Source organism: Abramis brama, assembly GCF_963993115.1.
Source record: "Abramis brama genome assembly, chromosome: 21".
NCBI lineage: Eukaryota > Metazoa > Chordata > Actinopteri > Cypriniformes > Leuciscidae > Abramis > Abramis brama.
In genome coordinates, this window is record NC_139983.1 from 19,257,540 (window position 1) to 19,401,718 (window position 144,179).

The 144,179-nt window shown below is 37.2% G+C and overlaps 9 protein-coding genes and 1 long non-coding RNA gene across 17 annotated transcripts in view; 7 read left to right on the forward strand and 3 right to left on the reverse strand.

The window, feature by feature from the left end:
- Positions 1-9,544, forward strand: part of sgms1a (sphingomyelin synthase 1a) — a 28,469-nt gene extending 18,925 nt beyond the window's left edge. For both annotated transcript variants that reach the window (XM_084097682.1, XM_084097681.1), the window contains exons 3-6: positions 1,268-1,385; positions 1,765-1,918; positions 2,139-2,305; positions 6,083-9,544. In XM_084097682.1, coding sequence (XP_083953808.1) covers positions 1,268-1,385; positions 1,765-1,918; positions 2,139-2,305; positions 6,083-6,262 — 619 coding nt within the window. In that variant the 3' untranslated portion in view covers positions 6,263-9,544. The remainder of the gene's footprint in view (positions 1-1,267; positions 1,386-1,764; positions 1,919-2,138; positions 2,306-6,082) is intronic.
- A 2,922-nt stretch (positions 9,545-12,466) lies between these two features.
- On the forward strand, positions 12,467-16,813 carry kcnk18 (potassium channel, subfamily K, member 18). The gene is made up of 3 exons (XM_084097683.1): positions 12,467-12,902; positions 13,167-13,295; positions 15,499-16,813. The coding sequence occupies exons 1-3, from the start codon at positions 12,677-12,679 to the stop codon at positions 16,329-16,331; spliced, it is 1,188 nt and encodes a 395-aa protein (XP_083953809.1). The 5' UTR covers positions 12,467-12,676; the 3' UTR covers positions 16,332-16,813.
- Positions 16,814-17,904: 1,091 nt separating this feature from the next.
- Positions 17,905-34,905, forward strand: slc18a2 (solute carrier family 18 member 2). Its single transcript, XM_084097678.1, has 16 exons — positions 17,905-18,041; positions 18,318-18,490; positions 19,726-20,062; positions 20,616-20,674; positions 20,857-20,940; positions 21,467-21,559; positions 22,228-22,317; positions 22,510-22,553; positions 25,027-25,087; positions 25,660-25,755; positions 27,287-27,365; positions 28,238-28,289; positions 28,760-28,823; positions 29,539-29,658; positions 29,779-29,912; positions 31,837-34,905. Exons 2-16 carry the CDS (start codon positions 18,358-18,360, stop codon positions 31,939-31,941), a joined length of 1,551 nt encoding a protein of 516 aa, XP_083953804.1. The 5' UTR covers positions 17,905-18,041; positions 18,318-18,357; the 3' UTR covers positions 31,942-34,905.
- Positions 34,906-36,387: 1,482 nt separating this feature from the next.
- pdzd8 (PDZ domain containing 8) lies at positions 36,388-75,874 on the reverse strand. The gene is made up of 5 exons (XM_084097677.1): positions 74,618-75,874; positions 57,292-57,417; positions 55,194-55,296; positions 40,037-40,199; positions 36,388-39,897 (listed from the first exon to the last, which is right to left on the reverse strand). Exons 1-5 carry the CDS (start codon positions 75,502-75,504, stop codon positions 37,640-37,642), a joined length of 3,537 nt encoding a protein of 1,178 aa, XP_083953803.1. The 5' UTR covers positions 75,505-75,874; the 3' UTR covers positions 36,388-37,639.
- Positions 75,875-78,410: 2,536 nt separating this feature from the next.
- Positions 78,411-83,614, forward strand: pex13 (peroxisomal biogenesis factor 13). Its single transcript, XM_084097680.1, has 4 exons — positions 78,411-78,574; positions 78,988-79,712; positions 82,060-82,182; positions 82,447-83,614. Exons 1-4 carry the CDS (start codon positions 78,504-78,506, stop codon positions 82,797-82,799), a joined length of 1,272 nt encoding a protein of 423 aa, XP_083953806.1. The 5' UTR covers positions 78,411-78,503; the 3' UTR covers positions 82,800-83,614.
- Positions 83,615-84,560: 946 nt separating this feature from the next.
- Positions 84,561-95,072, forward strand: sanbr (SANT and BTB domain regulator of CSR). 3 transcript variants are annotated; one of them, XR_014604008.1, is made up of 21 exons: positions 84,561-85,098; positions 85,450-85,601; positions 86,655-86,844; positions 87,046-87,124; positions 88,666-88,913; positions 89,131-89,189; positions 89,574-89,734; positions 90,120-90,206; positions 90,356-90,466; positions 90,617-90,740; positions 90,853-91,005; positions 91,099-91,232; positions 91,365-91,464; positions 92,223-92,255; positions 92,357-92,456; positions 92,565-92,653; positions 92,830-92,858; positions 92,991-93,064; positions 93,461-93,544; positions 93,719-93,810; positions 94,365-95,072. XR_014604008.1 is itself a non-coding variant. In XM_084097379.1 (21 exons), the coding sequence occupies exons 1-21, from the start codon at positions 85,047-85,049 to the stop codon at positions 94,399-94,401; spliced, it is 2,193 nt and encodes a 730-aa protein (XP_083953505.1). In that variant the 5' UTR covers positions 84,561-85,046; the 3' UTR covers positions 94,402-95,072. The 3 variants fall into 3 exon arrangements, 2 of the variants coding, with proteins under 2 accessions (XP_083953505.1, XP_083953506.1); XM_084097379.1 differs by having other exon boundaries at positions 93,456-93,544; XM_084097380.1 differs by having other exon boundaries at positions 84,563-84,867; positions 93,456-93,544.
- On the reverse strand, positions 90,590-102,393 carry LOC311072397. Its single transcript, XR_014604009.1, has 3 exons — positions 101,614-102,393; positions 90,848-91,100; positions 90,590-90,730 (listed from the first exon to the last, which is right to left on the reverse strand). It is a non-coding gene; the product is annotated as an uncharacterized lncRNA (long non-coding RNA).
- On the forward strand, positions 100,244-120,527 carry xpo1b (exportin 1 b). Of its 4 annotated transcripts, XM_084097377.1 has the most exons (27): positions 100,770-101,157; positions 102,841-102,972; positions 104,781-104,882; positions 105,618-105,692; positions 105,884-105,950; positions 108,200-108,272; positions 109,101-109,162; positions 109,243-109,287; positions 109,430-109,611; positions 111,295-111,343; positions 111,673-111,792; positions 112,172-112,300; positions 112,396-112,554; positions 112,651-112,848; positions 112,932-113,070; positions 113,163-113,344; positions 113,427-113,583; positions 113,848-114,011; positions 114,145-114,279; positions 114,392-114,575; positions 115,067-115,173; positions 116,790-116,984; positions 117,149-117,317; positions 117,419-117,553; positions 117,922-118,081; positions 118,535-118,631; positions 119,015-120,527. In XM_084097377.1, exons 8-27 carry the CDS (start codon positions 109,273-109,275, stop codon positions 119,159-119,161), a joined length of 2,823 nt encoding a protein of 940 aa, XP_083953503.1. In that variant the 5' UTR covers positions 100,770-101,157; positions 102,841-102,972; positions 104,781-104,882; positions 105,618-105,692; positions 105,884-105,950; positions 108,200-108,272; positions 109,101-109,162; positions 109,243-109,272; the 3' UTR covers positions 119,162-120,527. The 4 variants fall into 4 exon arrangements, with proteins under 4 accessions (XP_083953502.1, XP_083953504.1, XP_083953503.1 ...); XM_084097378.1 differs by lacking the exon at positions 105,618-105,692 and having other exon boundaries at positions 100,730-101,157; XM_084097376.1 differs by lacking the exons at positions 105,618-105,692; positions 105,884-105,950 and having other exon boundaries at positions 100,244-101,157.
- A 3,826-nt stretch (positions 120,528-124,353) lies between these two features.
- LOC311072665 (uncharacterized protein) lies at positions 124,354-140,233 on the forward strand. Its single transcript, XM_084097836.1, has 23 exons — positions 124,354-124,496; positions 124,578-124,698; positions 125,406-125,511; positions 125,590-125,681; positions 125,821-125,904; positions 127,724-127,874; positions 128,100-128,173; positions 129,011-129,149; positions 129,304-129,384; positions 129,811-129,842; positions 129,998-130,021; positions 130,908-131,012; positions 131,419-131,498; positions 131,606-131,762; positions 132,159-132,242; positions 133,151-133,343; positions 133,424-133,830; positions 134,338-134,529; positions 134,709-134,804; positions 134,983-135,030; positions 135,583-135,772; positions 135,908-136,040; positions 136,125-140,233. Exons 3-23 carry the CDS (start codon positions 125,445-125,447, stop codon positions 136,255-136,257), a joined length of 2,562 nt encoding a protein of 853 aa, XP_083953962.1. The 5' UTR covers positions 124,354-124,496; positions 124,578-124,698; positions 125,406-125,444; the 3' UTR covers positions 136,258-140,233.
- Positions 138,437-142,815, reverse strand: LOC311072667 (protein FAM161A; the record flags this gene model as incomplete). Of its 2 annotated transcripts, none has more annotated exons than XM_084097840.1 (4): positions 142,557-142,815; positions 142,108-142,376; positions 141,026-141,095; positions 138,437-139,336 (listed from the first exon to the last, which is right to left on the reverse strand). In XM_084097840.1, exons 1-4 carry the CDS (start codon positions 142,665-142,667, stop codon positions 138,437-138,439), a joined length of 1,350 nt encoding a protein of 449 aa, XP_083953966.1. In that variant the 5' UTR covers positions 142,668-142,815. The 2 variants fall into 2 exon arrangements, with proteins under 2 accessions (XP_083953966.1, XP_083953965.1); XM_084097839.1 differs by having other exon boundaries at positions 141,026-141,098.
- Between the last annotated feature and the right edge of the window lie 1,364 nt (positions 142,816-144,179).

Sequence of the window (144,179 nt, forward strand, 5' to 3'; positions counted from 1 at the left end):
TGGTTTGCACGAGCTCTTTAATTCAACACTCTAGTAACATCCCTTCAAGTTTATTGCTTAAAAGCAAGCCGCTTTACAGTATTAAAGGAGCCGTATGTAAGATTGTGGCCAAAACTGGTACTGCAATCACTTTCAAATTACTGTAGAGCGGTGTATCCCCTCCCCCTCCCCCCTGACTCGAGGTTGCCAGATATGCTGCCGGATCCAGCACGAACGTTTGTAGCTGCAGCTGTGGTAACTAGAGCTGAGCTGGCAACCCCGATGCCGAAACACTACTGACTTTGTGATTGGTAGATAGGTGGAGGGTGGAGCATCAGACCAAAACACAACATGACAACATCAACATCAGTTGAGGGCTGCAACTTCACTTTTTAAATGACAATATCCTGGCCGGACTACTGTTGTCAGTGATATAAGTATTTGAAATGAACATGATTTCTTAATGTCTAGTGACATATCAGGGCCATTTTATGATTAATTGAAATACATTTCTTACATACAGCTCCTTTAAACATGAAAAACGGTGTCAGTGTCTCATTTCAACAAAAGTACAACTCCATTTTATACTATAAAGCAGTTCTCCAGTGTGTTCATGTTTTTACACACGGACATCTGACCTTGACGGACTGAACAGAAGAAATGAAGTGTATCACTTCATTTAAGTGTTTTCGCTTGTGTATTGGGTGTATTGAGGCCTTAACTTTACAAGCGCGCACACACACACACGAGAGAGAAATAAAATAAGAAAAATATCTTGATATTTAGTTGTTTTGGCTTTTAAAGCCATTTTATGTTATTATGTTATTTATGTTAGCCTTTTGTGTTATTTTAAATAATTAAATAATTTGAACTCTTCTGGTGATATCATACAATGGCAAGTAAAAGGTAAGGTAAAAAGCAGGTCAATTGATTTGAAACTGAGAAATCAATGTTATGCTGTTTATTTTAGCCTTTTGTGTTATTTTAAAAAAAATGTAAGTTACCTTGAGGCCCCATTTGTAAGTTTGCTGAGGCTACCTACTACCTAGTGGGCCCCTGTTAAGAACCACTGCTTTATCCCTCAAAGCTGATCCCATCTTGTTCAGTTTAGTTCAGTTTAGCATCTCCTAAACTGCTGAGTCACAATAATTTAACTCCTGTTGTGACTACTAAATAATCAAGAATGTTTTCTTTAGCATTGACATCCTTAAACCATGTGGCCTATCCTATGATCCTTCTCTGGCTGTTATTTTCTCTGACTCTGCACCTGATTTCTCTCTGTTTGCAGGGCCATAATCGGTCGCCGGTTCTTTTTTATCGTGGGAACCCTGTATCTGTACAGATGCGTGACCATGTACGTTACAACATTACCTGTGCCAGGCATGCACTTCAAGTGTTCCCCCAAGGTAACTGCTGAAGAATGACAGTACTCTTAGCTCGACGCTGTAACTAAACCATGATGGTTAATGTTGGTCTAGAATAGGCATACTGTTGAACTAAAGTTGGATGATGGATGTGAAATCGAAAATCTTTCACAGTCTTTCGAGATTTACAGTGAATCATGACCTATAACAAAGTTTGTATAACTTGATATGACACATAACCATTTTTATTTCTAGCAAAGTAACTTTTGGTCACTGTCTGGTTTATGGGTTCATACTTGTGAACTAGTCCTCAAAATCAAAGTTTGTGAGAGAGAACGAAGATATAGTCAAGAAATAGTTGTTTGTCTACCTATACATGTTTCTGTGCTTGTATATACTTATGTGTTTGTGTGTGTTCTAGCTCTTTGGTGACTGGGAGGCCCAGTCACGGCGGGTAATGAAAATGATGGCAGGTGGTGGCCTGTCAATCACTGGCTCTCACTCTTTGTGTGGAGATTACCTGTACAGTGGGCACACAGTGATGCTGACTCTAACATACCTCTTTATTAAAGAGTGTGAGTATACATATTAATAAACAATCATGGAAAAACTAAGATTCTTAGCCTCTGTCTGAACGTTGTTTTTGTGATTTGTTGATAACTCCATCTAGTGGACATGAAGAGCAATAACACCATCTAGCATACATAAAACCAATGAAACATATGTGAGTTTGTTACTTCTGCCTACACTGTGAAACCAATACACAGAATTAAAAAAAATGTTTATGGGTGACAGATTCTCCACGGAGGTTCTGGTGGTACCACTGGATCTGCTGGTGCCTGAGTGCTGTCGGTATCTCCTGCATCCTGTTGGCTCATGACCACTACACCATCGACGTGGTGGTGGCCTACTTCATGACCACACGCCTCTTCTGGTGGTACCATACAATGGCCAATCAGCAGGTAAATTTGGAGTTGAAGCTGAGAAATCTCTGCTGATTTACCAGATTTAAGCATCTTGTGCTCACTTATTTTTTCAAATAATATTTTTGAAAAATCATGTTCTCAAATATGATAGAGCTGGTATCTTGAGGTATATTTATTTCAATTAGCGCTTTAATGCTTTTATTGCTGTATTATGCACTCCATATATATATATTATTTTATATATATATATAACATAAGTATGTAGTTTTTATATATTTATATATTAATACTAGTGCTGTCAAAGTTAGCGCGTTAATAACGCGTTAATGCAAAATCATATTAACGGCACTAATTTTTTTAATGCATGATTAACGCAGCGCGTATTTTCTGTTTGACCCGTGGCCCAACCCCTAGTTGGAGAAATGGAGATACACAGTGTTGCCAACTTAGCGACATTGCAGACCCCTTTAGCTATTTTTTTTTTCCCTTCAAAAAAGCACCCAAACCTTATTTAGTTTATGAGAATCTACCGGTACCGCCGGTGTACTGCTCTCCCAGCATGCACACGCACCTCTCTCTCTCTCTCTCTCTCTCTCTCTCTCTCTCTCTCTCTCTCTCTCTCTCTCTCTCTCTCTCTCTGCGTCTCGCACTGAAGAGAGGAGCATCGCTTTAATTCAGTTAAACACAGATATTATGTTTCTTCTCTAATTTTACATGCAAGTATAGCCGAAATCACAGCACATATATTGTCTTTATCTTATGTGTATTTGATTTCTTCAGACGACGGCTCGATTATCAGGATTTTTGTGCAGTCTTAATGGGTCGCGTTTCAGTCACTATTTCATATTCATTCCGTTGTTTGACAACAGAAACAGTAAAATATACCAATGAAAACAGTTTTATTGAGAATTTAGCTTCATCAAAATGGGCACAGAGAGAGACAAACTAATGTAATAATAAATAATAAATGTACATTTAGCATTTAGTAAATTGCTCAGTGCAAAGAAAGAGAAATAATGGGAACCTGGTATTTCTTTGTTCTTTCTACATGTCTCTAATAGACATGAACAAGTTCTTTGAAAAACATCTATGACCTTTGAAACATGTCTTGTCTTCATGCTCTATGTTGACTATGGTTTCAATAATAAACATACATTTGCATAAAGCATCCATATTTATCCATGCCCATGTTGATTAGAGTATTACAAACTTGAAAAGTATTAATTTAAGGTACATTTAGAACAAATAAAAAATGTGCGATTAAATGCGATTAATCGCAAGTTAACTCATGACAATCATGTGATTAATCGCGATTAAATTTTGTAATCGATTGACAGCCCTAATTAATACAATTTTTTTTTTTTATTGTTCATACTTGGACTCTGTAAAAAAAAGTAACAGTTGCACCTGCCTTCTTTGATTTGATTGGCCGCCTTCTTTGATTTGATTGGCCATCTTCATTATTTTGACATTGATGAGCACTGTTACACTGCTGATCAGCTTAGATGAGAAAGCAGTTATTATTGGGCAATTATTTCACAATTTGTATTATACACCCTGGAAAAAACCACAGAGGACCTGAATATAACAATAACAATAAACATTAGTATTCAAATAAGGTGCTGAGTAATGAATAAAAATACAACCCCAAATCAAGTTGGGACATTTTGTAAAATGCAATGAAATCAAGAATCTATGATTTGTTAATTCTCTTTCAACTTACCTGACAAAACTACAAAGAAAAGATTTCCAGTGTGTTCACTGAACAACTTAATTGTATTTTATAAATATAAACAAGTTTTGATGGCTGCTGTACACTCCAAAAAAGTTGGGACAGAGGCTAAATAAAAGTGAAAAGCTTATAGAATATAGTTAAACTCTTTTGAAAAAGTCCACAATAAGTAGGTGAATTGGTAATAGGAGAGGGTATCGTGTTTGAGTGTAAAAGGAGTATCTCAGTCTTTCCTAGCAAAGATGGTTCATTGCTCATCACTTTGTGCCAAATATCATGAGAGAATTGTCAAACAATTCAATAATCTCATTTCTCGATGCAAGATTGCAAAGAACCTTTCACCTTCTACCATACATAAGATTATGAAAAGATTCAGGGAATCCAGAGAAATCTCAGTCTGTGTAGGGCAAGCCAGGAGACCTCTGTTGAATGTGTGTGACCTTCGAGCCCTCAGATGGCATTGCATGAGAAAACATCATGTTACTGTGTTAAATATAGCCACATGGGCATGGAGTACTTTGGAAAACCGCTGTCGCTTAACGGTCTGACGCTGCATCAAGAAATGCATCTCAAATCTCTGTAACGCAAGGAGAGAGCTATACGCCTTTTCAGGGTTCTTTGAGTTCTCTAGGCCTGATCTCATCTCAGATGGTCTAGAATACAGTGGAAGTGTGTGTTGCGGTCACGAGTCCATGTTTCAGCTTGTTTTTTGGGAAAATCGGACATCGAGTTTCCAGTCCCAAAAACGAAAGGGACCATCCAGACTTTCATCGGTGACAGGCACAAAAGCAAGCATCTGTCATGGTATGGGGGTGCATCGGTGCAAACGGTATGGGTGACTTGCCTGTGTGTGAAGGTACCATTGACGTGGAGACGTATATTGGAATTGTACAGAGACATTTAATAGCATCAAGATTACATCTTTCCTGGGAACCAAGTCAATGCCAGGCCTCAATCAGCACGTGCTACAACAGAGTGGTTTCTAGACACTCTACACCATAGAAGAGATGTGCTTGTCTCTTATTGAAAATATATGGCCCATCATGAAAAGGAGAATCAGACAACGACTGCACAGTTGTCTTGTATCAGGCGAGATTGGGCAAAAAATCCACTTGCAACAAATAGTATCCTTAATTCCCAAACTATTAAAAAGTGTAATAAAAAAGAAAAGGTGATGTGACACAGTTTTAAACATGCCTCTGTCCCAAATTTTTTGGAGTTTTGCAGCCATCAAAATCAGAAATTGTTATGATCCTGACCTGGGCTTGCTTGTTTGTTTGTTTAATAACAAAAGTTCTATTTTTGGCAAATGTAAAGGCTCTTCCACAACAAAAGTGAAATTAAAAAGCCTCAGGCTGAAGGAAATGCAAATTCACGGCTGTACAGTAGAGGGCGCAGCTCAAACAAATCTTTCAGTTGTGCTGCCATTCTCTTACTTCAGCAATAAATAAAAAAAACACACAAATGTGATGTTTAACTCAAGTCAAGTATTTGTGTTTACATATTTAATTATTGCAGGTTTGTGTATTTATTCTGAGTTTGCATTTCACTGTTTTTATTCTTTTTGAGGAATACTGAATCTGTTTTTGTGCAAGTGAGATGAGTAAATGCATACTCAAATTTAGTCATGTTTACACAACACCTCTGCACCTTTACTAACGATTTCTCTCAACATGTGGGCAGGAGAGGCGGAAGAAAACTTGCATTACTTATTTGAAAAAGTAACTGTTTTGTTATAAATAAAAAATATATTACTTCACTAGTTACTTGGGGAAAAAGTAATCAGATTACTTAACTTGCATTACTGTAACTTGCATTACTTGTAATGTAACCCCCAACACTGCATATAATAGACATTTATCAGGACATTATGAAAAAAATTCTGTGATATATGTACAGAGATGGTCTTTGATTATATTGATCAAGGCAATATTTGGATTCTGTGGATGTGTAGCTGAAAAATGAATGTTGCTGTAATTGATGGGTATCTTTCTTCCTCCATCTGCATCTGATTCATTTCTGAAGAACTGGAAAACAATGGTATTTGAAAATCTAACATAATCTCTCTCGCTCTCTTATAGGCTCTAAAGGAAAATTCCACTGGCAACCTGTTCTCTCGTGTGTGGTGGTTCGGCCCATTCCAGTACTTTGAGAGTAACGTCCGTGGCATTGTGCCTCGAAACTACCAGCTACCATTCTTGTTGCGAACAATGACGAGCACCCGGGTTAAGTACAGTAAGCTGGACTCCCGTGAGTCATGACCCGTGACACCTGATTGGCTGGAGCTCTGTGAGACTCTAAAAGAGAAATTGCTCTTCCCATCAAGACCTGCAAAACTGGTTGAGCACTGTGACGCATATACACCGATCATTTTGTAGTATTCGAAGCATTTCAATGTCCCTAGCAGGTATGTATATGTAGAGCAGAGCATCTAACAACTGGATTCTATTTGCTGCTCTTTATGGTTAAAAATTGCCAGGCCTTGGTGTCATAGAAAACTTGGCCTTCCTGCTGTCTCCTCGATGGACTTGGCCTCGCAGAATATGTAATTTAAGGTTCATTTACCTGCCAAAACTGTATTGAATAAACTGGAACACTTATAGAAACAGATTTTCTTTTTAAAAAGCATCTTTTTGTAATAATTGTAATAAATCTGGAGCAAGAATTTTTTCTAAATATTTTGCAGGGTTATTTTACAAAAAGTGTCATCCAAATAGAATATCTTTTTTAGATTTGTACCTTCCTGATAGCTGGAACCCGTACAGCTTCAGTGTTTTATAGTGCCTTTCTTCCACACACAAACGCACACACACGCACACACACACACACACACACACACACACACACATATATATATATATATATATATATATATATATATATATATATATATATATACAGTACAGGTCAAAAGTTTGGAAACATTACGTTTTTTTATATTTTTGAAAGAAGTCTCTAATGCTTATCAAGGCTGCGTTTATTTGGTCAAAAATACAGAAAAAAAAACAGACAATATTGTGAAATATTATTACAACTTAAAATAATAGTTTTCTATTTGAATATACTTTAAAAAAGAATTTATTCCTGTGATGCAAAGCTGAATTTTCAGCATCATTACTCCAGTCTTCAGTGTCACATGTGACATCCAGTCTATCACATGATCAAATCATTCTAATATTCTGATTTATTATGAGTGTTGGAAACAGTTCTGCTGCCCTAATATATTTGATGAATAAAAGGTTAAAAAGAGCTGCATTTATTCAAAATAAAAAAATATTTTCTAATAATATAAATCTTTACTATCACTTTTTATCAATTTAACACATCCTTGCTGAATAAAAGTATTGATTTATTTCAAAAAAAGAAAGAAAAAAAATTACTGATCCCAAATAAACTGACCAATAGTGTATATTGTTGTTACAAAAGATTTCTATTTTTAAAAAATTTGCTTCTTTATTTTTATTTTTATTTTTTTACTTTTTATTCATCAAAGTATCCTAAGAAAGTATCACAGGTTATGAAAAAATATTAAGCAGCAGAACTGTTTCCAACTTTGATAATGAATCATCATATTAGAATGATTAAAGGAACTAAAGGATCATGTGATAGACTGGAGTAATGATCCTGAAAATTCAGCTTTGCATCACATAAATAAATGATAATTTAAAGTATAATAAATTGAAAACCAATTATTTTAAATTGTAATAATATATCACAATATTACTTTTTTTCTGTATTTTTGATCAAATAAATGCAGGCTTGATGAGCAGAAGAAACTTCTTCTATATATCAACATACATACACATGTAATATACTCATACACATGCATCCATACATCCACAATGTACATTTACATAATGTGTTAACCCACAATGTTGTCTGTCCGAATGATTTGCTTGACCTGGGGTAGTATGTTTTTATAGAAGTGAATGTGGGAGTTCAGTTCTGCCTTTCACAGTACAACAATCCTTCAAATCAACCTAGAAGCACACTTCCTAATGTTTTAATTGGATAATTGTGTTAAATTATTAATTACTGAAGATTTTCTTTTTCTTCTCTGTATCATCCATTGTTCTAGCAAACAGATTCAAGAGAAATGAAGAAATAGAGGAGAGACTAATTTGAAAAGAAATGTTTCGATCAGGTTGCTCGTTTGACAAAACACTGCTCAAGTTTTGTCCCGACTTAAGGGCTGTTCACACAGGATGTTTTAACAGTTTCCCTGTTTTTAACTTACCAAACGCTGAAGTTGTGGAAAGAGATGTGTGTAGTGCGTGTTTACATAGCAAGACAATTAAAAGTGGTGCAGATGTAAGCAAGAACGTGTGTGAATGGCCCTAGTGTGTGTTTTGTTAACTAAATTAAATCGTTAACCATAAGCTCAGTCTCTGATTTAAAAAAAAAAAAAATTCAGAGAATCACTGCTAGGCTTTGGAGACCATCCTAATATTAAGGAAAGTCAGATTGTCTTCCTTTACAGAAAAGATTCACTAATACCTACTGAATGTTTACAATATTACACATGAAAATAATGATGTAAGTGTGTGTGTAGATGGGGTAATATGTACATTTAAATAACATATTATTGTTGTATACTGTACAACATAACACGCTCATTTGTCAATATCTATCCTAATTGTGTGGTTTAAACCATAAAAGTGGTTTGTTTGGTAACAAAAGGAGTGAGTTTGCTTAAAATGTGCTTCCTCTATCTAGCCAAAGGGAGGATCATCAAGTCTCTCACTAAAAAGCCAGAGGGGTTGTACATGTTTTGGAGCAAGAACCAAATAGAAACTGAAGGTACACCCAAGTATTTGTAACAGGTAGACTGAATGATAGGTGAGACGGGCCTGTAAAAGGCCCTTAATCAAGTTTTTGAATGTACAATAAGTGGCAGTCCTCAGTTTAGAACTGGAAGGAAATTCAGAAGCACTTTAAAATAATGCCCAGCCACACAGATCTTCTAAACCCTGCACTTCAGTGACCTGCACGCTAATAACCCTGCAGGATAAAACACTGTTTTATTATTCCCCCAAGTAACAGCCTGATTGATGATGGTTTTATATTCTGTCTTTCATATGAAACTGACAGTGGGATAAGACCTGTGAATGTGCGATATATGTGGCCAAAGTGCATGTACCATGTTGAAATGGATTGCTTCAGTATGCCGTTTAATTGTTTTTTGTTTTGGGGGTTTTTTTTACCATAGAAAAGTCATTCAAACCAGTGTTGGCTTATAAAAGATTTTAAGTTCTTAATAATGAAGTATTTATTTAATCCAGAATCGGTGAAATTCAGATTGTTCAACCATTCATTTGCTTTGTGTTAGACTGCCAACTGAATGACTTGAGAAATGAACCGTGTGATATGACTCTAAATGCATGTGGTTTTTGTTGTGGTTTTGTTTCTTTTTCATTGTCAATCATAAATCCAGCATTGTCAAATTACTTTGTTGTCTAATGTAAACCAGGTTATTTGTGCTAAACAATCTCTTAATATGAGACCAGGAGTGGAGCAGATATTGAATAAAACATTTAATATTCTGTATTGTCTAAATTTCATTCATTTTCCATCACTTTCCTACAGGCATCAGCTCTTATTTTAAATGCTAGTAGCGTGACACTGACTTGCATTTAGGACATTTAGGCCCGGATTCAAAGACAGGGCTTAGATTAAGCCTAGATTAAATTAGGACATTTAAGTAGCTTTAATAAACATGCCCAAAACATGCATTCTAGTCTGGGACTAGACTTAAGACTTGTCTCTGAAACTGAGGGTTAATGATGCTTTATTTTGTCACCTTGTTATCTTGCAGTCATATTGTGGTGTGGGGTGTTTGGAGCAGTCTAGCGCACTAATTTGCCTGTGGAAGTTGTGACAACCTCAATGATCCCAATGAAATGTATTCAGAAATGGAATTTCAATTTTGCGTTCTTAAAAACAACACCTGCAAAATTTCATAAGTGATCCTATGTGAACTGTTTGTCCTCATGTATACTAAAAATACTGTTTGAGAAAATGCAAGTTGACATAAAAAAATGCGATGAAAGTTAAAATTACATTTGCAAGATAAACTGATAATATTCTAAGAAGTTTTATCAGATGGTAAAAGCCATCAGAAGCAGATTAAACCATGCCTTGGTCAGTCCCATTTCTGATGCTGTTTAACGCTATTCAACGTAACAACATTAGTCCAGGTGCATGTTAAATGATATCACTCTTCTGGTAAAACAAGGAGATTTTAAGAAATGACATGCCGAAATCAACATATTAACAAAGCAGGCAAAGAAATCAACAGTAGTGTAAACTAAAAGAACATTGCTGGCATAAACACAGGACATTGTATGTAGCTAATCGTTGGCTTTCTCAGTACTTGTTTTGCTTTGAAAATGCATTTGCATGTAAGGATTTCCAGTTGCCTTGATATGGAAATCCATTTATGCTACATAAGATAACAAAATCATTTCAACTCTTCATCTTATAATTCTGCCTTTTTATGTAATTTATGATTTCTAATGAAAGATAATCTCAGAGGAATGAGATAAAAAGTTGAAATCATTATAAAAAGTTAATTTAAAAAGTCAAAATTATGAGATTAAAGTCATAATTTTGACACATCATAGATAAAAGGTTGAAATCATTGTAAAAAGTTAATTATGACATTAAAAGGTAGACATTATGATATTAAAGTCACAATTTTTACACTTTAATGTCATAATTAACTTTTTATCTCATTTTGACTATCATGTTTTATTATGAATTTATCTAAGAACTTTTTGTCTCATAATTCTGTCTTCTCATATTTGTTTTTGTTTTTTTCTTGTGTTTGAAATAATCTTCCATACCTTCATGTTTACTTTAGTGTGCCAACAAAATGTAGCCAAATTCAAATTCAACAGTATGTGAAAAATACTCATTAGCATAAGATGATGTTTCATATTATTGAATAATATGTAATAATTCTTCGTCTGACAACTGGTGAAAATAGCATCTCTTACAAATCAACAGTAAATGTCTAGATTGCTAAAGTATTTATTGCACAACTTACAGCAATGCCACATATCTGATAGGCCTATACACTCACCGGACACTTTATCAGGTACACCTACTGGACTGGACCCCCTTTTGCCTTAAGGAACTGCCTTAATTCTTCGTGGCATGATTAAACAAGGTGCTGGAAACATTCCTCAGAGATTTTAGTCGGCTGCACATCTATGATGCAAATCTCCCGTTCCACCACATCCCAAAGTTTCTCTATTGGATTGAGATCTGGTGACTGTGGAAGCAATTTACAGTGAGTACAGTGAATTAATTGCGTTATCCTGCTGGAAGTAGCCATCAGAAGATGTGTACACTGTGGTCATAAAGGGAAAGACATCGTCAGCAACAATACAGCTTTCCTTAGCTGTGGCAAAGAAAATATCCCCCACACCATTACACCACCAAAACCAGCTTGAACCATTGATACAAGGCAGGCATTTGTCCAGTGGCTGATCTGGAATCTGTAGGTGGCAAACACATGGCTTTCTGCATAAATATTTACTCAATTAGAACATTAACCAGACAAAGGAGCTTTCAAAGCTTCTGACTGCTGCCAAAGCCAGGTATATACAAAGATATACAGTAGCATGGTTTTCTTTATATGGGTTCTGTGGTCTTCTACACTGCTTTTATTTTACGATTCAGTTTGATGTGAAGTGAAAGTGAGAGCAGAGGTGTCCATGATATGTGTGTAGTCTTGTATGCTGAATGATGCCACTTCCCCTCAAGAGCATCACATGCAGGTATAGCTAGCTATCAAGTGCATCTTTATTATCCGGTGAAGTTTTCATATGACCCAGCTAGGCGAAACACTGAAGATGCATAAGAGTCAAGTGCAGTGGATAAGTGCATAGCAGCATGGTCATAAATAATTCAGACATGTCAAGAAACTGTTAAAAGGCCACACCTAATGCTAAGACACTGAGAACAAAAACTGTACTGGTCACTCCCTGTATACAACAAAATGATGATGATGAGCATTTTAATATTTTTATAAGCCAACAAATGTATTTATTTTTTCCATATAATTTGAATATAGCTATGAGTGGCAATTAATTCCTTCATTAAATTATTGCCTATAGCCAATATATCTCAAACTAATGTACATATGCACAATGCTAAATAATACAGTAGCCTAAAATTTGTTAGCTTTGGTTAGCGTTGTTTACAGTGAGCAATTCCCCAAAACACAGGTAGCCTAGCTTACTGTCATATTCAACACAAAAATATAGATTTACACATCACTTCACAGCTGTTAACCCCCAAACCATGTTTCCACATATGTTCTTGTGGACAAAAAAAGTTTCGTGGAGCCCTGGCATCCAGGCAAAAATGTCACCCATCCCCACCTGTCGCTCCCATAGCTCCTCCAAGCAGAAATAGCTCATGCGTGTTTTCTCTTGTTAAATCTGCATTCTGAAGCTATCACGGTTAAAGTTGAACGAGGCATGTTTGTGAGCATACAGAGGTGAGGTCATTATTTGAGCTATTAAACATACGGTTAAACAGGCAGTTTGGTTTGTGGTTTCTTTCTGCAGCGGGGTGGTGACCACCCTGCTCCTCAGCACACTGCCATGAGAGGACAGATTCATCTCAGGATCAGCCATTACCGCGTCTCTGACTGACTGAGAGACATGTCTGTGGAGGTGGAAGAAGAACGAAAGTCAGACCCAAAAAGGATATGCGCGAGACAGTTTTGGCGTTTGTTTCCTCACGTTTTCATCATTTTATCACTCATTTTATATGCGTTTTTAGGAGCGCAGATCTTTCAACGGATTGAGGAGAGGACTTACTCGAATAACTCGGAAAAGATCGATGTACTGGTGCGACAAGTGTTGGAGACAGTGCAGAATACTGCAGGTCTTTCCTTGAGCTTATATAGAAATGATATATTTTTAACATATTTCAGCCTATATGTAGGCTGTATTTTTTTTTTTTTTTTTTTTTTTTTTTTTTTGTATTTTGATGATAGATGATATTATAAAATGTGAATAATACACACTTGCAATGTAAATATTTATATAGGCCAGGCTATTACTTTTTTAAATAAGGTATTCATTTTAAGGTATTATTTTAAGTTCAAGATTAATTTCTTTTCTCGTTTCATTTCATTTTATGAATTAGATACCTCAACACGGGAATTTCTTATCGAGTCGATAAGAAATATTTCGAAGGAATTCTGTGATGACAAGAGGCAGAAATGGAACTTCTATACTTCTCTTTTCTTCTGCTGTACAGTGTTCACTACTTTAGGTGAGTAGTTAATTTTCTGGGACTTCACAAAGTTTGTAAAGTTTTCCAAGATATTTTAAGTATGTATGTTGTTGTTTAAATTGTCATTGAATTTAATGCACCATTGAGTTTGTTATTTGCATGAGAAGTTCTGACCTTTGGCTTTATCTCTTTCTCTGTTGCCCACAGTAACCAGCCTTACCATGATAAGACAGAAAACTGGTGTCGCCAGGAAAGAAAATTGTTATTTTCCCAAAAGAATTATATGCCGAATAACAGCAGAATATGCACTGTAAAAAATATATGATCAAAAAGTTATGACAATACGACAAATGTTTTTACATTGCTTTAACTAATTCATTTTCTTTTTTCTTTCTTTTTTTGTACAAGTAGCTACAAGATTCAACTCATTTTTCAGCTGAAATGAAATATCCAATTTGATTATACTTAAAAATTTAAGGAAGCAACTTTTTTTTACAGTGACATTTCTCTTTTCATTAAGAAATGTGTTTCCATATCCATTAAAATCAGTGATTGTAAATTTGACACTGTAAATTGGATGAGAGTGAGACCCCTATGATGGGTCTAAGACATTAAATAGATATTTTGCGTGTGGTGGTGCAGTATTCATGCAATGGACAAAAACCATAAAGGATGTAGATCATACATTAGGTTTTTGTATAATTAGGTTATTTATGGTCCTCTGCCATTATGCACTTAGTCTGCCAGACAAGCATATATTGAAATTTATGATCAAGATCTTACATTCCCATTACGGATTGAATTTTAAACACAAATATTGATATATAATTCCATTTTAAATTGTTGGAATGACATGTAGCCACCGTATAAGTGTAGTCATGTTCATAGGATGCATGTTATTGAGGAAAACATGAAGAGAACAGTTTATCATCAAGTACATACTACAGTTTATCATCTACATTTTCCTATCTAATAAAGTCCCTAGAATATTCAAAATACTGTGACCATAGATGGGAAACACAAGTTTCAGACACTTTTCAAGCGAGTCCTGCATTACGCACTAATGATTTACAGGCTAATCCAAAACAAGTGAAACCACTTCCAATAAACCATTATGTAAAATCATGATTTATTATACAGAATCACATAGAAACAGCACTTTTTTAATTTATCAGTGGCAATCTCTCTCCCTTTCAACCCTAATTGTAAATCACAGCTAACCACAGCTCAGATATTAATTGAATGTAAACTTCTATCTTTCAGGACATCTTACAGAAAAGCATTATGCAATAGTGCCAAATGCAGCAGTCTGTTACTGTGGATGTCCATTATGTTATCTAGGAAGGGCGTATCTTTGGTTATCTCAGCAGCTAACCTTAATGAATATTGGTTTTTTTGAAGCAGCTGAGGCTGATGAGTTCAATCTTATCTTTCTCTGTGTCTTACTCTTTTTGACATCAGCAGCTCTGACACTTGTTCTGATGAAAAACGGTAGGTGATGATGCCAACAAGACCTATTTGTCCTCTGACAAAATGATTACAGATGCTTTTCCAGGTTGAACAACTTCATATTTTCAATTGGTTTGAATTGTTTAAATATTTGGCTTTGATATTTGGACAAAAAGGGACAGCAAACCGTGCATGGTTATTGAACTTTGGGAAGAGTTTCCAAATAGTGTAATAGTGACAGAGGTGCACACACTGTTTGTCCCTGCTTTGAAGAGGGATTTATGTGACTGCATGCAGAATGGGGAACTTAAACAACAGTAGTTTACTTTTTTTTTTATAGAAAAATACTTGATAGAATAAAATATAGCAATCATGTAACATACTGAACTAATATCTTAACTGCCATATCTAATGATAATGCCATCACATTATTTAAATAATAATAATAATGTAATTAATAATCTAATAATAACAATATTTTTACAAAATGTATAATTAATATTAATATTAACAACAATAATAATACTAACAGTTAATATTATCGATGATAATAATAATAGTAATAATAACAATGTACTTAAGAACATAATAATTACTATTATTTGTGTTGTTGTATGTACAGAGCTGTTCCTTTGCTTAGACTTATACTGTATTTGCATTGCAATTGCATTACTCATGCACTTATAAAGACCTTCAGCAGGTGGCAGTACTGAAACGTGTTGTCTAATGAGTGAAATTATGGAAGAAAAAGAATTTCTAACTCTCAGTCCTGCTCTGTTTTCTTGTATAACAGGTTATGGACATATGTATCCAGTGACCTATGAAGGGAAGGTGGCTTGTATCCTGTATGCGATGGTGGGCATCCCTCTCATGCTGCTGGTCATCTCAGATGTGGGCGATATCTTAGCTGTTCTCCTCTCTAAAGCGTACACTCGCCTCAGCCTGTTCTTCAGCCGATGTATGGCACATCGCTCATGGGGCCTTCAAAGGCATGAAAAGTCATCACCTCCCCAACAAGTGCAAGGTGCTGATACTGACAACACGTATACCTTCAACCATGTTGTGGTGCATGAGACAATGAACATTCAGCAGGTGATAAGAACCCAGTCTTCCCTCAGACGCACATCCTCACAGCTTCGAACCAACAAAAAGACCTTTGACCGCATTATTGCTAAGGAGAGCTTCAGGGTCAAGGAGTCTATGACAAAATCCTTCTCATGCCCAGACCTTGACCGTATGGATTCCCCAATAAACAGCTCCAAGTTATTCACGGGCATCGGAGAGAAGATGGATCGCTTTAACGTCCCTCTGCTGGTCATCTTGCTGGTGGTGTTCACATACATGGTGGTCTGCAGTCAAATTCTGAGAAGCTGGGAGACACAGATGAACCACTTTGATGCCTTTTACTTTATCTTCATCACCTTGACCACCATTGGCTTTGGTGATATTGTGCCTCAACACCCAAAGTACTTCATGGTTACCTTTTTGTTCATTATCATGGGCATGGCCATCATGAGTATGGCCTTCAAACTCGGCCAATCGCAAATTATTAGCTGTTACAGGCGGTGCATAAAGTTTCTTAGTATGGGCAAGATAGGAATACACAAAGACTTAAACAGTAACTGAAGGCAGTGGTTTTTGTGGCTTTGCTAATGGCACAGAAAATTACTACAGGAAAGCATAACCACTCTCAGTACAAGATGGTAATGTCTTTCACTGCCAGTTTGATATAGTGGGTTGAAGGGGAATGGACCACAGTCTTGCTGCAGTATAAAACTGTGATAAACAAGTATAGAAGAAATAGGCTCAGAATGATGAATGCACTCCTGTTTACTGTTTGAGCCAAAAGATGAGACTGGCCTCTAACTGTCACTTCGATGCTTGTATTATTAGGAAAATTGCATGAGACATTGTTTATTTTTTGTTTAGATATGTAACTTATCAGAAATGCACTTGTAAGTCACACTTAGCAAATCCATTTATTCCTGACATTTATAACCCTATATGGCTATTCATAATATATCTGACAAAAATATGATGATATAGTCCAGTGTTTGTTTGTTTATTTAATGCCAAATAATAAAGAATGTAATATGTTTTACCTCTGATCAATGCATCACCTTTCTCTAATTAATTTATTTACTAATACAAAATCTAGTAAATGAATGATTTAGCACTTGCAGTACAATGCCTGTGAAATTTATTCTTATCCACTGATCAGTCACATTGAAACCAAGTGAATAAATTAATTTTTCTGTGCCATTTGATGAGCTGCTATTCCTGTTTGCAAAAATAGGCCTATCTATCTGTATCCATCTCTCTTGAAGCATAATAAAGGATGTGATTTTCCTCAGCTGGTGCTAACTGCACCAAAGTCAAAGGATTTATTCACAAGAAACACATTTAGCCTACATGTATGCATTTGGCAGATGCTTTTATTCAAAATGACTCGCATTGCATTCAAGGTACAAATTTGATCAGTTTACGCATTCCTTAGGAATCGAACTCTTGGTATAGCTAGTTTGAGCAATCATGTGTCCTATCAACACATATGATCATAGAAAATACACCTTTCCTCTGTAAGACAAATGAGATAAAAACATCTTTCAAATGCCAATGTAAAACATCCCATATCATCCTACGCCACAAGATGACGCTGTTGTAAAACTGTTGAAAGAAGAGAAGGCTGCTAATTTCACCCAAATGCTTGGAAACTTGATATCAGAGCGATATAATGTTAAACTCATCAACTGTTTGCAAATTTCCCTCTGTAGATAACCGATAAACGCTAGTCAAGCTGGCTAAATCATCGCAATCTTACAGCACATGTACGAAAATGGGGACTTTTTGCCTCATATTAATATGAACATAATATAGCCTTGATGTACAGTCCAGCTCCTATACTCTCTGGATGTAATTTGTGCGTATTAGGTGGAGCTAGAAGGTCCAACCACACCCTAACCCCACCCTAACTCTGTCTGTCCCTCTCTGCCCATTAGATTCACACAGAGGTGCTGGACTAGGTCAAGCTCTCAACCCATGATGTCTAGATGCGGTGAGCGCCACACTTGTTTAAAGAACTAGAACTTTCATAAGATTTCAAGCATAGGCTATGTTGTATGCAATTAAGTAGAAGTTATAATAGGTTAAATAAAGTGCTCCCGCCTTTCTTCTTTTTGTGTGACGGTTTATTCGTCCGTGGCACAGCAGCACAGCCCATTTGAGTTCTCTGAGAACAGCGTGACGTCAAACAGCAGTCGAGCAACTAACGCATCCATCCAGCGTGCCTTTCACCCGGGATCTGACTGCAAAGCTCAATGCAAATGTGCTTATAAGGTGAGGATTAAAACCATACTGAATGTATTATTCATTACAATATTCAGACTTAGAAAAAGCATGACAAAGAAAGAAAACAATATTGTTGGTAGTTTATTGTTTTCAGAAAGCTTCAGAGCATAATTTTTTTAACGTGTTTTATTTTTTACTTTGATATTTGCCGTATTTCTCTCATATTAGGAATCATCCCCTTAAGTTACATCTTCACTGTATCACTAAACAGCCTATTTTTCTATGTTTTGATGGTTTTTGACAGTCGTTTTCTTGCTGTTGCAGGATCTCTGGCTCGCTCTCTGGCAATTGGATTTTAATAAAAATGGGATTATTTGATGCTCTTAGAGATTTTAGTTTATTAACATGGCTAAGAGAAGAAAGGCAGTCTCGGAGGCTGATTCTGTTCATCGTTTTCATTGCTTTGCTGTTGGACAACATGCTGTTGACGGTGGTCGGTAAGTGCTACTGATGCTCACACCTGTTAGCCTATATGTGAAGGCACACATATGATGTAAAGTCAACATCCCTCAATGGGACCACTCTAGGCAAACGCTGCTTTTTGTGCTAAAATATATGATCACATAGGCTCATTAGTCTACTGACACAATGAATAAAAAATATCTGTAAAAGGCTATGTGTCTTACAATTTAATTTGATATATACTGCATTGTTATTATAAAATTGTACATTGCAAAATTGTGAATTCAAACGAAACTCAAACGTATAGAAATGTTAAATACTGCACGTCTGTTTTACTTTTTTTTGTCAAAATAGAGAACTGGGCAAAACCAACTCATAATTCTCAGTGGATAGAAATAAAATAACGTCATTAAAACGATCAGTTATTTTTAAATAACGGAAATTAGGCTGGGTCTTCTAAAATAAATAAATACATACACTTTAATAATTCATTTTAAAGCAATTTTGCAGTACTAATTTTAATGAATTGTTTGATTTAAATTATTTCAAAAACTTTATTTGCTCGAAAAAATGCATCAAAAGTAAAATGATAAATCTGCTAATACGCTAATGATAGAAAATAAAATGCGTTTATCTCTACTAAACGTTTTTTTCCCCTTGTAAAGTGTAAATTGTCGGCTGCATCAGTGGCAGCAGTTGATCTGAATTAAGGTATCATGTCCTCGAGCGCTGCCAGTGCTCCATTCTCATTAAATGTGACAGTGACGCGCGCTAAACTGTCTGTGTTTGTTCTCACGTCCGCGAGCCAAGAAACGGGAACGTTGAATAATGATGTTTGTGTACATGTACAGATAGAACCAGGCGAAAACTGAACCTGTCGCTCTTTGGCACAAGTGTTGAATGAAGAGTCTTTCGAGCGTTATCGCACACGGTGTCCCTGTGGGTTATTTATTTACACAGGATAATGTCAAACGCTTTCAACGGACCCACCTGAAAGGTCAAATGTGGTCTAACACAGCTAGATAAATCGTTGCACTTCACTTTTTCAGGCAAATGGTAGGTTATCTATGGTTGGTAAACAGCGTTTCAAGCTGTCTAAAACTGATTAGTAATTTCCTGAATATTATGTTTTTAAGAGTAGGCTACAACAAAGTTGGATTTCTTAGGCTGCTGTGAAACTTCAAAAGATATCATTTAAGACCATGTTTAAACAAATCGGTTTAATCTCTGTCTTATGGTTATTATTATCTATTATCTTTTCTCTCTGTAGTGCCTATCATTCCAAGCTACCTGTACACCGTGGATGACGAGGCCGCTCAGGTTGTCCGGAATAACTCCATGTCCCCTCTTTCCCCATCTGGCACCTTCCAGAGCATTGTGTCTTTGTACGATAACACAACACGCCTGACAGGCTTCACCCCGCAGATGAGCAATGCTGGCCCAATGACCCCAGCCCCTACTTTTGGGACACCCCCTCAAAATGGGTCAGACTGCCCCAAAGCAGATGACCAGCTTCTGAACGAGAATGTGAGAGTGGGTCTGTTGTTTGCCTCTAAAGCAACAGTACAGCTAATCACTAACCCCTTCATAGGGCCCCTAACTAACAGGTGTGTTATGGCAAAACACACATTTAACTTTGAAAGTACAGCGAATAGCATTTCTTTCAAAAGGAGCACGAGATTGCATGATATTTGTGTGTGCAGTGAGTGTAAATGGAGTGTAAGTAAAGCGAATATTGCAGTGCAATTCTTTTTCTGCCGCTGTTCAGCGACCAGCTGTTGTGTGATCACTCGTGCATGCCCTGTCACCCCTCCACATGCTCAGATTTGGCCAGACCAGTTTAATTCGGCACCGCTGCATTGAACAGATCCCACTAGAGCTTTGCAAACTCCTGGGATCGGTCAGCCGTAATATTTTGTAGCAATGTGCAACACTATTAGTGATACACAAAAGGTTAAATTAACTCAAAAGATGTGAAGCAGAGGCAAAAAACGAAACAAAAAACATTATTTATAAGATAATATAATTACATCTTAATTTTACTTATGAGAGATGCCAGCACTGCAATATGTAACACAGCTTCCTCACTTCAAGTTCAATGTTTGTGGTAAATTTTTTTTTTAAATGTCTTAAAATGTTATTTCTTACCTGTAATTGCAGAATAGGATACCAGATCCCAATGTTTGCTGGTTTCTGCATCATGTTTGTTTCTACCCTCAGTGAGTACATACAATTTCTAGTGTTGTTTTTAACATCAATCTCACATCTAAGTGTCTTTATGAAAAGGGTGGAGAAGATGCCATATATTCATGCAATGCATGATTTTAAAGCCGGTGTGTTATATTTCTATAATAAATCTTCTTTTCCTCTTTCTTCTGTCTGTGTTTTACTCTGTGTGAAGTGTTTGCGTTTTCCTCGAGCTATACGTTGCTGTTTTTGGCCAGATCTCTACAAGGTGTCGGCTCTTCCTGTTCTTCTGTGGCAGGTAACAGATTCTGTGCAACGTTACATTAGATTTCAAAAGGATGCTGTCAAAAGCTACAATGTAATGTCTAATGATACCTTATTTAGTGCACAATTTGTAAACCTGAGTGCACTAAATTGCATTTGACTTTGATGTTTTCAGAACTCTGCATGCATAAAGCCACTGTTAATGTTAATGGTGTTCAGGTGCCGGTGTACAATGGACCCCGCTTCCATTGAAAGATGTGTACAGCCTTGGATCTAGATTACACTATAACCGACTCTCGCAACTCCTGATTTGTTCTTTCATTGTACGGATCATTATTAATTGAGTTTATTTTATGAATTCAAAGGGCGGACATCGTAAGGAATCAATTTTGCCTCAATCTTTTAAAAAAGTCTGAACACAGAACTCAAAATGAGCATTTACTGCCAGAAAAATGTGAAAAAGCAAAAGAATATTGTTGATATAATCTCTTGAAGTAAGCTACAGGACATTTTGCCCTTTGTGGCTGACCTTTACCCTCTTTTTCTGTGTCGTTATGCAGGTATGGGGATGCTGGCAAGTGTTTACACAGATGATGAGGAAAGAGGAAATGCTATAGGAATTGCTCTGGGAGGACTAGCCATGGGAGTTTTGGGTGTGTACTGTATGTTTAGGATCCATATTCTGCAATATTGGTTTGCTGGAGATGTTAAGTTGGGGGTTATACATTAAGTTATGCCTCTGAGTTAAAAATTGGGAGTTAACTTTAAGTGCCCTCTTTAAAGGAGCAGTGGTCCGAAGAAATGCCCTGAGTGGGGCCTGAACCTGGTGCTTCCTGTTAATGGTGTCATGCTTTAACCACTGTTACAGGATGTTTAATCCTTGATAGATCATTGTTTTATTCATAATGCCAAGTAAAGCACTACATAATTGATCCACTGGATAAGAGCAAAACTGTGATTAAATTTGTCTGTTGTCATTAAAGTGTGCACACACTGTACCATAATCAAGTGGAGTGCAACAGAAAAAAATGGAGCACAATAATTTTTATTAAAACCTGTGAAACTATATTCATCCAGATAGTTCAGACTCAAAATGGGTGTGTTCCTGCAGAACACTTTCTTACTGTGGTTTGCTAACCTTGATTATGTAACCTGTTCTGCAGAGCAATTAGTATTGGATTTGTGGCATCTGATGATTCAAAGCATACTGGCAACGTCAGAGTTTTCAAAGTAAAGATTCTAAGTTTGAAGTGCAGTGCTTGCAGTCTGTGAGTCATTAATCTCGACTAATATATACTGTATATGTGTGTATGTTGTGTAGTTGGCCCTCCGTTTGGCAGCGTCATGTATGAGTTTGTCGGTAAGACGGCTCCTTTCCTTATCCTGGCAGTGCTGGCGGTGCTTGATGGAGGTGAGTGAATCAATCTCTCCAACATTTCAAAACAATGGGAATGACAGAATCAGTCGCAAACCTTCATGTTATTGTGATACACACGTGGAATTAAGTGCTGGTGACAGAAACTCATTGTAACGGAGTTTCTGATGCTCAACAATATTTTCTTCATATCTGACGGGTGCGTTTTTCCCTCATTTTCATGAGCAGCTCTGCAGCTATTTGTGCTTCAACCTTCGAAAGTTGAACCAGAGGTGAGTACAGTACCGTCTTTCCTGATCCGATCTAACCATCTGTTTTTCAGCACTAGTTTTTGAGGGTTAAGCAGTGATGTACTGTATAGTATTAGGTAAACAATCACCTAAAGGTCAAGCTCTGCATTTGGAAGGATTTGTGGGAGAGAAAATTAAGAATGTGTGTTTACGTGTCAATACTTGCATTTAAAACTCCACTGTTAAAACACTATCTACATTGATATTTTGGGATTCAAAATGACTTTTATTGGGCTAATATCCAGAGCAAGAGACATACTATGACTTAGCAATAGATCACCACAGCCTATTTATTAATCATGACTTGGGATCCGTTTTATAAGTGCTGATGTTTATAACCTTAATGGGGAAATGTAACCTCAACAAGATGCCCACTGAATCTTTACGTGGTATCCCTCTTGTGGGCACAAAATAGGAGAAGCTTTGGGGATAATGTGCATTTCGTACTGTGATTGTTCTAGTCTTATCAGTAACAGGACTAGAATGATTTGCAAGGGGAGTTTGGGTCTCTCACGCTGGGTATTTTAAACCTCAGTATCATGGATTATATGGATTACAGTGTATGTCTGTGTAGATTGTACTGCATGTTGATAGCAATGTGTGTAGAGGGTCGGTGTATTAGGAGTAATGTGTATATGTGCCTTGGTTTGCGTCACAGTAATGGGAATTGTACAACGGAGTGGCTGATCCAATCAAAGCCTGTCTGACTTTGATCAGTGGTGTTGATGGGTATCAGTTACTACGGAGACCCCAAGTGCCCCTACAGACCGTGTGTGTGTGTGTGTGTGTGTGTGTGTGTGTGTGTATTTTTTTTTTTTGTCATCTTTCTTTCATGAGGAATGAAGAATTTAACCCATTGTTTTTCAGCAATAAATAAGCTTAAACAGAAAATTAAAGGCAAATGTTGCTATGTAACATATCTGTCAGTTAGTGATGTAAAAGAGTAATCAAGTCAAGTGAAGCTACACATTTTGCTCTGGAAAAGAACAAAAAGATTAGAGTACAACTGTCGTTCTGCAGGCTCTCAACTAATTTCATATACACTGACAAAGAAAAGCTTATGTGACATAATGTTTATATTTTCAAAACATCTGAGTAACATTTGTTAAAAGGTCTGTTGCTTTTGTCATCATAGCACAGTTATGGCCAGAAGGTGATGGACCTGTCATCTCAAATAATCAATCAATTTAATAATGCTTGGACATCAGGTAATAGTTATGATTAGACAGATCCTTTAACCAGTAGTCCCCTCGAGTGTCAATATCCAACAGGATTATGGGGAAGAATAGCAGTGACTGACAACTAATTGTTTGGGGCCTGTGATCATTAATGAGACCATTCGCAGGGCAGTACAACTGAATATGACAGGGTGTTTTGAGTGGGATGACATGTCCACAGAGGAGCAGTATGTGCACTGAAGTGGAGTAAAGAAGTACTGATTTAATGAGGGGAGTACTTGTCAGTCGTTACCTGGTGACTGCTCTGGAAAAGTCACTACGGACATTTGGATAGAAATATCCTAAATATATTGTCACATTTAAAGCTGAAGTGTGTCACTAACATCAAAATGACTGATTGTTTTCACATAGATTGCCTAACGGTCCCCATCTGCCATTGGTTGAACAAACAAACAGTAACGCCGTCGCCACATTCACGCCAATGGTTTAACCAGTGTCGCTGTTAGGATGCTTAAACAAACAAAGCAATGTTTCAAATCAACCTACAAATAGTTTACTCATTGTCTCTATGAATTATACTCTGATGAAAGAAGCTATTTTAACATTGAAGAAAATTATACACGTCATCTTTTAATCACATGTTGAAAAAAAAAGTCTAACTGATAAGCTTTATTTTTCTTTTGACAAAACAGTCATAGCTAAAGTTATTTCTGGAATCTTTCGCTCCCTTCAGTAAATGTAGCCTAGGCTTTTGCACTAGAGATGCAACAATTCCCACATCAATATGGAGAGTTAAGGCTGGTATATTTTGTCACTCACAAAGTTGTCTGTGATCTTTTCACTAATCGCTTAGAGGTGTCATAAAGGGAACAGACTGCGTATGGGGAATTATATATAGCCTATTGTTTTGTGTGACTCTCAAGTAGCCAATTTCCATTGGAACCGCTGTGGTGACTAGGGTGATGTTTCTCAAATGGCATTATATGCACTGAAGTACATCCCTTTATTAAAAAAGCGCCTGACCGTAGGCATGGATTGTTAATGGAATGAAATCAACCCCAAATAAATAAATAATATATATCCTAATAAATTAATAATGAAAGTAAACATGTTAAAACAACATATTTGGCTTTAATTAAAAAAAACATTGTAGGAAGGATACAGGATCTCTCAGCTGTTGTTTTCCATTGGAACATTGATGTTCAAGGAAATTTCTTTGTAATTTTCAAAAACTGTTTTTTAATGAAATCATATTTGTTTTCATTTATTTCTACCAGAACCAAAAAGGAACTGCACTATTTACCCTCATGAAGGATCCATACATCCTCATCGCAGCAGGTCAGGCCAGTAAACACAAATAAATGGTTAATTCCCACTGTTTTATCAAAAATAAAAATTGCAAACCTTATTATCTATGCATAAACCACCTTTTATGCTTGCATTCATATTATTTGTTCAAATGTTTTTTTGTTTAGAATGTGTGTTTTTGGAAACATGTAAAGAAAGATTTAGTCAATTATTTGACCGCATGTGTGACACTGGTTGTGCTTTAGGGGTTGTGACACAATAAAGAGGGTCATCTTTCTGTGAGAGAAGGATAAGAAAGTGTGTGTGTGTGTGTGTGTGTGTGTGTGTGTGTGTGTGTGTGTGTGTGTGTGTGTGTGTGTGTGTGTGTGTGTGTGTGTGTGTGTGTGTGAGAAAGAGAGAGAGAGAGTGAAGTGGTCAAGAAACACATCTGTGTTTGTCTCTGCCTCCCCTCTTCTCCAATTACAGTGGCCTGAGTGCAGGGGCAAGATGATGCTGTTTATTATATCTGAGAAAGGACAAGAACGGGTTCTGACGGAGGGGGGACAGAAAGAGAGAATTCTTCAGAGGATGAATCCACTTACCCTCCTCATTTTCTTTTTCAGGTTCCATTTGTTTTGCTAACATGGCCATTGCAATGCTGGAGCCGGCTCTGCCCATCTGGATGATGGAGACGATGTGTCCTAGGAAATGGCAGCTAGGTTGGAGAATCTGCCTCTTCTTAATGTACACACTTACACATTTCTTCAATTTCTGTCCTTCCAAAGAAATTGACACTTTTGGCAAGATGGAAATAGGTCATAATTTACAGTGAAAGATGGACAAAGAGAGAGCAACAGCAAGTAAAGCCAAAGTATGTTTCATGTATTAGTACATTGATGTTAAGTTAGCAGGGCACAAGCTAAAGAGAGTGAATATCAAGAAAAATGTCCAAGTGGTTATTTAGAAGAAAAAAATACAAAAACAGAAAAATATATTTTATTTTGATTATATTTAATATTTAAAAAATAATTCATTTAAAATTATGTATTTATTTTAAATGTATAATTATTATTAGCTTTTATTCAACTCATAAACCCCTGCAGTTCACTTACTAACCCCAGTTTGGGAAACCCTGCTATAATGCAAAAAATAATGTTATATAATTGTAAATTAACATATATTTGCAAAGTACAGTTGTAAGTAAACATCATATTAGTATTTATTTTACTGAACTTTATTAACGCAAATTTTCATTTTTGTTAAATATTAAAGTTTTCATTAAAGTTTTATTGTGGTAATGAGAATTTTAGTGTGAAATGTTTCTCTTTTCTGTCATTACAATAATATTGCAAATATACAAAAATGTAATTTTCTTATTGCACATTTTTTTTTTTTTTTTTATGACACCAATTTCTTATAGTGAGATTTACATAATTGCTAAAAACATAACATAATTCTCTCCAGCTTTGTGAGTGAAGGGATTATTCACCAGACATTATCTAGAAACTCACAAATTCTTTCCACAGACTTCCAGAATTGTGTAAAAAAAACAGCAACCTGGTAACACTTTACATTAAGGTCTCAATTGTTAACATTGATGCATTAACTAACATCAGTACAGTATATTTGTACAGCATTTATCATCCTTTGTTAATATTAGTTAATAACAATGTTCGTGTTTGTTCACAGTGCATTAACTAATCTTAACCGATACGACTTTGAATTTGAATATTGTATTAGTAAATGATTAATAAATGTTGTAGAAGTATTGTTCATTCTTAGTTCATGTTCACTAATGCAGTTAACTAATGTTAACAAATGAAACCTTACTGGAAAGTGTTACTGAAAAAGTACTAAAAGCAGTAAACTCTTGTTCCCATTATAGTACCCTTCACACTTCAGACTGTAAAATACAATTTAAACAGTTAGCGTCTTCTGGGTTTCTCCATGGTTTTCCTGCTGTTTACGAAGATTTGACAGATAATAAAGAGAAAGAGAGAAAGGAAAGCAGAGAACCAGGGGGAGTGAGAGCTGGCAAGGGAGTGTCTTTGGTCTGGCAGGATATTGAGGTGTCATTGGCAGGCAAAGGAAAAGCAAGAAAGCTAATGAAAGAGAAGGAGCGGGAGAATGAGAGAAGCAGCTTCATAACAGCGTCTGTGAGACGAACAGCAGCTTTGAGATCAAACTGATATTGTGTCGTCTTATCTGAGCTCTCCCCTCTCTCTCTCTCTCTCTCCTCTCTCCTTTTAGGGGTTGCATTCGTGCCAGCCAGCATCTCATATCTAATAGGGACCAACATCTTTGCCGTTTTGGCTCACAAAATGGGGAGGTAGGAGAGGGAAATTAATGTGTTTTTTCCCCTACTTCTCTTTCCTTATCTTCCTCCGCTCTGCTATCAGCTTCCTCTGTTTTGAAACAGCTCTAAATGAGTTTCTGTCACCAGGTTTGGTATGTGTGTTTTTAAGCATCAGTCTCAGCATACTGTTTGTTTATTTATTGTATACACTATGCTTATTATGAACCATAAGAACTTATAAGAGGTGTATACGTTTACCATTTTCATAATGTGTCTTAATGTGTCCGAAATGAACTGTCACACCTGCCAATGGCGACTGAATTGAGAAAATTATTGGCCATAAATATTTCTTGCTAATTTTTTTAATTAAATTTTATATATATATATATATATATTACCGTTCAAGTAAGATTTATTATTTAATGTTTTTGAATCAAATTATTTGATCAAAAATCCAGTTAAAACAGTAATATTGAGAAATATTATCGCAATTTAAAAATTATTGTTTTCTATTTAAATATTATATTCAAAATGTAATTTATTCCTGTGATGCAAAGCTGAATTTTCTGCATCCTTACTCCAGTCTTCAGTGTCACATGATCCTTCAGAAGACATTCTCCAATAATATGCTGATTTGTTACTCAAGAAACAGTTATTAATGTTGAAAATAGCTGTGCTGCTTTATATTTATGTGGAGATGAGATACATTTTTCATCAGAAGAACAGTATTTATTTGAAACAGAAATCTTTTGTCACATTATAAAATGTATTTACTGTAAATTTCGAACATTGGTGTATATAATTTTTTTATATAAACTACTTTGGTCACTTCAATCAGCCATAAAGGGTCAAACAAACTATCTTTCTTTCTTACTCTCTCTCTCTCTCTCTCTCTCTCTCTTTAGATGGCTGTGCTCACTTATAGGGATGCTGCTGGTTGGAGTCAGTATTCTCTGTGTAAGTTCTTCTAGACTAAATCCATGTCAAGATTAACTTTTCTCAGAGAACACACAGCACTTATGAATATTTCAACACCCTATCTTTCTGTATTTTTAACAGTGTTGTGGATTACAGAGGCCTAACATATTTTGTTGCCCACTAGCTTTGTTGAGGGCTGGAAATAAGGTTTATTTTGAAATTAGAGCTTTGACTTTCTCTGCCCTGGACACATCTTGCTTAGCAGGAAGACAGTCTGTTCTCTTATAGATGTTTATCAGATTAGTCTGGAAAACAAGTTCAGATAAGAGTCAAGTACACATTTGGAGTTTTGTTTATGGAAAAAAAATATCAGGGTTAAAAAAAAGGATAGAAACCTTGTTCTGATGCTCTACATAATGCTTTACTGTATTTTTTTTTTTTTTCTCATAATAATACGTTAAAGAAATATGCGGTACGCCCTGTATTGAGCTCTTCTAATTGTGTTACAGGTGCCTTTTGCAAAAGACATATACGGACTCATTGTGCCTAACTTTGGAGTTGGATTTGCAATAGGTGAGTCTTAATACAAGTATTCATAGTTTTCAGTCACGTGACGGGCACTGAGACCTGGAGGGCAAAACATCCATAGAACTACAGCACAGGCCTGTCAATTTTCCATCTGTTTCAAGCCACGAATATTCAGATCACTTCTCAGAAGAATAAAAATACAAATATGTGGACAAAATGTTTTGGGCACTTGTTGTGATCCATATACAGCAAGTTCTAGACCACTTAATGTGAAAAACACTTAAAGTGCCTTAATGAACTACAACAGTGATATTTAAAGATCAAATTCAGTATACACCTTATTTATAATGCATTCTATAAACAGGTGAGCAGATGAGCATAGAATATGAGTGCAATTAGCTAAATGGTTAAATGTTTTCTTTATAATGGTTTTCTATGGAAAAACTCTTAATGACAAAATGCGTTGCGATTATAGTCGGGGTTCATCTGCTTGCCTGTACATAGTATTCATCATCAAAAATGTGTATATTGAATTTGGTCTTTTAATATCACTAGTACTAAGTACAAACCAGGTAAAAATGACTGGTGGGCAATGGAGGAAAAGCCTTGTTTTGCCCTCCAGGTGGGTGTAACATTTTCTCTATTATTGAACTGTGTTAATATAACTTACTTAGTGGTGCTTCTCTAAAATGCAAAATAGAAGTATTTTCTGTGACATCAGACCCACTGTAAGAAATAGTCTTTATCTTGTTGTCTGCAGGTATGGTGGACTCTTCGATGATGCCTATCATGGGTTACCTAGTAGATCTGAGGCACGTGTCTGTGTACGGTAGTGTCTACGCCATTGCTGATGTTGCCTTCTGCATGGGGTTCGCTTTAGGTAATAAACCAAATTAAAAATAATTTGAATTATGTTCAATCCATCATAAATGATTTCATTAGTTTTCATGAATTAATTTTAATTTCAACTTGGAATTTAACACTCGTGTATGTTGTGTAGGTCCATCCGCAGGCGGAGCGATTGCGCGGAGCATCGGCTTCCCCTGGCTCATGACCATCATTGGTGTTATAGACATCCTGTTTGCTCCTCTCTGTTACTTCCTGCGAAATCCTCCTGCCAATGAGGAAAAGATGGTCAGACCCCACTATATGTCATTCATCAATTCAACATTACATTCATTCCAATCTACTCACCTTTAAACGCAAATATTTAAACAGTGTTATAGCTGATATGCTTATTTTCCGTTTCCATATTTCTGAGTAAATTTAAATTTGCAACCCATTTGCTCCCAAAATGTAACATATTTCAAAGTGAAACAGGATATTCAACGAGAAAAAAATTTAGGGACTGAATTTTATCTAAAGGGAATTTATTAGATGATGCATGTTTGTTAATACAATGTTTAAATAGCCAGCATACTCAGAAAGTCAGAAAAACAGTAAGTCACTTCATAGGAAGAGCGAGTTATTATATTTCGTTTAAATATTACAAAGACAAAAATTACCGTGCACCAATAAATAATTTATAAAAAGTCCAGGACAATGCATTAAAGTAAAAAGCATCCATGTTGCCTTTAACACATGGGCAGTTTTGGTGGGTTTCTAAGATGAGCTAAAACAAACATTATACTGCATTTTATTAGTAGATTCTGGTGAATACAGTCCAACTGTTTTAGTGTCAGCTTATATAATAAATAATTAACTGTAAATAATGTATCGTATGAAAACAAATACAAGCAAGTGCAAGCTTTGATATGGTTTATTTGGGTTTTCTCATTATTATCATTAGTATTATTCCAAATAATAACCATAATTTCACTCTCTATCTGACATTCACATATGCTTTCCTTTTGATTTCATCCCTAACTTCAAGTCACTGACCTGATAGAATATGACTGCAACAGGAAATTATGTTAGATAATAGATACAAATAAAAACTGCCCTTAAGCTAAGATCAAAGAGTGACGCTGATCCGAACAGACTCGTGCGTTTGCCCTCAAATGCTGCGTGATCAAAGCCAAGCATCATGGTCTTTCTCTCTCAAGAGGAGCACTACACTGCTCCTGAAGAGCACTAACATGCACACACACACACAAGCCAGATCTGTACGCCCCTGTGCTTACGCACTCTTTATCAAAGCTTCATTCAATCACAGTGCAATAAACCCACCATCGCTCACTATCAGGGGCATATTGCGAATGAGACGAGCCCCACCCACAATTGATGATGTCATGCACAAGTGGTTGTATCAGGTATTAAATAATAGTATCGTTGATGGAGACAGTAATGTTATGTTTATGTTGTTAAATACTATTTATTTGTCCTGTAAAAGTTCTGTTCATCTTAAAGCTGCGGAAGCTTTAGCCAATCAGATTTACACAGAGTCCCACTTATATAACATAAAAATGTGAATAAACATTTTTCTAATTGACAAATAAATAGACAAATAAATAGCTACAATAACATTTTAACCCTCTGGTGCTCTTTGGCAATATTTGACCGGAAAATTACGTTTTTTTATTTTGTTTTTTCAAATTTTTTACTTCATCGGAATGGTACGAAACTTGGTAAAGGTTTTGGCACTTGCCATGTGAACACAAAAAGATCATGGACATGATTCGAAAAGGTTTAATGGTCCTGAAAAAAATAGTCACACTTGTACTCCTCATTGGAAATGAATGGGAAACACATTTCATCTAGTGGAAACGTTTAGTACTGCACTCAAACAAAATCTTACTGAAAGCTCATTTTTTTAGATAATAACCTTAAATTTGGAGCAGATTAATTTGCATATATTAGCATTGGAAAGTATTTTTTTTTTAGAATTTTACATTATACAAATGATGCATCTTGTTTCTGGTCTTTTGTGCTCACAAATCTATAATCAACATTCGACTGTGTGATACATTGTCTCCTGCATATATAATTCTTGTGTAAATTCATATATGCCGAGTAAGTCTATGTAAACCCACAGTATATTTGCTTTGTTTGTATGTAGAGTAAGATCCCTATAGATACTAGGCTTTGAGGTGATGTTTCTTACATCTGTCTTTTTCAGGCCATTCTAATGGACTCTAACTGCTCAATGAAGACCCGTTCCTACTCCACCCAGGGCTCCAGCTACCAAATGGGCGACGATTTTGATCCTGAGAGCCCTGAATAGGCCTCATCAGTTCAAAGCCCTCAGCCATGTATGTCACCCAGAGTATCTATTTTGTTGTATGAAAGAGGAAAACAACAGACTTTAAAGAAAACCACAATGCTGATTTGTAAGAATGTCCCATATCTGTCCCATATCTGTCCCATGCTGTCCTGTGGTTGTGATGGTAATGTTATTCTGAAGCAAACCAAAGTTGTTCTTGTCGCTGTTTGTTCTCAATGTGGGAGAGGTGAAATATCTAACCAACAGCCTTATCGAAATGGATAACACTTGTATTCGATTCAAAACGCGGGATTTGAGAGAGGAGGACAAAGGGAAATATTAACTACACTTTTATTCGACACAACAATGCTCATATTTAAATTCAAAAGTCAGAAAGGGCAGTTGAGAAGATAAATAATGAAAGATTCATTCAGTATAACTTAATGGACAGATATGTATTGGATATTTATTGTTTGCCTGTGGTGGTAGGAAAGTGTGGTCTTCATATGTATCTATCGGTCCTGTTGAAGTCTTTTCATAGGCGTAAACGTTAGTGAAGGTGCATTTGAGTCAGATAAACCTTGAAATGGGCCTTAAAATGTTGCCATTCATATCATAATCAGCTCAAACTACATATATTATCGAGAACAGCTACAGGACATTTTAGGCCAATTAAAACTTGAATTTTTACGTTTGGTATCGATTGCTGCAAATCTGGTACATTATTTGATTGCATTGCTGTTGTTTTCATTAAGACGTTTGAGAGGGCAAACTGAGATTTTACTGTTATCTTGCATTTGAGTGAACGTAAGCTTAACACATTTAAAAATATACGCAGTCCTTTATTTTTGTGAAAAAGCAAAATGTCTGACAGCATCAGATAATCAAGCAGAATGTCAACCAGTCCTACTGTCACACTTGCGTGATGTCCGCTGAAAATTATATACTGTACTATCAAAGATTTGCCACAGTTACATTTTGATTACACATGGTGACAAGCTGTTTCATTTTAGTTAAGTAAAGAAAAGTAGATTATTGCTGTAAAGCATCCAGGTACTTTAGGTACTTTCGATTATATTTTGCTTTTAAAGTGTATATAGTATATATGTATATTTATATATTTTAGTAAGTCCTTTGAATGTGCTGGAATGCTAATACGTTCATTTGTAAAGAATGCCTCAATATTGCTCTATTGCTCTTTCCCACAGCCATTTTTGACTTTTCATATCTTTTTTTCAATTTATTTATTTATTTATTTTTTGCTTCTAGCAAATTTGTTATCGATCTTCTTTTAAAGAACTGAACTGGCTGTGAAATGAAACATGGCCTTAAATTGAGCTCCTTAAATCTTAGATGCTTGAAGCATATACAAAATTAATGGGGTATAAATATTTGTTAATTGTCCAATCAGAGGTTCGTATTGAAGTTTGTTTCCACCACAGATTAAAAAAATAAAAAAGGTAATTGTGATCTTTTTATCTCACAATTCTGACCCTTTTTTTTTCTCACAATCGCTTTTTATCTTTGAATTGCATGATAAAAGTCGCAATTGTGTGTTATAAAGTCAGAATTGCGTGATATAAAGTTGCAATTCTGAGTCTGTTTTTCCTAAGAATTGGATAAAGTCCAATATATAAACTCGCAATTGCAAGAAAAAAAGTCAGAATTGCGAGTTTATTTCTCGCGATTGTGAGTTTGTATCTCGCAATTCTGACTTTATAACACAATTTTGAGTTTATATCTCGCAATTCTGACTTTATAACACGCAATCGTGAGTTTTTATTTCGCAACTGTGACTTTATATCACGCAATTGCGATTTTATATCACGCAATTCTGACTTTATATCTCAATTCTGAGAAATAAAGCCAGAATTGCGAGATGTATACTCGCAATTGTGAGAGAAAAAGTCGCAATTATCTTTTCAATTTTTTTTTTATTCTGTGGCGGAAACAAGCTTCCATAGTTTTGTGCAGGTCAATGTTTGTTTTTGTTTTTTTTCAATAAAAATGCATTCTATGCCTTAAAATTAGACAACCTGCTGTAAAACACCATTTAATGGTAAGTTTAGCTATAAATGTGACCCAATTCAGAAACCAAATCCATGGACTATTCTTCATATGCTAACAAGATAAATCACAGGATAGTCTAATATTGAAAATATGTGTAATTAATTACCATCTTTTCTTGATGTTATAATCAAGTAGATTATAACAGGCATTTTCATGTGGGCTAAACAGGTTGGCTTTTGCGGAAAATGATCTGACTCGTACCGGTAAAATAGCGAAGAAAGTCTTCAATACAGCTTGACCCTTCTTTATTTTCTTTGGCATCTATGTAGTGAGGGGAAACGTGTTCTTTTATTGCCCACAGGAAAATGAAATCATGTTTTCCTCTGGAGCCACAATCAGTTTAACGCAACAGTTGCGACCATAAGTAGCCTTTGAGAAAAATCATGTTAGCTCAACTTTAAGTATCTGCACAACTGGAGGTGGTTTGTGTTGATGTGAGGAACGCTGCCCTGCTTCCAGTCTGCTATCATTGCAGTAGAAATTCGCCAGAGACACTGCACAGGTTGATTCCACTATGATCTAAAACAAGCTCAGATTTTTAAAAGCAAACACAAATGAGAGGTGTCTACACAGGTTTAATCAGATTGGTAAATGTGCTGCCAATGTTTGTCAGATTACCGAGTTGCTGCGGTGTCCTTTAACCTCTGTCATTTTTTTTTTTTTACCTGTTTACCCAGTAAGGGTTAGGAGTATTATGTCATTTATTTTAATTGTTTTTAGCAGAAATTAGTGTATGTGCCAATGTCAGTGTGTGCCTTCAGACTGGTATGTCCTGTTTGTGTTTATATCAACTAGGAGGTTGAGTTGATGGTTTTATATGCAGTGTTTGGTCTGGTGGTTAGGTTTTACATCAGCTTTAGAGCTCTGAAGGTAATGTGTGTGTGACTGCAACAGAAAATAAATGTTTAAAAAGATGTCATGGTTTTTTTTCCCCCTAAATGATTCTTAACCATTTTTGCAAACAAAACAGTTTACATGATTGACAAATCATTTTAGTTTATATAATACTGGCATTAAAAGAGAACCTGCTAGAATAGCAATTCAAGACTGTGTTATCCAATCAAATCGAACTTTAATATGGTCTATTGATTTAAAAAGATGTGTTGCTTTACTCAATAGGCCCAAGGTTTAAAAGTGTTATTTCCTGTTATCGATTGTGCAGCGTGGCAATCTTGTTAACGGGTCCACCGACTAACAGAATGCCACCTGCTCCCAACTGTCTTAATAATGGCTAATGTTATGAACATTTAGTTTATGATAATCCTGCAATCAGCTCACAGGGGATTTTTTTTTAGTAGTTTATACAGTTTTACCTTGTAAATGTAAGATGTAAGGGGTAGTTCACATGGATGGAAAAAGAAAATAACCAGTTGCAGTGATTGTCTGGTTTCTAGGTCGATTGTGATAAGTGATACACTAGACCTCTCTAAATGGGAAGGTGCAAAAATTACAGAGGACATTTTTTTTTTTTTTCTAACAATTTATTTATCTCAAGTGCATAAGCAAATATGATATGTCAGTGCGTAAAGGTCTTGCAGCAAATTTAAAAGCTGTGCACTTTGTCGATGGATGCCCTCCACCGTAATTAAAACTCACAAAAGAATAAAATCATATTTACATAAAGCAAAAACAACAACAAAAAAGGTGGACCCACATGTTGAGCACTATATAAGTTCAGGGAGAAAGGACATGGTTTAAAGTCACCCACATTTCTAGGCTATTTACAATAGCACTTTAAAACATGACACAGCTTCCAAAAAGAACAACAGCTTTCCAAGAAAAGCTTAACCACAGTTTGCCACGGTGGATATGATGTTTTATACTTGTTATTTTACTGTTTTTCACCCATTGTGATAGAGATAATTGGAGCAATATTTTGAGAGCATATGTTGGTGGCATTGAATCTGAGAAGCACAGGATAACAGCAGCAGCAACTAGACAAGTAGAATTAAAACAAACAATTCTTAGTCATTTTTTTTTTTTTTTGACTATTTTAGTGAGCTTAGTATTTAAATGGTTTTCCTTTCAGTTGTTTAAAAGGAAAAAGTTCCTTTCTGGTTTGAGTGGTAACAAACTTCTTATGTTGCCCAAGGCCCAGTGACAAGGGGGCCCAATAAGGTCCTCTATGGTGAAACGTAATTATTGGGCCAGGGTGTGGGGGACCCACTCTAAAAATGTATTATGTTCCAGGCCCAGTGAATAGTATAGATGTTATAGCAGCAGAAACATTACCTAGGGCAGCACGACTGGAAATTCAGGAAAACAGATCCATGTACCCAATGATGGATGCCCATGTGTAGACCACATTTAAATAATAATAAAATGTGAGTGATAAGAAAGAAAAAAAAGAAAAAAAATTAATTTACACATTAGCTTTGGGAATTAAAGAATACTGTATGCATTGACAAAAGAAAGTTTTTAATGATGTAGTTTTACACTTTGAGAAATTATGTTTTGAGAGGTGAATGGAATAATGAATGTAAAGTGAGTCATATGGGAGATACATTCAGTAGTACACATGTAAAAAATAACGTTCGAAGGTGCTAAAACATGCCCAAGCACACAGATGTGAGACACAATGAAAAGTTCCTTGCATCAAAACAAAACATTACAAAACATAAAGGAAACCAAAAATGAACTGGCTGAAACATTCACACAAACATAACCATTCACCCAGACCAAATGATGGTTGAGAAAAATTGCCACCACTTAAAAACTCATAAAGGTTCAAAGCAAATTAATTGTGAGATTAAAATATGAGATTATTGACAATTATTGGAAACATATATTATGAAATGCAATATAAATATCCCTCCCTCAAAACAAAAAAATAAAGTCACATTGGCTTTGTGACATAAATTAGACAAAGAATGGTCCCCAATAGTATAATAACATCAAGATTATCTGTCCTATGAGGATTCCCTCTCAGTTCAGCATTAAACAGTTTAAAATCAACAACAACAACAAAAAAAAGAATATTAAAGAAATTACACTTTAAAATTAGTAACAATTGTGAAGTAACATGAGAAAGGTGCTTATCAGAGAGGACAATGTTGGTTAGGAATGGCATCATGTTCTATGGACTGTTCAGGTATAATCCTACATTTTGTAGTTGATTGATAAGGCAGAGGGGCTTGAAGCTCAAAACACACTAGGCAAGGTGTATTTCCAACCATGAACATCACTAACAGCACACATTTATATAATTCAGTCTGTACTAATACACAAAGTTTGAATAAAAATACCTATTCAAGCTCACACTGACTCTCCCTTTTGAAGCTTATGTTTAAAAAATTGACTACACCTTTCAGGTAAGGCAGGTAAAACTCGGCTTGATCACGGGAACTCATATTTTGCGTATTTTGTGTAATACTGCTGAAAGTCTTCAGATTGATGGTTTGTCCTCTACAACTGCAACTAAAAGACTGAAGGGGGATATTATTTTTAAAAAGTAAAAAGTAAAAAAAAAATTGGTAAACTACTGACACTCTCACAAAATTCCTCAACAGTACATTGCAGTGATATTCAGGAATACTTTTGCAAACCTCACAATCACATGTGGAACGCTCACAGGTCAACCTTAATCCAAATCATACATGAAAAAAGTCTTTGTTCTTGAGTCCCAAGCCCCTAGTACCTTTTGTCATCCTTACGGAAACGCCTCTACACAGATCTGCTCCTCCGTAATGTCATCCAGCATCTGAACATCAACGGGACTGCAAATGTCACTGTCGTACACTTCTGTGCCCATCAGGGCCTCCTCCAGACCTTCAGCCTTTGCCTTCGGAAAGCCATGCTGTTCAGATGGTGATGTGCTTTCTACAGACTCTAGATCTTCGATGCCAGCACGGTAGTGAATCATGAGCAGAGTCAAAGCTTGGAGACGTTCACCGGACTTGGCCAGAGCTGCAGAGATGAGGGCCTTGCGTCGAGAGTCAACCGTCTCTCGTTCTTCCATATTTAGAGAGTTGTTATGCTCCAACTCTTGGTCAATCTCCTGCTGCAACTTGTCCAACATAAACTCCAGTTTCTGCGAACGCTCATCTGTTGGTAGGCCACGGTAAAGATCTCGACCAATCTCTTTGACGGCGATGAACACGCTGTCATCTAGCCCACCTTCCTTACGCACCAGTTTGGATCCACCACTACCAGGTGGCTGCTTGGAAGGACTGGCCCCAGCATAGGTCTCGGTGTCACTGCTCTCGTTGTCAGAAGTGTTAGGCGTGTGTTTCGGAGAAGGTTCCACCGCCCCTGATCCTATTTCTGCAACCTGTTCTGCAAGTCTGGTTTTGGGCACCTGCCTCAGATTGAGGAGTCGAGAGCTAGTGTTGATAATGTGACGTGTAAGTCCAGTAGTTGCCCGGTTAATGGTGGACTTTGCCTCAGGATCTGCCCCACGCCGGTCTGAGGCGGCTACGCAGTAAGGGTGCTCTGTTAGACATTTCTCTTGACACTTCTTGTGACAGACATAAGAACAGGTCATGCACTGCGAGGCAGCCTTGGTCCACACCTTCTTCTTGCAATACTCACACCAAGTGGGATTCTGGAACTGAGTGTCTTGAAAATTGTGCCGCATCTCTCCTATCTGCATGCCGCTGTAACTCTGTTCATCCCGGGTTACCATGAGCACCTGGTCCTTTTCCTTTTCCCGGTCTTTTAAGTCCTCTTCCTGAAGACTCCCTTCCCGGTCACGTTCTGTCAGTCCACTGGAGAGGTCTGACTCCCCGTCTGCCAGGTAAGTGAAGTTGACTGTAACATCTCCATAGCAGAGTTTCTCGTTGAAACCTTTGTGAGTGCTTAAGTTGCGCAAAGCGGTACGGCTGACGCTGGCCCTTGGTTCGGGAGCACATAGACGGAAGGTGCTCTGATATTCAGCAGATGACGTAGATAAGCACTCCAGTGCTATGTGTTCCAAGCGCAAGCTGACATGCCCTAAGCACAAGAGACTACCGAGCTTGAAGGGGTTCTTGCACCAAAGTGCTATATTAAGGAATTTGTGATTGTTTTCCACTTCAAAGATCACAGAGGCTTTGTTCCAGCGAGCAGTTCTGCTGCGGTACATGGTCTCAGACGATTCCCAGAGACCCTGCTCATCTACACTGTCCCTAGTGTTGGAGGAGCTCTCAGATATTTTGTCTTTGGCTGATTCTTGTTTGTTTGTGGCTGGAATATTTAGGATTTCCTCTGTGGGATCTGGGTTCTTGCTCACAGGCTTCAACTCTGGTGACTTAACAGGGATTTTTTCTAATGGTTTTTCGCCATTGCCAGTAATGGGTTGCGTTTTCTCTGGACTTTTTTCCACTGCAGGTTCATTCCCTTCTACCAGGCTTTGGCTTTCTGAAGCAGATGTGACTTTTATATGAGGTCTGGGAGGAACAGGAGGGCGTGCAGGTGGTGGAGGAGGGGGCACTGTTGGTCTCTGTGGCTGTTCGGAAGGTTCAGCAGTCTTGGGAGTTGCCGGCTTTGGTGATTCTTTGGACTGGGATTTGAGTGGTGACTGAAGGTTCAGCCTGCGGTTGAGAATTGGTGAGATGGAACCAAGGGGCTTGGCCAGGTTGGCCACAGTTTTTTTGGGACTTTGGTTTACAGAGAGCAGGAAATCCTCCTTCGTGTCAACAGTGACTGGAGCTGCAGTTGATTTGGACTCAACGATCAGCTCCTCAAACTCAGAGTCATTGTCTCTGTTATCAGATATGTCCATGGTGGTTATTGGGGCTGGGTCCTCCTCATAGCCCCCAGGATGAGGAAGATAGCTAGGCTCCTCCATTGGGCCAAGGGTTTCTTGGAGTGTCCCCAACCCCACAGCAGGCACCTGGTGACGGACCGGCCTCTCATATAAGACTATCACTCTCTCTCCAGCTTGTTTCAGCAGTTTCGGCACTTGGACAGAGGACGTCACTTTGACTCCTGTGCAAACAGACATGAAAAACACTTGAAGCTTTGCGAATGTATTATAAAACTATACAAAATTGGGAATCAAATGACCTACCCACCATGTCAAACATTCCATTTGAATGGTAATGAGTAAATTTATGTAGTCTCTAACCTCCAATAGCAATGAGGCGATCTCCTCTCTGTAAGTCCGCCAGGGCAGCTGGAGAGTTTGGGGTGACGGTCTCTATGCTCACGTGCACTGTGTCACCATCAGTGGCCGGAACATGCCTGAAAGTCATCCCCACGCTCCCAGATGGTCCTTTGATCACCTCTGTCTGCAACACAAAACAAAGCGAAACAATATCAGATTTGCTAATAATCTTAATGAAAAGGTTATGTAACTGAAGAAACTAAGGCTTCACAGTTATAATTCGTTTCCAAGTACCTTTGTAAATGGTAACATCTTTTCTTTATTGCAGGTGTTGTTACGGCATACATTACTTTAAGTCATAAGATCACCAAGTGGGACTTGACAGGATAGAAGTAGTTAGGGGAAGCCTTTTTTGTTACTAGTTGAGAGGAATGGTAGGCGTTAAGCCAAAAGACAGTTTTTTTTAAGCTCATCTTTTGACAGCAATAGCAGTTAATAATTAGGGCGGACAACCTACATTATGATGTGAAAAAAACAGCCTTCACTTTCTATACAAAGCTCTCTACCAATCACATCCAACAGTTTTCATGGTGATAAAACAATGCTCTCTGAAACGAAGGGAGGGGAGGTCTGCAATTACTGTTAATTTCACTCCAAATGTGCCACGAAGTAGCAGCTGCTCTTTCAGAGCTAGCTGTATCACAAAGCCTGCATCACAATATCCACCTGTAGCTCCACCTGCACTTTGGTTTGACACCATACAACACCCACCAGGTACACAAGGAGCAAGTTAAGTGTGCCAATGTAAGGAAAAATTCCACTAGATCCACCAAGAAACAAAAATGGTGATCTGGGCTGTATAATAGTTGCACAAACACTAGTAAGATTTCTTTTCATTGATCTTTCCATGATATGTCCTCTGTGTCTCCCTTGTTCTCTTTCTCTTTCATTTGTGCTGGGGGTGGGCAAGAAAGACAGGATGCAGATCCACGCTGCCGAGATGGATGACTGTAATTTTGCTGCTGTCATTTGTTATAACCCTTGAGAAGGGCACTGATTGAGTTAAACATGGGATGAAAAAACAGACAATCTACTCAAGCTGGCAAGCTGAAGACTGACTTGCCCAGTTTTGACCAATGACTGTATATAGAAACATTCAAGAACCATCAGAAATTTCTTAGAAGGTAACTTACATATATCCATTCCAAAAGATAACTATCTATGCTGTAGTTGTAGTTGCTACTTTACTTAGTAACCATAAACAGACTACACTTAATGAATATATTACTTGGCATATTAATATTTTTAATTTGAATGTTTTAATAATAAATTTAACTATTTAACATCGATATCTAATCATAATGTTGTTGCCAATGTTTTTTTTTTTTTTAATCGCTCTAGTTGTTTTAATAACCCTTCTTTTTATAAAATGTTTGATTTTTACATAATCAATTGTATTGCCATTGAAGGAGGGTACATGTAGCCGTGGGAGTGAATCAGAAAAAAGACCAGGGAAGAACACTAGTGCCAATACAATTTGCATATATGTCATCTAAGTCTTAGCTGAGATGCTGAAGATAAATTTGCTTATAACAGAAAAAATAAACACACAGGAACATAAATCTTTAATGACTGAAGGGATGCTGTGTAACTCTCCAGAGATGATTAATTCTGAACACTTCTTCCCTCAGGACACAACCTGATCCTACCCTTTACACATGTCAGAGAGGGTTTGTGGGAGAAAAACAAAAGCTTCAGGCTTTTTTGAGGCCACTGATGGTCTTCTTAACCGGCATGTTTGGGATAATTCATTGCAACCTGTTCAGGAAAAAGAATGAAAGCAAAGTCTATGTGAGGAATCTCCTTATTCACCACCTGTGGGATCCAGAATTAAACAGATGTTCTGGATTTAAAACAGAGAAAACAACACACCATTGTTTGTTGCATGGGCTGTGATCTAGAGAAGACTTTCATCTGATATTAACCTTAACAAGCACTAAAAATTACCTCCAAACATCCGGATCTAAGTGTTCTAGCACAGGTATATATTGTACCTCAACATCAGAACTAAGAATATGACAACTAAAGCGCTAACAAAAGACTTCATTTCAATTAAGTCCACGACCGAATGGGAACCAACCAAGACACTTGGAATTACAGTAGAAAACAAAACAAAAAAAGAATCTGCATTAAAAATAAAAATAAATAAAAAATAACAACTAGCAGAGGGTGAAAAAGACATCTGCACTTAACGTGCACCTTTGTTTTCCCATTTTTAGAACGACAAAATGACAAGGTTCAAAGAGTGAGAGAAAGATTTGTCTGACACAGGAAACAAACAGCGACATTGAGCGGCAATTACAGGCGATTTCTGTAGCTGAGTGGTGGCTAAGGCGTAATTACACAACCATGGAAAGGCACAGCAGGAGGAACGCTCACACACTCATTGTGTGCGTTACTGTGTGTCTGCATGTGTTGAGTGCAGGTAAACGGACTGCTGCCGCTCCGACTGGTTCGTGAGGACGCTGTTCATGTGTCAATTTGATGTCCGTCTCACCTCATCACCACAAGGTTCACATATACACCCTCACATCGAGTATCATGGAAATATAAAACAGCTTTTCAACAAACAAACACGGGGCCTGTGGGACATTTTCAGGTCAATTCCATTGATTACAGCATAAATGTCAGAATTAAAACACCCACTTAAATACCATTACACACATTCAATACCACCACGATAAAAACAAGCCTACAGCTGATAAAACAAAACCTCTGTCATAATTTCTCACTTACATGTCATGCCAAACTCATATAACTTAATTTCTTCTGTGAAATATAAAAGGAGGAAATGTGAATAATGATTTGTAGATTCCCTGCCAGTATTTTCAACAGTAGCTTGGAAAAAAGAAAGAAATCAACAATTTTGTTTGTGACAGTAAAGACAGGAAAGCTTACATTGTAACCAAAAAAAATCTGAATTTTGTTATTTTAAACTTTCTATTTCAAAGGTATACATTTATATGTATATTATAACAGTTTCCACAAAAATATTAAACAGCACAACCGTCTTTAACATTGATAATAATAATAAACTGAAGAATTCAAGAAATTCAGCTTTGCCAACACGGTAATAAATTACATTTTAAAATACACTAAAATAGAAAAAAAAAATTGCAATCATATTTCACAATATTACTATATACTGCAACCTTGGTGGTTATAATATTTACTTAAAACGTAAAAAATATTTAACAATCTAACCAACCTCAAACTTTTGAACGATACATCAACAATATTCAATACAATCAAATATTTAAGTTTGCAAGGCACATATACACTCGTTCAAGATAAATAAGAAAAACAGCATTTAGTGACAACATTTTGTGTCCCATATAAGATATCAAGTCAAATGGGTTAGGAATATGACAGTGATTAAATGATGAATTATTTGAAGTAACAAATGCCTTGCCTTGCCTTGCCTTGCCTTGCCTTGCCTTGCCTACAGTGAAATGCTTGGCCACCCTAACATTGCCTCTAATAAGCACAGACATCAAATCGTACTGTGCACTCAAAGAGACAGACAGATGAATAACTGCTCAGAGAAAGAAAACATGTCACACAACATCAGCCCTACACACTCACAAACACACACATCCAAGATCCAGCACACCCTGTACCACAAAATGGAAGGTTCCTTCTAGTCATCAGGTGTCAGTGAGCGTGTACGTGTTTGTAGGTGGTAGACGCGTTACGTGCAGCGGTGTGATTGTTGACAGATGCCCATTGAAGCTATTGTGCCGAACGGACAGATGCCTTGTGTGTACACCTGTTGCTGGAGGAGTGAGTGTGTGTGTGTTCAGCCAAACCTCCCACTCTTCATTTTTCTCTCCACCTCCATTTTTCCTGCTATCCATTTCATTCATCCTCCCACTCCCTTCATCCCCCACCTTTCTCCCTGACTGGCTTATATAAATCTAGCCTTTTCAGAGCAGGCCCTTATCCTTTACTTAAGCAACACAGGTGATAATGATGATGCCCAACAGAAAACACACAATTGATACACACTTTGCTTAGCATTGGGGTCAGCAAACATTTGGGGTCAGTAAGACTTTTGAATGTTTTTAAAAGAAGTCTTTTACGCTCACCAAGATGGCATTTATTCAATCGAAAATACAGTAATATTGTGAAATATGTTTCAAACTGTAATGAATTTCTGTGATGGCAAAGCTGAATTTTCAGCATCATTGCTCCAGTCTCCAGTGTCACATGATCCTTCAGAAATCATTCCAACATGCTGATTTGGTGTTCAAGAAACACCACTTATTATTATTATCAATGTTGAAAACAGTTCATATTTTGTGAAGACACCTTTTTTCAGGGTTCTTTGATGAAGAAAGTCCAAAGCTAAGTCCAAAAGAACAGCATTTATTTGAAACCGAAATCTTTTGTAACATTATAAATGTCATTACTGTGACTTTTAATCAATTTATGACTTTTAATCAGTTTAATGTATCCTTGCTAAAGGTTGGCAAAATTAAACCTTGGTTGAATCGGACTGTGGTTATCTAGATCAGACCTGGTTGACAGAGAGCGTGCCAAGTCAAACACTCGTGTGATAAATCAACAGAATCAACAAACAAGGTTTATTTTGTGCTTTGTTGAGTGAATGAGGAGTTCAGTAAAAAGATCCATCGTCACACAACGATGGAACAACTCACCGGAAATGTAATGCGGTTTGACGTGTTTCAATGACTAGAGCAAACAGTAAGGATCGAGGCAGCAGCCTTCAGCAACTTTAAACCAACACAGACGGATGAACAATCTCTGAGAAAGTGTAGCACAGACCTTTTGTAAGAGCCTGTTTCTCTTTAAAACGAAAGGTTTTTTTCTTCAATCTGTTAGTTTTATCTGCAACCTGAGCTAATAAAATTAAAATCGACTCACTCCCACCACCTGGCAAAAAGAGAAAACACCAACCAAAGAGTAATGCCATAACAAAGAAATATATTTCTGTAAATAATATTTAAAATACATCTTTGTAGAGATGACTGAGATGATTCTAGACGAATGAGAATGCAAACTTCTAGCTTTCTCCATATGGTTCATTTAGTGAAAAAGAGGATGAAAACAGAAAATTTTAACTATATTGTTTTGTATTTCACTTCTTACATTAAACATTTTGAATGTAATTGGCCATAATAGCTGTTGATTCCTCTGATACCACTGAAAAACACCTTTTAAAGTCATTTTAGAGCAAACGCATAAAAAGATATAAAAAATATCAAGATATTATATATATTTTAGCTACAGTATATTGGCCAGTTCTACTGCACAAACTCTGTGTCTTTCTCACACACACAATGGCTGAGTCCGGTGGCCTGATGCTGTAGTGAGAGCCGTCAGAGCAATGGTCAGTAATCGAATCATCTGGCACATGTCAGAGAGATTAGTGTTAGGGTATAGGGTAGCAGTCCCCGCAAGGCATGTACACACACACACACACACACACACAGCATACAGAGCTAGCGATTAATAGTTTATTTCAAAAGGAGAAGAAAAAAAGACATGTGAAAGAAAGGAGACGTAGACTGATCCACCCAAGTGGAGAGATGGAGGATTATCAAAACAGAAGTGAACGTCATAGATTTTAAAAGATTACGTTTTCTCAAATCACAAATCAGACTGCAAAAATTATTTTCATAGTATTTTTCTAATTTTCCAGTAAAAATACAGCATTTAAACATCCTTGGAATTTTTTTATTTGCCAAACTGCTAAATATATTAAGACTATCTTTATTTTTCCTACCTTATTTGGGTCTTGTGCCAAGCATTAATTTGACCAAATTTCATTTGATTTATACTTAAACAAGAAAAAAAAATAGCCAATGAAGTTAGAATTTATTTTACATATATAAAATTATATCTATATAAATATATTATCTATCTATCTATCTATCTATATACATATATATATACATATATACATATATATATATATATATATATAGATAGACAGATAGACAGATAGATAGATAGATAGATAGATAGATAGATAGATAATATAGTTATATAGATATAATTTTATATATGTAAAAAAAAAAAAATTTATAGGTGTTTGCTTTCCATACTTTAGTATTAATTTTGCATTGATAGATATATATATATATATATATATATATATATATATATATATATATATATATATATATATATGTATGATCAATGCAAAATGAATACTAAAGTATGGAAAGCAAACGCCTATAAAGTGCAAGACTAATAATTTGTATTCTGATTAAAGCGACCTGAAATTTGACCTCAGCAAAGGTTCTCAATGACCCCCTATCCCCCCTCCCCTCAGTATTACGCCAAAACTTTATTTTAAACTATCCCACTAGTAACAAGGTTAAAAATTAACCAGTTCAAATGTAATATTGAGAATTTTCTGAGCTTGAAGAAAACTCAATTTCAAAATGTGCGACAGGCAAAGCTGTCAGTAAGTGAGGATAATTAAGCAAGCATTGCTGTGGATTAATGTGTGTTATATTAAGTTTCCTGGTTTGAGTCGCATGTAATAACTGATGGCGTGGTGGAATATCGTCAACGCTGCCCTTTTCTGACACTCTGCTAATTCAATCACTCGCTCTTCTTCTTTTCACCCATCCTTCAATCCATCCTAATTAACAAAACACTGTCACACATAGTTACATGACAATGACATGAGGTTACCTTTATAGAAAATCTGCTTTATCCAGTTCAGTCTCAAAGTTATGAGTTAGAGGGAAACAATTTGCACTAAATATAATACATCAATAAAAACCTTAACAAAACAAACTACCACAAATTTTCTGATTCCAAAGCAAACTTTAGTACCACAAAATGTTATACATTTTGAAAACATAGAATACGCCTTTATTTCTTGGAAGAAACCCTTAAACGTGGGTTCAGCAAGTTGCACTAATTGCTTCTCATTTTCTGTTCGTGGACAAACCTATTCCAGGGAACACTGATTTGCAAAAAAAATTCAAAGCTGGGATGAATGCAGTCGCGTCTCATCACGGACGGGCTGAATTTTCATGTTTCATGTTTTTGTGATTGGAGGAGGCTTTTCAGAGAGCGCCGCACAAAAGGGAGGGTTGTTATGGAGACAGAGGACATTCAAAAAACAAGACCCTTCTCATCCCTCTCATTTGCAATTGTTCAGAGTGGCCACAGCGTTCTTTAACATCCGTCCGAGTCGGTTCCGTTTTTAGCGCCTTCATTGTTATTCACCCGCTCAGAATCTGTCTCCTAATCTACATAGACCCTCCCCCAGTTTAACCCACATGCGAACGTCCCGGTAGAAAGGTAGAATGAGAATGAGAACGACCAAATGAAGAGTCTCTCGTATCAGCACTCAAAGGCCATCCAAGTGCATCCTTATCATTCTGGCATTTTGTTTGTCATTTCCATTCTCTCAGCTTAAACTGAGTCAGTTACTTAAAAGTGGAGTTTCAAATGTCCCTTTCCCATGAAATCGGCAGCTGTCTGATTCTGTCAGAAGATTCATGGCTTTATAACACTCTCCATTGCAGCTCAATACCCAACAGGTGACATTTTACTTCAAAGAGTGATGGACTTTGAACAGAGGGTTGACTGGCCCCAATCTGACTGCAAGAAATGAATGGTCAGCTGGTATCCATTGAGAACCGGGCAACGGATGTGGCCAGTGAGAAACCTCCAAATATGTGTCAAACGCTGTCAATGCTTTTACATCAGTTTCAGCTGAAGGCCCTCAACATGGATGTCAGAAATGTGGACAAAGGAAGACACCATTGTAGTTGTTTTCCTTAGATTACCATCAAATAAACACCACTTATCAACCCAACCACAGACAATAACTGCTCCAGTAACAGAAACAGTCCATGTTTCTGCATCAACGTAATGAAAGAAAGAAAGAAACGAAATGAGTAAAGATAAAAATTGAGGTATAGAGGAAAAGGATGAAGAAAAATAATGAAGGAATGAAAGACAGAAGGAAGGATGAAAATGAAAGGAAATGAAGGAAGAAAAAGAGTAAGGAAATAAGGTAAATTTATAAGGAAAGGAAATTAAGGATGGAAGGAAACAAAGGAGGAAATGAAAGGAAGAAAAAGAGGAAGAAAGTAAGGAAGGAGGAAGGGAACAAATGAGGAAATAGGAAAGTATAGTACAGGAAAGTTTAGAAAAGTTGGAAAGGAAAAGAACGAGAGAAGGGAAGGGACAAAAACAAAATTACAACAAGAGAATAACAAAATAAGGAAAGGAAGAAAAGATTATGGAAGTAAATTATGTAAAGGAGTACAGAAAGGAAAAGGAAGGAATGAAGATAAGGTAAAAGGGTATAAGGAAAAGGAATAAGGACAGGAAAGGAAGAAAAAAGCCAAACAAATAAAAGAAAAGGCAGTAGTAGTGAAGATAATGTTAGAGCCTCATGGTTCTCTCTGGTCCTGATCTGTCTGCAGCGCTCTCTCCCTCTCTCTCTCCAATCTCTTTATTTCCAGGGAAGGTGCCCGGACAAGCAGAGAGTAGCAATAAACTGCATAAAAATGAGATTTAGCGGCAATATACTTCAGACTGCATCAAATCGTAGCAGCACAGACAAAGAGCAGCTGGCCTGTCAGACACCCTAGTACAAACAACAATTAACTAAAAATACACCAGCAGCTGACTGCAGGCAATACATACTTCAGAACAAAGTTAAAGTCACTCGACCCTGACCCTGTACACTCGGCTGGGGAAAACTGCGCTGCTACACAACTGACTAAAGTAAAATAATGCTGTCATTAGATACAAATCTTTGTGGCTGCAAAAAGTGTGCCTGCCTGTGTCTTAAGATAGAAATCCATTAAATTGATCTCCAAAATATTGATTTATTAGAAATTATCTGGTGGGTTATAATATATCCGTTATCTGTTGCAGAACATCATAAAACTATGTTGCATGCGTCAAGACTCTGCCAACCAATCAGTGCGCTGCTTTTTCTGTTGTAAAGGGCATGGCTAGGATTCATTTACCGATGGGGCTGGAATAGCCAGCAATGAGTTTTGGTGTCTGTGGTGTTGGTAATACACCCATTAGACGCTCTGTCATGCACAGGGACGGCTGTCAAATTAGTTCGATTATCGTCATTGGCACACAGAGCAAAATCAATTGGAAATACAAACGAGCAAAACAGCCTGGGAAACCCTTAAAGGCATAGTTCACCCAAAAATGATTAAAAATGATAGTTCATTAATTACCCTCATGTCGTTCCAAACCCGTAAGACTTTCGTAACACAAAGATCATTTTGATGAAATCTGAGAACTTTCTCTCCCTCCATTGACAGTCTAAACAACTACCACTTTGACGCTTCAAAAAGATCATAAAGAGATTGTAAAACTAATCCATATGAATAGAGCGGGTTATTCCAAATTTTCTGAAGAGATTTGATCGCTTTATATGTGGAACAGATCGAATTTAGGCTTTTATTCACATATTTGGAAAACAAAATTACAGATTAGGGGGAAATGACTGTTCATCATTTAAAATCAGACAAAACACCAAACTATGACCCAAACTGAAATCAATGCTAAACTATAGAACACACATGCCTATGAAGTACAAAAAAAAAGATACACAAACTTGTCTTTTGAGACTAATACTGCTAATACTGTCCCAAAAGCCAGTCCTCAGGGCTACCTCACTGCCCACAGAGAAGAAAATAACGTGACCAGATGCTGCGGATGAAACGGCCATCTCAGGGCCATTATAAGAGATGTCTTTATCTGAATAAGCTAAGATGAATAGGACTCTGTACTGATATCCTGACAAAGCAGGTATACAGAGGGTTATTTGTTCTGCTTTAAATGAGATTTAAATCTAGGTGGGCAAATGGAAACACGCCAACATGGCAGCTGGGTAACCCACACACCACAAAGTGAAGGCAAAATTGAGTACAAGTACATGTGTGTGCGCGCATGTGCGTGCGTCAAAGGAACATTCAACAGCAAAACATCTGAAATTATACACAAGCACGTCACAAAAGCTATACGGACATTACAGAAATAATTTTATAAAACACAAACAAGCATAATGCATGTCAATCAACAAAAGGGAAAAAAAGGAAATAAAAGCCACTGATCTGAAATGACAGGAGGCAGCATGTTTTAAACGTCACGACCCTCAAAGTTTAAACAACGGTGATGGGAAAAATCCCAGTGACGGAGCTAGATTCCCATAACACACACTAACATATACATGCACTAATATACAAAGAAACAAAGCAAACACACCCCCTGCAGTGCTAAGTGGTGTTATTTTGTTTGTAAGGAATTCACACAGACTACTTTTTGAAGAGCGAGGACAGTGATATTCACACTGCAATGTTTAATATGTTTCTAATGAATCTTGCATCTGGAATAACAATAGAAAATAGATGTTAAGTGGAGCAAATGCCTGATGACTGCATAGAAATGTCCACACAGAAAATTTCCACTGGGCATGGGTCAAAATGGCCTGGCTGACCGGATAAAGTCTGGTTGGTAAGAGTGATGATCAGTCAGGCATCAGAGCAGATGTGCAAATATACATCAATTCAAACACTGAAACACAAACTCGCAGATATACTGAAAAAGAGTGACTTTTTTTGACCAAAGAACTTTTCCTTTTCCAGCCTTTAGCAAATAATGAATAAGAACTTTGGATAATCATTTTTTAATTCATTAATAATCATTTGATAGACTTTGTGAAAACTATAAAATGATTCTTAATAATGTATTATTTAAATATCTTATATATATATAGTTGTAATCAAAATTATTGGCAACATTTACACTTTCAGCTGTTTGCAATGAACAAATCAAACTAAAGTAATTGAAATAGCTTCAAATGAAAATGCACCTTTTAATGACTTCTGCAGTCTCAAAATTATTCAACCCCCTGATTAGAATCCCTCACAAAAGCACAAATCTGCAAAACAGGTGTTGTCTCAAGCACACCTGATGCAACTATAATCAAGGGCTTTATTAGTTGCACCAGGTGTGCTTGAGCTAGAACACATGAAATAAACCTGATTTGCAATGGGGGTTGAATAATTTTGATTACAACTGTATATAAAATCAGTGGCGAGCGGTGACTTTCAACTGGGTATGCTGGGTGACGCGTTGTCACAAATGCACCTGGTGCAACATTGGATGGGTTTATAATAAGCGTGTTCGCTCTAGACAGCGTTAGCTGCTCAGTTGCTTACTCTCATGACACATGGCAACACAGCTAAAGGTTTCCTTTATTTGACCATTTATTGAAAGTAGCCACCATTTACCTGTTGATGCCTTCACAAGCACCCGTAAAAGCTGTTGAGTCATGCGCAACGTGCGAAAGGGCGAGCTTTGCAAAATATGTCGTGTTTTTGTAATTACGCTAGGTGGCACTAATGTCACAGAAACTACATGCTTCACCTTTAAACGGTATGGTGCACCAGCACACATCTAAATCAGAGATGACAAAAAATATAAACACCATGGCAGGCATCAATTCAAATGTATGCCAGAAGTGTTGTTTTTTTATTAAGAATTAAAAATAAGTATGATAATAAATATTAGTAGCCTATTTTTAAATCAAATACAAGTAAAATATCATTAGAATAAATTATAAAGTAATAAAAATATAATTATTCTTTTAAAAATAAGTTGAAATAATGCAAATTGATGACTTTACAAATGCATAGACTACGATTAACAGCCTAGTTACAGGTCTGCTTACAGTAGGTTTGTCTTTAACAGTTTATACGTTTTCGTTAAAAATAAATGTCCCTATGGAGAAAAAGTACTATGAAAATAGTTTCAGATTTTTTTTTCACTTGATTTAGTCTAGTTATCTTGTATCAAACACAATATGATTTTCGTTGATCGAGATCTGGTAGCAGCAGCACATTTTTCCTCTTGGACGAGCCATTCGCAGACAGCATTCCCTGCGCAGTAAATCCCCCACATGCCAGTGAACGAATGAGAACGCAGGACAACGATGACGATACATAACAAGAAAGCGTAGGCGGCAAAGCTGCTGTGGATCCGCTAACCCGGAACTATTAGTGGCAGAATTTAAGAAAATTACCGTTGTTTGGCAAATAAATAAATGACTGACAGTTACAAACATATTGCTAACATTTTATCATGTAAGCTTTATGTTAGACCTAAAACAAGGGAATTTATAGTAATTTATAGGGTTAATAATAATCGAGCGAGTCCATGAATGGCTTGGGTATGTAGAGCATTCGCTGGTTATATGGACCCCACGCCACTGATAAATAAAATGTTAGTTGTAATGTAATTATTAATGTTAAAAACATTTAATTAATTTAGATGGACATTCTTTGCATGGACATTCCTTGCAGTCTCTAAAATCTCTAGATGGCCACGTACACTGAGGTGTGCTGGAAATGGGCATCGGCGGGTGGGCGAGGCGGTGCAGGTCGATGGTGAGAGCGGCTAGAAGATAAGAACAAATGAAAAGACCCCAGAGGCTCAGTATCACTTACTTATTACTGATAGCGGTGTTAGCCTCTCTGCACCAGAGCCGTAGGCTAAGAAAACATGCTTTAACACTTTAGCGTTTAGACTGTGTTAAAAAACAATCCCCCAGCATGCACACGAAGGCGAAAGTGCTATGATATCATGCACAAGTTTTTTTGGGCACATACCATGGTTATAACCAGAAGTACCATGTAAATATCATGTATTTGAACAGTTGCACTAGCACCTATGAAATCACAGTGCTGTTTTACATGTGGAAAATGTAAGATTAGTTAAGGATATGAGGAGCGTAATTGAGAGAGGGGGAAAAAAAAACAAAGAGAGGAAAGAGATATCAAGTGGAGTGAGAGAGAAAGAGAAGGGTGGGAGTGGGAGAACATGAGAGAGAGAGAGGGAAAGAAAACAATGACCTTTTCCAGATGATATCTGTACTAATCCTGTGTTTGAATCCCTGCTGAGGTCTCTGAATCTGGGGGTCTGGGGGAAGCTGATAAAAACGAGGTGAAACGCACAGCGACCAATGTGCATCTGCATCTCCGTGCACAATTTTGCATTTCAAACAAGCATGCTCATACTCAAACATATCATTCATACTCAAACACACACTTATGCATGCATGCGCACACACACGCACACTAACTACATAAAAAGTCATCCAAACACAGCATTGCAAGCTATTAGTGATAGGACTGGTTAATGCTAAATATGTGAACCCTTAAATCAATGAAGAGTCATCAAGCATGTGAACACATGCGGTGTCAGTGCTGGTGCAAGCCTGTTAGAGTGATTAGAGATCTCTTACACACTCATAAACACAGCTACACACACACAAAGTCTGGGTCATTGTGCTTCTTAATTAATTAGAGTCTACAGCCACACGCAAAGAAATCTATTCTAGTTTCAGTTCAGCGGTTCATTTCAGATGTGTTATTGTACTTCTAAAAATGATATGAAGTAAAAACACAAACAAATAGGTCAGTGGAAAATGGTCAGTAAGAGAGTTTTTTTTTTTTTAAGAAATGCATACTTTCATTGATCAAGGATGCATTAAATTGATCAAAAATGACATTAAAAGCCTGGGGGAGAAAACAGCCCGTTTATAAAAAATATAAAGTGAATATTTATCACATAAATGCAGCCTTGGTGAGCATAAGGGCTTCTTTAAAAAAAAATTATATGTATGTATATGTATGTATGTATGTATGTATGTATGTATGTATGTATGTATGTATGTATGTATGTATGCATGTATGCATGTATGCATGCATGCATGCATGCATGCATGCATGTATGTATGTATGTATGTATGTATGTATGTATATATATATATATATATATATATATATATATATATATATATACACACACACACGCACACACATATAGTATATATACGTGTGTATGTGTTTTCCTCCAGTTTGCATTTATAATGGACTTCAAAATATAGCGATAGTAACCAACTAGTATTACCGAGATCTGATATCATGGTAGAAGTGATTTTCTAATATCAGAATAAGTGGTATAAAATCAGGAATCACAACAGAGTTCTTTTTGCTAGAAATTCAACTTTTTATATTGCCATATATTAATGGCTATGAATAATCCATTGGATTAAATACTTATCACATGAAAGGTGCTTCATCTCATTTGATTATTTTCTTCTTTAATAGCAACTTTTGGACACAATCCAAAAGATAAGATTATTCATAACAAATGAATGATGAATCTGGCATCAGTGCACAAACGGCTCCAACATTACGTAACAGCCACATTAAAAACAAAAGACTCACAGTAATAGATAACAAATCGCATTGGATGAGCCGCCTGTACAATAGCTGATTTACGAACACCTGTGAACGTAGTTCAGTTCAGAAATCTATATTACTTCAAGTTGTGAGTGACATGTAAACGACCTACTCTTTCTACACCGGAAGTGAGCTTGGTGAGACACTAAATAAAAAGACTAGAATGGAGCAATTTAAATTGACATTTTCTGTCTAATCTTCACAAAGCTGCTCATTTTGGTAGACAAGCAAAAAAAGAAACAAGCTGAACTAAAAAAAATAAATGCATAGATTTTCCATGCAATAAAGCACAGCCAACATCCACTTATTGTACTGAATGAAAACAACTCTTCATAAAGAAGAACAAATGAGCAACACTAACTCCCACCAAAACAACGGTTGACCTCGCATATAACTGCGTCATTTCTAATGATGACAAATACACTTCCTGAACATTTTCCCATGACCACTAGCATTCATAAACAACACCCCCAGGAGTGAAGACATATTTTCCCACCCCCAGGAGTGAAGTAATTTCAACCTGTAGAGCAGTGCTGCACATCATTATCTCCTGTTTCTTACTTTTGCCAAGTATGCCAACACTAATATGAATAGCAAATAATTATAGTTTAATTGTAGCTGGATATTTACTGGTTCATCTATCTATCTATCTATCTATCTATCTATCTATCTATCTATCTATCTATCTATCTATCTATCCTTGACCTGTGCTATAGACAACAGTGGGTGTGTCTGCTTGTGCTTGTGTATTTATTAATGCATATCAAACATGCATGTTTGTGCATATGTGCAGCAAACGTCCTGCAGCGCCCTCAGGCAGAGAGAAGCACATGCATGTGTACCTCTTTGATGGAGCTGCGAGTCTTTTCCCGCCACTCGTCAGAGCTGAGCTCTAAGGTGCAGTGAACATATGTCTCCCTTTCATATGAGCCCAGGATGAACAACCTAAGAGACAACACAGAGAAAAGTCACTTTCAGTTATTTAACAATACCACTATGTTTCACAAGATTAATATATACAATAACTTAATAGGTGTTAGGACAGAGAAATTAAAAAGGAAATTGTGTTTTAATAATGTGATCAAAAGAAAGAAATAGGCTAAATTTCGCTCTGAAACCTGAACAAAAGTCATTCAGTTCATAAAATAACAATTTATAAAGCTACTACTGCCATCTGCTGGCTAACATGGCTAACTAACATTTCCATTACAAGCACTAAGCATTAATGGCTATAAAATGACTACTCACTATCATTCAAAAGTTTGTAGCCAGTAAGATTTATTTTTTAATTATTAATTTTATTAATAGTAATCAGCCAGGCATTATGCAGTAATTTAATAAAAAATGACAGTAAAGATATGTTAAAAAAGATTTAAAAAAATGCTTTTTAACATCACATTCAAAGAATCCTAAAAAATACATCAGTTTCGCAGATTCAACATTGATAAAAAATAAGAAATTAATCTTGAGCAGTAAATCAGTATATTAGAATGATTTCTGAAGGATCATGTGACACTGAAGGCTGCAGTATTGATGCTGAGAATTCAGTTTTGCCATCACAGTAATAAAATTATATTTATGACATTAATATAGAAAGGTTATATTAAATTGTAAAAAATGTTTACTGTTATTACTGTATTATTTTTGATCAAATAAATGCATGTCAACTGATTTCATCACATTTGTAACTCTAAAGCAGAGGTGCCAATCCTGCTCTTGGATGGATGTTGGCTCTCCAGGAACAGGAGCAGGATGTCACAGATCAAATTATAGTCCACTGTTGCCCTCTGATGGTGGAAAGGCCTCAGCACAGTTGAGACATAAACTGACCAGTGCAAACACACACTGGATGGCTATTTAACAGCACGTTTACCAAACTCTTAAACTTAATGCAACATGCAAAGATCCAGTGTGCAGATTATAAACTGTGTAACTGTGTGTGTGTCCATTCATCAGGGCTGAGTTGGGTTTGTAATTGTTAGAGGCTCTGCATTATTGATGGAAGGCTATTACAAACACTATTGTGGTCTGTTACTAGCCTGACAAAGAAAAAAAAAAAAGACACACAATGGTAAGAAGAATGTTCACAGTGTGTGTGTGTGTGTGTGTGTTCTCAAACACAGCAGCTTGCGAACGGGCCATTTCAAACTTCATTTGCTTAGAATGTTATGGCTGTCTATGAGTTTTGTGTCCCAAAAGAATAAGGAAACAGCAGTATATACTACCCTTAACAGACACCTATATTTTCATATTCTTTATATAAATGTCATTGTACTATATTAAGTTTTATATGTACCACCAATTTGAACAAATGTGCGTGAGTAAAAAGAACTCAAGAAAACAAAGGCAAGTGTATAAGCACAAAGCAACAGAATAGAAGCTAAAACTGTCTACACCAAACGCGAGCGGCGCCACAAAAACAAACAGAACCCATTATACTGTCTACACTCGATGCGGTGCGATGCAACACAACAAATTCCCGACTGTAAACTGATGCCCCATTCTATTTCTGACGTACTTCAAGTGCTCACACTACTTCTGATAGGAAGAACAAAGTAACAGGCATAACAGAACTAACTTAAATTAATATGCCTGTGATGACAATGTACTTTTCATTCTGTACATTACAATGTTGTGACGCCTAAATTCACTTGTAGCATTGACTTTATTTTTTAGAGTTTATTTGTAATATTATTTAAACACTATAATGTGTGATATCAAATTCAATATGAATTTGAATATCGGCCACAACATCAAAATAATTATCTGCTTGCACTGGCCAGAATTTTGATAACACGACCCTATTTTTACCTAGTAAAGTGTGCACTTACGTGTGCACTAAAATAAACACCTCATGTTTTTTTTTGTTTTTAAAAAGGAAAAAAAGAAAAAAAATATTAAAAGGTGAATGAAACACACAGAAACAGGTCTCTGCCCTACCTGCTACATTCAACAAGAGTGACACGTAGACGCCCCTCCACCAATAGTGTGTCTCGGATGGAGATGTCCAGGTCACATGATGACGCCAACGGTGGCTGCACTTGGAAAGGAAAAAAGGGCTTGTACCTGTCAATCCAAAACAGACAAAATCATTAGACAATCAACAATTAGCCTTTGCATAAATAATGCTTTTCACATATTACTGTATGTTCATTATTGCACAATAGTAAGTCATGACTTGAATAGTGAGGTCAACAGGAAATGTTTGCCAAGTCAACGGTCATTTTGGGTGTGTGTAACCCATTCATCCAGCCCTTACAGGGAAAACAAGCATTTCAGCTCTGTTTCTTTTGTCCTTCCACACAGAACACTTCAGGGGCTTAGAACAGACCGTGTGTAAAGAGCAGAAGAACAGGTTCAGTTAAATACTGCTGCAAGGATTTTTAGGTCCTTTCAAATTATGCAAATCATCAGACAAGAAGGCATTCAGGCAAAACTAAAAGTAAAAACTATGATGTTAATTGTCAGACTACATCAAGGTGAAATGAACCCTTATGCCTTTGCTCGAGGTCTCGTCACAGCTACTACTCATTACCTGGGAATTAATTCATTAGCGTCCAATGTTTTTATAAAGCATTAGAGGCACAAATCCTATGTTTTTTTGTTGTGAAAACTAGTACAATGTTATCCAACATAACATTAACCTAGCATGATAATCTGATTATCATATTAAATGAACAAAAACAGAGGTTGACATTTTCTGAAGGTTAAAAAATAAAATAATAATAATAATAATAATAATAATAATTAAAGCTGCAAGCAGCGATGAAAAGGGCCCTCGCACCCCTGCCACCGGGCGCCTTTAGTAAAGGCCTTAAGATTACACTCACCAAATTTGAAGAGGATCAGATCAAAACTGTAGGAAAAGTTTGTTAAAGTACAACATCAGGAAATGGCAAAAACTGCACAAAATCTGAGAGGAAGTTCAAAATAGCTGACTTCCTGTTGTGTTTAGGGCTGCGCTCCAAGAGACTTTTTTGTAGGTATTGGGTCATTACATGTATGTACCAAATTTCATACCTGTACGTGAAACGTAGAGCCGGGGCAAAATGTAGGGGCAATAATTAAGCCATTTTGCCCCACCCAATTTTGAAAACCACATCACACGTAAATTTTCACCACTTCTGAAGCGTGTGCAAAGTTTCATGATTTTTCGAGCACGTTTTGTATTTGCTACACTTTCTGCTACCAGCAGGTGGCGCTATTGCTATAACCAAATATGAGCATGGTCATGTGTTCAGGACAGGACTCTTATCAAACATGTGAAGTTTGGGGCAGATTGGAAATTGTATGCCTGAGTTACTGCAGGCTGTCTGTGGTTGCCTAGCAACATCGGAACTGCAAGCAACATTAATATTGAACTTATCTGATCATGCATATATCACCAGAAGGCCGAAATTGGGTGAACATTTGTCAGGCCGCCGAGGGCACACCCTTCGACGAAAACTCAAGATCTTCGCAATTTAACGTCGCAAAGGCCTTAAGATTACACTCACCAAATTTGAAGATGATCAGATCAAAACTGTAGGAGTTTGTTAAAGTACAACATCAGGAAATTATGAAAAATGCACAAAATCTGAGAGGAAGTTCAAAATAGCTGACTTCCTGTTGTGTTTAGGGCTGCGCTCCAAGAGACTTTCTTGTAGGTATTGGGTCATTACATGTTCCAAATTTCATACCTGTACGTGAAACCTAGAGCCGGGGCAAAATGTGGGAATTTGCCCCCCCCAATTTTGAAAACCATATTACACGTAAATTTTCACCACTTCTGAAGCGTGTGCAAAGTTTCATGAGTTTTCGAGCATGTTAAGGCCCTCTAAAAAGCGATTCACTTTGAAGAAGAAGAAGAAGAAGAAGAAGAAGAAGAAGAAGAAGAAGAAGAAGAAGAAGAAGAAGAAGAAGAAGAAGAAGAAGAAGAAGAAGAAGAAGAAGAAGAAGAAGAAGAAGAAGAAGAAGAAGAAGAAGAAGAAGAAGAAGAAGAAGAAGAAGAAGAAGAAGAAGAAAGACTACTAGACTTTCTTAAAGACTACTAGACTTTCTTAAAGACTACTCATTGCTGGAGGTTTTAAACACTTTTGCATCATTTTATACACAAATAAAGTTATAGTATAAATAGAGTTAGTATTTGTTTCACAATGAAAACTCTGAAAAAAAAGGTCCATCATGTGTTCGACCAAAATTGGCAGTGAAACCAGATTGAATATAGGTAACTTTAAAAATGGATATTTTTTATATTATATTATTATATTATATTTATATTTATATTTTTATATTATATCCTCATGCAGTTTTCTAGCATTCCCCCGAGGAGAGCGGCTCTGCTATTTCAAGACTCTTTAGTGCTAATAATAACCGGAGCGAGATTAGTGTTCCTAAAACAGGAAGTGGCTTTCTCTCTCCATAGACAAAGCACTCCGCTTTGCCCTTGTGAGGTACAACATATTACAAATAAATCAATTATTGTAAAGGATGTAATAACATTGTATTAAAGTCACCATGTCTTTTTATAGAATATTGCAGTGTTTGTTATAAATAATTTATCCGTGCACAACATTTTATATTATTATTAAAATGCCCTCATAGCCTTTAATCAAAATAACTTCCCGTCCGTCCCACATCTCCTCTCCTCTGATGACATTTTTACTGGCGTGAGGGCGGGACAAACTATCACTTACATGAGATCACAACAATAGCAAACCACAACAATCCAAATGATTCGATCAATTCCCAATGGACAAAATCAAGTCCCGTCCTACATTTTGGCTTGTTTGAGAAGCCGTTTTACTTCGATATATATTACAATATGGAAGAAAAGACTATCGCATCTTCCATTTCATGCCGACTTTAACGGAAGATGATGTTATGAAGAAGTTATGTCCCTGAAAACAGGAGGTGAAAGTGAAATGAACCGCTCCTCTAAACCGCACGAATAGACAATTTCATTAACTTCTCTAATGTAAACGCATAAGGCTTTCACAGACAAAATCCTGAGATTAAGGCATGACCAAGTGCAGTCACATGGATATAATGCTTTGTGGATAAAAGTCACGATCAAAAACACCATCCGCCCAGAAAACAAAGCCTGTATACATGCATGTCTCAGCATTTAATAGATCCGATCAATAGTACTAGTGATATCTTTCATGCTAAAAATAGCAGCATGGACAGAGGCAACATTTTTGTGTTTGCGTTGCTCAGTTTCTTTTAAATTCTGTCTCTTCATGCCATACTTCTCATCAGTCGTCTCTCTCCTAGCCATCTGTACAACAGGGAATAAAGAAAACATTAAATAGAGATCTCTGAGTACAGTTTGAACCATTCCAGCTTGAGAGAGAACGTAAGAGAGAAAATGACAACACTGGATAAATGCCAGCAAGACTATGGCTGTTTCTCAATTCCAAGAAAGCAAATAATGGACTTGCGTTCTCGTGGAGACCGGTCTTGCCAGGTGACCTTGAAAGAATAAGTTCGGAAGGACGCAAGGACACAGAACGCATCTTGTGAGAATTGAGATGTGCTGTGATCTTGTTGCTCAACTGACCGTGCCAACATATTACAAGTAGAGTCCAATGCACAATAAATACAACATAACATCACAAACAAATGTCACAACCTATTAAAACAATTATTTCATATTAGTATAGGCTACGTATTATTTTCATAGTAATTTATATAATTTTAATTCACATTACTATTAAAATTTACAACAAAATATCTGAAACATACATTTGTATGCATTTAATATCACTTTATTGACCAATGTACTTGCTTCTGACCTTCAATGACTCAGTTAAAGGCACACTATGCAAGATTTGTACTTTAAAATAACAGCTTCGAAACCATTTCGATGGTAAACGCATTGCAAGTTTTGAGAGGTGGCGTCCCGACAAATCTCGCAAGAATCATGACTTGCTTTACGGCACGACGTCAACATATGAAGCAGCCTCTATGGAAGACACTAACATGCATTTCAGACGTGAATCATGGCAGAGTCGACGAAGAAAAAGTGCAGAGACGGCTCTGCGTGAGTGGTATTTACGACAGTAACGTTAAATACAAGTACTCCACAGCGACTCTAATGGCGCTTTTCCACTGCATGGTACGGCTCGGTTCGGCTCGGTACGGTTCGACTCGGCGCGGAACGGTTCGGCTCGCTGCGCTTTTCCACTGCGTGGTACGACTCGACTCGGCACGGCACGGTTCGGTACGCTTTAGCTCGGTTGCTTTTCCACTGCAGTTAGTACCGCTTCAAAGTGGGTGGGACTGATCGTTATAGTTGCCGTCTCTACTGCCATGACATCATCATATTAAATGCGAATTATTTCATTCCGTGTTTCCCCATCCACTCCTCGGCAACCAACGAGAGGAACGTCTGCACCTCGTCCACTGACCACGATTCAGCCATTTCTTTTTTTCAAGTTTATACTCTTTTTTAAAAATGTTTTTTAAAGCAAATACTTTTAAAACAGGCGCTACAGCGTTGGCTGTTGTCTACTGGCTATTTAAATCTAGCGGGTTTAGTGTCTCGTGTCGTAAATACAATGACGCTGGTAGTGATGATTCTGTCTGACCAATCAGTGATCTGCAGTGTTTTCACGTCACATTTTAGTATCGGTACGGTACGCTTGGAACCTCAACAGAGGTGGTACCATTTAAAGCGAGCCATACCGTACCGTACCATGCAGTGGAAATGCGCCATAAGTGAGCCGTACCGAAGCGAGCCGTACCGTACCATGCAGTGGAAAAGCGCCAAAGCGTGCCGTACCGAACCGAGCCGTACCGTACCATGCAGTGGAAAAGCGCCAAAGCGTGCCGTACCGAACCGAGCCGTACCGTACCATGCAGTGGAAAAGCGCCAAAGCGTGCCGTACCGAACCGAGCCGTACCGTACCATGCAGTGGAAAAGCGCCATAAGGGTCGCTGTTTGAGAAAAACAGAAACTGCATAGTGTGCCTTTAAACCATAAGCACATTTTTTTTTGCTTTTATTGATAAAGTAATTGTTAAACTTTTTTTTCCTGCATCCTATTCTTCTGTTATCCAAAATATCAGCACAGCTGAAAGGTTTGCTTGAGCGGCGCCCTCTACTGTACAAGAGTAAATCTGCATTTCCTTCAGCCTGAGGGTTATTATTTTACTTTTGGTGTGAAAGGGTCCTTACATTTGCCCAAAAATAGAACTTTTTTGTTATAAAAAAACAAGCCCAGCCACGGTGGAAAAAAGTAATGCAAAAGTAACGTAACATTACTTTACTAAAAAAAAATAACTAAGTAACGCAATTTGTTAGTTTTTAAGGGAGTAACGCTATATTGTAATGCATTACTTTTCAAAGTCACTTTCCCCAACACTGCCTAAAACTACCTAAATGGCAATTCTGTGACAACTCTAACCCTGCTGCTTTAAAGCTTTATATCTGTAACTTAAAGTATTAAGTTTAAATTAAAGTAATACAAAAGAATGCTAAACAGACATACTTTTTAAAAAAAATTATATAAAACTGGTGTAAACGTGGTCCAAATTGTTGTATGACTCAAACGGACAGTTCAGTAATTCTACTTCCTACTCAAATACCTCATGATGCAAAATTCTAAGAACAACATCCTGGTATGGTAACACTCTCATAGCGCCCCTCTCCATTTCCCAGCTGCTTAATTGCAGGACATGACTTCAGTTTGTTTCAGAGCACACATAGGGCACGAAGCTCAGCCCTATCACTTACCACCAACACTGTTACAGGAACATAGCCAGCCTGCAGCATTAAAAATACAACACTCACTCACCTCACACACACACACACACGCAATAAAGTCTGGACCTGGACGTCTAAGCCAACTGTAAGCAATTACATGCACACACATACAATATTAACAACAGCAATTACCTGATAAACAATATATCATTTCTGCATGAGTTAGGTAAAGAATGACAGGTTTACTTCTTGCTAGACTAGCTGTCTTTCTATTTACTTTGTCAATCTACTGTTCTAGTCAATGAGTAAAGCAGTCACTGTATGGTTCCTGGTGTTGTTAGCTAAAGGAAATGCAGAATGAGGAAATGACTCAAACTATTTTTTTATTTTTTGGGGGGGGTCAAAAAAGACGCCAAGGGAAATGCAACCCAAAATGAAAAGTCTGTCATCATTTATTCTGAAATCTCATTCACACTTTTGCATGTTCAGATTTAGTCCACCACAATCAGTTTTGAGAGATTTAACAACCAATGATGTTTTGGCAAAATTCATGTCAATCTTGGGGTGATACATCTTGACACAGCCTATCAAATGTTACTGTAGTATTTTCTTTTTATACTATTATGTATTTATTAATATTCTGAATTCGCGTTTACGATTATATTTTCAGTTTTCATTTTTAGTTTTAGTAGCCTACTGTTTTTTGTGTGCTTTAGTCATTTTTTATTTCTATTTTAGTCATTTTTGTACTTTAAACTTGTATGGAAAAGAGCAGCTTAAACATTCTTTAAAATATACTCTGCAAAAAAAGAAACATCCTTTTTCAGGATACTGCATTTTAAAGATAATTTTGTCAAATCTAGGGCTGCTCCCGACGTAAGATTTTTCTTGTCGACTAGTAGAAAAAAAATGGTACGAGTTTCAGGGCTGAGAAAGAATACAATATATAACATTGCTAACATATTTCTACATTACAGAAAAATCCTAAACAATAATAATGAGCCTTTGAAAATATACCAAAAATATATGCATAAAGCTTGCTGCATCGCACCGGCAAAAGTAATGATTAATGTGTCGGAAATAAAAACAGAAATAGTCTAAACATTTTAATAATTTACTAGTGCTTTCTGAGTCAATGTTGGCGGCAAATATGAAGTTGACAACGCTGACTCTCATCTTTGTAGTATAGTGCATTTCGCCTATATAGAGAAATGCACATTAAGTTAAACATGTCGCTGTACTAATTTAGCTTCCATACTCCACAGTCTGCACGAACACTAGGATGTGTCCCTAATAATAGCGCATATTTATCTAGGTAAGCATTAATATAAGAGCGAGCAGCCATGTAAAGTGGTTAACCTTAAGCTACTACTTGCATGTTTCAAATTACGCCGATGAATAAAAGACGCATGTTCCGGTTCCTGCCCGACATTGTTACCAACAAGCCGCTGTAAACTAGTGTTTTTCCTTGATGCTTTGCCACAGCCAATCACCAGCACTTGATTTGGAAACATCATACAGGCTGCATGCTTATTGTTTCACTGACGTTGACAAGATTAACCCCTCAAGTACCGAAATTTGGTACCGAAAGACAAGACATTTTTTGATACTCGATGTATCAAGGCAATTTGGTCGGTGCCTAAAAAGTATCAAACTCGATACCCAGCCCTAGTTGAAAGTGGGAGAACGTTTCTTTTTTTTTGCTGAGTATATATCCTTTTGGGTTCATCAAGCGAAGAAAAACATACAGGTCTGGAACAACACGAGGGTGAGTAAATGAGGAAACTTTTATCAATGTGACATCTTTAAAATAGCACCCTATGTACTTTTCACTACAGCATACAGAAGCCATGAACTAAAACGAAGAACACTTAACCTGTATGGTGAAATGCTTCGCTGTTTAAAGTACGTTGAAGGGCTTCCAGCAGCACTGCAAGAATACTTGCTGTAATCACCTCCGAGGGAAAAAAGCCAGCAAACGACTATTGACTGTGAAGGCCTTGTCCTGCTTATCACCATCTATCTTCCTCTGCACTCCTGAGGCGTTAAGTGTAAGCAGTTTAAAAAACATTTTCTCATTTTAAAGCTACACTGTGTAATTTTTTAAGTTGATTCTTAGCAAAAAACACTTTGTTCTTTCAAAATGATATGTGCTCATTAATGTGTAATTACTTCTACCAACTAAGTATTCTCGTAAGCGTAGAATCTGCCATTTAGAATACATACGAGCGAGTCGCTCGACTGGCGGCAGCCATGTTGCGCCTCCATCTTGAAAATACATTAGCCAAAGAGGGACATACCTGGAAATTCAAGCTTCGCCTTTCTTCGCCGTTTTTACACTCAGTGGCACCGTGACGAACGCGAGAGGGAGATTACTCGCGACTGCCGGCAGATTTGAAATAATACGGCCACCGTAGGAGTTAAAACGCCCTCGGAATGGGAGGGGCTAGAAAGTAATATTCAGTTGGTAGTCAACAATTTCACAGCTAGATGGGAGAAAAATCCTACACAGTGTAGCTTTAAGACAATCAACAGATATCTGCTATATCTGCAAAATCTTTCAGAAACCACAGGAAATTTGTTGGTTTGCAATGAGACAAACTACAAACTCACACGCACATATAAAACAGGCGCACGCAGATACCGGACACACACCTCAAACTCTTCCATTAGTATAGTATTTATATAAGCATATGACTGTCTTCAATAATTTTACAATACGCAAATACTGCAGAATTATAAATAATGCATAAATAGATTATTCATTTTCCATTCATTTTTCGATAGACCATTAAAGTAAGTGTCAACCAATTAGGTTTTTTAGTCCACATGCATATATATTAATCAGCATCTAACAGTTATCAGTGGAATAAAAACATGTATGTTAACATGATAGTCTATCATAACATGATAGTTATATGGTGAGATATGCGTGTAATAAAAGTTTATGTAAGCCACACAAACACACCTGCTGTGTCTTTTACTGAGAATGTGTTGTTGACCGGATTAAAACCCACTCATATCACCAGCACCTCTCTAAATACCTCATATACACCACAGCCAGGTCACAGAGGACAAACCAAATCAGCTTTGCTTTTATATGCAGCAGGAAGAAATGTATGACTTTGCCATTCGGGTAAGAGAGAGTGCCAGGAGCTTATCGTGTGTTCTGAAAACGGCACAAAAAAAAATACAAATTGTGCCTGTTTCACACTGCACATGTAAACATGTAAGCACTGCAGAGGAAAAGTATGATGAGTATTTAATTTGATATAATTGTTATAAAGAGTGGGCAATTGAAAACCATAAAAAACTTCTCATTTCATTATCAATGCACAATATCTGTAGTGTACCATATTAGGTTTTTTTGACCAGTATTAATGTTTCAATTTATTTTTACTTGCTATGTTTACTTTAGATAGTTACTTTTTAATACATTAATAATGTAATAACACTATCAAATAATAATCTTTCGTAAATCTCAAAATTAATATTTATTTCCATACTTTAAATAATGCTGTGATGCCTAAATTCACTTCCAGCATTTAAAATGACTGATTTTACTTTTTAGTTTATTTTTTATGTAGGTAGACAAAATAGTATAGAGCTTAAATATAGGCCATTTGATGATTATCAGTCATTAATTTTAAAATAATTATCAGGTTATCTGCATAAGCCAGAATTTTAATATCGTGCAAACCTGATTTATGTAGTACAGATAATTTTCATCCCTTAGTAAAGAGGTGAAAACAGCAGCTGCTTGCATTAACATGACTGGAAAATGTGCTTGGTATTATTTGTGCTTTCCCAGGGGTTTGCGATGTAATCAAATAAAAGTGATTACAAAAATGATAAAGGGATTTCTTTTCAGCTGAACTTTGGCCTGACTGAATTTGCCAATGTACACTGAAGCTCTTTGCCTCCAAGTTTACACTTTGAGATATGAGGTCTAATCACTCAGTGGTCAGATGAAACATGGATAGAATGATCGAAGAGGTGCATTAATACGTCATGGTGCCATCTGGCTTGGGACAGGTTACTGTTATTTTAAATTCACAGCTGAGGCTTACTCTAAGTCTACAGAGAGAAAAATGAGAGAGAGATGCATATCGTGAGAGGGGGATGTAAAATAACGTATGTGTACTACACACGGAAGCACAACAGATGTTTTCTGAAGAGCACTTATATAAGTGGGCTTTAGATACATGGTTAGCAGGAAAGAAGAGAGAGAATGAGGTACAAGTATCCATCATGGTCAAGTCAATCACAGCTGATGATCTGAGACGGCCGCAATGCGCATTGCAAAGTCAGATGACGACTGTAGAACTGAGTCACTGAGAGATTGTCACACTTGAGTTGCAAAAAAAAGATGACATAGGATATACTCGCAGCAAAATAGTAATAGAACTAAAATATTAACATTAAACTTAACCACACTACACACAACTGCACACGAGGAAACTAGGGCTCAGGACTGTGTCCGAAATCGCCCCCTGTACCCTCATTCACTATTCCCTACTCCCTACATTAGTCCACTAAAAGTTCACTTGAGGGAGTGAATGAAAACGAGTGAGCGAATTCAGACACTGACTGTGCCAGTAGGCCTACTGCTTTTGTATAGTTTGTGGTTGCTGTTTAATAATTAATTGAAACTAAGCAAATAGGCAACTAGTAGTAAGATGAAAAGATTGATCTTGAACTTTGTCATTGAAACTATGTATAAACCTTAATTAAACAATTTAATAATCAATTAAAAAGGAATTTATACCTGTATGAGATTACGCTGTAGCCACATTGACCAGCGGGTCAGATTTGGCGCATGATTCTCAGTGCATTATGGGTATTCTGTAGCCGTTGAGCATACATCGATTGTACTAGGGGTGTGTGATATGACCGAAATCTTATATCACGATATGAATAATTTTATTTCACGATAACGATACTGTATATATCACGATATAGTTATTTCTGCTTTAAATAAAGTTATAATATAAAAAATGTATCTTATCAAAATTTCTAAATCACATAAAATAAAACTAGCCTAGCTAACATAAGTAAAAAACTCAAGCTCACTGAAGACAAGTAAACACTCAGTGTTAAAACAGGAACAAAGAAAATAATTACAAGCAGTAGGACAAAAAACTCCAATAGAACAAAGTAGGGGTGTGCGATATCACGGTTTTTGATCGTGGACGATTAAAATGTCTTCACGATCTGCTTTTGAAGAAATATCGTAGTAACGGAGCCAGGCTAGTAGTAACGTGCATTCTTATCATGTTTTCCTGTCAGTTCCTATCAGAACTATCAGTTCTAGTGCCTCCGTCTCAACATACTGTACAACGCGACGTATATTCACATCAAATGTTAACGCAGAGGAACGGGACACTGTAGTTCACAAAAGTTCATGATTTGCATGTGCTTTATGCGCTGTTCTAACGTAAGAATACTTCATACACCCGAAGCGCACAAGCACTAAAAAGCCTGTTTAAAGGACAAATCAAGTGAAAAATGAACCTGGGCTTAATTAACACATGGTTACCGAGTCGATCGTTCCCTGCTATGCGTTTTCATGAAAATCGAATGTATAGAGTTTTATCTTTAAAAACATTTTAGCTCATAACACTAGTATATGGGGCACAGAGTAAGTAAAAATAAATCGCTAGTTAATACCACTAACAAGGCTCAAAATAGCCTCACACTAACACGGTAGCATAATGAGGGTCCTTACATACAAACCGAAGCATTGAGAACTTTGTAAGTGTACAGACAGTTTAATAAGAAGATACTTTATAAAGACAGTACATTACGCGTTGACATGCAGGATCCATCTTGGAAAACAGTCTCGACTAATCGAGCCACGAACGCCGTCGATAGGATAGCTGGTCGATAGGAATTACGTTTGTGAAATCTAACGTAGCACGGCGTTCGTGGCTCGATTAGTCGAGACTGTTTTCCAAGATGGATCCTGCATGTCAACGCGTAATGTACTGTCTTTATAAAGTATCTTCTTATTAAACTGTCTGTACACTTACAAAGTTCTCAATGCTTCGGTTTGTATGTAGGGACCCTCATTATGTTACCGTGTTAGTGTGAGGCTATTTTGAGCCTTGTTAGTGGTATTAACTAGCGATTTATTTTTACTTACTCTGTGCCCATACTAGTGTTATGAGCTAAAATGTTTTTAAAGATAAAACTCTATACATTCGATTTTAATGAAAACGCATCGCAGGGAACGATCGACTCGGTAACCATGTGTTAATTAAGCCCAGGTTCATTTTTCACTTGATTTGTCCTTTAACAACGCATGGTTACTGTAATCTTTCAAGTCTTATTGCGCTAATACTGTCAAATACACATAAGGTTTACATAAACAAAGTTGGTTGTCTAAAGTGAAAGCAAACAGAGAAAATTGAGAAAAAATCTGTTTTGTCAAAAGCGTGTATATTAGACGCATCACGTGCAGGTCTTAAAGTGACAGTAGCCTAATAGTAAACATGCCTTGTCCTTAAAGAGATAGTTCATATATAATATGTAATCTCTAATATTTGGCCAATTACCAATATTGTACATGCCCATTTGAAAAAGATTAAACCACATTATAGAGTAAGTTGTGGTAATTTCACAGACAAAACTCAGAAAACGGAGCAGAATGTATAGCTTGTCTCGTTGATATCTACTTAACATGATACTACTGGGTGCCTCAAACAAAATCTGTAAAAAAAAAATTGATGCCAAAATTTTGTTGTTGTTGTAGTATTGAATTGTATTGCCATATCAGCTTCAGGTGTTTTAAAGATAAAAAAAATATTAAAAAATGTTTGTATATATACACACATAACCCTATAACAGATTTTTGAATTGTACTTGTGATTTAAATTGTAAAAGTTTTTCTAGGTCATCTTACAAAATGAGTAAAATGTGCTAGGATATCAACATTGTCTCTGCACCTTCATTAAACACCAAGTCACAAAAACTATTTGTCCTGGAAGTAAAGCCAGCCAATCAGATCTGGAGATGGCAAACACAAAAATGGCATCTGACTTTGAATATAGGTTACTAGTTAATCATGAGACAGAGATATCAATTCCTGTTTGCGCTGAATGTGCTCCACAGGAAGAAGCTGTAAGTTGACAGTTTCAAACGAGTGCATCAGTTGACAGTTTCTCTGGCAAAGGGCATTTAAAAAGCCAAACTCCATCAGTGTCACACGGATGGATGAATGGATTGAACGCCATCTATCTCTAATGAGAATGTGTTTCTCTAGTGCCTCTGAGGAACTGGACCATTAAATAAGCACAGTCAGGAAAATTTGTCCCGAGCCTTGCTCAAGGGCACGCAGCTGATAGGGGCCTATCAGTAACTGTTTTGTACAGATTACCCCCCAATTGGCCCAAACACACCAAGATAGAGTCAGTCACTCCATCTTTGAGAACAGAAGGTGTCATTAAACACCTATCAATAACAGCTGGACACGCAAACACACCAGACATGACATCAACTGAGGTAACCGGAGACCAGTTCGGGTCAATACTTTGAGTTCGCAAAAATACATTCTTATGCACACACACAATGCGCACCATATATCAAACATCTACAACATCTGAGAACATAGTTCATAATAATTTGTAATAACGAAATTGGTGATTATGGGGAGGGAAAAACCCTAACAATTACATCTCAACATTTTGATAAACAGTAATTCCTTCACACACACACTTGAACAACAAGTATGCACATAAACAACAAACGCACATTTCTGAAGTCTCAAGTTTTGGCCATCTGTGACATGGAGCCCATCCAGGATGCACCAGAGAAGACATCATACTGTTTTGGGTTTTATAAATACCCCTACGGGTACAAAGTACAGGATTCTTGTGCATTAAATAGCTAATTATAAAAATGTATAGAGTTAGTTTAGACTATTACTTCAAGTATTACAGTAAGCCAATTTAATTCTTTATGCATTGTATTTGCTAATCTCCCAATATACAGACCTTTCATGGCACTTCTGCAGATTAAGATGGCAATTTCACTTTAAAACTGCCTTTGAGGACTGTTAAGATCTACATTTGAACAAAGGAGCTGGATCAGCGTAATCAGGCCGTCCTCTACACAATAACAGAAGGTGTTTGCTGAGGAAATCAGAGCATTTCCCTGCATGAAAATGCCCTTTATATTGCACTGAATCAGTGCAAATGCAGCATTTTTGTCAAATGTACAATGAGTTCCAAAAGACACTAGTGAACATGCTTTGCATTTTAGTTATTTAATAGAAAATGTTTAAAATGTTCACATTTATTGGAAAAAATAAAGACTGCAGGATGAGTCATCAATAATTTGAATCCCATTTTCCCAAGTGAAAAAGTGAAAAAATGAAGAATATTTATATATTTATACACACACACACACGATACATGTTTGGGTCAGTATTATTCAGTAAGATTTAGTTAGAAATTAGTATTTTTATTTAGCAAGAGTGCATTAAATAAGTGACAATAAAGACATTTATGTTTCAAAATATTACTTTTGATTTATCAAGAAATCCTGAAAAAAACCTTTCCCCCTAAAAACTATTAATCAGTTAATCCCCAAAAACGATTAATTTAAACTGTTTTCAACACTGATAATAATGTTGAACAAGAAATGTTTCTTGAGCACCAAAGCAGCATATTATAATTATTTCTGAAGGATCATGTAACACTGGAGTAATGATGCTGCAAATATATTAAAATAGAAAATAGTTATTTTAAACTGTAACATTTCACAATAATAATTAAATCATAATAGACTTTGTTCAAAAACATTTTAAAAATTGGATATTATATGTGCTGTATTCCACACAAAAACAAATTTTACCAACAGCACTTCCATAATCTATACTACACAAACTCTTTATTCATCCTGGTGATGCATAAAACAGTAAATCTAAAATACAGACAGCAAATCTATTGATTTTTCATCCCACATCTATTACCAAAGTATATTAAAAGCATTTTAACCACGCTACGTAAATCCAAGTCTTCAGCAGTTTGGTCCACACACACACACACACTTGTCCTGCTCTGAACACCTCCTCCATCTGTGACACTTCCATCCCACACAGAGATGACTGAAACGGATTGTGGCCTGCCCCCTTGTTTTGTCCCTGGGCCATGCTGTCTGCTTTTTAAACAAAGTTCCCACTCACATACTTGTTTAAAAGAGAATATTGTCAGCTTCTTAACGTCACCTCCCACGTGACAAATTAAACAGTAAGTACTTCTCGTCTCAGCCCTAAAGCAAACGTTGAACTCTTGAGGCAGTAAAACATGACTAGTGCATGAATTAAAGAGGAAAAATATCTGCCATCTCAACCACCAAAAGAAGTGATTCCCACTTTTGGGAAGACTGAGAAAATGTACTGAGAAAATGAGAAAATGAGTGTGTCATTTAATGTCTCGCATCACTGAGAAGCTCTTTGGGTAATGTAAAGCGTTAAGAGTTAGAGTTTGCTGCCGGTTGTGCGTTGTGATGACTAAAACTCTTTTAGGTCTGTAGCAGCACGCGTCCTTATGGTGTATAGCAGAGGGAATTTCTGAATAACACAACGTTATCTATGAATATTCTCTGAACGTTCAAAACGTCAATGTTTTTAACATTTTAAGAACTTTTTTTGATCATCCGAACGTTAAGGGAACATTCCATTTTTCGCAAACGTTACTTTTGGGACGGTTATGAAACAAGTATTAACATTTTTAAAAAACAGATGAACGTGCAACTAAAATGTTTCAGAAAAAAAAAAACTTTACATGAATGATGTATAAAAATTATGCTAACATTTTGAGAACATTATTAAAGACCAGATAACTCTGAATTAACATTCTATTAACATATTGGAAGAATGTTTGTTCATAAATTTGAGAACCATGCCAGAACGTTAGCAAAGGTTCGGACGACTTTATTCAACTTTTAATTTTCTTCTGTGTGGTTCACGTAATGTAACAGCGCAGCGCTTCTGGGTTGTACGTCAGAACGTAGGCTCACTATTACACTTTTTCTGCACACTACGTCAACAGCTTAGGAGAATGACATGGAAGAGAAGAGATGGTTGAATAAAGTTGTTATTTTGGGGGGTTTTTGCGCACAAAAAGTATTCTCGCCGCTTGATAAACTTAAGGTTGAGCCACTGTAGTCACTTGGACTATTTTAACAATGTCTTTACTAACTTTTCTGGGCTGGCAGATATCAATTACCTTGCAGCCTATGGAGGAGTGACCCAGCTCTCAGATTTCATCAAAAACATCTTAATTTGTGTTCCGAAGATGAATGAAAGTCTTACGGGGTTGAAACAACATGAGGGTGAGTAATTACTGACAGAATTTTCATTTTGGGGTGAACTAACCCTTTAAGTATGACATTTACAGAGAGCACAGTGATTTAATTCACTACTCAAACAACCCAGCTGTGTTAGGGCAAAGTTCAAATGCACTAAATGCGCTGTTTTTGCCTTTCATGGAAACTACAATTAACTTAGATAAAAAGATTAAGATAGATAAAATCACAGTGTGGTGCAGTGTTATGTTTGACTTTGTGATTTGAACATTATGTTCATATTGACTGTACACAGACACAGTATGTCAACATAAAGATGAGCAGTTTGACTGATGAGCCAAAAAAACAACATCAGACCATTTTACGAACATGACAACTTACAAAGACAAATGTTAAACCTAAAGAACCTAAAACAGTCAAACCACACGCACTTGCTGAGATGTCTTAATGTTTATTGGCAACCAAACGTTTTAGGTGTGCCCAGTAATGTTGAGTGATAGAGAGCAGTGAGGTGTGGATGAATACAGCAAGCAATCAATCCACAGCTTGGTTGAACGCCTTAGTCACAAACCTTGTATTTTTATCAGCTAAAAACAGGAAGTAACTCAATCTCGAAGTTGTTTCACTTTTAACAGTCAGGAATCTGACCACAGTAAAGAGAAATTGCGACCAAAGGAGGCCTCCATTTCCAGTTTCACTCGGGAAAATGAACATACACACCCTCAGCACACTTGTGTTGTCATCACATGACCTTGCCAATAACCTCAGAAGTCTGTTATTGCAGTTCCACAATACTTTTGTCTGTTCACTTTTCACAACCCCCTTTCAGACATGAACACACACTACCAGTTTCACAACCTCTCTCCAAAGCAATGCTAAAAAACAAATACAAGTATACTGCTAAGGAATTGCATGACGAATAATTTACTGATTTTACTATTGCTGCTGCTGCTTTTAAAAATTTGAAGATAGATAGATAGATAGATAGATAGATAGATAGATAGATAGATAGATAGATAGATAGATGCAAAATCTGTCTTTCTCCATAGATAGAGTAATATCTGTCTTTCTCCACAAAAATGTTTTTACCTGAATTCAGGGAAATAATTTTGGGATCAGCTACACTCATTCGTCTTCAAGACACCTAACTGTGACTGTCCAGCCGTAGCTGATGGACCTGAGACCACAGATGAACGTCACTGTCATGGTAAAGGCAAGGGGCAGATTGCACTTGGCATGTGACAGCATGAAGACACTTAGACATTACCTTATTTTGTAGTTCGGTAAAGTGTGCTTCTTCTTGATAACTCTCTTGAGCTGGTTGACTATGATGGAGGTGAGCTGGGGCAGAGGACGGCCCTCAAATTGAGACTTCACCTCGAAGTCTATGAGCGGGTCCTCCAGGAAGGAGAAGGACCAGTGCGTGAAAGGCATGCGGGTGAACTGCAGCTTTAGGCGGCCCGCCACCCGGGTCATCTTCACAAACAGATAAGCCGATTTACCGAATACTAAATCGACATCAATGGCCAGATGAAAGCCGCCGTTATATTCTAAGTCAACCTCGAAATTGAGCTCCTCTGGCATGTTGTCTTCATTGAGAGCCACGGGCTTCATGAGTCTGGCTGTTTTGAAAACGGGCACCGAGTTACCCAGGGAGATATCCCGCAGACTGAGCCCCTCCAGCAGACGCCCGGCGGTCTTGGTTTGGAGGAGCTCCTCAAACTCTACCTTGATCTTTTTAGTGATCCAGTGCCTGACGACGGGGGTGTCTCGGAGCTCGCGGAATAAAAACAGAAATATGGAATTGAGGAAATCGCATGTCTCTGCTTTGGAGGCGTGCTGAAAGTCGCTCAGGGAAGGCGGTGGCGAAGACGGCTGCTGTTTGGGGCTGCTGCCGGGGACGGTGGTCTCTTGCTGCTTTGGAGAAGCGGCCTCCGGTTGTTTGGAGGCAGACGATGTGATATCCGGTTGTAGCTGCGTTGATTCGCATTGTTGGTTGCTAAAGTAATCCCTCAGTGCGGGATCAGGAACTGTTTTGACATATTGAACTGTCCTAGCGACAGGCTCGGGGCTCCTCCGGTACACCAGTAAGAGCTGCAGAAGGAGCGTGACGATGGCCCCGGAGAAGGCAGAAATTAATATCAGGTATATCATTTTCGGATCCCCCGCTGCGGCGTGCGGGTTAAACTGTACTCATGTTCCGCTGTCAGCCCGATTAAACAAAAGCGAGTTCCACCTGGCCGCTCACAAAGCTGCCATATCATCTGCTCCTTTCCTGGCTGGGCTTCGGAAACTCCGGCTGATTGGTGGAACGTATCATCACGTCAACGCGCTGGAAGTCCTGCGTCATGACGGCATCTGCCGGGCATAAAATTGTCACAATAAACATGTACTCAAACGTTTTACGCTGAATATTGACTAGTCATGAGTTTTTGTAATAATAAAAAAAAAATCATTCATTTTTACATGTTATAGTCTATTTGCAAAGATGTTTTGGACTGACAAATATCATAAAGAACTTTCAGAGTCAGAAAGAGCTTTATTGTCAAGTGTGCTTGCAAACACAATGAATTTACCTTCCAGTCCACCCATATATAAATACAACAAGGCACATTTAAATAACATTTAAGAATAAAAACAAAACAAAAAAGTATAAAGACACAGATAGTTTTAGTCAGAATAAACATTTACAGCTAAAAAATATTTACAGTATTGTGAATAATAATATGAATAAATAGGACTAAATAAATGTACAAGGATATTGCACAAAAAAGTGTGGTATTGCACTTGGAAGGTATTTAACTGTTCAAGAGGGAACTAATCAGTGGGAAGAAACTGTTCCTGTCCCTAGATGTTCTAGTGCCTGATCTGAGGTGCAGTCCAGAAGGCAAAAGTTCAAACAGGTGGCCGAGGTGAGTGGAGTCTCTGATGATTTTACGTGCCCTTTTCCTCACTCGGGAAGAGTCCTGAAGAGAGGAAGAGAGACTGTCCGTTGTAGTCTCCTGATGTCTGATTGGTGGCTGAACCAAACCAGACAGTTATAGATGAACACAGGACAGACTCAATGATGGCTGAGTAGAACTGTGTCAGCAGCTCCTGTGGCAGGTTGAACTTCCTCAGCAGGCAAAGGAATTACAACCTCTGCTGGGCCTTTTTCACAATGGAGTCATGTGATTGTCCCACTTCAGATCCCGAGAGATGGTGGTGCCTAGGAACCTGAATGCTTCCACAGTGCTGCTCATGACGGAGAATGGGGGGAGTGCTGGGGTGTTCCTCCTGAAGTCCTGAATGTAGTCTTACAGCTAGATGGAAGTGATTATATAATGCAATGACCATGAGATAGGGAGAAAAAAAACATAATTATTAACATTACAGTGGAAGTTCCATATACATTAAATAAAATGACCTGGTTCCAAACCATTTTTTATTTTATAAATTAATATAAATCTTCTGATGTAGTGTTTTGTATAAATGCAAAAGCAACATGTAATGTAATTATTATATGTCATATTAAGTCATAAATATATGGGGCTGCTTCTGGACTGTGTTTTGTTCTCAGCCAATAGCAATGTATATGTTTAACCACTGGGTGTGCAGCCATTAACTTGATTGAAACAATTAATCCCCATGTTGGCTGGCAGCAATACTCTCACAAATCCTGTTTGATCTTTATCAACTTATGTTTCACTGGTGCTGGAGATCTGAGAGACACATTTATAATAGATTACAAAAGTGGTAAACCAAATCCAAACTGAGGTGAACATTGCTCCAGCTCCATCTTGTGGGCTGTCAAAGATATTGCTGCAAAATAAAAACAGGCAAAACATTGCACTACATTCTGCCTCTATTGCAACCGGCGTAAATTTTACATTTGACATAACTGGACGGACTAACCACATAACGTATTATATTATAGCTGTATATATTACTACCATATGGACATCAATTTGATACACTCATCTCTGACTGATAACAGATTACTTCCTAAAGTGTAACACTGAAACTGCTGCTGCTGCTGAAACGCTGTTTGAGACAATTGAAACCCACTGAAACTATGTGTATTGGGAAAAGAGCTATACAAATACTGCATTTGAATTTGATTGAATTGAGCAATGACAGTTAATCATCAATCATTGAAAGACTGGGTTTGGGAGAAGGGTAAAGCAATAAAACATGAATGGATTTGAAAATTAGCATTTGAGAGAAAGAAAATGATGAAAGCATAGTAAGATGTTTCTGAGACAATACATATGCTCAGATTATAATTGTGAAGGATACAATTTGACAGTAAGGATTTTATGTTTATTTATTTATATTTTATTTAAAAATCAGCTATGTAATAAAACTGCAAATTACCACTAGGGCTATTAGTGGCTGTTCCAGTGTATTCCAGTGCATGTGTTTCATCGTGTCAGAATGGCCGAGCGGTCTAAGGCGCCAGACTCAAGGGTTCGTCCTTCTCAGGTGATGAGGTTTCTGGTCTCCGAATGGAGGCGTGGGTTCAAATCCCACTTCTGACAATACATTTTAGATATTCGAAATAAAAAATACCTTACATGTACACGTTTAAATGACTTAAACAATATAGCCTGTGTGTGTTCAGTTTACAAATTAGACAGAGATCAATGATCACTTGACATAAGCTAAACGAGAGATATTTAAAATAAATAAAATCTGTTTTTGAGACAAATTTGAATCTATTAGGCGAGGCTAAGATTACAGCAAAAAAGTCTGTAGAATAAAATATGGAATTATAATCATATTTTAGATAGAGCAATGTAAAATCCACAACAGATTTCTAGCTGTCACGTCTCACGGTCACGATTTCTATTTAAAATATTTCAGATTAGTCAGTGATCGTCCTTGATATGCACCATTAGACGAATTTGCAGTCTGGTTTCAGACATTTTAGCGGAATTAGATATTGAATTCATTAACGACTCCTCACACACATTGTATGTTAAATAAGTAAAACTTAACAAGACTGCAAACACAGATACGACCACATCGATTCAATTATAGATTGCTTTAGTCTCGTGTCGAAAGACAGTCAGAACTGTGAGAATGATCGATTGCTTTAGTCTGGCGAATGGGACAGTTTCTGTTCCTGACGTTTATTGTGCAGCTTGACTTTTGGTGTAAAATATTAAATAATGGCACAGCCTCCACCAAAACCATGGGAAAGGCGAATCCCTGGAACCATAACTGGACCATTAAACTATCGGTTCGTAATAACTCGTCTTATTTTGGCCAGCATGTCCAAAAGACGGAGTGTTGGAACGCTAGCGAACCTATTAGCTCTCAAGCAAATATAAAATCTATATTTGACGAAGTGGTATTTTTGTTGTAAAAATAATATGTGCATACGTTTGGTTTTACAGTGATTCTGATAAAAGTTCTGTATGGTTGTATTGACAGTTATACTTTTGTTGTTAAGTTACGTAAACTTAATGTTTGGCTCGTACTCGAGCATGTCAATAAGTGTTTGCATGTGAGTGTCAAAGTTCACAGATACTGTGTTCAGTCTTTTACTTTTAAATAGAGAATATTTGACAACTTTTAACTATGTTTTATTATTATTGCTTTTCTATAGATATGCCATTTCTTTTGAATGTTTTTATTTTATTTTCTATCTAGCTCTACTGACTTTGGATCAGCATCACATAGTGGGCCATCAATGTCTGGTCCTCCACTTCTAACACGTGTGGCACCACCCATCCCTCCAAGATCCGTCCAACAGGCATACCGCCCTACATACAGCTCATTGCCTTCCTCATATAGCCCTTATGGGAGCTCCATGTATGGAGGGGGTTACAGCCCCTACAGCTACAGTGGTTATGGAGTTGGAGGTGGCCTGGGTTATAACCGTTATAACTTGGGGGACGACGTCCCACCCAGCCGTTTTGTCCAGCAGGCGGAGGAGAGCAGCCGCGGAGCGTTTCAGTCCATTGAGAGCATTGTCCACGCCTTCTCGTCGGTCAGCATGATGATGGACGCTACTTTCTCTGCTGTCTATAACAGCTTTCGCGCTGTTCTGGATGTGGCCAATCACTTCTCCCGCTTACGCATACATTTCACAAAAGTGCTGTCTGCTTTCGCCCTGGTTAGGACCCTTAGATACCTATATCGCAGGCTGCAGAGGCTGCTGGGATTGCGTCAGGATTCAGAGGTGGACGATTTGTGGGCCGACAGTGCGGCCTCCTCTGTGGTGTCTGCTTCAGGAATCAGAGGTGCTGGGATTGATGACCCCAGAGTGAATTCTGTCAAATCATGGCCCATTTTCTTGTTTTTTGCTGTCGTTCTTGGAGGTCCGTATTTGATCTGGAGGCTTTTGAGGTCTGCTGAGGGTCCTGAGGAAAATGGTGAGACATTCCCTTCATGTTCTGTCTGTTCTCATTCCAGTCTTAAACCTCACTCACTCTTCTCACTATTTATTGGTCTGACATGAGTCTGGTATTATTCAGTATCTAGCCTATCACTTCTGTTTCTATTTTGGCTTTAACGTAGGACCATGGGACTGGTAATGAGAATGATTTACACTACTGTTAAAAAATTAGGGGTCAGTAAGATTTATTTTTTTTAAATAAATTGGTAACACTTAAAGTGCCGCTATTACGCTATTTTAAAGTCAGTTTCATTTTCTCGTAATATACATTGCACATCACCACATTTTTCAATGATTCTAAAACGACTTGGCGGATGAATCAGTCTCTCTAAAATCCCTCCTTTCCGAGAGCCTGCTCTGCTCTGATTGGCCAGACGCCCCAGTCTGTTGTGATTGGAACCTAAACGCACATTACCATAACTGAACTTCAGTTCCGTCCGAAGGCTTCCTAAAGCTCAGCGATTGTACACCCTGTAAAGACAGTAACTATGACGTCTATTTTACCATATCAATCTGAGCTCAAGTCCGATGATGAAACATTGGAAGAACTAGTTATTCAACCCGAACCTCCATCGCAAAAACGACTTGATCAGGACGTTTCTCAGTGATATGCTACTCATTTTGATGTACATTATGAGATGTTTCAACTGTAATTCCTCACCATCAGCATTAACAAGTGTATGTTCATCAACAAACCAATGTGTATATTTCTAATTTTGCGGTGCACATGCAGGAACTGTATTAACTGTATCAATAACGGTGCATACGTTAGCCGAGCACTAACGTGAATGACTGAAGTGACATTAAAGTTTGCAAAAAAAAAATCTTGCTCCATCCTTTATCTTTACTCAAAGTAGTAAGAACAACAGACATCTGCATTAATGTACAGTTTTAGGTAATAGTGGCCCACAGATAGGCTTACTTAGCAAAAGTATTTCAGTAAAACAGTAATAACGCGAGTTAGCCGGTTAGCGAGAAACTTTCACAATATAAAACACAAAGCTACGTATTTTGAACACCCAGAAGAAAATATATACATCAACAATTAATCATACTTACAGGTTGTGGTTCTGAGGAGCAAGCTTGTCCAAATAAACTGGGTACTGACCCATATTTCAAGAGCAAGCGTTTTGCGAATCCTGTGTTGAACTCCGAGATTTGAGAAGCAGTCGTCAGTAAAATGACGTGTTTGAGGGCGGGTCAAGTTGTTTGCAGACGGACAACGTACAACATAGGTGGGCATTATGTAAATGTATTTTCTAGTGACGTAGAACCGTCACGCTGTGAGATTCAAACGACTCGTTTAGGCAGTTCTGAGTTGATTCTTTCTTTTTGGAGACAATAACTTAAATAATTTATCGCACACTTTCGACTCTACAACTTTACAGAACGTTTATAATATTCACCAACAGCTATATTACACGCTGGATGAAAGTTAATATTCGAAAAACCATAATGGGGCACTTTAAGGTCTCATTTGTTAACATTAGTTAATGTAGTAACTAACATGAACTAACAATGAGCAATACATTTGTTACAGTATATATTAATCGTTGTTAATGTTAGTTAATAGAAATCCAGCTGTTCATTGTTTGTTCATGTTAGTTCACAGTGTATTAACTATTGTTAACAAATACAACATTTAATTTAAATGATGTATTAGTAAATGTTAAATTAACATCAACTAAGATTAATAAATGTTGAAGTATTGTTCATTCTTAGTTTGTTAAATAAAGAGTTCAACTAATTTTAACTAATGAAACCTTATTGTAAAGTGTTACCAATAAATGAATACTTTTATTCAGAAAGGATGCAATAAATTGGTCAAAAAAGTGACAGTATATTGTACCACTAAACAAACATCACTGAAAGAAACTTCTACACTTCTCAGTTAGGCTGAGACTTGTCACTGAATTTGTTGCAGGACTGAGTCATTTTATCACTGTGTCATTCAGAAGCCCTGTACATCAGCACACTATAAAAACATTTGCTGCTCTACAGTAAATGCTCGGCTCAACAATAAGGATTTTTTTACTGGCCCATTCAAAATAATCACTGGCCCTGCCACAAAAACATAATAAATGAGTAAATTATGTAAAATAAAACTGCATAAATTAAATATAGATAAAATTATTAAAACCGACAACTGTCCTAAGTGTCTTTCATACTGGCCCCAGGCTGTAAGGCAGCCTTTATTATTTAGCCCTCAAACATGTTTGTTTGTAGTTTTTTTTGTTGTTGTTGGTATGTGTCTGAAAAAGTAGCTTTATATGTAGTCGTGTCTATATGTTTGTGCTTAATATAAGTTATGTTCTGTTTTTCAGCCACTAACTGGGCAAGTGGGGAGGATGACCATGTAGTAGCACGAGCTGAGTATGACTTCACAGCTTCGTCTGAGGAAGAGATCTCTCTACAGGCTGGAGACATGCTTAATCTTGCCCCTAAAGGTAAGAACAAGAACAAGACTCTTAACATAATCTGAACAGAAGTGTACTTCAACTCTTTATCACACGCAAACACACTGTCTACAGTCTAGATAATCCAATGAGAAAATTTAAATAAAACACAAATCTTTTTTGCACAGCAAACTTATCAACAATGTAATATTTTAAATTTGACTGATGTCAAGCATATACACTTTGTACCATGTACATTTTGTTCTAGGCATTGTCTTACAGCTTGTACTCGATGCATTCCACTCTTTTTTGCAGAACAACAGCCCAGAGTGCGTGGCTGGCTGTTAGCCAGTGTGGATGGGCAGATCACTGGCCTCGTCCCTGCCAACTACGTTAAAGTGTTGGGCCGGAGGAGAGGCACAAAGCATGCAGAATTAGAGAGGATGGCACAGGCCCAGCAGGCGGCACAGAACCTTCCAGCACCTCAAACTGCCCTGGCTACAGCTTCTCTTCCCAACTCCAGGCTGGCTGTCCCTACCACATCACATCCAGGTGATCTGCTGGAATCTGTTTACGGGGAGACACTTCATGCTGCCCTGGAGGTGCAACCTTCCACAAACAATAGCAGTGATACTGTAGTGATCACCTCAGAAAAGATGGACTTATGAATAATCTGGATGTGTGGGGAGGTGTGTGTGTGTGTGTGTGTGTGTGTGTGTGTGTGTGTGTGTGTGTGTGTGTGTGTGTGTGTGTGTGTGTGTGTGTGTGTGTGTGTGTGTGTGTGTGTGTGTGTGTGTGTGTGTGTGTTGGTGGGAGCTAAGAGAAAAAGTGTATCCTTCATTAGAATGTATCACCCTCTATATAAATTAGTCCAACAGATAAAAAAGGAGAGGAACAAATGAAAAATGGAGGTATTGAAAGGGAGGTGAATTGTCTTATACCTTTATAATGTATCATTTGAACTGTATAATTTCACAAATTTCAGTAGACTGTTAGGCTCAAAGCCATTACCAATGTGTGTTTTTTTTCCTATAACAAAAATGGTGGATATTTCAACATTATAGTTTGTGTTAATAAGACCCATTCATTTATTTAGAAGAATAATGGATACAATTTGTAATGATATGCTTGCTTTAAGCATAAAATGTTACACACATGTTGTCATTCATGTATACAGTTAATGCATCTGATTAGTTTAAATTGTGAGTTCTTATATCAATCTGAATTTGTAATAGAGTGTTTCTAGTGAATTTCATTATGGGAATTCTCTCACTCTCCAATGTAAGAGTTTTAGATTGCTGTTCATCTTTCTTCAATGTTGTGAATATTTAATATTTGATTTTTTAAGCTGTTGTACCAAGGATTAGTTTGTGCATTTCTCTGTTTTCAGGCTTGTTTTCTCATACTGCTACTCAGTGTGCAATTATGTAAATACAAGCAATTATTTTGCCAGTAAATAATTAAAAAAAAATATATCCTGTCATTTTCAATTGTATAACATTTCTAAGATTACAGAATTACTGATTGACTTTCAGCTGGTTAAGAAATTGCTTTTGGAAATAAATAAAAAGAAGTAATAAAAAGGTGTTACAAAATACACAATCAGTTTCTCTACCGTTCAAAAGTATGGGGTTGGTCATTTTTAGATGTGTTGTAAATGAGTCTCTTATGCTCACCAAGGCTGCATTTACTTGTACAGAAATTCAGTAAAAAAAACAGTAAAATTGTGAAATATTACAATTTAAAACAACTGAACATCTATTTTAATATGTATTTAAGTAATTTATTCATGTGATGGCAAAACTGAATTTTCAGCATCATTACGTCAGTCTTCAGCATCACATGATCCTTCAGAAATTATTTTAATATGCTGATTTGCTGCTCAAGAAACATTTCTTATTATTATTAATGATGAAAACAGTTGTGCTGCTTAATACTTTTTTCAGAATTCTTTGATGAAAGTTCAAAAGAACAGAATTTATGTTAAAAATAAATCATAAAAGCATATCATAATGCAACATAATAAATGTCTTTAATGTGACTTTTGATCAATTCAATATGTCCATGTTGAGTTAAAGTATTAATTAAAGAAAACATACTAACCCCAAACTTTCGAATGGTAGTGTATACAAGTTAAATCCATGGCTGCACACTATGGTTATTAAATCAGGAGACTGTATTGCACAGTAATTTAGACCTTGATGTGCCTCACAGTTGTACTGAACCTCATCTCTTTCTGTCTAAAAATAAGCCTTTAGTCAGTCAGAATATCTACAGTGCTACATTTCCTTCAGCAATCTAACTGACTTGATTATAGAGAGTAAATGGATTTGTGTTTCTCTGGGGCCCATATTAAAAACAGAATCCCATCAATCAAATAGAATGTTGGGGTTGTCGCCTGGCAACGGGGACGCCGGCGCGCACCTGCTGCACTGCGGCACCGGAAATACAGGGCACAACACAGCAGCAGCGCAGGGGATGTTAATGGGAGTTAATCCTCAGCCACGGGCTGCCTTCAATCGTTTTTCTCAGTTCTCTTTATCAGGGATGGGTCAGTGAGCTTTGGCATCCCGTCAAATCGCAGTAGACAGACGGACAGACAGCAGAGGGAGGAGGCGCTCAATCGGGGACACTGCAGCGAGACGAGAGCATCATCATGGCACACGCGCTCAAAGCGCTGCGCGTGCACGCCGCATCATCTCTGGCATTTTAACAAGAGGAGAGAGAGATACGACCGTGGGTAGTCATGCACAATAAATCTGCGAATTTCACGCTGACAATTTGTTTTTATTATTATTTGTATATGCTGTGTGGATGTGGACTTTACTGGTTTACCCGGATAAAATCAAAGTAAGCCACAGCATCTCTGTTGATGTTACTCAAATCCAGCCCGTTATCAGCACCGCTCAGCTGGAATGAAAGAAGAGCATTGCTACCTGAGGAAACAGCGCATAAACCTGGAACAGGGTAAATGTGATTGTGTGTTAGGCTAGCTTAGCATTTCACTGAGCGATGCGACACGAAACGTGGGGAGTGTCACGATCTGGTATTTATTATGCTGTCCAAGCATATTTACTGCTCCACACACTTAACATAGCCTACTTCTGCATAAGTTATATTTCCTTTGTGCCGTAGTGTATCTGTGCTCATAATCTCACATTACCAAATATCAAATACGACAGCTGCCATTCCATCAAATTGTCCCTTGTTTCTCTGGAGTGGAGATCAATATAAAGGGACAATAGAGAGCTAGTAGATGGCTTAATTGTTAATGTTAAAATCTAGACTATAGATGATGGTTTTCTTCCTTCTTCGCAGAAATGAATCGTCTTTGCTCTGTTAATAATAACTTTCCATATGACAACAACCTCCTGGTGCTGGACATAGTGCTGAGCTCGTTATGGGCATCGCCTCAGCCAATCAACTGGGAGAATGTTGCCAAGTTGGTGCCAGGGTTCACACCTACAGAGGTAAGAGACATGAGGCCTCTAGAAAATAACTGTATTTACTGTGAAATAAACTATAAAAACTATATTCTTAAATTAAACGATATAATAAACTATATTCCTATGAATAATTGCTTTTTAAAACTGATATTCTAAAAAAAAGAATAGGAATAAAACATAAACCATTTCCATTTTTGTTGTGTGAAAATGATTTATATAGATATTTACAAGATATTTAGGTAGTTGTGTCATTCTTTGTATCCCAACTAACATTTTATTCACTAAAGTTAGTGTTAAATCTGTTTACTTTAGCAATCTTTGTTGCATTATATAGAAACGGTGACAGTTCAAAAATGGGATAAAGCACTTCTTGTGCATTTTTTCCATTGTTTGGATGTCTGTAACTCAAGAAGTGTTAAAGATATCTTAAAATATCCTTTTAGATTTGGTTTTTAACAAACATTTCTTTTGGTATATCAATTTTAAAGGCCCTCAATGGTCCAATCCCAGAGATATGGCAATCTTAATGCAGCTCCATGAGTACACAAAAAACACAAGAAGTGCTTTTTCCCATTTTTGAACTATCACCGTTGGCATATAATGAAACAAAGATGGCTAAAGTCAACAGATTTAACTAGCAGACCTACCAATCTCTGTGTAAAAATAAAATGATGATGCTGCCATCTTTTTAAAGTCATTTTTACCCCCCTGTAATTTGGGGGATTCCAAATCTCATGTGAAAATTTTCATTTTGACCCCCCTCTAGTGGATTTCTATTTAATATTTTGGTTTTCATCACTGTTTATGTTTGTGTTTCTTCAGAAAAAAAGTTAACAAAATATATATATATTTTTCCAGAAGTTTCCGAAATTTGGTGGATTTGACATGGAATGACCCTATAATAAAATATGAAGTATTATAATGCCGGTAATAATAATAATATTTCCCATCACAGAATGCTGTCAAACACAGTACATACATTTGAGAGGTTAATACCTACACCTTTCATACAAAGTTCCAGAAGTTTCATTTGCAAATGTTTGGAGATGTTCAGCTTATCTTCTTATATTTTTGTAGTGTGCACAGAGGTTTGAAGAGCTGAAGACCACAGGCAGTTTCCCTCATGTTGATGAGCAGTGTAACCCACTGACCGGAGCAGTGAGCTCTCCATCAGAACCCTTTTCCACTTACATCAAATCCAATTTATTGGACAATACCGGAGATACGGGGGAACCACAGTCCAATCAGGCCACTCTCTCAGTGTCAGGTGAGTCAGTGAGTGGGGTCTGGACAAAAATGCCCAGTCTTTTATTTAGTGCTGGACTGTAAACTACTCCTTAATATATTGAATTTTGGTATTCAAAATTCTTGGTATCCTATTTCACTTTGGTATCCACTTGTATGGGACGAATTCATAGATACAGGCCAACAAAAACGCATTAAAAGGGGGTTGTTTATATGTATTCAGGCCTCGCTGTGATCCCTACTGGTCGAGGAGCCTCTGCAGAGAGTGAGATTGCAGATACTACCACAGAAGGGAATAAAAGGTGAGGCACATTCATACCAATCAGACTGGCCATCTGGAGCACCGGGCCACCGGACAATGTGGGCTGGCTCGTCGCTACATAAATATATAGATAAAGAATGAATTCTCGTTCATTTACGTAGCCTATATCCTTCTGTCAGCCCAGACGAATGGTCCGCGTGGCCCACTTAAGGCAACAACTCTAATCTGCTTAGCGAGCTCAGTCTCAGTGCAGCGGTCTAAAAGCACTCGTCAATGACAAAATGTTTGAGATATCCAATCAAATCGAAGGAGGCGGGGTTTACTGTCCACAGAAACCGAGCAGCACGGCACTTAATGATGGATAATAATGACGGACATTAATTTCCGGGGATGCAAAATACTTCTAACCTTTCAAATTTCTCAGATTTTAATGCCATTTACATTATTCTTCACACAATGCACAAAGAAATAATAACGTAGCAGTTTTTAGCATATCAGATAAGAGTGAATATTTGTGTATCTGTTTCCAGGCTTTATTCAGTAATTTCACAGTCATTTGAAAATGATTCATAAAACTCAAAATATAATTCTCAAACTTACACTAAAACATGGTAAATCTGCCAACTTTCATATTCAAGTAGCCTATGCCTCGTGTTAGGAAAGTGTCATATATTAAAATAAAAATATAATTCGCTAATTAGTTCACATGCATTATTTTATATACACACTGGCGAATAAAAGTTTGAAATAATGAAGACTTTTTTTTTGTGTGTTTTTGAAACAAGGCGGCTCAATTTATTTATTCAAAAAAACAGTAAAAACACAAATATTATGAAAAATTAATACAATCTCAAATAGCTGTATTCTATGTGAATATATTGTAAAATGTAATTTATTATTTCTGTGATCAAAGCTGAATTTTCAACATCATCACTCCAGTCTTCAGTGTCACATGATCCTTCAGAAATCATTCTAATATGCTGTATTTTTCATAAATATAAGAATGTTTACACTCGTTTTCCACATTTGGAGTTCTATTGCATAAAATGACACGAGATGTCAAGCTCCTGAAAGGTCAAATTCTATAACCACAAGAAAGGCACCACAAAAACAGTCCACATTCTGTACTAGTCTTCTAGACCATAGAGCATTGTGTTATATGGACTGATTTTATGGTAGGTATAGAACTTTACTGATATTAAACTGTCCCTGTATGGAAAATAAAATTATTTATTGTTTGCCATGTGCACCAGGAAAGACTAATTATAACGTAAAGAAGTATGCCAGTCATTCGTTAATGTTAATGATAAGCATTTCAATAATAAAATAAAAATAAATAGCATTTATATTTCTGTATAAATAGCACTTATATTTTTTGTTAGTAAGTGGTGTTAGAAATTGCTCTGTGCAAAATGAGCTGGTGGGTTTATGGTGAGGTGTGTTGCGGACCGGGTGTGATGGGCCACCAGGGCCACTTTTTTGCCCCAGTCCACCCCTGCCAACCGGGCCACCAATGAATCATCTACTAATAATGTCCCTGTATATGTTCACTAAATGTGGTTTTCTTTTCCTTTCTCACAGCCCCAATATGGTAATCCACGTTTGCGATGAGGCAAAGAACCTGAAGCAGGACTTTGTGTGTCGAAGAAACCTTCTGGTGAAAGAGATGCGATACTTTGAAGAGTATCTTTCTGTGGACCCACAGCGCTGGGACGAGGTAGACATTTCTGTCCACTGTGATGTCCAGATCTTTGACTGGCTCATGAACTACATCAAGAGTCACAACCCTGAACATTCGCACGGGAAACACACGGACAAACCCAAGCTGGGTAATTGTCTTTTTGGAACCGTTTCAGAAGTTCTGTGTGTGTTTACTTTTGTGTTTAATTTTATTTTAATTTTATTTCTATAATCAAAGATACCATCAGAGGTGTTGTGTGGCTGAATGGTGTTTGACGTGGTTGTAAACAGTTATGCATTGGCTGTGAGTTTGATGTTTCGCTGTTTGTGATGTTGTCGGTTATGTTATGTGGTGTTTGGTTGCAGAGCACAGCAATGTCATCTCAATCCTGATCTCCTCCGAGTTCTTGAAGATGGAAACTTTAGTAAGTGTTGTGAGGGGTGACAATGTTTTTGGTAATGTAGTAAGTGTGCTCTGAGCTGCGACCTTTAGGTTGTAGTGGACATTTTAAAGAGCATGATGCATGATGGCTGTTTCATCATTTGTGTTGTTCTTCTGGACAACTCCGTGCACTGCCCAAACGAGCGCTAGTGAGACACAATATTTTCATCATTTTCAGGAAAGACTTGGCGAATCTTGATTATTGTATGTGCTTGTAGCGAATTATCCCTAGTTCAGTGATTGCTTTTATTTAAACCTTGTCTGAGCAGTGTGCAGAAAGCATGTTTGGTCGATTTCATTTATTTATTCATCCATTTGATAAATGGGCTTCAGGTGTTTGATTATCGTGTGTTTTGTGGATCTGAAGGTTGAGGAGTGTATCCAGTATTGTCACAAACATATGAGTGCCATCATAGCAACACCGTGCAATATGAACTGCATCAACAACAACCTGGCCGGACTCATCGCTGATCTCTTCAGCCACAATGAGGCAGATGACCTCAAGGACAAAAAAGACAAATTCAAAAGGTGAGAGCAAACATACACAGGACAAAAGTAGGACTATAATGTTCACCGTTCAAAAGTTTAGGGTTGGTTTTTGAAAGAAGAATCTTATGTTTGCCAAGGCTGCATTTATATGATCAAATAAATCATGATCTTTCAGAAATCATTCTAATATGCTGATTAACTGCTCAAGATACATTTCTTATTATCTGTGTTGACATTTTCTAAGATAAAAAACAACTTTTGAAGCATTACGAATATCTTTACTGTTGCCTTTAGTTAAAAAAAATATTGACCCCAAAACTGTAGTGTACAGATAATATAATGTTGTTAATACAATATAATGTTCATATAAAATATTTTGTTATTGATCATACTTTATTTGTGATGATTTGTACTTTCTCACCAGTAAACTGTTTCAGAAAAAGATTGAGAGATTATTTGATCATGGTTATCATAATCACGATTCCCCTGGTAATGCATCTACTCTGTACAGGTGAGAAACTTTTGCATTGCTGTGCAAGCTGATGATAATAGCATGATGTATTATTGTATAGACATGTACTGGAAGTATTATAAATTATTCTTCTGGTGCAATTAAGTGGATTTCAGTGTAATAATTTCATGCTGTGATTCTTTCCCCAGATGTGGACTTTGCCTTAAGCTTTTAACCAAAGAAACTGAGAGAAAAATCCCTTGTGTTCCAAACAAAATCAACATAGATGCCCGGGGAAACATTATATTCACTCACACCAGGTTAAATGAGGCACTCTGTATTTCAATCACATACACACCAAGTGTATTTAAAACAACTTCATTGAAGTCTTAGATTACAAATGCTGATATTCCAGTCTTATACACACACATATGCAATGACATGTTGGTAATTGTGCTGTGTCTGTGTAGACATAAGGCCTGGGAGGTACACGAGTATTTGAATGGTCTTTATGAAGAGTTGAAGTCCTGGGTACTGGTTTACTGGAGGATCTGGGGCACCATCAATTTCCTTGCCTGTTCACGCTGCAAACAGGTAAAAAAAAAAAATTTACTCCACGAGTCACAAATCATAGTTTAAGATTGTAGATAAACATAGATATTGATTGGTTGGTTACTAATTGAATAAGTTGTTTGGCTTACGGCAGGCATTCCTGTGTACGGAGTTGAGCCAGTGTAAATACCACCCAGAGGCGGTTGTGTATCCTGGCATTGGGGCAGATCATAGATGGCATGGCATTGGTCTTTACCCCTGCTGCAACCAGAAAGTCCTACGATTCGATCCCTCCTCCATGCCCAAGGTTTTTGTTGTTGCTTTAGAATACGTTCTCTTAAACTCAGATGACCTTTGAATCCGTCTCACTTTGTGAATGCCTGTGTATGTTTTGTTGCAGGGCTGTAAAATAAGAGACCACATTGTAAGTGCGGTAGATGGTGGTGACTGTGGCGATCACAATGTAAACTCAACCCAGACCAGAATACTCAATGACCTGCTGCTCCACAGAGAGGCTGTGTGTGTGCCTGATAGGTCAGACTATAGTAACTTCCTTCAGAAAAAACTGCCATATGCCATATTTGATTTGTTTGATCCTTTGTATAGTGTTGTGTTCAGGTCTTTTAACTGATGTTTTAAGCTCTAATCCATTTTGTTTTGCCGTAGCTCTGAGGACCCTTCCACAGCCAGTGAACAAGTGCCAGGATATGATGTAACGCTGGAGCCAGGGATGCTTACAGCTCACAGACCCAAGGAAACAACAGCTGTGAGTCAATCACATTTTTGATCATCTTTGTTTTTATTCTTTCTATTTATTTATTTTTTTTATATATTTTTTTGCTTTTTATTTATGCAACCATCAGCAACATACAATCACAAATTAACACAAAAGACAATACCGCACTGCACACGTACAGACAGAAGAAAAAAAAAAAAAAGAAAACATAATATTGTGTATGTATCAAAGAAAAAAAGGAAATCATAGTCATTATTACATGCATGATTTTAACATCAATTCAGAATTTATTTCCTCTTTATATTATGGAAACCAATTTTTACCCCAGAGTAAAAAATAAAATAATTGTGAGATATATTTTAAAATAGGAAATGAAGCCACATTCTGAGATAATTGCAGTTGCATTATGACACAAATTCACATTGTGATATATATAAAGTTACAAGAACTACATTTGCAATTGTGAGACAAAGTTTAAATTAATAAAAAATAAAGTCACAATGTAAGATTTGAAATTGCAAGTAATAAAGTTGCATAATGACAAATTCACATTGTAAATACACATTTGTGAGATAATCGCATTGTTATATATAAAACCATAAACATGAGATATAAATTAAGTTAAATAATTGTGAGATATAAAGTGAGAATCATTTTTTTTATTTATGTCCTTGTTTGAGGAATCTGGCTTTCATTTATTGTGATACATGCATCAGTTTATTGTTGACCTAAATTTGTTTATCCAATCTCAAATTATGACAGCACGTTTTCCTTCTCTTCTATTGCAGTTTTCACTCTTAAAAAACTGGAGTCTTCAGCTGGTAAGAAGCCATTTCCTCAAATATTTACCGCAACACCATTCCTAAAGTACACGTCAACAACGAAAACGACACATCTCACATGTTCATTTGTCCTTTTGCAGCGGCAGCAGTCTCTGCTGTCTGAAGATGAGGAGTACACTACAGGGTCAGAGGTCACAGAGGATGAGGTCGGGGATGAAGAAGAGACTTCAAAAAAACAAGGTGAGCCAAAATGTGTAAGAAAATCATCAGATAATCTTTAGGCAGTACCTCATTGCGGTCAGAAGGTGGCAGTCACATACAATTTTCAAGATTTCTTTTTGTACACAGCTGCAAAGAAGGCAAGAAAATCTGGCAAACCTTTGAAAAGACAAGTGTCCTCCCCGAATTTTCAGCGCAAGGAAAAATCTGGAGAAAAGGTGAATGCAACACATTAATTTGCAAATTTATTGGTGCTGGATTTTTCTAAGCAATAAGACTTAAGGTGACTTTTACATAGGAATCACCCGCATTTTCTTCAGAAAATATGAATGTCTGGTTTAGTTGTTGCATGCCACTTTTCTCTTTTCATTCATTCTATCCTGTTCCTTTAAAGGCACCATCTCGAGACTCAACCCCGTTCACGTGAGTGATTCCAAAGCCTTGCTGTTTTCTGGAGGAGTGATCTGTTTAAACGCTGTATTGATATGCTTACTCATGTCATTTGATTGAGAAGAAATTTCTAGGCTTCTGAATAATACATTATTTCGCTCTTAGTGTCAGCATCCAGAAGAACAAGTGGGATAGCAATCGTTCCATGAGGTACAATCAGGACGCACAGAGGGAGGAGGGTAGGAATCTTTTTCAGATGCTCTGACTATAACAAAGATCCTCACAACTGCACAGTGGTAGAGCCAGTCTTATAAAAGAAGAGTAGTGATTTAAAACCTCTTGAAAACCCTAGAAAATCTCATCAGAGAAAGTTGAATCCAGCCATCAGCAAGTACATCTGCCAGCTCTTCAGAGGAATAATGATTTTGTTTTATAAACACTTTTGTATTCTAAATACGATTAAAACTGTAAGCTTACCATTATTTAATGATTTATTATGGTAATTAATCAATGGTATTAAATATTTTATGGACAATTTTAGCTGTGCTTCTGACACTAAAGCTATCAATGAGCTTATGTGTAGATTTGCAATGATCTTGATGGATGTCTATACGTCCAAACTCTTTCTAGATCAGAGGAGAATGGAGGAGATTATAGCAAATCTCACTAAAATGCGCTTCGGTGACCAGGAGCAGACGAAGCTTAAAGACACAAAAGAGGTACAAAACATCTTTACTCCCTTCAGATAAAGCAGCTAAAGCAGCTTTAAGAGTGTGATTGTACGTTTTCACGTGTGTGTTCTGATTTGTTGCCATGTCATTACCATCTTTTTGAGCAGTATTCCAGCATTGTACTCTAGTATTTTGCACCCATGTGTGTTTGTGTGCTTGCAGCCTGCAGGGGGGCTCTACCCGAGACTGGAGGCCCAGTTTAAGGCCTCCTCACAGTCCAGCGGAAGACACAGCAGCTCAGAGAAAACGCTAAGGTACCGCAGTCACCTCAAGCACTGAAGACACTGTGCAGGCGAGCCACAAGTGAAAGAGTATCAAATCATAATTCATGATATTAATCATGAGATTTGGAGGGATTATGAACATGTTTGCTGTGGTGCACTAACTAAACTGGCTTGTCTGCTCTTGTCAGGCACATTTATATGGATAGTTCAGTCAAAAATGACTTCTTCTGTGAGAGAAGATATTTTGGTCCATACAATGAAAGTCAATGGGGTCCAAAGATGTTTTGAACCCTATTGACTTTCATTGTACAGACAAAAACAAATTTTTCAAAATAACTTCTTTTGTGTTTCACTGAAGAGAGAAAGTCATACAGGTTTGGAACGATATGAGGGTGGGTAAATGATGACAGAACTATCCCTTTAAAATACTTTTATGAAAGACCCAAAGTCCACTGTTTATATAATATTGCGTTACTTTTTTTATTTGATTTACGTGTATGTGGCTTTAATGTACCTTTTTTCTTACTATCTTTCTCCTTTTTCTCTCAGTTCTATTTTTAACCAGCACTTTGGTCTTTTTTTAGAGCAAAGACACGCTCGGGGCCGTCAAGACCGACTTAGAGGAAATATGGAGATAAGTGGATGAGTTTTTAAAAAGGAGGATTAAAAGAGTTTGCTGCTGTTTGACGAGGCAGAAGAAACCATCGCACTCTTCATCCATCCTTTGCTCCACACCTCACCCCACCCTCCTTCCGAACTCTGTCCTGACACAGCAGGAATAGTCTTTTCCATTACAATCCCAGGAGAAGAATGGATTGCTGGTGTGGTCTCTGATGTCATAATTGTAGCTATAGAGCATAAACAATGGACCTAATAAAACCTTCTGTTGCACTGTAAACAGTTCAAGCTTTTGGCTGCTATTGAATTGGTTGAACCCACTAAAAAAATTGTATGCATTACCATTTCAGTTTATTTTGCATCTTTGGCTTTATTTTATCTCACCTCTAGCTCAGGATTCATTCCAGCCGCAGTGAGTTGCTTCGTTTTAGCCGACTCAGGTGACCAGACAAAGCTCATCTCCGTGGTACTGACCCTGCACTTTAAGCCGTCTTAATGCAATGACTCAAACCTGTATAATACGCAAAGTAGCCACTGGGTAAAGAGTGACGCTGACGACTAATACCTGTGAGGTCCATGATTATGTTGCACTGGAACTGTCACAACTGTAACATTTGGACCAATGTGACATGGGGTAGAATACAGAATCAATAGAATAAATCATTTAATATAAACCTGTGTTTCTTTTTTTTTTACTACGGCAGAATTGTTTTAAATTACGAGTTTTTATGAAATGAGTAAGTTTCTGGGAAATGCATGTCTGTAAATACGCAGTCCTATTTTAAACAATTACTTCATGCAATGTCTTGTTTAAAAAAACCGCAACAAGAAGGGGAAGTAGAACGTTCTGCATATGTGGACGGAGGCGGGGGAGATTTGATGAGCTGGCCTGCCTTTTTTGGTGACAGGCGATGTTTGATTGAGCTCAGGCAGGTTGGGTTACAGTACTGGGCCGCTTGCCAGCCAAGAACACAAATGATCATGTGTTAATTCCCTCTTTACTGGTGGGAACCAGATCCATCACAACCCCCACCATTCAATTCAACGGAACTCTCTCTCTCTTTCTTTCCAAGAGTTGTCTCTCTCTTACTCTGAAAAGCTGACAGTTCTGGAGCAGAAGACCATGCAGGCAGTTTTAAATAACCCTCTGACTCAAAACAATTTAATATGTTAATCTAGATTCTCATATGGTTGTATGTACACTACCATTCAGGGGTCAGTAAGAAAGAAGTCTCCCCGCCAAGGCTGCATTTATCTTAGAAAAAAAATACTGTAAACAGTAATACTGTTAAATAATATTAAAAAATTATTTTATTTTTTTTCCAAAATGTAATTTATTCCTGTGATGGCAAAGCTGAATTTTCAGCATCATGACTTCAAGTCTTCAGTGTCACATGATCCTTCAGAAATCATTCTAATATAATGATTTGCTGCTCAAGAAACATTTCTTATTATTATCATCAATGTTAAAAATGTTGCTTAATATTTTTGTGGAAACCATGATACATTTTTCAGCATTCTTTAATTAATAGAAAGAACAGAAGAACAGCATTTATTTTTAAAAAATTGTCTTTAAAGTGACTTTTGATCAAATGTAATGTGAAGTTTTTTTTTGTTTTTTTTTACAGGTGTAAATACAGTAGGGTCTAAAAGTGTGACACCACCAGTGAAAATTGTGTTTTTCTTTCCATTACAAATTGTTACAATTTTAGTGAGAAGAATATCTAATCTCCTCAACATCACAAATTATTAATTTTAATGAACTTTATTTCATAATGTTACTTTTAACACGTTTGTTTACAAGTTTAAATTAGATTTAGATGTGTCGTGCAGATTCTAAATTAACTTTCATGTCAAGATGGAAAAAGTCATGCTGTAAAATTCTACAGGTGACAGGGATCTGAGCTAATCAGATAGAAGATGCCTGTCTTTTTTAGTTACAAGGAGCAGAAAGAGCAGCGATTCAGCAGAGCAGTGGTCAAGGTGGACGGACAGAAGCTGCCCTCATTCCCTCAGTACTTGGTCAAAGGTCATATCCTGATCATTCAATGGTCTTTTGTCTATTGTTACTTGTAGCAAATGCTTTGTTGGCATTGTGCATTTGTTTAGAAAGACATGGATTTGTTTGCTTTAAAGAATGACAGTACTATGATTCTGCAACAATCTTAATTAATGTTACGGTATAAATATTTCTATATATCTATAAATTACAGAAACGTCTGTCTGTCTGTCTGTCTGTGTGTGTGTGTGTGTGTGTCTGTTAACCGCATATCTCTCGAACCGTTAGTCCGATGGATTTCAAACTTGACAGGTGTCTCGCTACGGGCACGAGTAAGTGCAGTGCCAAGTTTGACGTTGTTTGGATGAGAAATGCTAAAGATATCGTTAAATATATCATTTTTAAAAGGTTGTGGTTTAAAAATTAACATTCTGACATTAGAGGGTTGTATCGGTCAAAGAAGCCCCAAGAAGGTTGTGGTTTAAAAATAAACATTCTGACATAAACACTCTGTCAGCTACACTGTTTACTTCTGAATATTATAGTTTGGTTCTAGAACGTGATAAATCCATTTTGATTAATTTGAGTAAAAATGTGTTTTCTTTACCAAGAAAGTGGCAAGATGAAAACCACTATTTTCTGTTTCAAACTTTCACATAGCATCTTTAGGTTATAATATCATAAAAAATTCAAATCCAGATTTGGATTTTCAAATATCTATTATAAAAACGGATTATTTTTCCCCAAAAATGCAATAAATTCATGACACTTTTTTTCCAAAATGCTATCATGCTGAAACTGTTGAAATCAGCCATCACTAAGGAATATCTCCTGAACTTTTTTGACGGCGATCAGCTCACAAAAACTGATTTTGCACGGGCACTTTGCACTGCTCCCTGAATCGACACGCTTATTCATTTGTGGATGTTAACTGAATCTATAAGTCAGCTATGCTGTTTACTTCTGCATATTGTATTTCATTCTGGTGTGCTTATTGCTACTGTGTAATAGTAGCCTATGCTATTCACCAACTAAACATATCCTATTCAAAGTGTTCACAGTCTCTTTCACGGGCATCATTTGTAGTAGCCTATTCACAAACTGTTTCCTCAAGCATAGCGTTTTCTCGGAGTTCACTGTGTGCTTTCTACCATGCACAAATAAAAATGTCACTGAACTTTTGCTGTGTAATTGTAACAATGAGCACTCAAACACACCAAACCAACAATTACTAAAAACACACTCAAAAACTGATTTTGCACGGGCATTTTGCACTAGCACTTAGAAGGTTGTGGTATACATAAACACTCAGTCAGCTACACTGTTTACTTCTGAATATTATAGTTTATTCACAGCCATCATTTGTAGTAACCTAGCCTGCTCCCTGAATTCAATGCGTTCGCAGTCTCTTTCACGGGCACCAAACCAACAATTACTAAAAACACACACAAAAACTGATTTTGCACGGGCATTTTGCACTAGTTTAATATAATCCACAATTTATATCTCACTTTACCTAAAATACACTAGCCTATAAAATATACAATTGTATATTTCATTAAAGCTAATTTACTTCACATATCGTATTGCTACTATTAGCTGCTGAAACTATAAATATTGCAACACTGGTTAGCCATTAGGCCTCAATGTCATTTCTAGATCAATAGAAAATAATGAATTACTTCTGTTTTGGGTTGTTCTATCGTCGCTAGAGGGAGCTGTTTGCATCTAGACGTTCTCCCATTGAAGCCAAGCTTCCTGTGCAGCAAGGACTCCCTCATTGTCTGTGTTGTTGTCATGAAGTTCACTTCTCTCAGGAAGGACAGAGCTATTTATAGTGACCACCATTATGAAGAGACTCCTGCAAATAACCTGAGCTAGAACAATAGCTTATAATGCTTTATTATGTCATGCACAATATAATCAAGCCAGAATATAATTATAAATAACCACAAAATCATAATAGTGATGTAAATAATTTGTGATGCTTCATGATGGTATGCATGCTGATTTTGTAGTGAAACATTTTTCAATAATAATAATAAAGCACTTAAAAATATTCACCGAGTCATAGGTTATGAGAAAGTATAAAACACCCTAAACAAGACAACTGTCAAACTTGTTTGAGTGACATGGGAGGAGCAGGTGATGTTATTATCATGTATGTAAATGAACAGGCAGGACCAGATGGAACGGGCTTAAACCAGCCCAATCCTGAACAGAGCAGCCCACTTCATTTCACATGTATGTGCCACAATGCACGTGCACCTCCTACTGCTCACTTCAGCAAGATGACCTCTTTCAGTAGTGCCCCGGACCCTGTTAACTTTCAGACCCACTGTATGTGTTGCTGATTGATGACATACTTTAATAGAGGAAACATGCAAGGTTTTCAGATCAAACACTGAGACAGGTTTTCCCTCTTTATGACAAAAACGCATTCGGTCCTTTCGTACATATGCATGATCTGGGTGACCTGTCCTGCAATGAACTAAACCAGACGCCCAGAGGAGTTTCAATGGTTTATTGTATTTCTCAAAATAATTCTAAACCGCTGAGACAACAAAGAAAGTTTTCTGTTACACACAGAGTGAAGTCATAGTCTGAGGAACATCAGACATTTCTTATTTCTAAAATAAGAGCACATTTGCTGACTTTAAATCAGTTACAATTTTAAAAAAGTTTCAACTCAGTGTGCACAAATATGTCTCTTAAATGATGATCTGAGCAAAAATGTTTTGACAAAACAAAAATATAACATGACTCAACAAATCCAGTATTATTGAGCTCATACTGGTCAGGTGACAATGTATTAAGTATTATCTAAAAAATATGAAGACACACCCACTCTGTTAATTAATTATTTATATATTTATTACAAAACCTGCAGTAAAGAATTCAACATTGATCTTATTGATCTTTAAAAACTGGAACATCAGTCTTGGGGTTCAAACAAAAAATGTTGCCTGTGATTGCTGGAAAGCAGGTTGACTTGTATTCTAGAAACTTCCGTATTTACACTGGAATACATACAATTCATTTCACACTTATCTCTGCTTCCAAAGTTTACAGCAGCAAATGACCTACATCATATTCACTCCTTTTTATCTTTTATTACATGTTAATAAAGGTAAAAGAGGAGTGAATGTGAATCTGATCAACACAACATCAGCTGATTATCAAATGATGACAGGGATCCATTAAATGCCCAAAATTGCAACACTTGTCTGTTCCAGAATAAAACTGAAGACCAGCTGCCATTGGACTAAAGGTTCACCTTCACTAGAAGTGCGATCAGTTTGTTGGTTAAGGCTGAGCATATAATTTACCAAATTACTGGCCCTGAAGTGCTGTAACTGCTTATTTAGTTAACCATTTTAAAAGGTGTGTAGAATGGGCCATATGCTGGACTAAAGAGAAACACTTTATCAGATATTCAACATGTATAAAGTGCAGTCGTGACCTTGTAAAATGTATGTCAAATGATTGCTAGACTAAAGGAGAATGTATTCTTTTTCTCATTCTTTGTTCACTACAGACACTAGTTTTGCACACAAAATCCAGTATTTTTCCATCAACTGACGTTTAAGTGGCGTTGCGTCACGTGACTTGCAAGGAAGGGGGGAGAAACATGCAAGCATTTGACGTCCCTTTAAAGCAGTACACGGACAGTTTATTATTATGTTTTCGGGTGATTCGATGCGTTTATAATACATCACTGCCATACTGGAGTTAATTTCTCGGTAGTTAAGTTTATGGAGACCATCACAAGCCAATTGTATCAGGATCTGACCCATGCCATGCGTATCATACCCTGACTCTGAACAACCACTCCCCTTCGTGGCTCTGGCTCGTGGAAAATTACCAGCTTACAATCAGCACAAGTACAAGCTCCAACATCCGCCTCACGGACTCGATGCCCTCGATCTCCTTCAGTCCACCGTGAAATTAATTTTTCCGAACATGTAACGTTATACAATTACCAAGCGGCCACTGTTGTTAAATATAAAAAGTGGACCATTTAAAGCTCAAGAAGGGTATAAACGCGAGTGTTTTTCGGAAGAGTCGCGCGACAGAGCTAAAACAACAACAAATAATACACTACCGTAATATTAAAGCAAATTACAAATCCACTCTGCACGCAGTTTGCCTTCTTTTTCTCCAAACGGGCGGAGCAGTCGCGTGGGCGCCCAAAAGAGTTGAGATTGATTGATGCGCACGCTGTCCAATGGATCGCGAGCAAGGACGTGCTTAGCAACGCTGCGGCCAATAGCACGCCCCCATGGGCGTGACGTTAATCCAAACTTTTCGCGGCGCCATCGGCTGAAAACTAAACCGAGATGGAATCTCCCAGTCTGAACCGGTTTCAACCGGTTACGAGTTTGTTGCTTGTGAGAAGAAGAGGCACAGGCTCAGTCTCTAATACCGCCCTAGTGCAAAATATACTTCAGTACAGAGCACATATCTTAATTAAGGTTAACTTTGTTTCGTAAAATGAACCGGACTGAGAAAATATTGAACTCGCCGTGATTGTTGGTGCGGAATTCACATCCTAGTGGTCCTTATATCAAGCAAGTAGCTCGTGTAGTCTTCACAGAGGAATAACGTTAGTGTGGCTGGCCAGTCAACGGCTCATCCTAAAGCTTTTTTGACAGAAAGCGTGTACAAACAGGCACCAACGATACTGGATAAATTAAACATAATTTTAGCAACTCTGGCAGACAAGCCCACCTTCTTTCTCTCAAAGGCTTGGACTTTAGGTAGGTAAATATGGGCTGAAAACTTATACTATAGCTGGAGTGTTTGGGTTGGTCTGTGGAGAATGATGATGCTGTGAGATTGTGTAGAAATGCATAGAAATTGTACGTATGAAGGTTAAGGTCGAAAGAAAGTGAAATGGCTTTGCTGCTGAGGGTTTATGAGGGATGTTGCGGGTGTGTGTTGCGTGATGACTCGTGTTCAGCACTGGTGTCACGCTGGTCTGAATAATGTATCTGGGTTTTAGTAGCAGTAATCGTTATATCTCACTTAACATAAAAAAAACAATCACAAATACACTATGCTACTAAGTGCTATCCGTAAGCATAGCCCAAGGTATCTTGACTTAGCGAGCAAAATTCAATTGTAAAATGCATGCAGGACCCTTCTAAAGCTGTAGCATTCATTTAAATATTAACGGCATGTAAAAAATACACGAATACAATTCTCTGTCTTACCTGGTTTACTGCTAGTAAAGCCTGCAGAGCTTTCAGGTGTAGGGTGCAGAGCATGGGGTTGGTGGGAGGGGTTGCTTCGGAGTCAGGGAGGGAGATCATTGCAAAGTCACCCCCGTAGAAGTCATCTCTAGACGGGTGTAGACAGTTAGAAACATCGGTGTTTGTTAATATGGACGAGGCGTTCGCTGGAACGTTTTTAACGTCAGTTGCGCGCTATGGCATTTGCCTTTCTGTCCATTTAAGTGCATTCTTATGACAGCATGCATGCGTAATTGTTGCCGAAGCATGAAACGCGATGCATTATAATGGCTTTTAACGCATAAACGTGGCTAAACAACCACTGTAGAGAATAATAAACAGCTTTCGCATCAATAGTGCAAGTTGTTGTGCTCCTCGGCGTGGATCTTAGTCCAACTTAGTTGTGTTTTTAAGACGTGTGTGCATGCATGAAATCAGCTGATAAGTAGCTCTGTGTTGGAAGACAGATCCTATTGTAGGAGTTGTAACGTTACTTGCTTACTGAATGAAATAAGATGTGGAAAAGGCGGGTAAATCAACAGGTTGCGCAGTACCGAGCACTAGTTATGACACCATCACTTTATTTAGGCCTGCAAGACTCACAAAGCTTGACTGTGTCGTGTCGTCCAAGCAAATTCTCGAAATTTCCTTTTTTTTATTCTTGGCCGTAATGCTTACATCGTTACGCAATAGTTTGGCTCCGGGGTGCAAATTGAATTAGCTTGAGTAATGGTCATTCTTATTCAGTTGTCCTTCAACTGTGTGCACATTATTAAAGTCTCGTGGTCTTATGGAAGCTCGATCAGAGTAGGGAAAACAGTTTGTAATTCAGAGCGCCTCTTGTGTTATATGTAAACAGAATGACGTCAGCGAAAGGGCTGCCTAGCACGTGGTCTCATTCAGAGAATAATGGCTCGTGTGATCACGAGCCCAGTGAGTGGCCCTTGTTCTTCGGACATATCAGGATGTGCAGACTGCAAGCATGTTACCTTTATCGCGCCACCCACCTATCCCATTGTTACTGAGGATTGAACCCTCCAGCAGGCATTGGTGTGTTGGCATTGGCAGGCCAGGTCATATAAGGCTTTTTGGATTGTCCTGGGTCGAGGGAGGAGGCGGGGTGACGGTCAGCTGTTTGGATTTGTGTACCCAAATGTTCATTTCACATGACTTTGCCCCTGCTGGATGTTTCCTCCCTGTGCCCCACAGAGCTCTATGCCAGCAATTATGACAATGTTAGCCGACCATGCAGCCAGACAGCTGCTGGACTTTAACCAGAAACTGGATATCAACCTGCTGGATAATGTGGTCAACTGCCTGTACCATGGGGTCGGGCCACAGGTAAGGAAGACCATTTCACAAACCGGTGAAATATAGTACCAAATGTAAGTATGTGTGTGTGTGTGTATATATATATAGATAGATAGATAAATATAGATATATATAGATATATAGATAGATAGATATGTATATATGTATGTATGTGTGTATATATATATATATTTGTTTGTGTGTGTGTGTAAGAAATAAACTGCACTAGATGCATTGAAATATTATTCTTTTGAACTTTCTATTCATCAAAGAGTCCTGAAAAAAAAAAAATCACAGTTTCCGCAAAATATTAAGCAACACAATGGTTTTCAACATTTTATAATAATAATAAATGTTTCTTGAGCAGCAAATCAGTATATTAGAATGATTTCTGAAGTACCATGTGGTACTTCATTGAAGACTGCAGTAATGATGCTGAAAATTTAACCTTGCCATCACAGGAATAAATTACATTTTACAACATGTTAAAATAAAAAAACAGTTATATTAAATTTAGGGCTGTCAAGTGGTTAAATTTTTTAACCCAATTAATTACATGATGTGCCGATTAATAAATCTAATTAATCGTACAAAAAATTACCCCCAAAAGATAATTTAAAGTCATTATTGTGTTCAATGAGAAAAGCATCAAATAGACATTACAAAAAGTAGCTTCAGAATGAAATATTTTATTTATTACTCACAATACATAGAATTTATTACTCATAAACTTTTAGGCTACAATGGCCATGATTATTATTATTTTTTCAGGAGCTGCATCTGAATTGGTGTTTAAATATATTTTAGAGATGGGCATTTTGTGCAACTCCTAATATACACTCAAGTCAGCAAATGGTTATTGTGTTTATATTGTTTCCATGTTCATGTTTGAGAAACAAAAAGAATATCCACATGCTCGGGTGAAAGTTGGCACCCCCAGTCTGACAACAAAAAAGCCGAAATAACGAAAATGCACTCCGCCGACAGACGTTGCAGGGACCGAGATAATCGTGTGCTAAGCGAAGTTTCTTACAGCGCTTTGTGTTTTCTGTTCTTAAACCTGTCTACCTCGATAAAGGGAGCATATGTCTCACGATCATTTTGCTATCAGATAAGTTATCTTCTTGGCTCACTCGGGGGTACAGCTGCGCTTACCTGCAGTTGTGAATGCAGTGACAGACAGCTGTTTCGACTGGCACCAACATTCGACTGGTGTTTGGATTTCATGTGATTTCATGGTGGTGATATTTATAATAACTACATTTCTTCCGACAATGTTTCCACACGACATGTTCATCCATTTGATCAAAAGTAATTAATTTTGTAAAGTCATCTAGTAAAATCATTTTGCTTGGAGATGCACAACAGTTCTGCTGTGGCTTCATAGGTAGGCTAATATTTTCATTGGTAATTTGAGCAAAAACAGACAATTGTGTTTAAAATATACCACAATATTACCATCTTGTTCATATTTGCACTTGTGCTATTCGGAACAAAAACAGCACTTGTGTGATTGCAGTTGTTGCCCATGTGATATTGCTTAAATATATCATATGATATAAATTTGAGACAACAACTTGGAGGGGGTGTTAATTTTGTTAAAGAATTTTCCCATAAATAATTAATTCAATCGACAACCCTAATTAAATTGTACAAATATTTCACAATATAACTTTTTTTAATCAAATAAATGCAGCCTTTCTAAAGTTGTCTTTCAAAAAAATTAAATATATATGGGTGTATAAATACAAATTAGTGTATGCACTGACATCATTAAATATTGGCCACAGTTTTGTTGTTTTATAGTGTAAGTTAAGACAAATGTTTCTCTATTTCAGCAAAGAATGGCCCAGGAGGTGCTGACTCATTTGAAGGAGCACCCAGACGCGTGGACACGAGTTGACACCATTCTAGAGTTCTCTCAGAATATGAACACCAAAGTAAGCCAAGTCCCAACTTACTCTGGTGGAGGGTCATGGTTCCTATACTTTGAGGAAGATCTGATCTCTTATCACATATTATACAGGAACACAATTTGGTTTTCTTTTCCTTCAAACCAGAAAGATTGCCTTATATCAGCAAATACCCATTTTCTTAAGTGTATTGGGGTTGCTTAGCGTCATGTCAGAAACAGATTCCTCTGTACACATGTGAGATCACATTTTCCTACACCTCTCCTCACAGTCCTGTCTTGGTCAAGCAAAGTCAGAGTTAAAGTTGGTGTGTGAGGATCCTCTGTTGACAGTGAAATACCTCAGTACCTTCATCTGTACAGCAGCCAGAGGTGTGTTAATGACTGACTGTTTGAGGTCAGGATATATAAAGCACCTGATCCATGTGATCCAAGTTCTGAGCCATGGATTTTTATTTTAATATTGATGAGGAAAGCAGAGGATCCATGTAGTGTAGAATTTCTGGAAGCCTGAAACAGAATTTCTGCACTGATAAACTATACACTCCCAGAGTTCATAACATTTGTTCACTTTGTAGTGCGTAGACTGAATGTAAATCATTTAGTAATTTGTGAATAGTGTAGTATTTGGGATGAATTGTCTTCCTCAGTGTGTTAATAGACTTCCTCAAAGTACTGCTGACCCAGTTTGCCGTCTGCTTGCCTTTTAAGATTGCTCTTAACACTCTGGTCATTACTAATGTTTGAGTTGATTTATCAACAGTATCTGTAATATCAAAATGATAATGGTCCAAAAGTGAGGGCTCTAGAAGAACAGACAGGAAAAAATGCAGAGCAGGTAAATTCTTTGAATTTGTCTAAATTCATCAAGCAAAATACAGACAGAGCGCATTTAAAGTGCTTTTTGAACATTTGGCTTTTTGCTTAATTTATTTACAGCCTTGAAAAAGCAAACAAAAGACAATTAATTGAAGTTGTTCATATTTGATATTAATCACAATGTTCCATTATGTTGATTGCTTGTAATAGGACGAAAAGGGGTGTGTCTTCCTGTGCACCTTGACACAGCTAGGCTTTGGCGGCAGGCCTCCACAAGGTCTACCTTTTCATTCCCTTACTCTCAATTCTGCTGTGCCTCCATTCACACTGCACATGCCTCATATGGAGCTGAGAGACGGCAGGGAGATAGGCAGGCAGTTTACCCCATTTTGTTTTTACCCCAGTCATGGATGGTAACAGTTATTTCCACTGTAGGGATCATCAGTGTCTCTGTGTGCTGTGGTTCCTCTTTTCTCCCCAAGCATTTGTGACCCGTGCTGGCCAAGATGTGTCGGAATGCGCACAAGCTAATTACGAGCTACAGGCAAAACAAGTGAAATGTCAATTTTGGTCGAATTTGAGGTTTTCACAAAAATTAGTTCATTAAGCCTTTGTCTAGCGATTCCAATGCCCCAAATAGTAATAAAGCATCTAGAATTATCTTTATTTGTACGTTTTCTGAGAGGCTACCTTTCTAAATCATGAAAAAAAGCAGTTTTTCTCTGCTCGCTTCTCGGCGATTTCTGCTTCTCAAGTTTGGTATTGTTGTAAAGCGCAGCATTCCAACTTTGAGCGTATTCATAGCGAATCTCAGTGGCAAGAGTCTGAACCAATGAAATGTGATTTTCAAACTCATGCTGATGTAAACAAAACGATCTTACTCTTGCTGACTGACACATCCGAAGCATGCGCACAAAGACGCTTCTCAGACAGTGCGCGATCCCGATATACACATATACAGAGAATTAAAGTATTTAAAAATAATTGGCGTGTATTCACGCAAAAATCTGTTATGTCTTAAATTAACATTTGGTTAACTGTTGGGGAAAAACATCTGATGTGTAACATTACATTAGATCCGTGCATTACAGTAGGTCTTAATATATAGGCTGTCTGTCTCATCAATGTTAATCAAACAATTGTGGTATCATGGGAAAAAAAGTTGAATATATATTTTTCCTATAGATATGGGTTTTGACTTGGTGTGTGCCAAATTTGGTGTTATTACCAGGGATTTTATGATTGCTAGGTGAATTTGTTTTGGAACCTTCAGAAAATTAGATTTTTCTCAAAATTGACTTTGCTGACTTATCGACTTAACCAATAGGTGTAGCTCAATAAATGTTTTGTCTGATTCCAACAAATCATATATCATTTAAAAAAAAATAACGTATAAAAATAATGTAAAAATAACAATAACTAATTTTTTTTTATTTGCTCATTGTGACTCATTTTGCCAGCACTGATCACATTTCTCCTCTACCCTATTTTGTTTCTCCTCTTGATCATGCACCAAGAAATATAGCAACATCACATGTGAACAATAAAGACTTTGCGTGCTGTTGCAATGTTTTTTGGCCTTGCCCTTTTTCTTTTTTTATATATTTATTTTTAAACCTCTTTAAAAAAAAAGGTGAAAAGATCCTGGTGATTTGAGGAAGCAAAATATGTCTGTATGCAAGTAACCTACCTCTCCAGGCCTCACCTTTAATACCCTCACATAGTGTATGATCTGTATTCCCTGTTTTGCTTTAACACATTTCCTTTTTGCGTTATGTTTTTCCTCTTTCCTCATTAATCCCTACAGTCGAAATGCTGATGATCCAAATAACACTAATGATCATGACAAGGACACTAATGCACCATGAATACCCTCTTAAAAGCAGCATGGTGGCAGTCTTAAGGCAGTCTATAGACCCAAACCTGTGGCTTGTCTTGCTGTTCCTGAGACCCACACCAGTTATTGGTGGAAACATTAGTGTCACTTTAAAACAGAAAGGGGTTTGGCCAATGGGAAAACGTATCTATGATGATTAAAGCCTTGTGAGTGGCCATTGACTCATAAAAAATCCTTCGGTTCTTTTTTGTTTTTTGACACAGATGTTGCATCGCTCCCCCAAGCTGCTTGCTTTGTTGTGGCCGAGCACGGAATCAAACCATTAGCTTTTTGCTATTAACGTAACGTCTCCTTTCCTGTCTTTCACATTCTGGTGTGACATGGCCAGAAACAGCAAAACTTCTACAGAATCTCATGCAAACATTGTATAGTTTTTATGGGGGATTATGGACTTTTTTTTGTGTTCTCTTTTTGAGTTTGTAATAAAAATTCTCACTGAAGTCAAATCTGCATGATGTTTTTTTCAATCTGAATCCATTTGAAACAAACCAAAGAATGTGTGAAAATATATTAGGCAGTCAAAGTTAAGAGCAATTTTTTTGTTTTCCTTGTTTAACGTTACAGCTCTGGCAGATTGGCTGGTTAAAGCTTGGATCCTTAAATCTTGATTTGTTCTCTTGGCATTACAGTACTATGCTCTGCAGATTCTGGAAACCGTTATTAAAACAAGATGGAAGATTCTGCCCAGAAACCAATGTGAAGGTAGGACTGACTCACAAGAATTCCCCTTACCACTTTGAGATAAACGAGTAATTCATAGCTCAGTCTAAATCAATTCTTAAGTCATAAGCAGCTCAAAGGCTGGATTTGGACAAGCAGTGAAGGGATCATTGAAACGTAGAAGTAAACATTTCACTCTGTGACAGACTTGACTCTACAAAACGTTTTTAGCAGGCCAACACATTCATTAGTCAAGTGAGTGATTGCCAAGTTGAGCTGAATTCCCCTTTTAAAAATGCACGGAAGGTTGTCTGCTCAGCTTAGTGTTCATTTGTTTCCAAAAAGACTAGAATCTGCTCTGTTAAAGATAAAATGAAATGAAAAACATGACGTAAGCACCTATAATTGATAAATAAAGCATCACTTAGATACTTTCTACGCTGTTCAGCTTAACCAACATTGATGTCTATGATGTATACACAAAGTTAAAGGGATAGTTCACCTACAAATGTACATTCTGTCATCATTTACTCACCCTCAAGTTGTTCCAAAATGAATTTCTTTCTTCTGCTGAACACTTTTCCCCCCATACTTTGAAGTCAATGGTGTCCATCAACTGTTTGGTTACCCATATTCTTCAAAATATCTTCTTGTGTGTTCAGCAGAAGAAAGAAATTCATACAGGTTTGGAATAACTTGAGGGTGAGTAAAAATTTAGTTAGTTAGAAGTATGATTTAGCAGATCTGCAGATGATCAGACAGTAACAAGTCTTCTGAGAACAGCTGCTTCCATCCGAATGGAGAGCTCATGGGGGTATGTGCTGTCTTACTGTATGCATTGACGCTCTTCACTGCTCTGCTTTATTTCAGGCATTAAAAAGTATGTTGTGGGGCTCATTATCAAGACATCATCAGATGCAGCCAATGTTGAGGTCAGTGAACGTCCACTTATTTTGTTTACTGTCTTCCTGTGGTTGATGTCTATTTTATTCTATGCTCTGCTTCCTTTCAGAAAGAAAAGGTGTACATTGGAAAACTCAACATGATATTAGTACAGGTGAGTTTTGTTTGACTACTTTTTCTTAGTGCACATTAGAGGGATTCATAGCCATTCATAATGATGATGTGGGGGCATATATTTGATGACTGCAATAAAAATGTCTGTTACCCTTCATGTTACTTGATGTGTTTGTGTTTAGATCCTGAAGCAGGAGTGGCCAAAACACTGGCCCACATTTATCAGTGACATTGTTGGTGCGAGTCGCACCAGTGAGAGCCTTTGCCAGAACAACATGATCATTCTGAAACTCCTCAGTGAAGAGGTTTTTGACTTCTCCAGTGGCCAGATGACACAAGTGAAAGCCAAACACCTGAAGGACAGGTGAGGCCGCATTTAAAGAGAATAACTGTCATATTTTATGATTTATTATTAAATAGGGGTAACCCCGAATAGTTGAAGATTCGATCCTTCGATAGAAGGAGCTTGATTCGACTACCAATCTCATGGGCGAATCTTCGCAGAGGTGTTATGAAACGAGGATCATGCCATTTTGGCTAAATGGGGGCGCTCAATGTCTGATTTCACATCTAACTACCGGTTTTCTGACAATAAGTTAATATACTGCCTATTATGATAATGCTGTAAATAAAAATGTGAAAAGAAAGAAGCTTTTAATAAATATTTTTAATGTGCGTGAATAAATCCAACCACCCCTGTGAGAGATTTAAGTTTCACTTTCCATGATCCGTGACCGACAGAGGAGCATCTTGGCGGCAGGGATTTAAATCTTTAACAATATCTGAGATAAGAAAATCTAAAGTGTGGATGCACACCATCAGAATGGATATTCTCCAAGGCTGGATTTAGCATCATGAAAACCATGATCGTACTTCTGCCAGCCAACATTAACAAGTTGTTTTTCCTCAGGACATTCTAAAACGCTTAACGTGAAAAACGCTTAAAGGGCACTTTAATGTGGCTTAATGTATTTTAAGACAGTGATGTTAAAAGACCAAACTCAGTAAAGACCATACTAAGCATAGCCTACTATGTACAGAAAAGCAGATGAGCGCAGAATATGAACGCAATGCGTTTAACTACATGATAAGCATTTTCTATGGGAGGAAAATGTGTAATTAAACGCGTTGCGTTCATATTCTGGGCTCATCTGCTTTTCTGTAGGCTATATAGTATGCTTTATTAATAAGGTGTGTACAGAATTTGATCTTAATATAAATAATAATATATTAAGCCGTTAAGCGTTTGAAAAGACTCAAAAGGACACAGACAGAGTGAAAGACTAGATTTTTTTTTTTTTGATCAGGTAGGGTATAAGTGATTTCAAAACATTTCAGCTGGTTCTAATTTGATTTTTGGATGCTGTGAACATGTTTAGCTAAAAAGACTGCCACTCCAGTTTAGCGTTTGTTGTTGTCTCTGTAGTTAAAAAGACAAAGTTGATAATTTTGGCTATACTTTCGTTATTTTAATAATTTCTTTAATTTAATTTTATTTATTAATCACTCAGGGTTATCTAATTTAACTATTTGTGGCTTGTTTTGAATATATGTTCCCCTGCAGTTTAGGCATTTTGCACACATTTGTTCTGCACCTTGTGACTTGATTCTGACGTATTTCATTTTGTATTTTTATTTATTAGAAAGGTGTATTCTGTTCTAATTTAATTCTGTAAATTAATTGTTGATTATTTTTTGGTGCATCGATGTTGTGCTGTACTTAGAGTGTAAGTGTACTTAGACCTACAATTTAGCTGATTTAATTTGATTTGCCGACATGTGAAATGCAAATCCTGTCTGCAGTGTGGCCTTTCATCAGTTATTTATATTATTGCTTAGTTTTATTGATCCAAAATGTTTTTATACATTTTCTTCTATATATTTGTGTGATGTTCTGTACATCATGGCTTTAAAATGTTAATTTAAAAATGCTGATTCCACTATGAAAATCCTTAGTAAGGGACACCCCTATTATTAAATGATGTCATATTCACATTACTTCTTGTTCTTGTTAATTATTCTGTATTGTTTTGTGATCTATCTGCAGCATGTGCAATGAGTTCTCTCAGATATTCCAGTTGTGCCAGTTTGTGATGGTATGTATTGTTTTCATATTGTTTTTCTCTCATACAAAAAAAGTTTGTGAAAGTATATGCAGACTTTCTCTAAATCATTTAAACACTCTCTTAATTCTTTTTCAGCTTTTCTAGTTAATTATTAAATTATGAACTAACAATCTTTTTAATTTGTGATGTGGCAACATAATTCTCATAAACCTCAAAAGAAATCTCTGATTTTAGTGTCACAGGAATAACATTTTAAAATTGAACCATAAGTTTGATTTGCATATGCATAGAACCCATGTTAATGGCTTAGTTTTATTGGCTTGAAAACGGCTTGTTTTATTTATTTTTTTAAAAATTAGGAAAATTCCCAGAATGCCCCACTTGTGCATGCTACCTTGGAGACTCTGCTAAGGTTTCTCAACTGGATTCCCTTGGGCTATATCTTTGAAACTAAACTCATCAGTACTCTGGTGTACAAGGTAACATATCTAAAGGTTTTATTACTCTTGCACACTTTGTGAAGAACTAGGAATATAGTTGTTTGATAGATGACTTCATTATTACCTTTACTTATAAGTAACTCATATAAACCAACACTCATTCATCCTTTTATTAAAAAAAAAACAAAAAAAAACAATATTGGGCTGCAGCATGCTTCAATTGACCAATCAGAATTAAGTGTTCCAGACAATAGTGTAATAACTATATTTATAGTGTATGTATTTTTGTTGTTGTTGTACAGTTAAATAGATTCATACAAAGATCATGAAAACAACTACAAATATTGTTTTTCACACCTACAAGCAGTGGTCTTTGAGGTAATTGTTGACCCCTCTTCTCTATTGGGTTGATTTGTAGTTTTTAAACGTGCCGATGTTTCGCAATGTGACACTGAAGTGCTTGACTGAAATAGCAGGAGTCAGTGTCAGCCAGTACGAAGAGCAGTTTGTCAGTCTCTTCACTCTGACCATGATGCAGCTCAAACAGGTAACCTCCTCTCTGGTTTAAATCAAAATAAAATTCCCATTTACCCGTTGGTTTTGGGCTAGTCTGATGTTCTCTTTCTTACTTGTGTGTTGAAGATGCTTCCACTGAACACCAACATCCGGCTAGCGTATGCAAACGGTAAAGATGATGAGCAAAACTTTATTCAGAACCTCAGCCTGTTCCTCTGCACCTTCCTTAAAGAGCACGGACAGCTGATAGAAAAGAGGCTGAACATCAGAGAGACGCTTATGGAGGTATGCACAGACTGAACTTGGTTATGGAGAATCAACATCAGTCTCTTTGCTGATTAGATGCCATTGTGTTAAGACCCTGTTTGTTGTTCTGTTCAGGCTCTACATTACATGTTGCTGGTGTCAGAGGTGGAGGAGACCGAGATCTTTAAGATCTGTTTGGAGTACTGGAACCACCTTGCAGCTGAGCTGTACAGAGAGAGTCCTTTCTCAACGTCCACTTCTCCCCTACTCTCAGGCAGCCAACACTTTGATGTACCGCCCCGCAGACAGCTCTACCTACCTGTGCTGTCTAAGGTTAGCTCACATACAAGAAATTCAAGATGAAAATTAATTTTTTAGGTAGAAACAATAAGGGTTTTTGTGTTAATGTTTTGCAGGTGCGTTTGTTGATGGTGAGCCGCATGGCCAAGCCAGAGGAAGTACTGGTGGTGGAGAACGATCAGGGCGAGGTGGTTCGAGAATTCATGAAGGATACAGACTCCATCAACCTCTACAAGAACATGAGGGAGACGCTTGGTGAGCGCTATGCTCCTTTGTACTATGAATGCAGATTTTTTGCCCACTAATCTGTGTTTTTTATAAGTGTCATCATATTTCTCTCTCTGCAGTCTATCTTACCCATCTGGATTATGCCGACACAGAGCGTATTATGACAGAAAAGCTTCATAATCAGGTGAACGGTACAGAGTGGTCCTGGAAGAACCTGAACACGCTATGCTGGGCTATTGGTTCCATCAGTGGAGCCATGCATGAAGAGGATGAGAAGCGGTTTCTCGTCACAGTCATTAAGGTACAGAAATCTTAAAATGCAAAGATGTAAAGTCTTGTAATGAAAAATAAGAACCATAACAATGTTCCCACGTCATCTACAGGACCTGCTGGGTCTATGTGAGCAGAAGAGAGGCAAGGATAACAAGGCCATCATTGCCTCCAACATCATGTACATTGTTGGCCAGTACCCACGGTTCCTACGTGCGCACTGGAAATTCCTGAAGACGGTTGTCAATAAATTGTTTGAGTTTATGCATGGTGAGTCGCAAAAGCTTTGAGCCTTAGAATAGAATCAAAGATTTGCATCTGTACACAGCTGTGATATCTTTTGGTCTGATTTTTAAATAAAAGCAGCTTTGATGTCAGATTTGATTACACATATACTGCAGATACTGCATTTCAGTAATTTATGGAGCATCTCGGTAATAATACATAAAGTTGAGCTTCTAATTTTAGCTTGATTAGAAAAACACGATTACATCAGTTCTTTTACAGTTATATTTGACTATTTATTCTTCTCAGAAACCCATGATGGAGTTCAGGACATGGCGTGTGACACATTCATAAAGATAGCTCAGAAGTGCAGGAGGCATTTTGTGCAGGTGCAGGTGGGAGAGGTGATGCCGTTCATTGATGAGATCCTCAACAACATCAACACCATCATCTGTGACCTGCAGCCCCAGCAGGTATCAAATAACCCCATCTGTCTCAGTTAGCCTGCTCCATGTGTAACTGACACATTATGCTTTAGAAAGTTTAACATTTGAGGAGAAGTTCTTGCAGCTCTGCTGGACCTGAGCGACCATTTGTTGTTCGCAGGTGCATACATTTTACGAGGCTGTCGGCTATATGATTGGAGCACAGACCGACCAGGCTGTACAGGAACATCTAATAGAGAAGTACATGTTGTTGCCTAACCAGGTGTGGGACAGCATAATTCAGCAGGCCACCAAGGTGTGTGTTTTTTTTGTTTTTGTTTTACTCAAACATCAAATTTTGTTCCATGAAACTTTTTTTAACTAATTTTTAAGACGGACCTTAAATGTATGGTGTTATCCTGCTATAGAATGTGGACATCCTGAAGGACCCGGAGACAGTGAAGCAGTTGGGCAGCATCTTGAAGACCAACGTCAGAGCGTGTAAAGCTGTGGGACACCCTTTTGTTATTCAGCTGGGTCGCATCTACCTGGACATGCTCAATGTATACAAGTGCCTCAGTGAAAACATCTCTGCTGCCATCCAGACCAACGGTGTGTTTTTCTTTAGACAATCAAATCTCTCTACTTTTCAGATTTTATCTTATGTGTGCGCACGTGTTTAAGACAAGGAGTAAGTTTAATTCTAGAGTTACTATATTCATGTGTATATTTTTCCGTGTGTATGTATCTCTGTTGGTTGTCTCAGAGTGACAGATCAGCATTAAACTGAAGTCAGTCTGATTACACAAACTCGCTCAGCTGGAAGACAAAAGGCTGTCACAGAGCTTAGCGCTGTGTTGTGTGTGTGTGTGTGAACAGCGGTCTATTACAGGGCTGTCTGAGCAGCTATATATAGCACTGTAGCTAGAACAGAATGAGTCAAGTTTAACTAAATAATTGCCTAAAGAAAATTCTTACTATTGAGAAAGTCTGACTTTCTCTGAATACTATAATGCATGGCATAAACAGTATATAATAGACTTCACTCAAAAACCATAAGTGCTTTGTTTATGTCTGTTTATTTGATTTGTTTTTTTTTATAGGTGAGATGGTGACAAAGCAGCCTCTCATCAGGAGCATGCGCACGGTGAAGAGAGAGACTCTGAAGCTGATCTCAGGCTGGGTCAGCCGCTCCAATGACCCACAGATGGTGAGACACATATCACAGCTTTTAGGTAGGGATGCACCGAGTGGAAAATTCTGGGCCAAAACAGAAAATTATTTATTTACTATTTTAAATTAGCGCTTTTTTTATAATTGTATTAATATTAGACTTTTTAATGAAATTCAGTAATTTTAATGATACTGAATTTAAGAAATACAAGCCAATAAAAATAAAATAACCACACTTTTATTGAAAGTAAAATTGGATAGAAAATATATTAATATTAAATATCATTATATTATTCTTTATTCAGTTTTATGCAACAAAATCAGATTTAAAATATTTATTTTTTGACCAGTTCCCCAAATAATTTATTGTCCTACAAAGCTGCTGTTATCGGAGCATGTGAGCAGAGCGTAGCGGGGAGCAGATCAGTGAACAAGAGGGTAGCGTCATTTTACCAGCATTGCCCAGCACGGCTATACCACACCATGATACTGCACAGTAGGGCTATTCCAAACAGAATTACACTGTGACGTGGAGAAGCATAAGGGTGCATCGCTAGCATTAGCATTAAAAAGCCCGGCTAAACCCAGAGATGATAGAATTATTCCTGCCCCTGCCACTGTGTACAGCACTGAAGTTTGAACTCATTTTGGCTACCACTATAAAGAAACTACAAAGGAGATCGACAAGAGTCATGTTGTTTGCAAAATAAGCCATGCTAAATACAATACTCGGGAAACATTGAATCTGAGAGCTCATTTAACATCCCGACACCATCCGCACTGCTGAGTGTGGCGTTTCAATAGAATATGTAAATATGTGCTGCACGCTTTCCTCTCAATAACAAAATAAACAAAAATGACAGCGGTGGCAGCAGCAAGGAAGCATCTAATCATAGTGATGTTGATGTTTTCACGAGCTCTGCAATTCAGCACTCATGCTAAAGGCATGTTTAGTTATATAGCAAGCTTTATACAATAGATTTCTTTAAAGCAAGCAGCATTACAGTAGTACATAATTATTATTTTTTTAAGTGTCATGCAGTCATGGAGTGGACTATGCACTTTCTAGGGGCGTAACGGTACACAAAACTGTGTAAATGTGTAGTTGAAACACTTTTGAGAAGTTTACCTACTCAATCTTAAACTGCATTCTCATAATTTTTCATTCTTACAATTACAATACATTTTTTTTTATAAAATAAAAAGAACAAATATGACCGTAGCATATTTTTTCTGCAATGTGATATATTAGACAAACCAAAATTGTAAATGTTATATATATACAGTACATTGTTACTTTAAACTGTCACAGCACATTTAAAGTTAACTGTTGACGACAAGAAATAAAAAAATAAAAAAATTGACAGAATCTAAGATATGAACTTTCTCTTATGCATTCATCTAATTTTTAAACTAAAATCTTGATTTTAGAGACGTTTTTCATCATGAGACTTTATTTGTCCAGCTCAAGGCTTTTCTGTGTTGTGCGTTTGATAGATCCAGTATTTCTGTCTCTGTGCAGATAATTCTGTTCTACCTGCTTCAGGTCCGTCAGTTTGGACTTGTTCAGATTAGCGCTGTCCTTACACAACACACACTTATCCGCTCATCCTTTAAGCCTGTCTGCGCATGTGTTTATTGTTCATACTCTAGGTGGGGGAGAACTTTGTCCCTCCGCTGTTGGATGCTGTGCTCATTGATTACCAGCGCAATGTCCCAGCAGCAAGAGAACCGGAAGTGCTTAGTACCATGGCAACAATCGTAAACAAACTGGGTGGACACATTACTGGAGAGATCCCTCAGATATTTGATGCAGTGTTTGAGTGCACATTAAACATGATCAACAAAGTAAGCTGCCCTTATTTATCCATCAATATTGTGTGATAAAAATTTAATATTCTATTGTCGGTTATTTTTGAAACCAGACTGCATTTTATTTTTCTGAAGAATCTTTTGAAATTTGTCTATTGTTTGGAATTGTGAAGTGCATAATATCCTTTATTTTTGTTTAGGATTTTGAAGAATACCCAGAACACCGGACGCATTTCTTCTATCTGCTGCAGGCGGTGAACTCTCACTGTTTCCCAGCATTCCTGGCTATCCCACCAGCCCAGTTTAAGCTTGTGCTTGACTCCATTATATGGGCTTTTAAACACACTATGAGAAACGTGGCAGACACTGGTGAGAAAACAGATGCACTCATCACAGCCAGATGTCAGATTTACCCTAATCATTTATCATAACATGCATACAACAACTGTACATTGAAAAATGTCACGTAGGCCTTCAGATTCTCTACACGCTGCTGCAGAACGTGGCCCAGGAGGAGGCGGCAGCTCAGAGCTTCTATCAGACATACTTCTGTGACATCCTACAACACATCTTCTCTGTTGTCACGGATACATCACATACAGCCGGTCAGTACTGGCCACCCTCCCTTTTCTCTTTTTATTTATTTATTTTTTAGTTTAGTTTTTGCCTGAACACTGTGTAACCATGTAGTAATCATGAGTGTTAAGGTTTTTCTAGAATAATCATTAAAATAGTGCAGGAATAATCAATTTAATGATTTAACAGTTCATATAAATTTCTAAAATTATTATTTTCTAATTTAACTTTAATTCTGAATCATTTAAAAATCTTTAACTGCTCAGATATTTACTGATTTATATCCAGTGAAAATGTTGTTGTTTATTTATATTATAAAATTAACATACTTTTTTAGTGACATGATTAAATCTGTAAATGCCTCCGTTTGTTCAACCTCTGCATATTTGTCATCCAGGTTTGACCATGCATGCTTCTATTTTGGCGTACATGTTTAACCTTGTTGAGGAAGGAAAAATCAGTGCAACTCTGAACCCCACAAACCCAGTAAACAACCAAGGATTTATCCAGGAGTATGTGGCCAATTTGCTCAAATCAGCTTTCCCCCACTTACAAGAGTGAGTATCCTACAAACTAATGCTCCACAAGAACTTGCGCACTCCAAAGACTGCATCTGGAGATGCACTGCATGAAATGTCACTTTTACAGTTACAGTAGCGTCATATCTTTAATATAAATGTCACATGGTTTGATATTTTGTTGTGTAATGTAATGGAAAGTGTGATGATCCAAAACATTTAGGGATATTGTATGTTCTTGGCAGGTGTTGTCTTAACATGTGGATTTATTAAAGAAATATGTAGATTGTTCTTTGCAATTTGTTAAATGTTACACAACATATCTCTTAGGTATAAGCTTGTTCTCTCTCAGTAGACAGCTTGCTCTGAGAATAATTAAAGTTTTTCTCACCAGCAGCAACAGTTTTTTTTTAAATGCTTAGGACTATGTTTATGTCTAGTTTTATTAGTATTGCCTTTCTGACTGTATGTTTGTTTTCTTTTTCTTTGTAGTGCCCAGGTGAAAGTATTCGTGACCGGCCTGTTCAGTTTAAACCAAGACATCCCAGCATTTAAAGAACACTTGAGGGATTTCCTTGTACAGATCAAGGTGAGCTGCAAGCCGTTTATCCTACTGAGACAAGGACACTGAAAACCATAATAGTTAATTGCATAATAATGGTTATTGAAATATGTTCTCTTTGTAATAAGCAAATAAATCGGTTTTGAAATCCGTAGTAATAGTGCTTATGTGGATGAGAGTTCATGGATCGAGGAAATAGATACGGTGTGAGAGAAAGCGTGCTGTCCCTTTGACCTTTAAGGGATCGTGAAGCATGGTGTAACTAAATGGGTCATCTGGAGTGCACAGGGACAGAGGCTGTGTGTGAGATGGAGAGAGGGCGATTATGGCAGAGATGACAGCATCCTGGCAGAGCAGTCAGTGCAAGCTGAACCCACTAATTGCTTACTCGTTTCTCTGTGTACCTGCAGGAGTTCGCAGGCGAGGACACCTCTGATCTGTTTCTGGAGGAGAGGGAGGCTTCACTGCGCCAGGCGCAGGAGGAAAAACACAAGCTGCAGATGTCTGTGCCTGGCATCCTCAACCCTCACGAAATACCAGAGGAGATGTGCGATTGAGTTTGCATGCAAACATGCAGCGCACACACTTCGCTGACTCCTAAACAAACTAAACACACAGCTAAAGCGGTGTTGTGGCTACTCTTCTGTGGGCCCCCCTGTGTGTTTTCTCATAAGTGTGTGTGTGTGTGAGTACTTTAGGATCTTCCTGTGAGGAGGCGATTTCTGCACTTGGCTGTCTCTTGACCAAAACAATGCCAATATGTAAACAATACCGTCACCCAGTGGCCCTTTTTGCATAGTACGTGTTTCATACACACTTTTATGTATTACCTTTCCATTGTTAACTGCTTACGTTTGGTCACTGTAATCCAAATGATGCATGAAGTGTCACATCTGTACAATTAACTCGCTTGTGCTCGCTTTTTTTCATTGCCCCTCTCCCCTTCTATTTCCTCCTCATGTATTTGTTTATGTATATTATCATGTATAAAGACCAGAGTGCAGTTTGTTGTGTTTGCAGAGAGCTGTATGTGTTCTGGCAGCAGGTCGATGGTACCTAGTGTCAGTGTGTGGGACAATGAGCTGCGCACCTGATCCACCCAATGAGAATGTCAACGAATGTCTGTGATTGGTGAGTTTGCAGAGGTGCTGCGTGCTCATTGGCCGGCGTTTCGTGTGTTGGGAAGCCAGAAGTGGTTCGGGGACTAAAGTAGCTCTCAGCAGAATGTGAAGTAGATCGCTGAGTTGAACGGTCTGATAGATGCTGCTGTGGTTGTGAGTGGGACTTGGAAGTGGTGCTCCGTTTGCTTTTTCTACACGGGAGTGTTCAGCAGCCCTCTATGTGTTCATATCAGCATCACTGTAAAGCATCTTTACTACCATGGGAACACACAGATGTTTCGTCCTGTTTTGTTGTGGGTGTGCGAGCGTGCGTGCGTGAGTGTTGTCGCTAAGCCGACATCAGGTTTTTTGTTTTCCTCAATGAGGACGGTTGCTCCTTTTGTGAGCTTTCATTAAATTGAAGTTTAAAAAAAAGTGGTTGAAATATTTATGGGTTCTTGTAGGCTACACCTTTATAACTGCTCATGTTAACTCACTCAGAGACTGCTTTGGAGTTTTTCAAATTGTACTAATTTACATTGTTTACCATGCTGTAGTGCTGCAGGACACTACTTAGAGCAAAATAAATCTCAGTTTACATTTAATTTTGTATTTTTGCATTTTTCATTTTTATCTTTAAGTCCTGTCCAAATAAAACACAAGATTTGTATTCAGAGGAAAAAGACGTAAATGCCAACATTCTCATTAGGAAGTAGAATGTACCAATCCAAATACTGATGATCAGTGGTGAATTTCCCATTTAATATGTGTTGCATTTGTTGTGAATCTTTTTGAACTGATTAAAGTTGGAAGAATTTTATAATTCTGTCTGATTTCTCTTGGGTTTGTTCTATCTTTTGGGTGAATTCATAGCTGGAGATATGAAGTACACTACAGGGATATTTCAAAAATTTAAATTGTCATTTATTTACCCTCATGTGCACTTTCTACAGAACACACAGAAAAATATTTTTTTGTCTACAATTAGCCCCCTTTAAAATATTGCTATTTATATATTATTATAGTGTTTAGTAATGTTTTGATCTAGCTTTCATTTTTATATTCTCAATTTAAGTTTAGGTTTTAATAATTTTATGTACTTTTGTGTTAGTTTTTTATGGCTTTAAATTATTTTAGTCATTTTAGTAGTCAACTTCAACTTGAATATTTCAGTTAGATGCTATAGGAAACATTTCTAATTTTGTTTTAAGTTTTGCATCTAATATTTATTTTATTTTTTATGATCAAAAGCAATTTTTAATAGTTTTAGTTAACAACACTGTTTCACAGAAGAAAGAATGTCAAACTTGTTTGGAATGACACAAGGGTGAGTAAATAACAGAATCTTTGAGTGAACTATCCCTATGGGTCCAACACCTCCCAACCTCCTCGGGAGAGTTACCTCACATTTCAAAACCCTACCCGGCCTCCACCTGCTCGGATCTAGCAGCTGAGATCCATTTCCTCACTAATGCTTCTCCTAGGCTGTGGTTTAAATGAACCTCGTCATCCACTGAGTTCTGTCAGTATCCTGCTGTTTGAACAGATCTCGAGAGCGATGTGACTGGCACGGAAGAACAGTGTTGAGTTTCTCCTCTGGTGCAGTTTCCTTGAATCGTTCTACTCTAATATTGCACATCCCAAGAATCGCATCTCGTTTTGTGTTCTCGCGAGTGATGTATATGCAGACGCAGGCCTCATTTGACATGCCATGACAGTTGTTTGAATGCATCACTGCTGTTTGTTTTTGCCTGTGCCACATCCCGCACAGCTCTGGAGATATGATTCAACCAAGTCTCTGGAGCTCCCAGGTAATGTGTGTGGGACTAAAACTTTCAGAAAACACTCAAGTGAAGTTCTGAAGCCCTTGGGATTCCTCTGAAGTTCTAGAACTCTGAAAACTCTAGAACTTGGGTTGGAAGTTTTTTAACAGGCTCTGTGATGTATTATAATAATCTATATCCTGTGAGCTTGTGTGACATGTTAGTTGCCTGCAATAAAAATCACTACCAAGGAAAGATGAGCTCTCTCCTCCTGACCCACTTTGAAACCGGAGTCCGGTCTTGGGGGGGTTCCAGTACGACTTCTTCCAGAAATGCTGTTCAGAGGTCAATCCAGTCCACAACCCCTACGCATTTAAACAGGCAGCTTAGTTTTTAACAAAACCTGTTTAGCATTTTATTTCTGAAAGTATTTTAGTATTTAAAGTATGTAAAGTTTATTTTATACACACACACACACACACGCACACACACACATATATATATATATATATATATATATATATATATATATATATATACACACACACTGCCCAGCCCCCAAAAAGTCGCTGGTTGGATTAAAATAGATGAATGCTTAAGAGTCTGTGATTGTATCTTTATTGCAGTGATTATTATGTTTCTAGCATGTTATATGTTTGGCAACAGTTCTTCTAATCCTAAGTGATGGAGTGTGTAGCTTTTTATTTCTTAAACAACCTAGGAAGACACATCATGGCCATGTTCCAGGATGACAATGTCAAGATTCATCAGGGGAATGGTTGGGAAGGGAGCATGAAGAATCATTTTCACACATGATTTGAGTGCAGACCTTAAATGCATTGAATGTCTATGGGAAGTGCTGGAATAGAGTGCTTGACTCTTGCATTGTCAATACATATAGATGATTATATAATAATAATGCACTAAATTAGATTATGTAAAACATGCCTCATTATATATATATATATATATATATATATATATGTGTGTGTGTGTGTGTGTGTGTGTGTGTGTGTGTGTGTGTGTGTGTGTGTGTGTGTGTGTGTGTGTGTGTAATCTTGAGCACATCTGTCGCACTATATTCAACGAGTGAAATGTATTTTGCTCCAAAAACAGATGCATAAAGAGGCATATGTTCTACATAATCTAATCTACATTATTATTACATAATCATACAAACTCTGAGGGAAGATGAATGATTCTTCCTGTGCAATGTGGGTCACAACTTGAGAAATAAATCTGTACTGGCTCGCGTAGTATTGTAAACTAAGCTTATACTGCCATCTACAGGTGTGATTCACACTATTTCGTCTGTGAGTTGCTTGTAAAGCAGTGGATTTGACTCCAAATCCCCCATTGTCCATAACAATACAATAATTCAATTTCAGAATTCCCAAAGTGTTCATTCATCTAAGTGAGCATTCATCTTTTTAACCAATGAATTTACATGATTTTTCCAGTCATTTGTGTTTACTGGATAAGGATTTAGAATATATTTTTTTACTCACAAATTCTATGTGATAAAATATATTAGAGTGTGGCATAACTATAAAAATAACACAACTTTTCTGGGTCTAGAATAGAATTGACTTTTAGTATAGTTTTAGTTTGTTTTAATGCTTGTTTTGTCTTATATTAAATAATTTGATTTAAACAATGTGAGAGTTCATATTAAACTTGATTTTACATATACATTCCTATTATTAACCATAAAGTAATGAGGAAATACCTAATATTAATGATTATACCTTCATACAATTATACCATGTTTACCCATTATAGCTAGTTATAGGGAAATGATAAATGTCAAGTGAAGTGACACAACACACCGAGATACAGAGCATCAGGAATCTCTGCCCTTTGACACTGACACAGCTGGCAATGGCAGCACTAAACTGTGTCCCATCATTCCTCTCTTTCTCCCTCTTTGTCTCTCTCACCAATCCCGGGTACAGTACGAAATACAAGACTATTAAGACTGAGAGAACATCTTCATCTCTCATTTGTTTGATTAGTAACAGTGTAACAATGTGTTGACATTGACGCAATATATGTGTTTTAGAGTTACATCAAATATTTTTTTCCCCATTGGGTAAGTGTGGCTCCTATTGTTTGCTTTAGGGCATCAGAAGCTTAAACACTTCGATTTAAAATGCACATTCTTCCTACAAGCACATTGTAAAGGAGCAGTAAAGGACACTGCTGGAGGAGAGGTACAGAGGTCAAGAGGAACCGCCATACGCCAAGTCACACACAAGAATTCCAGGATGGTGCTCCGGCAACGTCTGGCTGGGTGTAAAAGAGTGTGGTATGGTTGAACATACTTTATTGATAAATATGACCATGCTAGTTGTTTAAAAACAAAGCTTCTTAAAGGGGGTGCATCTTAGACCAGCATAAGATTATTTTCTGGTCTAAACTGGTTTGTTGGTTTTATAGGGATTCTTGGTGATCTGGCTTGGAAAATAGTTTGGTGACCAGCTTTGGTGACAATCTTTGTGAAACCATCTAAAACCAGAAAAACAGGCTTTTTTTTTTCTTTTAAGTAAGTATATTAAGTTATTGATTGAGCTTATTGTATGTATTACAATATCTATTAAAGGGATAGTTCACCCAAAAATGTAAATCCTGTCATCATTTACTCACCCTCATAGTTGTTCCAAACCTGTATGAATTTTTCTTCAACTAAACACAAAAGAAGATATTTTGAAAAATATTGTTAACCAAACAGAACCCCATTGATTTCCATAGTATGAAGGAAAAAAATACTAGGAAGTACATTTTTGTTGGGTGATCTATCCCTTTAAACTAGCCTACTATAACTATCCTATAACTACTAATATACCTACTACAATAACTACTAAAGTCAAAATAAATTTCTATCAGTTTCCAGTTTTTTGTATTGGTTTGAATAATTGGCTCAAAAATTCGCGACACATCATCACAATCAGAGAGAAGCGTTCACGCGCCTCACTGCGAGCGCGTGGATCATCGAAACGCCAATTCAACTCTCATCCGCTCAACCTGAGGTGAGGAGTGATGAACAACAGGACCTTTCAAAGTATTAAAACAAAAATATGTCAGCAACACCCTGAGTGATATTTTTCCAGCTCTACAGAGACGGGCTGTTTATCTGAAATGGGATTCCAAGGATGTTATTCCAGGAACAATGTGCTCGGGAGAGACTGTGTCTTGACTTCATAAAGAAACAGCTGAAGCAGTTGAACTGAGGTAGGTCTTTCAAATGATCTTGTCTCACATATTGTTTTTCAAATGACAATTTTAAGCGCGTCAATTGTGGGATACAGGATCAACTTTATAAGCAAACTAAATTTTAAATAGGCTATATAAATCATTTTAATTACATTAATATCAAGTGGTTTTATTAGTAGGCTAATTTCATTTATCTTGGTGTTTATCTTACACTTTATATTGTTTAGTTAATGTTTAATGTTAATTGAATGATTTAAGAATCATATGTGATACCCTGATGGTGTTTTATATTTGTGTATGGCAGTCCCCCATCTATGTTTCCAGATTCAAGCGTCCTTATATTTTACCAAAAAAATGGTCTCAGTATAAAGTACATGTAAATTTTAACAATGTGAATTAAGATTATAGTTCATACTTTTTTACTCATACCCATATATACAGTAGGTCTATTTTATAATATGGTAATTTTTTTATTGTTATTAGTTTTGCCACTGCAAGCACCACTCACTCACCACTCACATTGTAGTTCCTCTTGTTATTAAGTTCTTATTCTTATTTATTATTTTCTATAAAAACCAATACTGGTGATCTGTCTCAAAGAAAGAAATGGCACTAGTTTTTTTTTCTTCTTCTATGTGATCATATTTGCATTCCAGTAGACTTTAATTATTATTTATGATTAAAATTATGCATTTATATGTTCATCTTTTTTACTCTATGAACAGCATTTATCCACTGGACAAGAATCCAAAAATTGGAAGAGGATGTCTGGGGTAGATAAAAACCTAAACTCAGAGAAAAGTTTCAGAGTGGTCGTCCGTCTGTGTGCCTGTGAGAACATAGTTCTGATCTTTATTTCTGCAAACGTTCCGAAGCTATATATTTAACCCAATTTTTTAAATTCCTCAGTGAGCAGACCAGAACATTCTGTCTCTTTAGATGAACCCAGAGCGTCCATCAAAGTGACACATCTTAACAGAGTAGTTGTTGACACTGGAAGGGTGAGTGTTGAATTGGATGAGATCAAAGATGTCATTTAATTAGATTCATCATCCTCATTTTGCAAAAACAGAAAGAAATGATTCAAGTGAAACCAAAGTATGCATTAAAGTTTACTGATTGTCTGTTTTCATTCTGCAGAGTCACAAGCCTCATATTATAGATCTTGATGCAGTTTTAAATGAGGAGGCGTCTCAGAGATACGTTTATGAGTCAACAACAAAGGTTCACAGAATGTTCTTCATAGCAACAGTTACAGTTGTAATCAAAATTATTCAACCCCCATCTAAAATCAGGTTTATTGCCCAAATTTACAGACTTTCAGCTGTTTACAATGAACAAATCAAACTAAAGTAATTGAAATTGCTCAACACAACAAATGTTTCAAGTGGTTTCCCCAAATTTAACTAAAAAATGCAACTTTTAATGACTTTTGCATTCTTAAAGTTATTCAACCACTTCATGGCAAGTATCTTTAGTACCGAGTAGAACACCCTTTTGCTGTTATGACCTGCTGCGAACGAGATGTATAACCAGACACCAGCTTCTGGCAGCGTTTCTGAGGAATCTCAGCCCATTCTTGGTAATATTCTTGGCTTTGCTTGATGCAACCGCCGCCTTCAAATCCCACCAGAGATTTTCTATGGGGTTCAAGTCAGGTGACTGTGATGGCCATTGTAGAATCTTCCAGGACTTCTTCTGCAACCAAGCCTTGGTGGAATTTGAGGTATGCTTTGAATCATTGTCCTGTTGAAAGGTCCAATGACACCCAAGCTCCAGGTTCCTCCCTGACGGCATGACGTTTTTCTCCTAGGATTTCCTGATACTTCAGTGAATCCATCTTGCCTTCCACACGCTGCAGGTTTTCAGTGACAGAGGATGCAAAGCAGCCCCAGAGCATCACTGAGCACCACCATGCTTAACTGTAGACAGAGTTCTTTTCAGCATATGCTTCATTCTTCTGCCTCCAGACAGCTCTCCATCAAGGTGGCTCTTCAGAAAATTAATCCACCTGTTCTTGATTATGATTACGTTTTTCGGAAACTTAAATAAGGACACCAATCTGTTTTGTAAGTGTACACTTAATAAATACGCATTTCTGTGACGAAGGCATAGCTAGCTAGCAAACTGTAGTCTGTAGTATCTAATAGTACTGAAAGTAACTCGCGATTGAGCAGTGAACTGATGCGAATGTGCTAGTTATATTGTTGGCCTCTTGGGGAGGGGCCAGGAGCTCAGTAGCTCCAGTGCGTCATCGGCAGTAGGGGCAGGGCCAGGAGCTCAGTGGCTCCAGTGCATCATCGACAGTAGGGGCGAGGCCAGGAGCTCAGTGGCTCCAGTGCGTCATCGACAGTAGGGGCGAGGCCAGGAGCTCAGTGGCTCCAGTGCGTCATCGAGCCACCGTTTTAGCCATGCCCAGAAAATCCTGAACACCGCAATGGTGAAAAACTGTTTAACTCCACAATTCAGTACTTCACAGTTCACAGTCTTTGTAATGTGTTTTAGCAATACATTTCTAACATTTATAATGTTTTTTGATTTTTTTAATTTTTTTTTATTGCCTTTACAGGGACTTTAACTTTTTGGACCATTCTTTTGACGTAGCCATATTTCTTACATGCAGTCAAACGTGACACTTAACAATCCTTGCCAGTTCAGATATTTCATGTGTTCTAGCTCAAGCACACCTGGTGCAATTAATGAAGCCCTTGATTATTGTTGCATAGGGTGTGCTTGGGACAACACTTGTTTTGCAGATTTGTGCTGTTGTGAGGGATTCTATTGAATAATTCTGAGACTGCAGAAGTCAGTAAAAGTTGGATTTTCAGTTGAATTTGGGGAAACCACTTGAAACATTTGTTGTGTTGAGCTATTTCAATTACTTTTGTTTGATTTGTTCATTGCAAACAGCTGAAAGTCTGTAAAATTTACCAATAAACCTTATTTGCAATGGGGGTTTAATCATTTTGATTACAACTGTGTGTTCATGTTTCACACTAGTCCTTAATAAATTTGCTAATCTCTTTCTTTCTGTCTGCCCCAGTCTCTGGTGGAGTATCTAATGCAGGGTTATAATGGCTGTGTAATTGTCTATGGCTCTCCGGGCAGTGGTAAGACTCACACCATGCAGGGATGCAGCGTTTTAGCCAAACACAGAGGCATCATCAGCCACGCTGCCGAGGACATCTTCACTTGTATCAAACCTTCAGGCTATTGGTTTTAGGAAATCACATTTTAACCAAGATTTCCTCCTTCTCTTTTTCAGATAAGAGAGACTTTTAGCACATATTGTTGTAACATTCCACTCCTCATTCATTGCACCACAACAATTCAATGTCTTTTATTCATGATCTCCAGACTACACATAATAAGACCTGAATAGCAGCATCCTTGAACAAGCCTTAATTTGAATAATCCAGCACCCAAGGCATCTCACTGCAAAATCAGAGTGTCATTCTACCACATCTTCAATGAAAAGATTTATGACCTATTGGTAAGTAATTTATAGTGTAATTAAATAAATCACGTTATCTATGAATCAATTACAATTATTTTACATTAATGCATTTGGAAGATTTTATTCAGAGCAACTGATGTCATGACAACATTCCCATGGCCTTGAAATACTGTTTGAGTTACAGGAATGTCAAATCAATCAATCATTAAGCATAATTGTCCTCATAAAACTTTATTAATGTTACATGTATATACACACTACTGTTTAAAATTGGTGCCAGTAAGATTTTTAAATATATATATATATTTTTGAAGGAAGTCTCAATAAAAAAACTCGTTAAAATTACAGTATTTCTCAATTAAAAAATACAATAAAAACAGTAATACTGAAAAAAAAAATTCACTTTTAAAATGTAATTTTTTACTGTGACGGCAATACTGAATTTTCAGCAGCCATTACTCCAGTCTTCAGCATGACATGATCCTTTAGAAATCATTCTAATATGCTGATTTGGTGCTCAAGTAACATTTCTTATTATTATCATAATTTCTTTCATGATTCATTTGATAAATAGAAGACATAATTTATTCGAAACTGATTTTTTTTGTAACAATTGTAGTAGTTTTTACTGTCGCTTTTGATCAAATTGATCTTGCTGAAAACATTTCTTTAAAAAAAAAAGGAAAAAAAAAGAATTGTACTGACCCCAAACTTTTGAATGGTGGTGTGTAGAATTTTGTAATACATTTTTTGGTTCCAATAAATTGCATAATTCTATAAAATCCCTGGCTTTGATAAACTAAAAGAGGAAATTAACATTTGATGTAACAACAGATGTTCCGATGCTCCTGTGTCTCTCTTGCATCTGCTCAGGATCCGAAGGGGAGTGAGGTGATCTGGGTGCGGGACTGTGACGAGGTGGTGCATCTCGATGGGTTGACGGAGGTGGAAGTGAGCTCCGCCCATGATCTGCTACAGGTGCATCGCCGTGGCTCCGCCCTCAGGCACACAGGTAACAGAGCCATAACTCAATCTGAGCCCAAATGTTTTGATAGAGCTCATGAGCAAACACTATTTAATCTTAAGTATGATGATCAAAGTGATCTCAACTTACTTTATTCAATCAATTCGATCAGACTCCTACATTCCTTTCTAAAATTCTGCAGGGATCTCAAAGGGAGATTTTCCAAGCCGATCCCACACGGTATTTAACATTGTGGTCATTAACACAACGGTCCAGTCCCCTGGTAGGTGTTTTTATGTTTTCTAAACATAAACGTCTTTCTAAAGTTTCCCTGAATTATGTTTTTGCACTTTTGCCATGTTTTTATTATCTTATTACATTTGTAAAATAAATTGTTCATAGATTTTTTTAGGATAGTTACATTGACATTCTATTACATTTTTACTTGTTTTTAATGGGTAACTCAGTCCATTTGTCGGTCAGTAATTCCCCTCAGTCGACCCCCTACGCATTAGTCAGCTCTAGGAACCTCTGCATCTGGTCTGATTGTTATTGTAGAGAGATATGAACATACCAGAGCCTCCCACAGGGTCTCCCAGTACCCCCTGAAATGGTGTGTTGCAAACTCACAGTGTTGCGGTGTAATTATTTTATAATACAAATCTGATTAACAACCTCCCTTGTGTGTATTTTTATTGAATGGTTGCAGAGGGAGTTTTGACAGCCAGCAAACTCACTCTGGTAAGATGATAGTATCGGAGACTCCTTTTAGCATAACTGAAATGTAAGGTATTCTCTGCATGAAATACACAATCTTGGCATTCTTGTGGTAAGTACCATATTTGTCTGAATTAATAAAGAATTATGAAACTCACATGATTGTTGCTCTTTGTTAGGTGGATCTGGCAAGCTCAGGAAAAGTAAGTTGATATGTTGTGTCTGATCATTCTAACAGCTATGATATTTTTAGTCAGAGATTGATTGACCATTATTGATTTGGCCAATTATAACATTTAAAAAACAATTTTAAAGGTTTTTGTTATTGCCTAAAGAAAATGTAGGCCTATCAAATCATTAAAGCCATTAATGAATGATTCTTTACAAACTTATTCATTCAACTGATTTATTCAAACACGCTGATTCATTCAGGAATGGAAAAAATAAATGACTCGCTGAATTCGGGAACCGCATATTACTTTAAAATAGTTAGAGTAATATACTAGTATGCGGTTCCGAATTCAGAAACTATCTTTACAAGTCTTTGGGCCCTATCATACAATGCGGCGCCAGGCGAGACGCAAGTTTTTCTTGCTAGTTTCAGCCTGACACAGTTATCATTTTCACGTCCTGCGCCAAGTTGTTTAAATAGCAAATGCATTTGCGCCCATTTGTGCGCCCATGGGTTACAGGTCTGAAAACAAGGTGTGTTCAGTTGCATTGTTGGCGCGTTGCTATTTTGAGGCAACTGAAATAGACTGCGCCATTGACCAACAAAAACCTGGTCTAAAGTCAATAGCGCAGTATTTTTTTTTTAGCCTATAGGTGGGTGCACAATGCGCGTACACTCTGCTTATTACATTATTTTCGTTGTCTGAGCAAAAAAAATTATCAATATTGTGTCTAAAATGTAATTTGCTAAAAAATAACTCCTTGCTTAATGAATTGTTGTAGAAAAGCAATCTCACAATGATTACCTGCGACACGTGGTTGATCGCAAGAACGTCTTAAAAATACACAGGTTTAAGTGATAAATACGTCGGTTTCAGTTTTAATGTTCACTCTTGCTTTCTCTCTTACTGTCACCAGTGTCGTAGTTCTGTGGCTCCTGACATGAAGAGAACTTTCAATTCCACAAATGAAAACCCGCAAGAGACCAAGATGCTGAAGCGCTCCCTCACCATTTTCGGAAATGTTAGTACCTCAAACATGAACAAAAAAGAGCATGTTCTATCTTATTATCACTGTTGTCCCGGTCAGACTAAGGGTATTTTTGAGAGCAGAGTTTGTTTTGAGTATCTCTCAAGACGTACCCCAGTGATTTTTTTATCAGTCTAAGGGCCCTATCTTAATCATATCAATGTGCTGGCTGCATATGCAAGAAATTAGACACAGGAAATGATCTGTAAGGTTACATAGTTTTCCATTTAGGGAAGGGGGATGTCATGTCACATCTAACTGAGAAAATGATTCTGATTATTTACATTTAGATAATGTTGAGGCCTTTTTTTCCCTGTTACAAAATTAAAAAAAAAGTAAAAGTAAAAAAAAAATCCAAAATATGGGAGTAAAAAAGAACAATCCTTCCTTTCTTTTTTAGGTGATTTTTGCCCTCAGCTCTGCAGGGTCCCAGCACATCCCATACAGAGAATCCAAACTAACCCGAGCACTTAGGGACTGGTGAGCATCATCAATAATCGCCATAATCATTTCTCCATTTTCTTCAACATTTGTGTAAATTCATCGACTGTTTCTGAATTTGATGTTTATTTTGGTGTGTGGTTTAGTTTGGGAGGGAACTGTCGGACGTGTTTAGTGGTCACAGTGTCATCTCAATCATCTTCAATAACCGAAACTCTCAGCTCTCTTCAGTTTGCCTCCAGAGCCATGGCTGTTCCTTCTCGACCCATATACACATCTCAGTTGCATTACACACCTGAACAGGTAAACCCATTCTTCCCATGAACATTTTAATTCTGAAAACACATACTTTCAGTATATACTGTACATCACACTTTGAACAAATGCACACAAACCTTTACAGATACATCACACACATACATATTATTCACCTCTCAAAAAAACACCACAATAAAATTGTATCCTATAATAAATGTTAAATATTGCTAATTTGTACTAATACTTTACAATACAATTCCAATACAATTTATTCACTTTTAAATCTTATGATAAATTTTTAAATAAATTATTTTTGTAATGACCATTTATACACTTAGACATGCACAATACTGGTGAAACCTTACACACAACACTCTTATCTTACTGTTTTTTAAATCAGCTAGTTGTAAATTAAGTAATTTTTTTACAACAATATTCTAGCCATGTGCATATCTGAATGGGAAGAAGGACAGTAATCATCTGAACAGACAGCAGATTTTACCACCGGTCGGATCTGACAGAAGGGTGAGACTCAAGCTCGCACACATACACAGCACATACTCGCATAGACGTAATTTATAGCTTCACTTTAAAACCTGAATGTGTTTGTATGTCGAGTGCCCTTTTGCAGCTGAGTGAGTCGTAAAAATGAAAGGGGCAACTTTTATTGTGCTCATCAGTTTGACTCTTCATTTGAATAGTTTTGCCTCTTGTGGCCTGTTTCTAAAGTTACAGTATAGTAAGAGAGAACATCAGCAGGACACAATGAGTCAGAGGAGGACTGTGTTCATCCGAATATATAAAATACAATGTTTAATTGGGACATTCAGACCTTATGTACATTAGAAATGGGAGAAAGATGCCATATAATTACCATGGAACAAAATAGGTCACATTCCTTTTTTAACAACTTGTAAAATCTTACAAAATCTTTTAAAGTTATAAAGCACAGCTATATTTTCCAGATTTGGAAACTAATGGCTCTTATGAACCAGTTCTTTATGAAGAGTCAATCAAAAAAACAGCCTCGAACTCACTCAATTTAGCCATTTGAATCATTCAGTGAATCGTTTAGTGCCATTATTTGAAGTCACAACTGACTTTCATTACTGTTAATGTGCTGAATATGGGCAGTTTTACATCAGTCAATTTACTGATTGATTATTATTAATGATCAGTAATGGTATTCTTGGAAAAAAAAGTCTAATAAAAGCTGTTGGTTTTTGTTTAACATACTAAAGTGTTTTATTTTAGGAGAATTGAAATTCGTGAATAGATATGATTAGATTAGAGCAAACAAGCAATCATTTTTAAACAGTATCTACTCAAATTTGACAAGCTTCAATTCTAATTATAGTTATTCTTATTTAAATGTCGGATGATAGACCTGTTCTTTATGTTTGATGTTTCATTCATCCCTGCTGTATTTTCAGTCGCAGACATGCTTGCTTCCCATCCTCTTGAGTTCAGTCAGTTCCTCTGAATCTAAACTCAGCTCAAGTCACTGTGGAGATGGGCTGGAGCTCCGAACTTTTCTCCCCCAGTTGGAGAAACCAGGCCAAACTGAACCATCTGGACGTTACCGCCGTGAATCCCGACGTGGAGATGAGAAAAACAGAGCTGATGGTAACAAGCTGCATTTTCAGCTTTATCCCATAAAATCGGGAGTCACTTTAACATTAAACGAACTTTTAACTACTTTGCAGGTAGGATGACCCGCTCCCTGTCCCATTCCCTCTCTGGGGCAATACTCCATGATGCTGGAGGGAGAGAAAGAACTGGAAAAGGATTGGACTTTTCATCTGCACAGCAGCGCGGTTCTGTAGAGCGGCTTTCCACATCCTCTCTTGAACCTTTTTCAGCTCCTTCAGCTGCTGTGGAGTGTCCTAATTGTTCACGGGAACGAAATATCCGAGAGGAATATGACAAGATCATTCTTCAGGTTAAGAGAGACAAAGATTCTCTGAGTCAAAAAGTAGCAGAACTGGAGAATGAGTTGAAGATGAGAGCAACACAGGAGAGAGAAGATGGGATGAGTTGGGAAAAGAAAAGCGGAAATGAAGAATCTACCAGCTGCACATCTGCAGGTCCAGGAATATTACAGACTGCAGAGGTACCAACACATCACAGCCTCTAATGTATTGAAAATGTGCTGGGTTATATCACCGTTTGCCACTTTGTTCCTATAGAGGAATTCCTATTCCTGTTCCACATCATACAACTCTGGGACCCTGCAACTCTTCAGTAATAACACGGAAATTTCACAAATCTCAATACTAATTAGCTAAAACCAGTTTGTTAATGAGCACACTCTTATATTGAAAATGTTAAATATATTTTAAAATGATTATAATATTTACTTTTTAAATATTATTTGATATATTTGTATGCATGGTATGAAATGTTCAGGTAAATATAAATGTTTTCACATTAATATTTGGGCAAGATAGGAATTTTGATCAAAAAGTGCATTTGACAGTTTAAGATGGTCTGTGTGTCGTTTCCAACCTCAAGTACCGTCAGCTTAAAATGCAAATTGAGGCCTCAGACCATTGTGTCATGCTGAGTGCTTTGAGAAAAAACAAAGATGAGCACAGAAATGTCTCAACCTGTTCTATAGGTGTGTTTACAAACAGAAGCTGAGTGTCTGAGAGCAGAGCTGAGCGCATGTCATGAGAGAGAGAGGATGCTGACAAACACGCTGCACTCTGAGAGAGAGAGACTGACCCAGGATGCCCAGGATATGCTCACACAGCTTAACAGCACCAGAGAGAGGAACAGCCAACTCGTGTCAGCACTTAACAACCAGCAGGTACATATACCAATACTGATTTTTTTGGAAAGTCTGTTCGATTATATGAACGTGAAACTACACCAGAAACCTTTTTTTTTTTTTTTTAAGATTACATACATTTATTTTATTTACAACATTTATTTGTCGGTGATTTGTAGTTTGATATTAGTGGTGTAATTGTGCTGTTTGTATGGCAGGAGAGCTTGTTGGCAGAACTACAGACCAGCAGAGAGGAGCTTGTAAAATTTCGAGAGAGTGTGTCTCTTACCCTCAGCCAGCTCAAGACTGAAAAGGTTTCATCTCTCTATCCTGTTTTTATAGGCATAGGCTATTTATATAGTTGCCTATTTTATGTGACAAAATACCACACATCAGTGATCACTTGCTACACCACCTACTGGACAATGAAAATGACAAGTGTTGCCCTTTATTGGTAGATTATATGAACTGCAGTTTAATTTCATTTTACAGACTGAACTGATGTCAAACTTAGAGGAAACAAAAAAATCCTATGAAAAGGTAATCTAAGACACTATCAAAAGTTTGGGGTTGGTAAGATTCTTTAATGTTTCTGAAAGAAGTGTCTTATGCTCAAGAAGGCTGAATTTATTTGATCAATAATACAGTAAAACTGTAATATTGTGACACACAATTGTCACACAAAGCTATCACTTACAATTCAAAATGACTGTTTTCTGTTTGAATATATTTTAAAATGTAATTTATTTCTGATGGCAAAGCTGAATTTCAGTAGTCATTACTCCTTGTCTCATTAATCCATGTCACATGATCCTTCAGAAATCATTCTGATATGTTGATTTGGTGCTCAAGAAACATTTCTTATTATTATCAAACAGTTTAAAATATTTTTGTGGAAACTGATACATTTTTCATTTATTTGACATGGATTTTTTACTGTCACTTTTGATCAATTTAATGCATCCTTGGCTTGCTGAATAGTATGTATTAATTCTACAAAAAATCATACTGACCCCAAACTTTTTATTTATATTTATTTATTTTTAATAAAGAAATAAAAGATGAGATTCTGTATATGTACTGCTTCTACAGGTGTGCTTGGAAAATGCTGGTTTAAGGCAGAAACTAAAGTCATTTTTGAGGGAGATCAACGCAGCACCCTTTACAGGATCCAGCAGTCCAGACACAAACCCTTCACACACGCACACAGACACAGCAAATACCGAGATGATTGTCGTATCACACCATGTGTCTCAGCAATATCCTGCAGGTGTCACAAAAGGCAAGAGATCCATATAATCTCATTTTCATCATTTGAAGAAGAAAAAAAACAGTTATAACATCTATATTAACCGTATTCATTATTCAGTAGTTAGGCTGTGTATTGTTGACGACATTTATTATTCTTGGTAAACAGGAAGTGAATGCTGCTTCAGTCAGTGTGAAGGGTTTCAGCATCCTGAGGAAGGGTTTACAGAAAAATGTGAAACCACAAACAACAGCAACTGTGAACAGCCTCTGTATAAGCACCAAAGTCTCTACAAGCAGCTGTGAGCCTCTGTTGAACAAATCTTATGAATATGAGTTTATAGAACCTGAGACCTTATGTAGTGGGTTCTGTGTGGTTTCTGCAGGAGGAGGGAACACAGTCTGTTACTGGACATGATGCTGGCTCTGTACAGGAGAGAGTGGTTTCAGCAGGATGCCATACCTTATGTCAGACGTACGCTCAGGAAGTGTGGACTGAGGCCTGAGGATATAGACTAAAGACTGTACTTTTGTGTGAGTGAATGAGAGAGGTGAAAGATGTCCTGTATGAATCACAGGTAAAGTCATAGTTCGCTTAAAGGGATAGTCCACCCAAAAATGAACATTCTCATCATGTTCCAAACCTGTATGGATTTCTTTCTTCTACTGAACACAAAATAATATATTTTGAAGAAACAATTACACTGAATGGGTTAAAAAGTGCACAAAAGCACTGTAAAATTATCATAAAATTCATAAATGATCAAAAGTCATATAACAGCTTTGTGTGAGTAACAGACCAATATTTAAAGGAATAGCTTTAAAATGAAAATTCTGTCATCATATACTCACCCTCATGTTGTTTCAAACCTGTATGAATTTCTTTCTTCTGCTGAACAGAAAGGGAGATATTTAGAAGAATATCAGTAACCAGGCAGTTTCTGGGTCCCATTGACTTCCATAGTAGGAAAAAAATATACTATGGAAGTCAATGAGACCAGAAACTGTCTGGTTACTGACATTCTTCTAAATATCTCCCTTTCTGTTCAGCAAAAGAAAGAAATTCATACAGGTTTGAAACAACATGAGGGTGAGTATATGATGACAGAATTTTCATTTTAAAGTGAACTATTCCTTTAAGTTTTTATTCACTGAAAATATTGGAATCCACCCATATCATGAGAGTTCATAAGCCAAATAGCATTTTCCGATTTACGAGTGAACTCGGTTATCACAGCACCTGAAAACGACTGCCGTTTATCAGTAAATTGTCACACAAAGCTATCATATGACTTCAGAAGACTTAGAATATAGTGCATGAACCATATGGTCTACTTTTATGACACTTGAATGATGCTTTTACATTTTTTTTTAAAGTTGAAAGCTTCAGTCCCTATTGCAATTGCATGCAAAAGAATGACCAGAAAAGTATGTTCATGTTCTACAGAAGAAAAAGTCATACAGGTTATACAGGAGCAATCACAGTCTTTTCTAATCTTTACTAATCTTTTTGTGAATCACTTTGAAACTTACATGATAGTATATTTAAATTAACTAAGGGTAGAATAAAGCAAAAGCTGTTCCTTTTGAGCTAACAAATGATGAACTTGGCACCAAACATCATCATGTTTGTATCATAAATTCAGTTATTTAACAGTATTTAGTCCATTTAAAATCCAGCTGAAAATGTCTTCACCAACTCTGTTACACAAAAGACATATAATAGAGACTATTAAGTGATTGGTTTGTGAGTTTATTTATTGGCTACATGATTTTTACTCCACAGTAACACAATGAAAAACCAAAACATATACCTCTTTCTATCACACTATATAGTTACAGAGTTTTACAACTGATGATAAGTTTGTATTGTAGGCTATGGTTTAGTCTATAGCTAAGTTTCCATCCACTTGTCAATCGGATTATCTGAAGTTTGGTAAAAAAAAACTCATGCGAATAAAGCTGGTGAAAGTGTGTTTCCATCTAACGGCTTTAAATCGAATAAAAACCTGTGCGGAATGATGTCACATGCTGTTTTGCGATCAAATTGGTATATCGAATTGATTTGAGACATTTTAAGGTGTTTCCATTCATTTTCGCACTGAATCGCACAACATTCAAGCAAACATTTGCGAACAAAGTTTTGCTAGACAAAATGGATTTATACAAATAACGTTTCCATCAGCATTTATCGCATAAGCCGTATATCGATCAAGATAAAATCCGATGAGACCGAACGTATTTCATTTGAGTTGATATTCATGAAATTCAATCGAATTTTACTGTTTCCATAAGGCATTTTTAATTCGATATCACTTAAAGGGATAGTTCACCCAAAAATGAAAATTCTATCATTGTTTACTCACCCTCAAGTTGTTCCAAACCTGTATGAGTTTCTTTGTTCTGCTGAACACAAAGGAAGATATTTGGAAGAATGTTTGTAACCAAACAGATCTCGGTCCCCATTGACTACCATAGTATATTTTTTTCCTACTATGGAAGTCAATGGGGACCGAGATCTGTTGATTACAAACATTCTTCCAAATATCTTCCTTTGTGTTCAGCAGAACAAAGAAACTCATACAGGTTTGGAACAACTTGAGGGTGAGTAAATGATGACAGAATTTTCATTTTTGGGTGAACTATCCCTTTAATTCAGATAAAAACGTGTGGATGGAAACACAGTTTATGTCAGCATTTAGACACTGATGTAGTCACTCTTGCAGGTGTTCGGGGGTTCTTGGCCGTTGCAGAGGCTGGTTCTGCGCAGGGGATGAATGTAGGACCAGTCTCGGTCTCTCTCTCTATTGCTCTTTCTTTCCATTTCTTCCTCCACCTGCAGCACACCCTTGTTTTTCCATTTTCTGAGGTTGCTGCTGCAGCGTGATATACCTGTGTTCTGTGGCTTTGAAAATTCATCATCATACTCATTCTCGGCCTCCTCTCCCTCATGCAGTGGGTCCTCCAGGATGCTAGGGGGCAGTGCTGAGTGTCTGTGATTCAGATTAACTGCCTCGTATATCTGGGGGTTTGGTGAGCTTGGCCTATATAGAGACCTTGGCACCGGTCTGGCTTTGAATGCCGTTCGTTCTGCTTTGGGAGGCAGGTTGTTGAACTCATCTGCTAGTTTTTTTTCTCTTTTCTTTTGCTCTCTTTCAATGAAGCTAAATGGTTGCTGCGGAAGTGGAGAGGCATGTCGTTGAGTGCCTTGTTGTTGGTGGTTTCCATGGTGACCGTGATCCGTTTGGTTGATTAGATTTGTTTGTCTCTGCAGCTTATTCGGTCGCTTATTGATGATGTCATAGAAGAGCAAGTAAGTGGAAGCAGGGGCCGGCTTAGCACGGAACTTCTTGCCACGTTCTTTCAGCTCGTCCAGCTCTTTCTTCAGTCTCTCATTTTCTAACTCAATCTCAGAGCGGGTTTTCACATTGCGGCGTTTGCGATCCTCCTCACGAAGCATCATGCGAAACGGTTTGGGAATGGTTACTTTAGAATTCCGTCTCAGGCTGTCCATTACCTGATTGGCTGCACTGTGAGATGAGTTCTGCTGGGAGTGACACAACTTCCTGTGCTCCTCTATTGAGTTCTGCCGCGCCTGCTGGAAAAAAAAATCTCTAATTAAATGTTAGATTTTTGTACTTTGCTATTAGAACTGTTCTGTGCAACTCTTCGTACCAATCACACAATTCAGATTTTTATGAGGGTTTGGTTTTTATATTGGATGAAACATTTTTTTTAACCTCAATATTCCAAAATAATGTGTGATATAATTATGTGTAATGCATACATATCTAATAAAAACATGTGTTTTAGGGTTTAATGACACTTTAAGAATTATAATTTACAGCAGTGGTTCTCAAACAGAAAGCTGGGGCCCACTGAGGGGCCTCAGCAAACTTCCAGGGTCTAAATAAGTCTGAAAATTATTAAAATCTGGCTATGTTAATATAATTAAAATGCTAAAATGAAGATGTACAATATTAAACTGACATTAAACTGACATTTTTCTGATTTTATTTATTTCTGTTACAAAAGAGGTACATGTCAGCTTAGATAGGAGGGGCTTTTAAAATGGTCTTAGACAAGGGGATTGGGGGGGGGGGGCAAATATGTTGATAACCAATGTGTTTTTTTGTGTGTGTGTTTTTTTTTCACAATTACTTTCTTATTTTTCAAATTTAATTACAAATTATATTCTCAGCATAACATTAAATGATAAAAAAATGTTTAAATATTAACATGAATTTCAGAATGTCTCAGTATTTGGTTTGTCCCCTTTATACTCTAAAGGCACAATATGTATTTGGATTAAAAGTAGAACAATGTTTTGTATTTTTTGTTGACTTGTGTACTTCATCCCAAATGTTTTCAACAATGTTTAAATCCAGAGAAATCCGTAATTTTAACCAGTGTAACGTCCCGTGTCATTCCCTCACCAGTCAATGTCGTCATGGCCGACTGTGTAACGTTATTAAAACTTGAATACATTAGCTCATCCATGAACATGATTTCTGCCTGAGTCCCGTCGGATTGCTTTTCATCAGCTGTGGAGGTGAAGACGACAACTCCCATGATTCCATGCTCATTCACAGCGTTATCAAGCTACGTCTTGGTTATTGTTTTTAATAAGCGACCTCTAGTGGCAAAACTTACAAACTGTGCCTTTAATGACAGCAACACTTGAGCTGCATGAGCTCCACATGTTTGTGTAACACCTGACTTGATGTTCATGTTCTCCAGCATGATATGAGATGATCTAAAATGCGTTATGTGCCTCAGTGGAAACAAGATCATCTGTACAGTTCACACGTTTGTTAAAAAAAAAATCTAATTTTATTAGTGACCCTTTCACGCTAGAGGTGTTTACTCCACCAGAATAACCACAAAGCAAGAAACCATAGACTGACTCATTGTTATTTTCAGAGGAAACAGTTCTTCTTCTTTAAAAAGAACACTTTATTAGGAAAGGCCACTAAATGTCGTTGAATGCATTTAGACTGGTGACTAAATTGTAGGTTGGTTTTTGTAATGCACTATATTTTATACCATTATGTCTAAATCTGCTTATCTGTGCACCACAACAACCTTAAGTAAACTACAGTAAAGAACATTTATTGAAAAAAAGTCACTTGAAAAGTCACATGTTCAGTCTGATGGGCACTTTATAAACAACTATAGTTGTCTATGTTCTCAGAGCTTTAAAAGGTTCTTGAATATGACGAACATATCATTGAATGAGATCATCTCAGCCTCCACACTGCTCTCATTTTCTGATTAATTCACTGACCTTTATCTTCAGAGAAGAATCATCATTCTTCAGACGTCCCACTGATACCTTGCTGCCAACCTTTATGGTACTACTGAAAGAGGTCAAAGGTCAGGGATCAAACATTGTGCGTGATCTCACTGTCTAGATACAATATTGTGAAGAAACCAAGTTACTTGGAATATTAACCATGCACTCTTTGGGGAAAAAAAATGGTTCAATGGGGTTCAATATAGAACCCTGGTCGCTGTCATTTTGCCAAGTAAGACATGTTCCTGGATCAACATATTTTGTTGATCCTGGAACAACATTCCTATCGAAAACCATAGTCCTAAACCTAACCCTAGCCATAACTTATCCCTAAAATCAGTAAATGATAGGTGAATAACAATGATGCAGAAGCCTGGTTGTAAGCCTAAACTTGACAAACTGTAAACTTGTCTTTTAATCTGATTAGTTGATTGGAATGTTATTCCAGGAACAACAAAGATGTTGGGAGAAACTGCTTGGTGAAAAATATATTTAATGAATCATAATAATTTAGCGTTTAATGGGTTGTTTCACTTTTTTCCGATTGATAAAGTATGTTTAATTTATACAATTTAATAAAATATAAAAATAAAACAAAAATAGTTAAAACTGAATCTATAAAATATCCCATGATGGGAACCCCTAAAAGGTTCTATATAGCGCCTGACAGAACTCTTTAAGGTTCAATGTAGAACCTTTACTTATTTTACTTCCTTAAGAGTGTCAACTGTTTCAAGTACATTGTCACTCTTTTCATTTTCAGCCCCAAAAAGTCTGAAAGGTGCTCTATGTAGGTTTTTTTTACTGTAATAAAGCATAAAAATACCATAATATGTTTCCAGAATGTAAGAAACGTGCATACAGCCACTTTGAAATAATACGTTCCGTGTCTGAACATCGTTTTTAGTTTTGATCTGTGTGATCCCACACACTGCCAATTTCCCCATGAGTATTGCGACACCCTGGGTTGCCAGTTGGCTGAAACCACAGTGATGGAAGCCAATGAATGAACTGGGTCAACAGATTTTCAGATCTCTCACAGATTCTACCTGATCTTTAAAAAAATCACAGACCTCTCTGTATCTTCTCCGTTTTGTCTCCAGCAGGTAATGAGCTGTCTTTCTCTCTGACCAGGTTTGATCTGGCTCAGATAGAGTTTTTCCATCTCAGCCATGTTTCTCAGGTGTTCTGTCTTCAGCTCCTCTAGTTTGGTATAGTATTCCTGGTTGGAGAACACGGGTCTCTGCAGTTGATGGCCTGCACACGGCTTCCCATAGTCAGGATCAGAGAGAGAACTGAAGTCACACACTATATTCTCACTGTCCGACTGCTGCTCATACTCCTGAGAGACCGAAAGAGAGCAAAACGTAAGTTACAGTGTTACAGTACAGTATGTAAACATATCAAGTGGTTCTTCCATTACAGATTCTTACTTTCATAATACGTAATCTTCAAAATTCACCTGGAAATGCTTAATTACACGGTGAACTAGTCTTTTGCATTGTAGAAGTCAAATATCTACCTCTGTGTGGTGAACAATGTCATCCAGGGAGCATGAATAATCCTTCTCCTCTCCAAATAGAGCCTGAAGTTCACTCGGCTGCAGCCTCTCTGTGCGCAGTATTGGGGTCATGGTCCAGGTGCTTTATTCTTCTGAAGTACAGCACAGCTTGCAATTCTGCTCTCATATAGCTTCAGATAAGTATTTTTCTGCTTCCTTTTGCCTTTTGATTTTGCTCCTGCCACACTACAGTAGGTTATAGGATTTCTCACCCCACACGTTCACACTCAGATGTGCCAATCACAGTTTATCCCTGTGGATAAGCCTCAAAGGGTCACGATTTAGAGCCCGATGCCTGTTGACCATATGTCCCATATATTCTTCAATCCCTGATTTACACCTTCAGACGTGAGTTGTGAACTGACCCATTCCAAACCTCAAATTAGATTTAGAGATTAACAACACTGTTAATTACAGAGTGAGTCCAGGATGTGAAAAGGTTTCAGCTAAAGGTGTTTGGAGAGATGTTATCAGTGAGGGTTTGGGGCGGAGTGGGAACCATATTTTTTTCACTATTCTCCTATATCTGTATCCTGTTATTATTGTAAAAGTTCAATAAACAGATTAAAAAAAAAAAAAAACTCCTGAGAGGAAGTCCTTGGTGCTGGAGACTGATGAAAGCTACTGCTAAATCCATCTGTAGAGGTTCTAGTATTCTGTCACACTGTAGTGTAGATTCTAAGCACAAAATGAAGGAAGAAATCTAAAGAAACCTTCATTTAAAACCACCAACAGAAATACAGGAGTTTGCTGGAGAAAACAGTGCTACACAACAACTAAACAACTGAACAGCAAAAATATGACTAATAAGGGAGAACCAAGACTGTGAGTATTAATAGGGTGAGCAATAAATGAGGAGCACCTGAACTGAATGAATGAGACAATGAGTAACCATGGTGACAAACAGGCAGGGAATGGAAGATAAACAGAAATAATTAACAACTAACCATTAAACTTAGGCATTGACATAACAGAAAAACAGATCAGATACAAACTCAAAATGTGAGACTGTCACAGTTTAGATTAAATAAAAATAAATAAATAAACATAATTGTGACTATTTTTTGCAGTCGGGACTTAATATTGTGCAAATTGCAAGTATACTCTTGTACTTAAGACTTCAATTTCTCATAACTGCAATTTAATATCTCACAATCGCCATCTTTATTTCTCATAATTTGTATTTCATTATGACTTTGTATTTCACAATATAGCAACTTTGTTTTTCACAATTGTGACTGTGTCTTGAAATTTGGACTTCACATGTTGAAATTGTAAGTTTATTTCTCGTAATTATGCAATTCTCAAGATTGTGATTTGATTTCTGAATTAATATAATGTGTTTGTTTGCGCTGTTAAAATCTGTGCATAGGTGTTCAGGGTTAATCAGTTCATCAAGAAGCTGTTTTCACACTCTTACAGTTAACAGACATCTGACACTTCAGTCTGTCAATACATCTGCTACCACAAGTAATTACAAACACATGCACTCAATTCTGACTCCCTGCGATTTACTGTGAAACATATTACATATTACAAGAATATCTAAATTAGGTGTCTTTTCTCGTTAACTCCCTCTAAACT

Coding starts and splice junctions, on each gene's coding strand:
- kcnk18 (XM_084097683.1), top strand. CDS start 12,677: ATGTCTGTGGAGGTGGAAGAAGAACGAAAGTCAGACCCAAAAAGGATA. Junction 12,903..13,166: donor GACAGTGCAGAATACTGCAG/GTCTTTCCTTGA, acceptor TTTATGAATTAG/ATACCTCAACACGGGAATTT. Junction 13,296..15,498: donor TACAGTGTTCACTACTTTAG/GTGAGTAGTTAA, acceptor CTTGTATAACAG/GTTATGGACATATGTATCCA.
- pdzd8 (XM_084097677.1), bottom strand. CDS start 75,504: ATGATATACCTGATATTAATTTCTGCCTTCTCCGGGGCCATCGTCACG. Junction 57,418..74,617: donor TTACCGAACTACAAAATAAG/GTAATGTCTAAG, acceptor TTGGATTGACAG/GTACAAGCCCTTTTTTCCTT. Junction 39,898..40,036: donor TCGCCTCATTGCTATTGGAG/GTTAGAGACTAC, acceptor CTGTTTGCACAG/GAGTCAAAGTGACGTCCTCT.
- slc18a2 (XM_084097678.1), top strand. CDS start 18,358: ATGGGATTATTTGATGCTCTTAGAGATTTTAGTTTATTAACATGGCTA. Junction 18,491..19,725: donor CATGCTGTTGACGGTGGTCG/GTAAGTGCTACT, acceptor TTCTCTCTGTAG/TGCCTATCATTCCAAGCTAC. Junction 25,088..25,659: donor ATACATCCTCATCGCAGCAG/GTCAGGCCAGTA, acceptor TTTCTTTTTCAG/GTTCCATTTGTTTTGCTAAC.
- xpo1b (XM_084097376.1), top strand. CDS start 102,847: ATGCCAGCAATTATGACAATGTTAGCCGACCATGCAGCCAGACAGCTG. Junction 108,273..109,100: donor GCCCAGAAACCAATGTGAAG/GTAGGACTGACT, acceptor GCTTTATTTCAG/GCATTAAAAAGTATGTTGTG. Junction 114,012..114,144: donor GTGACCTGCAGCCCCAGCAG/GTATCAAATAAC, acceptor TGTTGTTCGCAG/GTGCATACATTTTACGAGGC.
- LOC311072665 (XM_084097836.1), top strand. CDS start 125,445: ATGTCTGGGGTAGATAAAAACCTAAACTCAGAGAAAAGTTTCAGAGTG. Junction 129,843..129,997: donor CAGCCAGCAAACTCACTCTG/GTAAGATGATAG, acceptor GCTCTTTGTTAG/GTGGATCTGGCAAGCTCAGG. Junction 131,013..131,418: donor CCCTCACCATTTTCGGAAAT/GTTAGTACCTCA, acceptor TTTCTTTTTTAG/GTGATTTTTGCCCTCAGCTC.
- pex13 (XM_084097680.1), top strand. CDS start 78,504: ATGGCACAGCCTCCACCAAAACCATGGGAAAGGCGAATCCCTGGAACC. Junction 79,713..82,059: donor TGAGGGTCCTGAGGAAAATG/GTGAGACATTCC, acceptor TCTGTTTTTCAG/CCACTAACTGGGCAAGTGGG. Junction 82,183..82,446: donor GCTTAATCTTGCCCCTAAAG/GTAAGAACAAGA, acceptor TCTTTTTTGCAG/AACAACAGCCCAGAGTGCGT.
- sanbr (XM_084097379.1), top strand. CDS start 85,047: ATGAAAGAAGAGCATTGCTACCTGAGGAAACAGCGCATAAACCTGGAA. Junction 88,914..89,130: donor CACGGACAAACCCAAGCTGG/GTAATTGTCTTT, acceptor GTTTGGTTGCAG/AGCACAGCAATGTCATCTCA. Junction 90,207..90,355: donor AATGCATCTACTCTGTACAG/GTGAGAAACTTT, acceptor TTCTTTCCCCAG/ATGTGGACTTTGCCTTAAGC.